Raw genomic sequence first — 121,232 nt, 5'->3', positions numbered from 1 at the left:
TACTCCTGCTTTCACAAAGAGTAACTGCTAACTTCAATCTTGCATGGTCGACTTTACGGGAGTGCGGCGCTGTGAAAGTCATTGTTCTTGGCCTCCGGGAGGTATCTCACAGTGCCCTGTGGTGATGTTTCTGGCCGTGGCTTTCAACCTTCCGGCGCGCCAGATGAACAGGAAATGCCCTGGGAAAATGTGAATTTCATTTCCTGTGAGACCAGCATGGCAAGCAGACCTCAGAGCAGGCAGCAAATCTGAGCAGCGCATCTGACCACGAGTTCTGTTCCCAGGGTCACGGACGAGAACCAGCATGAAGCGTGCAGGAGATCCAGGACCTCACTGCTGTGTGGGGAGAGGAATTGGTTCAGGCAGAACTATGAAGCAGCCAAAGGACTGCCAATATCTATGCCAAACTCGCAAAGGGCATGGAGGTGAAAAGGATACAGCAGGGACGCCCAGCAGCACCGAGTGAAAAGAAAGGAGCTGAGGCAGTTGAACCAAGAGACAAAGGAGGCGAACAGTCTGGAGCATCGCCACAAACATGCCGCTTCTAGGAGCAGCTGCATGCGACCCTTGGAGGAACCCAACCAGTTTCCCTACCCAATCCATGGATTCCTCCCGTGACTCTCAGGCAGCAGTGTGGAGGACACTGCAGTGAAGGAGGAGAATGGTCAGCAGGTGAGCAAGGCAACCGATGTCACTGAGAGCCAAGAACGTTTTATAACCTCGGAGACAATCCCCTCCTCCCAGGACGTCTCACAGCTGGGCCCTGATCCCGTGGAGGGCACTTCTGGCAAATTCACATTTTTTATCTTGCTGGAAGCAGGTTAAAGCAATCAGGTGTGATCGGTGGTAGCCACTGTGCCTACATAGCGAGGGCAGGGGAAAAGGTCCCCGGAACAGCTGGTTAACATGTGTGGAGATGGAGCGGGAATCCTCCCTGCACATCTCCATGACGCTCTCACACAGGAACTCTTGCATCCTTCGCAGAAGGTTTCTGGGGAGGCTGCCTTATTCCATCCTCCATGGCAGGATACCTTTCCACACCAAGCCAGCAATAAGTGGTCTGGTATCATTGCAGCACAAAGCATTGCAGCACAAGGCCCAGATTTCTGGGCATGTTCACTCAACATCCGCTCCTTATCTCAGAGTCGAGAAGAATGAGATCTCGCATGGCCACCTGGATGAAGCAGGGGAAGCTATTAGCAGATGCCTCTGCAGTAAACCCCCTTTTGCTCATCCCCAAGGAAGCATGGCTTGAGCCTCTACCCACTTGGTCCTGCGGGAGGGGAAAGTAACACTCTCCTGGCAAACAGGAGCCCCTGCCCTTCTCTGCCACCGTACATGGACCCCCTCCCAAGTCTTGTGGGAAGGGAACGTTGCACTCTCCTGGAGGGTGCCAAACACACGAGTACCAGGTGTGAGCCCCTATCCTGCTGCCACTCCCTGGCCCCTTCCTATTTCCCGAGCCCACGTGTCCCTTACATCATGCCTGCCACCAGACCAAGCCCAGCTGCTCCCATAAGAACTCTGAGCCTCTGCCCACCTGGCCTGCTGCATAGTGGCCACTTAAAAAAAGTAACTGTGGCCTTAAACATAACACTTCGCTATTGTCTTTAGACAGGCCTTCATTGTATTCTAACAGATTAGGTTTCACACTCCACAGTGTCTCCCCTGCAAAGACTGCCCTTCACTTTCTGGGTGTGTCTAGACTACAGGGTTTTGTCGACGAAAGTGGAGTTCTGTCAACATAACGTTGACAGAATGCGGCAGTTTTGCCGACGGCAGTAAACCTCATTTCACGAGGAAAAACGCCTTCTGTTGACAGAGTTCTGTTGACAAAAGATATTATTGCATCTACATTGTCCTTTGCATCTACACTCTGTCGACAAAGCGGCTTGCTTTGTCGACAGAGCTGGCTGTAGTCTAGACGCTCTTTGTCAACAGAGGCTTTGTTGACAGTGTGTCAACAAAGCCTCTGTCAACAAAAGCCTGTAGTCTAGACACGCCCTCTGTTACAGTGGGAAAAGCAGTCAGCCTGCCACGCTCTCGCCCAGCCCTACCAGCTGTCCGGCTGGCACAAAATCTGCAGATGAAAAAGGACTAGGGAAGAGATGTCCAAGGAGCAGAAGGGCATTGGTCGCTTTGGCTAGCTGGATCAAAGCAGCCCCCCACGATAGATTTCCCCCATTTCAAATTGATTCCCAGCTATCTGGCATCACAAGCTTCTGGTGGGCAACTGCCACTCCCCTCTCCACTGTCAGAGCGGGTCTTATTCTGGTATTCCTGCATTTCAGGGCAGGGGAAAGCAATTTGCAAACTTCCACGAAAGTGGCCTTACCCATGCCACCAGTCTGTGCTGGTCTGACGGCACCAGAACCAGTGTTCCACTGTATCCAAGGAATCAAACGCTGGTGGCATTTGCAATTTTCTCAACTAAGGTGTTTCAAAGAACCCTGGACACTCTCTGGACATTTTCCCGCATTAGACACACCAAGGTTAACATCCTCATCATAGCGCTTTGATCTTCCACAGGATCCACAATGGGTTCCAGGCTTACGTGGCTACAGTGTCTGCGCGGATAACCAAGGAGAAAAAGGGTGCCAGCACACTGTTTGCTGTTGGTCTTAAGCAGGGGGGAGAAGATGAGTGCATTATGGGCTGCTGACGTACCCAGAATGACCCGCTGCACAGATTTGCACCCAGCACACACTGGGAGCATAACCCAGAGTACATACGGATGCAAGCACTGTGGGTTACCTACCCATAGTGCATCACTCTCAAAGTCGACAGCAGCCACCCTGCTAGGGACATGCGACTTCCAACTTTGTTGTATTCTCGTGCACAGCGGGGACAAGCACCTTTGACTTTACAAAATCGGGTGCTAAAAAAATCAGCCTTACTAAATTCAAGCTTCTCTCTCAGTGTAGACATGCCCAAAGACTCACCATGGCACCGAATGTCCAGAGGACCTTGACACAGTGGCATCAGGGGCCATGCAGAGCTGGGATGGAGGAGGACAGGCCAACCCAATTACATGAACATGGTTATTGGGTCCTGCTCACGTTGCAACACACACGTTGAAATGGTTATTGGATGACAACTATGGGAGAGTCTAGGCCTCAAGCAAGGGCAAGGCACAGAGACAACCCACCATGGTTACTAACCATGACCACAAGGCAACAACTGATGCCCAACAGGAGCACCCACGTCTGTACCTAGCTCACCAGGGATCCATTCGCACAGTCAGCTGTGGGCTCAGGATTCTAGCTTTGTTTGTACTGCGTGGGGCCACGGTGTTTAGAGTCAGCCCATGTCAGTACTGACCACAAAAACTAGGTTAAAAGTTGTACTGTGCACAGACCTCTTGGGTATTTCATATAGTAAGTTGGGCCCCAGCCTTCTTGGAAGCAGGATGGGAATCTGCAGCACAAAAGGATGCCGTGCCTTGCCTAAAGTCTTGCAAGAGATGGGAGTGGACCCAAATCTCTGCCAGTCACCCCAGTACCATCTATTTCCTGCTTTCACTTACCCACAAAGACTTGACTTGCAGATTTTGCTGTTCCCTTGCCCCAAGCGGCCAATATGAGGGAATCATGATGAACTCCAAGCCTTGCTTACAAAAACCTTTGCAGGTGGTTTCGATTTGTGCGTCTTTTAAACAGCCAAGAGCTGTGTGTTGAGGGGATGCTGTCGCTTGCAAGGTATGAATCTGACCTGCCTACCCTGTGGCAGATCTGTCTACAGCGTCCACTTAAATGACACATCCCATACTACAAAACATCATTTCTCAATGAAGCATGCCTGCGCAAATCACAGTCCCATGAGTTCCCCACTCCACGAGGAGCATCCGGCTTTACGTAAGTTAGAAAAGACAAGATAACTGATTTTTTTTATTACATCTAAAGATTTCTACATAAACAGGTAACATTCAATAGGTAAACAATTTTTTTTCCAATGCATGTAATAAATATTTTCACTTGGTACTTTTATACAAACTGACATTGGTCTACTATACATTTTTAAAAGCCATTTTACTGGTTTGGCATGCCATATGGAAACTAAGAGAAATTTTAAGGCAATGAATCACAGATTTAAATTCATGGAATTAATGGTAACTTGTTAATATTCTGTTTATATACATTTTCCCTTTGTTAATTAAAACAATTAACAGCAGCACTTTCTGGGACCACCAGCTATTCTCCCTTGTTAGAAATCTAAGCTCTGTTAAAAAAAAACAAAAAACACTTACATTGATAAAACAAAATCCTTTCCAATACACATTAAAATGTGCTTTAAAACCCTGAAATGTCAATGCAGCGAAGGATTCACTTTCAATATGCTCTCCTCACCGTTCTTAGCTTTACATTAGAAGGCAGTTCCAAGCCAGTTCAATAAAAGTCTACAAGCCATCCCAGCCTTAAGAAACTTCTTGAATCCATGCCATGAAGGGTAACAAACAGGCCTAGAAGTGCTACGATGCTTATATTAATGAAAGCACTATGTCATATTTTAATGCTCAGTATATTAGAGTTTAGCATAGTCCAGATTTTATTTTGTTTTTAAAAGAACGCATCCAATAATGCCCACAAAAGTGATTCAAAGCCACTTTAGCCCTGCTATTCAAACAGCTATTTGCTCAGATCTGTGTGTACAGACAGACACACACACACACACACACACACACACACACACTCACTCTTCTAGTGGAAGAATTTGAAGACAAAGGAAAAATTTGGTATCCCACAGATTCAGTCATCTACAGCCAGGTTAGCACTAACTCCTGCATCTTTAATAAATATGCAATGAGTGATGGTTTTTAAAAAAAACCTAAGTTGTAAGGAATTCTTGGAGAATTCAGACTTCTGCTAAATAATGTTAACTGTGGCCAGATACCAAGTTCCAGCACGTTATCAATCTTACAAAACCTCAGGGAATGAAACAGAAATAGTCACAAAAACATCCAGAATGAGTAACACAGGAACACCAAAGAGCATTTGCTATCCTCTGTGGAACAAGGAGATTAACAACACACACAGCTGAACTGAAAAGCCTGCCTGCTCTTATTTAGCTGGTTTGATTTCCGATCCTTACAACTCATTCGCCACATTCAGTGCTCTAGGGTTGCCAAGGTTTTAATTACATCTGTAATTTTGCTTTTCAAGGCAGGTTTTCAGCTCACCTTTAACACAGCAGAATCAGTACAAACCCTGACAACTCAGATGTAAAATAGCCATGAATTCCTCAGAATGTCATTCTTTCACTTTCATTTTATTCCCGGTTTCACATCTGCTCTCAGTTACACGAGTGCAAGGCGAGAGGAATCCGTCACTTCAGATTGATAGGAGGTATTACAGAGAAGCATCTGCTCTCTAATTGCCAATTTAATAACCAATGTATTTGCTAGGCTAAAATTTTAAAAATGAGTTACGTTCCTAATGAAGATTCAAATACTTCAATCTCCGGCTGGATTTAAAAATGAAGTGTTTCCTCTTTTCTCCCTTTATTTACTGATTTTATCTGGCATTTAATAAATTATAAAACTGGTGAATGGTGAAATATATGTATCAGCCAGATATGTCTGGACTACACATGCATGGGAAAAACTATTTAACTCACTTTTAGCTCACACACACTGATCTATAAATACATATATACACACACATTTACATATAAACACAAACATTTTGTTTTCAAAATACAAGTCAACTATTCAGTGGCAGAGGGGATGCTGTAAAAACTCTAAAAACAATTTTGATGCGACATATTCATGTGAACCTGTCGGTTTACCATTCAACTGATCTTACAGCAATGCCTAATTCTACCTGGATTAAAGTCAATTTTTTTTATCAATGCAAGATTTTAAGAGACAACTTTATACACGAAAGGCGGCCCTTGTCGATGCTCGAACTAGCTGATATCAACTGTTTTGGACATAAAATTTCAGATCGGAATCTGCTAATTGTGGTATTCCTTCTTATCCTTCCTGATAAGCTTGTTACCTGCACTTTCAACTAGCTAAAAAAATATTTTTCACACCAGAGGACATATTCATTCTCTCTGGTGCAGACTTTGGGACACAATAGAATCAACTCCCTCCCCTCCCCCCAACTGTTATTTTAAAGAATCTCCTGAAAAACTGCTTTCCATCTATTTACATGTTTATTTCATAAGCACGGATCAGTCCAAGCGATCCATTGGCTCTAAAAACGTTTTCCTATGTCATGCATGTCTTTTAAAAAAAAAAGTAGTAACAGGAATTGGAGAGCAGGTATGGCTCGCACAGTTCAATATAAGCATACTTAAAAACAGGGAATCACTCAAAATAACTAGGAGGCCAAAAAGAGAAAAATCCAATTTGTGTCCACTAACAGATTTCTACAGACGGACACTCTGATACAGTTAAGCGAGCGGGCTGTTTTGGGTGGGGTTTTTGTTTTTCGGGGGTTTTTTAAGCTTAATGTCTAACATTCAATAGTAACTTAATTTTGATGCATGTCAAATCAGAAGATGATGTACCACTACCACTGACAGCAGCACAAACCATGCAAGGTGCATAATAAACCATATTTCCTTCTCTTTGCTTAACAGATTTGTTTTTAGCAGAAATTTAATCTCTTGTGGCCTAAAGCGGGCACTCACTGACAGAGTCATTTTGGCCCCAATTCAGCAAGCTACTTTAAACACACTGCTAAATTTAAAGGACATGAGTCATCCCATTAAAATTTAACACGTGCTTAAGTGCCTTGTTGATAAGAAGCACAATTATTTAAAGGATTAATACTGGAGGTTAGAAAGAAAACTCTAGAGTGAAGGCGTGTCAGTGTTTTTATATGGGGCCAGATTCTATAATTGTTTGTGTCCAAACAATACTTCAGTCCGAGATCATATCGACTCTGGCCCATACAAGTAACTGACACAGTAATGAGCCTGCATCATGCTTGATGAAGAAGTGAGAAGTCTTCAAGCCAACTGAATATGCAGTCGTGTAGAATCAGAAGTGACATTTAAAACACACTCCCATAAGCTATGTCCTGCACTACAGAGGGAATGCGGTGGAACAGCACAAGTAGGGTTTATACCACTTGAAGCATCCATCATAAATGTGCGCTGAATAGGGTTAAAAGGAATTCAGTTCTACCGCCAGCTGCAAATGGTATTTCCAAAAGAAAAAAGTCTGCAACGTAAAACTTCAAAAAATTCCTTTTCTTTTTCAGTAACATTATGGTAAAGAAAATAATGCCAGGTGTGTCCAAACTAAAATAAGCAACTCACAGGAGAAATGCGTAAGTGAAAAATCTTCAGCATCCAGAAAAATGAACTGAAGTTTCTTTTTTTTTTTTTGTTATACTTTTCTTTCTTTTTGTTTCACCAGTCAGGTCATCTTAGGTTTATATACAAAAGTAAAACTGAAAATATAGTTTTGTTCTCTGTACAGGTCTTAATTTTTTTTTCCTAAAAAAGGAAAAAAAAAATCTTGTCTACGTTTCTAAATAGAGTAAGATAAAACCAAGCACAAAGATCGCTTTTTCTGGCAAGTTCATTGAGTCCATGACTTAGTCCAATGAAATAATGTCCGGTATGCCAAAGATAGACGCTGTGTCTGTGCTGCTTCTATTTGCAACTGGATGGCCATGATTTTCTCGCAGGCTGTTGGAGGAAACAAGGCTGCTGTTACTGCCGCTGTTGCTACCATTGGTGGCCGGGAGAGTACTGCTTCCTCCTGCGTTTAACTGATCAAGGAACATCTGGGATGAAGTGTATGGGAAAAACCGAGGGTGCAAGAGTTCTGGATCATCGGAGGCAGAAACTGCCGCAGCTGCAGCAGCAAGCAGGGAGGTGTTGTAATGCTACGGAAAAAAGACAAAATTGTAAAAAGTTATGCTTCTGATTCCCCGGGTTTTCTTCACAGCAGCACAAACAAAGCAGAAAGTGTGTGTGTATTCTATGCTTTGTGAATTCTAGAAGTTGGCACCCACTTGTCTACTCTGTGTTCTCCACGTGTTTCTTTGCAAGACAATCTGTACAAGCACGTGGACTGAAGCCCTTGGTTTCGAAAGCCGAAAGAAAATTGGAAACAAAAGGAGTGCTGTTTGCGCTGACTGCATCGCAATCTCTCAATTCCAAACTATTCAAATGATGAAAAGCAGTGTATTTTCCCTTTCTTCTCCTCCCCCCCACCCCGCATCCTGCCCCCCCTCAAAAAAAAAATCTATTGGCAAGAAACTGCTCATATGTCAACAGAATCGTCTAGCCAAAAATGAGACACACAACCCACCCACGACTGTGACATGAAAGCGATATACTTCTCTTACTGCACTCAAACAGATCTAGGAGTGGTGTGCTTAAAATGAGGAGGTTGCTACGATGGTTCACAGCAGTACCTTTTCCCTTAAACAAGCAGGTGAGCCCCAAAAGTAGTGATCTTTCCGCTCTTAAATGACATTTATGAAAAATACCAGCTGCTTTTTCAATTTAAAATAATTTAGCAGTAATTTGCATTTTGCTCTATCTTCCAGTGGTTTCCATTTTTTATTTCTCCTCACTGACAGTCAATCTGAGCAGTCTCTCTCTTTCTGCTACACAAAAATGAGTGCAATAATGCAAGATTTGTAAAGCCTTCTTTACAAAAACCTCCACACTGGCTCAACAGCAGCCCTTTAGAAGGGGTGTAGTCAAAACTAACTTGCATTGCATTATGCATTTTTCTACAACTTACCTGATTGTCTCCTGATAGGAAAGGGAAGAAATCTAATCCTGTGGAAAGTTAAAATAAAAAGCATTTCAGTTTCCTCAAGAGAATGTTGCCCACTCCCCTCCCCAACTGAAATCAAATAATTTATCCAAAGTGTGGATGATTGTGACATTTAACTCTCAGTTATACCTCGACAGGGCAATTAGGGATGTAAAAATCCCACATAAAAAGATAACCGGTTAAACGTTAAGTTTAACTGGTTAACTAGGATCCTGTGGGCAGTGGGCCCAGTTGGGTTGAAGCAGCAAATGATGCTTACCGGGTAACCAGTTAACCTTTTACTTCCCTAAGTGAAATACAGTAGTAAAATACAGTAGTACAGTTTATAAAGAGATTCAGTGGTTTTATCCCTTCAAATAAAGGTTAACCTCAGTTATGCATACAATGATCTTCTATGATCCCCTAAATATTTTGTATGGCTGGACTACTAATCAATTGTATGTTTTACACTCCTTCATAATGGCATGAACTAGTTACATGCAATTCAAAGCAGCGAGAAGCCGAACCTTGTAAGTCATAAGGCATAGGTGTCATGTGGAATGGATGCCTGTAGTCTTGAATAAGTGATGTATTCATGTAATTTGCGTCAACAGCAGGAAGGCTCGGGGTTCTTGAAACAGGAGATGCCTGATGGGGTAAATTTAAAATGCTGCAAGGGAAAGAAAACGATTTTCATACTTTGTAAGCATGTTTGATTTAAATGTTAACAGTTTGAGGACTGCAAATTCCTGCTTGTGGAAAAACCAATCTACCAACACATGCACTGTACAGAGCTTTAAAAACCAATGTTAATACTTAAGACATGATTCTGCGTGTAGCATGAATCACTCAGGCAAAAGACACATCCCTGACACAAGAGGGGACCGCTTCTACCAGATTTCAAAGTCATGCTCTAAAGCATAATAGTCTAGAACTTCTCAACAAAATCAATTGTCAGATTTTTTTTTTTAAACAATAGGGGGGGGGGGGAAACCCCACATTTCTCTTTAATCTTGTTTTCAGAAATGGCTGAATCATTTGGGCAGAAACTTAGCATATCAGTCTGTCGCTGGCTGAAATTTTCCATGCAAATGTCTATCTGGTTAAAGTTTAGCTAAGGTATAAAGAGATTAAAAACAGGTCTCATATAGGCAACTTTAATATGCATGGGTAGCACTGCCTATATGAATAAGAGTATGAAAAGCCATCACAAAACGGACCTGAGATTTAAAAGATATATGCATAGTTAAAAGCCTGCATAACAGGTATATGCATAGTTAAAAGCCTGCATAACAACCCAAGATGTATTTCTATATGCGTTACAAGGCATTTCCTATGGACCAACAGCCAAGAAAAACTTGACAAAACTCACATGATTAGTGGGTAGCTTTTATTACTGGGATAACAATCGAACACCACACAATCCCTGTGTGTGGATCCAATGGTTTCATCTATGCATACATTTTGCCAGTGCTGCACTATTAGCAGCCTGGCTATTTATTTGTATCTAGTGATTCTGGTGTTCTGTATTGCTACCCCTATGTAAGTGTCTCATCCTGCTGCTGTTCTCAGTTGTGTACTGTCTTTCCGCAATTCTTTACTAGAGAAGATTAATGTTTCGAGAGGTTTGGAAGGAAGTTTCTTAAACTATAGTAGCTCTAGGCCATTTTCAGTGTTTTCCTTTTTTGTCACAGATCAGGGATAAAAATTGCTTCATAATATGACGCTTTGTAGTAAGCGCCTTCAAGTTCAGCCTGTGAAGCTGCAGCAATACAGACATTCACTTCTGCAGGCACACTGCATGGTTTTACATCCCAGGCTTTCTGTGAGCTATGAGCGACGGACATCAGATCACAGTCTGCGGTGATCAAGTTCTGTCGTGATAAACACGAGGCTACGCTTTGAATAGTGAACTTCCCTGATACAATTACATTCCACCTGAAATTAGTTTTCACCCACTGCTTGACAGGAACATATTTTCATCTTAACTAAAATGAGTGCCCACTGAATTCTTACCCCTTATTGTTTAGGGGGGATGCAGGAGATATGGAAGGACAGCTCCTCTTGGCAGACGGTTCCTCCTCCTCTTCATCGGAGGAGCTGTCTATGGTTAGATCAATCACTTCAACTTTCTTATTTTTATTTGATTGCTGGTGAGAAGACACCTGATGATCCAAAGAAGAACTTATGCATCCTATAAAGGTTTAAGAAACAAAGAAATTATTCAAGCCATAATTTATATTGTACATGCATTACAATGAAGACAAGCAGGGGCGGCGGGTATCATAGGCAGGGGAAGGCATTGCCTTCCTGAACTGCCAGCCTAGCCCCACCCACACACTGCCCCCGGAACGCCTGCTGTAGATGTACTGGGGGTGGAGCGTTGCTGCTCTGGGGTCAGGAAGGCTGGGCCCACGCACCACCCTCCCTCCCCGTGCTCCGAGGCTGGGGACGGTGGGGCTACATGCAGTCTCACTCCCTATGGGTCGGGGGGAGGGCTTGGCTCCCGTGAGAGGCGGGGCCTGGGTAAAAGGGGCGGGGCTGGGAGCTTGCCTCCCCCAGCCCTACCTCTACCCACCGCTCATGAAGACAAGCATCACTTGGTTAAATTAAAATGAAATGTGCTTGATTAACAAAGCTCGGACACCAAAACAGAAGTGAAAAGAAAACAATATCCGAAGTATAAATGATGCTTCAGAAATGCAGACATGCCCAAATGGATGTTAATGTTACTCAACATCTTACTTCAGTTTAAATCAATAAAAAGCTACTGCTGCAGAAAAAGAACTTTTACGTCCCATAGCTCCTCAAACTAAAGTATTCCTTTATAAACACACCCACAGTTTCATATTTTAAACAACGTGCTTACCAATACAGGATTTCGTTGGGACCTTCAAAAATGTACGACTTACCATCAACACCATTGTAAGATGCAGTTACTTCTTGAACATCCTTTTTGGATCTCATGGGAGCCCATGACCCGTCCTCCTTGAACTGAATTTCATCGCAGTCTGTGCAGTACTTCAAGATTTCCATAAACAACCTGCGAAACAAAACCTTTAAGATCCTTCTTGAAAGAATAAAAAGGAAAAGGAGAACTTTAAAGTGGATTAAATTAAGGGACACCAGAACCATTCTCTAGAAAACGTTAAGTCCTATGAGAATGTTGGGCCTTCCTCTCTCCTCAGTAGTTTTTCAACAGGAAACTGAAATTTTAAAACATGAGTTAAAATAAGGACAGTGAGGACTTGCCTGCTATTTCCACCTAGGGATTTATCTTGACTGAAAATACATTCCAGGGAAACACTAGACCAGGAGTCTCTCACTCCCCACCGTGGGCCATCATCCCGGAGCAGTTATGTAGTCTGGCTGGGGAGTACGGGTGGGCTTGGAGGAGGTGGGAGAAAACAGTCCGTTCCCATCCCCCAAGCTCTGCCCCTTCCTTCCAATGCCCCCCTCCCTGCCCCCATGGCAACCCCTCCCCTGAGGGAGCAGCCTCAGGGATCTCCAGGGGGGCAGGGGAGGGAAGACAGCAGCAGTGGTTGGGCCCCCCCCATGGCGGTGGGAGCCACAGGGAAGTGGAGCTCACTCGCTCTGCTCCTGCCACCACGGGGAACGCAGGGGACCCCAATGGGTGCTTCCACACCGCACCAGGCCTCCCCCCTAGAAATCCCTCAGGCGGCTCCCTCGGGGGACAGGGTGCCATGGGGGGGGGGGGAGGAGGCTGGGGTTAGGGATCAGGAACAGACACTCCCCTTCCCCCCAGTACGTCAGTAATCCAAGGCCAGACTGCGCAACTGCTCTGGCCAGGGATGGTCCAGGGGCTGGGAGTTTGAGACCCCTGTACTACACCAAATGTTTGCTTGAGATGAGGAAGACGGATGCAGTCTCTCGTGCACTTTTTTAGGACACAGTTTATATATAATTGAACTATTTCAAAACATGACATCTGGTGCACCACCTTCGTAGCTTTACAGGCATCAATCTGTGAACTAAGCCCGGGAAGCACAAAACGAGGGCAATATCCATATGAACGCGCTGCATCCCAGGCACTGTCCACCGCACTTACAGACTGTGCACTGCATTTTGCTCCAGATGTTACTTACCCATCAATTATGAGATGTTCGTAGGGAGCCTTCTTGTCACAAACAGGACAAACCCAGGTAGGTTTCTTCTCGTTCATTTGAATGTACAGAGTGGCATCAAAACACTGCAGATGCGAGCACGTCAGGGCCCTACATGGGATAGTTAGCCGCATCTTCCCAAGCTTTAGGAGGAGGGAAACAAAAGAAATCGTTATAGAAATGTAGCCGCGTTAGTCTGGTCTAGCTGAAACAAAATACAGGACTATGTAGCACTTTAAAAACTAACAAGATGGTTTATTAGGTGATGAGCTTTCGTGGGCCAGACCCACTTCCTCAGATCAAACAGTGGAAGAAAATTGGCACAACCATATATACCAAAGGATGCAATCAAAAAATGAACACATATGAAAAGGACTAATCAAATTTCAGAACAGAGGAGGGATGGGGGGGGGGGGGGGTGAGGTAAAAGAAATCGTCGTTTCTTTTGAAAAAAAGAATTGTTCACCTGCTTTAACCAGGAAGATACCAGTGTGCTAGAACTCAGTTTCTTGGCGTTAAGTATTTAGAGAAAAAGAAAAGGTCTGATTCCCATATTCAAGTCACACATCTTTGCTCTAGGTTTTCTGTGTGCCTGATTGCATCCTGGGCTAGCAATATAAAAATGAAGCGATCTTCTGTTTCATAAGAACATAAGAACGGCCGTACTGGGTCAGACCAAAGGTCCTTCTAGCCCAGTATCCTGTCTACCGACAGTGGCCAGCACCAGGTGCCCCAGAGAGGGTGGACCGAAGACAATGATCGAGCGATTTGTCTCCTGCCATCTCTCTCTAGCCTCTGAAAAAAAGAGGCCAAGGACACCATTTTATCCGCTGGCTAATAGCCTTTTATGGACCTAACCTCCATGAAATTATCTAGCTTCTCTTTAAACTCTTTCCCATGTATAAACTTTGTTGAAAAAAATCTATTTGCAGTAGCATTTTTATTGATACATTTTACTTTTTATTGCTTACCATAGTATTTTAGGCTAATAAGAAAAATAATTATTCACCCTCATTGGTGTATTGGAAACGACAGCGAATTTGCCATCCACTATCACACCTAAATCTCTTTCAGCACTGCCGATTAGAATACCTACAGAGATTTTGGGGAAGACGATGTAAAAGATGATGTTCAATTCCAGCCTTTGAGGCAGGGAATGTCTTCTTGCTCTGTGTTTGTGGTAACACCCAGCACAATGCGGCTCTGCTCTGTAACAGGGGATCTTAGCCAACACCACCATCCATATCTACCACTGCTGACATGGAATAGGTCCAGAATGAAAAACACAGTCCAAAAGAACAGCGCCTACGCAACGCAAACGATCACACTCACACAAACAGGGCCCAGATGAACATTTAGACGAGAAAAATTCTTGACAAAGAAAATACACTTCAAAACCAATCCAGAGCCGAAAACCATTACAAGCTCCAAGTAAAGCACCTCTGTGCAGGATGGTTTCAGAAAGTACGTGGCCACGTACCCTGCTCACAAGCAACATGGGTCTGGTGTCACAGGATGGCACTCCTCCTCAACGCTAAAACCACCAACCCAAGAGAACTTACAGTGAAGTTCTCGGCAGCAACCTTTGAACAGCCTAAAATACCTGCTCCCATCCTCCGCAACATTCATCCCAGGGTCGTTCCTAACCCGCATCTTGCTTATTTTTCTTCCGCCTTCCTTTCAGTCACTAAGACAGTAAGTCACCACCAGATGGGAGGGGAGTCAGAGATCTCCCAGAGGAACAAGCAGTGATGCTGGCATAGCGATCAGTCAGCAGGAGGTGCTACGCATGCCATGTGTTTGGCATCCCTTCTCCCAATACCCGCGACCAAGCCTATTATTTCTTTCACCCTCCTGAGGCAGGCCTCTTCTAAACTCTTATCTCCCAGATGGCAGGTCAATGGCTCCTTTGTCTTTTAGGCACAATAAAATTCACCAGCTACAACTGGTATCGTGATAAAGCATGTTGGAGACAGAAGAGCTTTTGTTTTCCAGAACCTGGATGTTTAAATAGGAGGCAAAATAAAAAGAGCAGCAAAAGTGCTACAGTGACCCAAAACTCCCCAGGAAAATGGGGTTAAATAATATTGTAATAAGCTTTGCGAAATAGGATGTTGAACTCATTCTCAAATACATGGCACCAAATAATGGAATGCCACACACATCGAGAAATAAAAATTACCCTCTGATAGTATCATCTCATTACCATGTTGCATTTTCTGACTCCTTGTTAAGACTTAATAGGATACCTAAATTCAGTATGTGCAAGGTGCCCAAGTAAGGATGGTCTCATTTCTCAACTTTGCCATGAAAACTTATCGTTAGATCGTACAGTTTGGCCAAGCTGCATTCATGTTCTGAAGGTAAAAGATGCAGAGGAGAGGAAAACTTTAAAAACCCCTAAAGGAACAATAAAGGGTTGAAGTTCAATGTTTTTGGCTGCAGCCTTGTATCATTTTGCCTAGTACACTGTGTACCTAACAGAGTTCTCGTCACAAGAAAGAGAGAAACTAAAATTTGCAGAACATTGCGGAACCACAGTTATGGCCAGATTTTGACTTTTTCCTCAAGTCAATTATTTATTGCCATCCTCAAGACTGAGATTATTTTGGGGGACACACATCGCCTTTCAAACGTCCTTGCAAAAGCCCCTTTACTTAGATCCTGGGTCAGCTCGTTCCAGGTCCCTACTTGACTGTCACAAATTGGGGTAAGGCTTATTTGCTAAAGCAGCTTATAAGGCAATTCAGAACATGTTCAAAGTGATTTTTCAGCTTCTTGGAACTTTTATATTTTTCTCCTCTCAAATTTAGGGCCCAGTCTTGCAACCGTTATTCATGCACGTAGTCTCATTTATTCCTTCAGAACTACTTTCAAAACTAAGAACTACTCCTGCAGCTCAGAGCTGCAGACCTGGGTTTTTTAACAGCCATTTTTCATCGTGAGTGGCTGAATACATGCCCTGCTTTAGATTCTTTGGTTCTGTTACTTGAAATGACTGGAGATAAAAAAAAAAAGTGCTCTTAAAAGATGAGACTTTACTCTTGTACTTTGGGTCTGAGACTAAGCATTGACAGTTTCTGGAAAATAATTCTTCAGGGAATTCAAAGTTCTCTATTAGCAAATGGAAACAAGGTTTTTGTCATAGATCCAGTAGTCATTATCCTCGTTCATTTATATTGCAAAAGCTACTTTTCAGGATACGGAGAAAGATATGGTCTCTGACCTGAAGAACGTCTGCAATGACACACTAGTGAAAGAGGAAAAGAGAATCGCTTCTAAAAACTAGACTGCACTACACAATGGGCACGCTGAAAGATGACTCCCAAAGGGAATGCAAGTTCCATACCCCTCACCTGGTTATGACAGAAAAAAACACGCAAAAAATATTCTGTTCTAAACCTTCAGGGTTTTGGAACAGACGAGGATTAAGGAGGAAGCACAGACTGAGCTACAAAACCGACTTCACAAGAGCTACTGCTCCATGTCACGGAGGGTTTTCATTTCTATTTCACATCTTCACTAAAAACTTCAATTTTCATTTCTGAATTAACCAGCTATCTTTAAGCTTGCAGACATGGGACCATGGGTGTCCGGTGGCTTAGGCGGGCAAGGGTCTGCCGTCCCAAACCGCCAGCCTGGCCTTGCCTGTAGTCTGACTATAGGCATTGTGAGGGCAGAGTGTTGCTGCCCCCAGCGCCTGTCCTCCTCTGTGCTCCTGGCCGTGGAGGCTGGAACCACGCGACCACCTCTCCTCCCCCCGTGCTCCAGGAGCTGCGCTGTGCACATACTCCCCTCGCCTCTCTGCTCCTCCCCGGTGCTCTGGGGAGGTTGAGGTGCGCTTGATGCGCTGCCCTACTTCTCTGCCCTGCTTCTCTGCACCACCCCAGTGCTTCGGGGAGGTTGGGAAGCACTGCTCCATCTCCTTCCCTGTGGAAGCATGCTCAGCACACTGCCCCGCCTCCTCCCCTCGCCATGGGAGGCGGGGCCTCAGCAAAGGGGGCGGGGTTGGGGGCCTCCCTCCTTGAGCCCCAGCTGTTCCACCCAGGCATGGTGGGGACTGTCTTGCAGAAGTTCTTCCTGCTCAAATATTAATGCATCTGAACCAAAACTCAGCCAAAGAACAAACTTTTAAAAAACTCTAGAAAAGGACAGTGTAGGAAACCCCAAATTACCTGTAGCATAAAAACTGTTCCCATTTCTATACATAAAATCAAATACCTGTAAATGTGTTTATTCCTAGATCAATTTCTAGATACATTTAAGAGTAAAACTGATGGGCTGTTCTTTTCCTCTACAAAGAGGTGCGAGTAAGACAACAAAGATGTATTGTTTTAGAAAATTGGTCAGCAGGAAACCAAAAGCAAAAGTTGCAAAAATATGAATTATCAAAAGCATCAGTGGAAGGCAATTAGATTAGTACTAAAGTAAATATCTGTAACCCCAAAAGACACACACAAATTGAAGTGACTGAGCTATTATATTAGCACCATTAACTCCTAAAAATTAGACAGTTCCTAGATTTAGGAACTGAATTGTTATTATTGCTTTCTGTTGAGACCCAATTAATTAGTCTTTAACTTTAGGAAACAAGAGCACTGTACTTAAAAAATTAAACCATGATAGTACAGTACTAGTACTTCCTGACCTAACATAATAAGGGCCCAGCAATATAGCAACAATTTAACTATGCAAAGACTGAACAACGTTTCTCAAAAGTTACTATGAATACAAGAGAATTCTTGACCTTACATAAAATACATTATTTGTATTCCCTCTCAAATCCTGAAGAACAGGATTTCACTTTTTATAAAAGCAATACTTCTGTACTTTCTCCTGCATGATAAAAACAGTACTTTTATCTAATGACATAAATGTTAAATACTATTACAGCTAATATGTGCTAAACCAAAAAGCCTGAAGAATGAAGGTTAAATATCAAAATATCCAGCACAGTGATATACATACAATAATCTACCAAATATTTGTATTTGAATTGTGCTCTTTGCAAGGTGGAACTTTTGTATCCAAAAATATCTTTGCATTGTCAGAATCCAAGAGGCCATTTAGTATCCTTAAAAATGAGCCCCAATTTTGCTAGGCAATGGAATGAGTAGCTAAGTCAGCTTTATCCTTGGGAGCTGTATTTCAAAACTGAAAACTTTCAGGGTCAGGCTTGCACAGCTCTGGAAAAGTCAGGAAACAGTTGCATCTTTATTCTTGACCATTTTAAGTATGAACTGTGCTTAAGACACTCTTTTGACCAATGAGAGAGCACACAGTGATGAAGAAGTGTGTTATATTTCATGGGAAAACTAAGAGTATACATAGACTAACAAAACATGTAGATGGTATCATGAGCTTTTGTGAGCACAGCCCACTTCTTCAGAAAGCTCATGATCCCATCTACATGTTTTGTTAGTCTATAAAGTGCTACCAGACCACTTGTTGGTTTTTAAGAGTATACATGATGCAAAATAAAAGCCCTAACAATATCATTCAAATTGCATAACTCAGCTGGTGATAAGAACTGCAATATAACTATTGTCTCCTTTCTCTTATTTTCTAGCGCCCTTCACCTTATTGCACAATTTAATAAATCTGTTTTGATTAATCTGATCTCATTTCCAAATTCCATGGAACTTAATTAAAGTAATGTGTGTGATGCATAGATTGAGAAGGGAAGCACGCAACCCTGTCTATTTCCAATTCCAAAGCATGTATTTGTTTAAATGTCCTTTGGACTACTGATCTCTTGAAAACAATAAAACCCTATCACAGTATATACCTATCAACTTCAGTTACAGGAATGTAACTCTTTGGCTCCAGGAACCAGTTGTGGGTAGGGATGTCAATGTGTAGTTGACTTAATTAGCCTAGGTTTATCGGTTAATCTTATCCACTGCCTGCATTCCCCCCACCCTTGCTGCCTGTGATTCAGAGGCGGGGGGGGGGGGAGGGCGGATGCCAGTGCTGGGGGGAGCTGGCTTAAAAGCTGGTTCCCTCCAGCACTGGCTCTGTGGTGCCATCTGGGCTCTATTAGCAGCAGTCCCAGTCCACTGTGGGTCTGAGCTCCCCACCGACGAGGGCTGCTGCAGGAGCAGTCTTTGTCCGTGGTGGGCTCAGGCTTGCCGTGCATAGATGCTGCTTCACAGCAACCTCTGCTCCGCTGCCCCCCCTGGCTGCAGCCTCTGTATCAGAGGCAGCAGCACAGGGCAGCAGGTCTGCGCGGGGAGCTAATTTTTCAACTGGCTCCCCTTGTGGACCAGCTCCCTCCTAGCAGCCCACGCTGCCACCTCTGACGAGGGATGTGAAGAACTAGTCGATTATCCGATAAGCAAATGTTTATTGGTTAGTTGACAGGCTAGTCGACTAGTCGCTTCCCTCCCCTTGCTGCCTCTATCAGAAAGAGGACAAAAGGAGGGGGTACTTCAGAGCAGCAGCACCGTGTGGAGCCTGGGGCCAGATGCGGGGCTCCACCCGGTGCTGCCGCTGTGAAAAACTGCTTGCAGCCCAGGGCCGGCTGGTTCAAAGCGGCAGCGCCGTGTGGAGCCCAGGATCAACTGGGGACTCCCATTTGGACGCTAGGCCCCCTGCAGCGTTTCAAAGTGGCAACGCCGCCTGGAGTTAGCAGGGGAGTCCCCAGCTGATGCCGGGCTCCATGCGGAGCTGCCGCTTTGAAACACCGGGGGGAGCATGGGGTCAGTGGGGAACTCCTAGGGTTGTTGCTACACTTGAAAGGCAGAGGCGCCCAATCGACTATTCAATTAGTCAATGACTCGCAATTTAACATCCCTACTTCTGATACAGAGGCAGCAGTGCAGGGGGCTCCCCAGGAGAGGGGATGGAGCACAGTGGCTGCCAGCCCCACCCCCAGGGGCTATCAAATAGTCATGTAACCGGTAAGAATTCAAGTGGTTACACTATTCAATTACCCGACAGCTAATACCCCTAGTTGTTGGTTTATAATATACACACAAATACAGCCACCAAGGAGCTAAGTTATGTTCGATATCGAGATCCACTATCCTCTTTCAGGGCCGACCCAACTCATCCACACTTAAAGGTGGCTAACTTAACTGCTCAAGTTAATCACATGCTTTATCTGCTTTGCTGGAACAGGGGCTTAGGCGATGGACCACAAAAAATATAAGCCAACACAAAAGCTTTTAACGTGAATTAAAATTGTCCTTTAACAGCCAGTTCAGTTTCATCAGAACCAACTTCGGAGGAGTTGCTTTTACACTTACTGGACAAAGAAGAGAAACTCTTAAACTGGTGGTAGCTATTTCACTGTCTGGATCTGCAGTCAGTTTCTCTTTTACTGCCATTGGAAGAAAGGAAAAAAAATAGAAAAAGGTTTGTTACACACACATCTCTAGGACGATATAGTAATATGCATGCCTAAAACAATTGGCTTTAAACGTGCTATTTGTAAATCTATTGGGAATAAGCAACATTGATTGTATTGTCTGCAACTCCTGCAGTCTGTAAACCTGAAGAAAAACACGCCTCATATGCAGAGTGCAGTTCCTGTGCAGTTTCTATTCTCCAAAAATTTCAGTGGAGCACCATGAAAGGGGAAACTTCTCCAACACCGTATTGTATTTCTAAATACAATTCTAGATTTTTGTTGGCAAGCAGTTTTAAAGTGATAAGCTCTCTAATAATGCAATATCAAGTTCTTTGGTCAATTGCTGGATTTAATGCACACTTTACAAATATTTTGTTAAATCCTGCATGTAGGCTAGCAAAGCCCTGACTCTTTGAATAGGTATTAGGGGCAGGGATGTTTATCGGATAGTTGACACGCTCGTTGACCAGTTACTTCCCCTCCCCTTGCTGTCAGAAAGAGGAAGTAGGGGGAGGGGGAGCGGTGCTTCAAAGTGGCAGCGCTGCATGGAGCCCGGAGTCAGACACTGGGCTCCACACGGTGCTACCGCTTTGAAACGCTCTATGCAGCCTGGGGTTTGCCGCTTTGAAACCGCAGCATTTGAACACTCTGAGTCCCCAGCTGACCCTGGGCTCCATGTGGCGCTGCCGCTTTGTAGCACCGCAGGGAGCATGGGGCCAGCGGGGGACTCAAATGGCATCGACTACTCAATTAGCCAATTCATCTAAATTTAACATCCCTAATTAGGGGGCTCTAATTATTCAAGGGAAACGTACCAAGAATTGTAGATCTTTTAGGCAAAAGGCAGAACCTGACCAAGCAGCTCTTATAGAATTAGCACTGTAAGGACTATAGTCCAATAGAGGCCCTAGTGCCTCTTCCTCCTCTATTTTTGTCTGTAAGAGTTTTAAGAAGTAAAATTGTTCAGATTTAAATTCACCAAAACCAGCCAATCCCAAGTCGCGGTTGCTCTGGGACCCGTAGCTGGGGATTTCATTCACGTGTATGCCTTGTATGGATAGCGTGATCAAGCATACCCAAAGTCCTTAACAGAAAGAGACGAGTGGCTCAGGACACTTGGTTGGGCTGCCTGATGTTTATGCTCTTAAATCTCAAATCATAATGTTACATTAACATAGTTTCATACTCCTGCCTCTTCAACATTATTTTTGTCCTTGGCATTTAGTGATGTTCTCTTCTATGTAGGTTCTCCATCACTATCGCACCTGGGTGCTTTCCAGAAGCAAATGAAGCAACATGACTAAGATGTGTCACGTTTGCTCCCTGTCTCTCCCTGGGAAGAAACGTGCACAGCAGCGAGTTCTGATTTTTAACAAGTGAATTGCACATGTGGCTGGATCTCGGCATCAGAGAAGGCACGACTACACCTTGCCCCTACACCAAAAGGTGAGGCGGTTTGGGATGGTCTGATGGAGGAGGTCATTCCCAGGTCTTGACAAACGGCAGCGAAACCTATTCGCCAGCCCCACATTGCGCATGTGTGCGCCGCTAGTGAACGGGGCGAGTGGCTGAAATCTACTCCACGGGCAAGTAGATTCAGTGATTTGTCAAGCCCTGGTCATTCCACGTGGTGGCCCAGCCCCCAGCAAAGCCTAGTCTCCTTCACAGATGAGCTTTACCTGGTAGAAACTTCCATTGGGCAGAGAGAGGAGCCAAGTCGTCAACCCTGGTCAACATCTCAGTAGGTTGGTACCAGAGAACAACATCAACGCATCAGTTCACATTAGAAACTCCGAGCAACACACTTGGTGAAATGAATTTACTGTTTTTCAGCAAATTAACACTGGCTATGTTGAGTGGCCAAATAGTCTCTTGAATTTTTACTCCACAGTGGCAATAGTCTTACTGGGTTAGTTCAATGCAGGCAAAGGCCTTTGATTATTCAGATTTAGACCGGATTGCAGTGACAGACATCCATGGAATGAATGGATTGTCGGGTGTCTGCCCTTTTTAAAAGAAAGGTCTGGGAGATTACTGGATTTTTCCCCGCAAAGAGTGAGTTAAGCAATGACAAGTATTTGTGGGGTGGGGGAATAAAAGGTCAGAGTTGTATAGTTAAACCGTAGGGTTGCGTGGAAACCTAAGAGAGCAGTAACTGTCTTAGCAGTGCAGGGATACAGAACAACCCATAAGTCTGGTGAAAATTCAATTTCTGAAGGGATCAGGAGGTGTGTTTGTTTTTAACCCTGTCCTTCCTTATTCGGATTCAAAACTTTCGAGTTACAAAAAGTAGCCTCAAGCACTGCAGCAGAAGCCAGCGCTAAAAGATCTTTTTACAAAAGATTTTTCTTTATAGAGGTTGAACATCTTAGTCTGGCATCCTCGGGGCCAACCGGTGCCAAAGCAGAGAATTTGCAGAACAATGGGTGGTTAATAGCGTGGAGAGCCGGTCTCTTTCTATTTTACCAAGGCACGAATTGGTAAAAAAATTGGATCTGCCTTTTCTGATTTCTGTAATTATTTCACCCTTTGCTGTATCAATAGCGTAGTGACACGTGCTTGTGCTTAGCAGCATTAGCAACATTCTCACTGCTTGCTGGGCCCTTAGAGGACATTTAGTGGTAAATCAGATTAAATCACAGCACAGAACACTGAGAGCCAGGACTGGAGGCTGTACACAAACGTTGCCAGTTCACGGGAAACTTGGCCCCACCCACAGTAAGCAGAATCCGGGTATCTAAAATCATGCCAGACTAGAGGTTTAACCTGTATGTAGATCAAATATTTGAATGTATCAGACATACTTAGCGCTTTAGAATGATCAGGATTCCTTATTCCTTTTGCTCGTAACCTCTGTAATAAAACTGTAGACGACAGCTGTTTTACAAGGTAAACTGCCATAGAATAAGTCTGGAAAACAAACATAATGAAACAACTAAGAGATGATATAATCCAAACAAAGAATCTGTATAAATTTTATATTAATGTTTATGATCTCCAGGATTACATGGACCTAGACGTCAACCATCGCTACAAAATGGCGGCACAACATTTTTTACATTTAAGACTGGTGCACAGCGGGGGGGACCTGGCACAAACCAGGAATCAGCTGTCCTAGCTCATGACAGGTCCCCGCGGCTGCACTGCAGCCTTTTAAATGTATTAAGAACCGGCCGCCTCTTAATACAGCCTCTCTCCGACTTACGAACCGGTTACAGACCAAGCAATTGGCTGTAACTCGGGTTTGTTCCTAAGTTGGACCCCATAGAGTTACACGCGACCGTGCTGTTCGTAAGCGCGGATCGTGTTCGTAATTCGGGGTCCACCATTTACGACAGCTTTGGTCTTAACTGCGAACTGTACATCAACGGTTCGCAACTCGGGGACCAGCTGTACATTTAAAAGTCAGAGCCGCAGCAGGATTAGCTCCCAGGCCGGAGCTAACCCCGCTGTTGCTCCCCCGCTTGTCAACTAATCGATGACTAGTCGATTAAACTAAATTTAACATCCCTACCCGGTCCCCCAAAATGTATTTTCTGAGCTATCCCACCAGGGCCAGAAACAGGCTGGGGAATGGCACAGGGTTAGCTCTGTCGGAGTGCTGCATTTCTGGCCCGCAGAGCTCGATTCCTCATCCTCAATGGAGTGTGCTGGTTCCCAAATGACACTTCCCAGGAAGGTTCACTGGGATGGGGTGAAGTATCAGAGGGGTAGCCGTGTTAGTCTGAATCTGCAAAAGCGACGAGGAGTCCTGTGGCACCTTATAGACTAACTGAAGTGTAGGAGCATAAGCTTTCGTGGGCATGCATCTGACGAAGTGGGTCTTTGCCCACGAAAGCTTATGCTCCTACACTTCAGTTAGTCTATAAGGTGCCACAGGACTCCTCGTCGCTTTTGGGATGGGGTGAGAGTCTCTGGGGATTATCCTGAGTTGATGGGGCCCAGTCCCAGAGCACAGAAGCAGCCACCTGCATGGTAATCATGGGTGGCCTCAGCATGCCCTTAAAACAGTAGGTTTCCTAGTCATCCATGACTTCAGTAATATTATGCCACAAAATATCACGATTTACGTGACGTCAGAAACACCACGATATTTTAAATGTTCTACTCTTACAAAAGATGTTGCCACCATTAAAAACCTCGACTGCTATAACGTGCTTGTTTAATGCCTCAATTAAGATAGAAGTTTGGAAATGCTAATTAACATTGTGAAATTATTTAGTGACAGCTTGAATCTACAAAGTTAGGTACTTGCCCAAGGCAACTTTCACAGAAGTCTTGGGAAACAGACTGCAGAAACCACAATTAGGACTTCACTGAAGGTATATGCTACCAGCTGAGACATGTAACCCAACATTTTAAAAGAACAAATGCCCAATGTTTATCTACCAAGCACATCCGTACAATAAAACTAATTTCTGCTGATTTATAGGCAGGGTCTCAAATAATACAATTAGGAAGCATTATTTCTTGTGGGAAACGATACGACTAATCCTTTTTGTTAGATAAACTAAGTTTATTTGCCATTATTCTTCTAGTTTTGAGGAGCACAAATTCAAAAGCCTTTCCAAAGAAACAGCTATGCAATTTCAGTTACACCAAATTGTCCGTTTATACCCAGGACGTTTTGTGAAAACAGCTATTCCACTATAAGAAGCGGCACTGTGTTGGTTTTTTTCAATGTTTCTCCAAGAAACAGAAACAATTTGCAGTATGCTTAAAGCGGGTGATTTTTTTCCCTCTCAACTCCTTAAAATAAAATAAAACCTAAATGAACCCCAAAATGTTATTTTGCCTACAAAGCCAGTAGTTTTAAAATCTGCATTCAGCAGGCATCTGTTCCATACTCTGACAGGAGATCCTGTAGTGCTTCAAAACTTAAACCCATTTTGATGGGGGAAATACAACAGCGATACTGTATAGTTGAGTGTCGTGCACAGATGGGCAGTAACTATTTTTCTACGCTGTTTCAATCAATCATGGGTTTCAGTCCACACTTAGAATGGATGATATTACATCTCATGCTAAGTCTCAAACCTAGAGAAATAGCATGGCTGCAGGTAGCAAAGTCCAGCTGATCAGCATTTCTCAAGTCCTCATTGATTTTGTGGGGCATATCTGGCTTTTATCATGAACCTACACACTCAAATTCTCAGTGCACTGATCACTCAAGCGATTGGGTCTCCTGGAGTAACTATCACCAACAAGTAAACAAACCAGCAGACTTTCCACGGGCTATTCAAGATGGAGAGAATTCCAGGGGAATATATTTAAAAACACTAATTACATCCTCCCTTTTCTCCTCCCCTCCCCAAAAACGCTATAAGGCAAAACAGTACAGTCAATAAAGCCTGTGGATAAAATACAGCTGAGAGAACTGAAGCACAGAAATGGCAAGATTAAATCCTGCATGCACTACTAAGTTTTCATGCTTTAAAAGATTTACCTCTAATTTTCTGAGTTAAGAAACACTCCCCTGTGCAACTTGTTATGCACTGGTAAGCAAGCATCACAAATCTTTTTGATCTTAAGATAACATGCTAGAACACACAGGCATAAAGTGGTTGAGAGAGAAAAAAAGATGAAACAAAAAATTCTTAGCTACCCATTACTATACACCATAAGTGTTTTTCTCACCAATTAAGCTTACTTGTTAGCTTTCTAATGAATGCTGAAATACAGATAATTAAAACTTTTCTGTAATACAGAGATCTGACCAAATAGGAACTCACTCTTCCGATTTCAGCAGTCCAAGAGACAACGATGGTGTTTGGTACCGTTGTAGACAATCTGACAAGTGAGGTAATATTAATTGGTCGGCTAGGTCGCTTTGGTTCAACACCATTTTTGGTTGGTGGAAGATAGCCCTAAAATGAAACAATGATTTTTTTTATTTTTCCCTTTACAAAAAGGTATTTTAATCTCAATTTTTTCCAATAAAAATTCCACGTGCTATTTGTACGGGGATATTAAGCCGCCTCCCCTCTCTCCCAAGTATTTAAAAAAAAAAAAAAAAAAAAAAAAAGATCAGCCAAGACCCAAATCTTGGAGTTGCTAATGCCATTTCCATTTTAAAACCACATAAAAATCAATCTCATCTTCCCAATGCAAATGTTGTGATTTAGAGAATTTTGTTCTGGCCAGTCTCCATCAGTTACCAATCAAGGTTTACATTGGTCAGTCTTGGAAAACTGTGCAACAGGTCGAGTAATAATATGACAACTCCTAGGAAGCATGATAAATGTTACGAAGTGACAGATGGGTAATTAGGAATCAACTCAAACGGCAGAACCAGGCTCATGAATGTAGTTTTCAATATTTATCTTTACGAGGACACTATGGCTATGTCTACACAGCAATTAAAAACCCAGGGCGGGCCATGTCGGCTGACTCAGGTTCCTAGGGATTGTGCTGCAAGGTTGTCACATTGTGGTGTAGACATTTCTGGGACATCAGTGAGGGGGGGAGTCCCAGAGCCTAGACTCCAGCCTAAGCATCTATACTGCAATCATACAACCCAGGGCCAGCCTGTTTAACTACTGTGTAGACCCACTCTTGGACGACTCGGGTACAGAACCTCCCCGATTTACAAACATCCGACTTCTAAACAGCCGCACATACAAACAAGAGGTTGCCTGCAACCTCAGGGGAGCAGGCAAGAGGCCCAGGTGGTGGTGAGCAGTGCAAGGCCTGGCTGGAGGACTCCAGAGGAGCAGGGGGCAGTTGCGCAGCCAGTGGCGGGAGAGAAGTGGTGCTTTGAAGAGGAAACCGCCGCTTCTTTGCAGTAGGGAGGTTAGCGAGTAGCCAACAGGAGTATTGACTACTCCCTCCCGCTTGCTGCCTCTGTTGAGGCTGCTCTGGCAGCAGCCCGGCAGCCCAGGCTGGCCGCTGCAAACAGGGGTTGCTGAACTCAGCACGAGCCGGGACTGAGCAGTCCCAGCTCATGCTGGTCCAGGATGCTGCGTCTCTACATTTGAAATGTAGTAAGAGCCCGGTGGCAGAGCCGCAGCACAGGTGGCTCCTGGAGCTGGCACGAGCCGGGACTGGTCAGTCCTGGCTCGAGCTGGCTTCTGGAGCTACCCCCGCTCCGGCTCTGCAGAGCAGTCCTTATCAACTAATCATCTACAATTGTATCACAATTAGCCAGACAACAGCAATTTAACATCCTTACTCTACAGCCACTGGCTGTATGGCTGCCGCCTGCTCCTCTGGGGTCCTCCAGCATACACTGAGGGCTTCCTGGTGAGCAAGGGATGGGTCGGGGGAAGGAAGGTGCAGAAGATGGGAGGGGAAGGGGGGCTGACCGCAGGAGCCAGCACAGAGCCTGCAATGGCAGGTGGGGGGAGGATGCCCACAGAAGCCCCCTTCAGAATCTCCAACTTCCTCCTCATCCTCCCACTGTTGACTCATTCAGCTTGTGGTCCACTGTGACCCCTAGATCCCTTTCTGCAAGACTCCTTCCTAGACAGATACTTCCCATTCTGTATGCATGAAACTGATTTGTCCTTCCTAAGTGGAGCACTTTGCATTTGTCCTTATTAAACTTCATCCTGTTTACCTCAGACCATTTCTCCAGTTTGTCCAGATCATTTTGAATTATGACCCTATCCTCCAAAGCAGTTGCAACCCCTCCCAGCTTGGTATCATCCGCAAACTTAATAAGCGTACTCTCTATGCCATTATCTAAGGTACGCACATCTACACAAGCCACTTGTTATTTTGAAAAATATTTCAAAATAACGGGCGCGAGCTATTTTGCCATTCTGGTAAACCTCGTTGCCCAAGGGTTAAGGAATGGCTCGACATAATGCATTATTTCTAAAGTTGGCACTGTGTAGATGCACCAAATTTCAAAATAGCCTATTTCTAAATAGATTCGAAACAGATTCAAAATAAGGTACGTCATTTGCGTAGTGCAAATTGTGTATCTTATTTCGAGTTTAGGGTGTTGTGTAGATGCACTTTAAATCATTGAACAAAACCAGTCCCAAAACTGATCCCTGCAGAACCCCACTTGTGATGCCCTTCCAGTATGACTGTGAACCATCAATAAATATCCTCTGCCTTATAGCAGTGTATAGCCCCATCTACAATGTATTTCCCTAGTTTACGGATAACAAGGTCATGTGAGACTGTATCAAATGCTTTACTAAAGTCTAGGTATACTATGTCTTACTCCTTATCCACAAGGCTTGTTATCCTATCAAAGAAAGCTATCAGGCTGATGTGACATTATTTGTTCTTTACAAATCCATGCCGACTTTTACTTATCACTTTATTATCTTCCTGGTGTTTGCAGATGGATTCCTTAATTATTTGTTCCATTATCTTTCCTGGCACAGAAGTTATGTCTCTAGTTAGCGTGAGCTCGTTTTGTGCCTTCACCTTTCTAATTTTGTCCCCACATACTTGTGTTATTTGTTTATATTCATCCTTTGCACTTTGACCAAGTTTCTGCTTTTTATAGGACTCCTTTTTGATTTTCAAATGATTTAACATCTCCTGGTTGCTCTCTTGACATCCGTCCTATCTTTTCTACGTCATGGAATAGCGTGCTCTTGTGCTCTTAATAATGTCCCTTTGAAAAACTGCCAACTATCTTCAATTGTTTTTCCTCTTAAAATCTTGTTTCCCAAGGGATCTTACCTACCAGCTCCCTGAGTCTACCAACATCTGCCTTCTAAAAATCCATTGTCTTTATTTTGCTTTTCTCCCTTAGAATCATGAACCCTGTAATTTCATCATCACTACATTATAGGATAAACAGGCTTTTGTGGGCAAGCCAGGGAGTGGAGCTGCCATTTATAACATTGTTTCTTGGGAAAATGCATTCCGAGTTCCAAGCAACCGATTTACAAACGAACTTTTGGAACAGAGTCCATTTGTAATTTGGGGACTTCCTGTACTTAGAGACGTGTAAGAGCTCAGACCTATCCACCCCACTGATGTATTAAGAGATATCTTTCTGCCAACTCTTTTCTCCTTTGTCTGTACATCCTGTCCAACCAAGACGGTCTAAAGTCAGCCAGTCTAGTCTGGTGGGTTGCCACTGTAATGTAAGTCAATGCCTTGTTCTTGTTAACCCTTTGGAATCGATTGTCCTTTTCCCTATCTGTACAGCGACCAGTGTTATGGGATCCAGGGGTGCTACCACAATGTAAATATTTACTACAAATAATCTCCTGCCTGGTTTTATTGGATGTTCTCTTCAGAATAACAATTTTCCTAACTCTTGATCCAGTTCATTCACCCAGCAATCAGGACAACCCCATCCCCAATATCAAAACAAATATTTCAAAAGCCTCCATTCTAACAATATTTCAAGCAAACATACATCCTTAGCTGTACTACTCACATGACAAATCAAAAGAATCTCTAGTACTTACTGGAAGGCTACATGGTTTCCCATTTACTTTCACGCAGAGATTGGGTGGGAAGTGATCTTCTTGTGGACAACTGGTTTCTGATAAACAAAACCTAAGTGCAAAGAGTTTGGGTCACCTTTCATATTTAAAATGAAGGACTTCAACAGCAAAAGTACATTTCTATTAACAGGAAGTATGTGTGTGGGCTTAAGAAGATTAAGATGAGACACTGAGCAGCATGTAGAATTAAATCTTCAACTTCGACAGAGAGGTCTGGAATTCCTGGGTTGTTCCTGGGTTCTTCATCCAAACAAGCCCCAACCACAACTACTTGTTTGGATAAAGAGGGCCCTGGATTCCTCCAGGCACATCTTCTTTAGGAGACAAAGAATCTTCCTATAAGAATTCTTCTACGTCTGCCAGGTTTTTCTTCCCTCCATCTTCTCTGCCTGACCTCACCTTACAGAAAGCCAGGGTTTTTGCAAAGGAGTGAATACATGATCCTTTATCTGAGATGAGCAGGCCAGCTGCTGCATGGTGTTCAAGCTTTCAGTGTTGTTCTGATGCCCAAGGTCAGACCTTCTACTTCACTTCTGACCGTTTCTGATAACAGTAATAGGATTCCCAAGGCATGTTTGCTGCTGGAAGCAGCATTAGACAGACCCTTGTTTGTCCTTTTTATGTCTCCTTCCCCTCTTCTCCCTGTCCCCCTTCCCAGTTGGAATACAGCAGGATTCGATGCATTTCTCCCTTCACAGCCCTGCAAGAGCCATCTTGATTTACTGGGGAGCATATACATTAAAAAGTGTCCTAATAAGGTTTCGCGAGAATGTTAAAAACGCACAGATCCCAAGGTTATACTGTATGAATACTGTACCTTAGCTGGACCTGTACCGTGAAGTCACATTTGGTCCCAGAAATGTCCCTAGCAAAGATATGACAAATACTAATTAAAAATATGGCATATATAAAAACAAAACCTGGAAAGCAAGGCTCTGATGAGTAGAGTACACTACTGCAATCTGTGATACTTCATCTCTTGGGTAGGCATGCGCCCCCAAACTGAGCTTTATCAGACTGCTTACCATTCAGACTCATCAAATGCTCACTAAAGGACTTTGGATTAAGCCTCTTGCTAGCAGTTGTGGCCCATTCTTTCACTACACTTCCTATATTCACTCCTATTTTTGGAGCCCCCTCCTGTCTCTGCTCAGTCAAACCAACATGCTCTGTTCTTTGAAACCTACTTCTGAAATATTCATCTGTATCATGCTGACCACAATAACTGAATCAATATTCACAATCTCTTTATCTTCCTTGGTTTTATATCTTGGAAAGAAAATTTCCACAAGCCACAAGGATGATCAGATGCCTAAGAGGAGGAACCTCCCCCCCTCCCGTTCATGCCCTCCCCTCTCCACCCTCTGTCACATCACTAAAATTCAGCCTGGATGTATTCTGTGAAGTGCCCACGATACCCCTAAGTACTAAGTCAGGGTTGGGTTTCTTTTATTTCGGCCTTTTTTCAAGACACTGTAAACACTACCTTGAGGGAGTTACAGAAATGAACTTACATGGAACTGCTGATTTGCTGCACTTGTTGCGGTGTCAATGCAAATGCAAAACAGGTTTCTCGAAATCGCTGGCTATTATCTGATGCTAGAAAAACAAACAAGATAAAGTGCCACTTTAAAATACAGTAATATAGAAAGTATGCGTAGCATGGAAACTTGCTTTAGAATAAAACCTCAACAGCCTAATATATATTTCTGCCACAAAGGATATAGTGTTAAAAGTGTCTGCTATTGCTTGTTTTAGTGACTTATTTCTAAGGTACCCAGATATACACTTTCTTCTCTTCATTCATGTGCATTATACATTCCTGTATTAGTCTATAAAAGTATAGTAAGTATATACACCAGAAAAATATGAGAATTTACAGCTGAGTCAGATGAGCAGCTTCCTTAAAAACCACAGCATATATTTACCAATACATGTTATACACTCACGCCTTTGAGAGATGTACAGCTTAGACATAACAGTTGTGCTTAATACAGTAATTCCGTATTTAACACGTGCCCGCTTAACATGTTTTCACGATAGCACGATTTTCTTTTAGGGAAAGTTTTTTGAATGATATAACCGTCCCCAGAATAATACCATTTCCCCAGCCCGCCCATCGCCGGCAGAGGGTTCACCACTTGCCGCACCATTCCCTGGAGACCCCCCCTCTCCGGTCGCAGTGCGGGTCCCGGCAGACCCGTCACAGGGGCATACTCCCAACCCAAACCCCCTCGCCTTCCCCAGAGCCAAACACCTCCCTTCCCTGCTGTAACCCAGTCTCCTTTCCCCCTCTACCTTATGTCCCACTCTCAACAGATGCCACCCGCTTGAAACGCAACCCCCACCTTTTCCATTATTTTCAATGGGAAAATTGACCCACATAACATGTTTTCACTTAACACAATCATTTTCTGAAACATATCTAGTGTTAAATGAGGAATTACTGTATGTTAAAATATAAATCTTTCAACACTGGATCCATCATAAAATAAACATTATAGAAATAGCAACGCACCCATCAGGGAAGGAGTAAGCAAAATTCTAAGCTAACCACACTTGTGCCTGCAACTTCTCTCTTGCATGGGAAACTCAAAGATCACTGTGTTGTCACATACAGTATAATCTGTGGAGAAAATCCCTTCCACCACAAGGCTGATAAATGGCACTTCTCCTGAGCACTAACAATTACTTCCTTTAAAAAAAAAAAAGTATCGAGGAAATTTTAACACGTGCATCACCATGGCACCGAGTACAATTTCTAACAAAAATAAATCAAGCTTAATTACTTCTAATCTAACCGTTTCTATCACATTATGATGACTAACTCCTGATTTGTATTTTAAACATCTACTAGTCTGATAATTTTCTACCAGGCACTTCGAAATCACTCCAGAAGAAATATGGATGCTTAACAGGATACCCATGTAAGGACAACATATCCAGAGTTGGCAACCAGCTATAAAATGGACACCATGCAGGTATTTGATTCTAAACCTCAACATGAGACCTTTGAATTACATTCAGATCTTTACTGTGTGTCAATATCAACAAGTGTTCGCTACTGTCATAAGTGAGAGCTCATGCATAAGATACTTTACTAAGCCATCACTTAGTCATACATATATATATATATATATATATATACACACACACACACACACACACACACACACACCATGAACAGTAATAAAAAGGGATTATATTCTGTTGAGCTATTAAAATGAGTGTGCAGGCAACCAATAAATCCCTATGGATATATAAGCAGACAACATGCCAGTAACAGCTTCTGTATAAAAAACCCTATTCAAATAGGAAAAACTGTTTATCTACCCTCCTGTCTTTTATACTAAATTAATTTCATTAACAGGATCTATCCTGGCTGGTCAACGAGAAGCAGGACAATATTTATTAACATACATTTATATTATGGTAGCACCACCTACAGACCAATCAGGATTAAGATTCTAGCACATAACATCAATCTGACAACTAACTACTCCCTGATAACCACTTCCCCCAATCCCAAACTTACAGTTTCTGTATTTTTAAAAAGAATACAGAATACCAAACTAGAGATAACACATACTTAGCAAAAACAACGATCCAAATGAATCTCACTTATGGCAATTTATGAATTTTGGAAAAGTATAAATACAATATTCATAATACACAATATGAACAAAACATTTTATACTCCAGGTATATGATACAAACACCCCACAATAGAAAAAAACAAAAACAGACAACATGCCAGTAATAGCTTTTGTAAATGTGAACTATTGTGTTCAACACAAGTTAAATAGCCAATCGTTCTAATCTCTAGCCAATCGTTCTAATCTCTGCCCTGCAAAGGATGCTTTATTTTTAAACACAAAAAAAAGGGGTGGGGGGGAGAAGAGGACTGTTCTCTTCTTTGGTTTTGTTAAAGACACTAATGGTGATCTGAACAATTCTTGTTTGATTTTTACATATCTTGCTTGTTTTTTACCTTAGAAATTTCAAGTCTGGTTTTGCTAGAGAAACTCTGGAAGGTCTCGGGGATGTTTGCTGTAACCTGCAACACCTTAATTGAAGGACAAAGGTGTTGAATGTTTAACAAAGGCTTCCTTTATCCAACATTTAATTATTCAGTGACATTAAACAAGTGTTAACAAAAACAAAGTTCTAGAACTGTCTGGCTAGAAATCGCTTCCTCTCTTAATTACTCAGCTTACAACTTGACTGGGTGTTGCAGCACCACTGGAAAACCCAGCCTTTATCTACACTTAAAAGTTTAAAGCACAGCCACAGCAGTGGTTTAAAATTGAAAGTGTGTCCAGGGTACAAGCACCGGGAGATAGCTCTCTCAGCACTCTATGTAAACTACCTCCAGGAGGGGAGTACTTAACAGCACTGAGAAAATGACTCCTACTACTGTAGTCTGGTTTATACAGGCGCTTTACAGCGCTGTCACTTGGGGGGGGAGAGATGCATATATGTTTTTTTTCATACCCCTGAGCCAGAAAGTTACAGAGCTGGAAAGTGCCAGAGACTTAGCCCAAAATGTAGAATATGGGTGAAACAAACTAAGAAAGCATTGTAAATCTCTCTCTCTCTCTCCCCCCTTCCTGCAACCCCTCTTTAGTTCTATATAATTGAACCAAAAAGGCCATAAACTCAATTTTCCACCTCCTCCTTTGCAAGTCTCTCTTAAGCCAACAGCTTGTTTTGATTTGTACTAAGCAAAAGCAAAAAAAAAAAAAAAAAAAAAAAAAAAAACACCACACACACAGGCCTGTGACCTTGAAAAGCAACTTCAAATCCTCTGTGTACAATTTTCTGGTGCTTCTCAGTTCAGCCAAAAGGTTACCATCTTAAAACGTACAAGAACATTCTTCTGTGCTGACATGGAAGATTCCATAATGCCAATTCCTCCATGTGCTATAGCTTTGGAGCATTTATAAAAGTACGGATGCCTTTTGCTTGAATGTTCCAAAATGTTATTTTATGGAAATGGTCATCCCTAAAATTAATATATCCTTTAAAGTAGCTGATAAAATTCATAAACATCTTGAACATTACCTACATTTAAAAATACACTGAAGAGGATTAAAAATGGGTGGGGTTTTGTTTCTTTTTTAAACCATCGTTGTTATAATCCAACATAATTGCAATGAAAACTTCTGAGATTTTTCGACTCTTGGTTATTAATTGAATATTGTCCATCTGAAAAAAGGGATTTCATTGCAAATATATCAAAATGTAGAATTCAGTGTGCATTCTATTGAATTTTACCTTGTAAAATTAATGCATGCCAATAAAATTGATCACAATTTTGAATATTGGGGGGAGGAATAGCTCAGTGGTTTGAGCATTGGCCTGCTAAACCCAGAGTTGGCCCCCTCAAGGATTGAACTCACATTTAGGGATCTGGAGCAAATCTGTCAGGGATGGTACTTGGTCCTGCTGTGAGGGCAGGGGACTGGACTCCATGACCTCTCAAGGTCCCTTCCAGTTCTAGGATATAGGTATATTTGCATTTATAGTGCTTTGTAATATTTAGCTGATGGTCACTTTTTGAATGATGCACAATGCTCCTGACCTCTTAACCTAAAAAGTTTTAAGCTCAAATATATGTATACTTAGAATGTCCAAGTGGATGTTTTGTGTATGCATGCAGGAGAGAGCGCTTTAAACAAGATATTTATTTCAAGCCTTTACATTACCACGTTCAAATTTTCCTGAGGAAAGGAAAGTTCAAGATATGAGCAGGTCAGTCCTATCTCAAAAGTTCACTGTGGTTGGCTGCTTGAGACTTTATGCCCCCCGCTGCACCTGACTGCCCAGGCATCTAAGCACAGAATGAGTATCTGTAGCTGGTTCTTTTCCAGCTCTCTTCTCCGTTCTTCACATTTCAGAATGCAAAACCTTTGTATTAACTCAACATGTATTATGTGCCATGTCCTGTCTAAAGCTTCATGAGTAACTGAATCTCCTCATTCCGCTTATTCACTTGGTAAGACTTCACAATATTTTTTCCCCAACTCATTTGTCTTAACTGGTTCTGCTTTTGACATAATTCATTTTAAAAAGCGAATCAAGAATTTTAAAAAAAGACCCTAAGGAACCAGCTTATAAAACAGGCAAAACACATTGTACGGAAAATACCATGAACAAACACAGTGATGATATATTAAGACATCACTTTAAAAAATGTAAAAGCCCACAGACAATCTAACAAAACTTTTCAGTTCTCAGCCAGTTTCTGAATTGGACAACTAGCAGCATGTGGTTATTAGGGAAATAACATCCTCCAAATTCTAAAGGAATCCAGAGACAAGTACACTTTAAATCCTCTGTAAATCATGTAAATTTACAGTCAACACACACAGTCAACACACTACAATTAATTTGTCACCCAACTGTACTGTAAGTGATCCATTCTCTAAAGTTCACAACTGTGTTTCAAACAAACACGCAGAAGGAAAAGTAGGGTGAACTGATTGAAAATGATGTTTTCTGTTCAGGATGCCGTAAATGACTTAACACGTTAGGAGATGGGGGGCTACTAAACATTGCATGACCGTATTTGTTTCAGTTTTGCAAAATATTACAAGGGGTTGGGTCAGGGGTGGGCAATAGGTTTTTGATGGGGGGCTACTGCAAATTTCGGTAAGTGGACAAGGGCCACGCTTTTCTATGGGGGGGTGTGTGGAGTCTGGGATGGACGTTGGGTGCAGAAGGAAGCTCGGGGAAAGGGATGGAGTACAGGAGAGGATGTGGAGTCTGAGGGGGAATTTGGGTAAAGGAGGGGGTTCACAGCACACAAAGCTTCCTCCTACCCCCATTGCAGAGAGATAGATGAAGCAGCCAGCCGCTCTGAGTCCCTGGGCTGCTCCCTACCTGTGAGTCCACTGGAGCGGGCCAGCCGGCCAGCCCCCAGGCCATATCTTGCCCATCACTGGGTTAGGTGGATATTGAAACTCACCAAAAAAATGCATTAAGAAATGTTATGGATCACCCACAACGCACAAGAATACTAAGACTTTGCCTTTCCTACTTAGCAAGCGTAGGATTGGGAACAATACAAAACAATAAATACTAAAGGGACCAAATAGGTGTGAACAGTGTGACTGGGAGATGCTCTGTAATAACGTACAAATATTACGTTCTATCCATTTGGGAGGGCGCACCAGATGACTACAAGGGGTTAATTCAAATAGGGGCTGGCAGGAAAGAGGTACAATAGGTTCAGATAACTACCTATTTACCCACACTTCAGGGACAATACAGGCCAGCCCATTCACTTGGCTGTACCTCCTACAAGCCCAGATTGATTACTTACAAAGAGAAAAGCTCAGGAAGCAAAAGAGCTTAGAAGAATGGGCGGAATGAGATTCTGAGGCGGGGGAAGACTTTGCTGGAAATTGCTGGTCAGAAGTGATTCACACAGACCCCCGGGGCTAAGGGTCTGGAGTAAAAGGGACCTGCCTAGACTCTCGACAAGGTAGCGAGCGTCGGGGTAAAAGCAACTTGCATATAGGCCTTTTCCTGTCCTAACATTCTTTTCCTTTCGTGCTTCGCTGTGTTCTTACTGTTAAGATTAAACAATAGTTTGATTTATGAGAGCTGTCCAGTCACTGTATTTACTACTGGCTGCAGTTCCTGAGAGCCTGGTCACAGGATTCTCATCGCTGTGCATCTTGATAACTGCAACAGCTTTTCCCCAGGCACTGACAAACACATTCTTGTCCCACTCCAAGATTCAGAATGGTGCAGCGAAGATCATTTTCCTAGCCGGTCATGTCAACCGGGTTATCCCTCCCTCCATCGGAATGCAGTGGTTCTCAACCTATTTACCAGTACGGGCCACACAAGCAGTCCTCAGAGTTATGTGCACCATATCCACACACCCTGTACGGCCCTGAGTGTTCTACACGGGCTGCAGTTGTGCGCCGTGTAGGTCACAGGCGGCCCACAGGCTCAGAGCTGCTGCTCTATGGCTCCCATTTCTCTACTGCAGCCATCCCCAACCAGTGGATCGGGATCTCCTGATAGGGCTTGGAGCCTCTGACAGGGGATCCTGACTGGCTTGGCCAAGAGGCTGCCAAGTGCCGGCACTTCAGCTGCCCCTCCCCGCACTGCTCTGTATCTCCTGCCCTTTGCCTTGGAGCTGCCCCTCCTTCCCCAGGAGCCTTCTGCTTGCTGTGCAGAGCAGAGAAGGGGGCACTGTCGTCAGGGTGCCCCCTCCCACCCTGTATCCTATCTCCACAGAATGGAAGGGGGGCACAACAGGGCTGGGATGGAGGGAGTGTGCTGGCTGCTTTTGAGCGGTGCAGGGCCAGGGCAGGGGTGACCCTACCTTAGCCCCACTGCACCCCCACCCAGGAGCCACCTGAGGTAAGCAGTGTCCAGCTGGAGCCAACTCTGTACCCCCACCCCAGTCATGTACCCTCTCCTGCACTCCAAGCCCCTGCCCTAGCCCGGAGCCCCCTGGACCAAAACTCCCTTACAGAGCCTGTATCCTGAACCCCCTCGCATACCCCAACCCCTGCCCCAGGCTCAGCTCAGAGCCCTTCTCACACTCCAAATCCCTGAACCCAAGACCAGAGCCTGCGCCCCAACTCTCTGTCCCTGCCTGGTGAAAAAGAGGGACGGCAGAGTGAACAGAGGCAGGGCCTCGGATAAGAGGCAAGAAAAAGATAGGGCAGGGGTGTTTGGGTTTGAGGTAGATCTGGGATTGCATTTAAATTCAAAAAGTGATCTTGTGCTTAAAGACCCCTGCCCTGCTGCATCAAACATAAGTGGCAGACCGCACTTCCAATGCCCTTCATGCTCTCTCCCCATCCGACCTACCGACTCTCGTCTTCCGAATTCCTGCCTCCAATTGGCCCATGAGGCCAGCCTGCAACACCCACTTGTTACGTTTCCAAACAAAAATCTTCCTGCTTTCTCCCGCTCTCCACCCCGCACCTGAGAGGTGCTCCTTGTCAACAGCCACAAAATTACCTCAACATCCCTCCTTCATAGTCTCCTTTGCCATGACGCCTACAAAAAGCAGTTAGACCACTGGTGTGCAGAGAGGATAGGCTATCGGGCTGACCAATGAGGTCTCATTACTTCCTTCTATTCGCCCATCTGTCTCTCTTATGTTTAGATTATAAGCTCTTTGAAGGGTTTCTCTAGTGTCAAACACCTGCTTGTTCCAGTCATCCACTCCTTTTGGTGTGGATTAAACAGGCAAGACATGGGCAGATAATATTCTCTCTGCAGGTTGCTTCAATTTTTCTACAACATTCTGAAAAATATAAAATGCTAAGTATTAGTAATAGTCTTTGGGGTTCAGGAATGAATCCCGTAAAAATCCTTAATGAACTCTATACAATCAGGATACATTAAGATTGTGAATTGCTTCCTAAGGGAACCAGTTGGACATCAGATTATCAATTTATTTAGTCAAAAATGCCTTCCGTATTACTAACAGCTAACATTTACAGACTACTGTATTTTGATTAAATGATTAGTATTACAAGTGTTATATTAGAACCACCACAGAAATAGGAAAGTCATTACTGAACTGGTTCATTACCGGTGACAGCTAATAACTGTTTATTTCTAAAGACAAAAACACACTATTACAATGTGTAGTTAGTTCTGTGAAGCAGCAGTATCAAAAAAGTACATTTTAACAAACTTTTGTCAAGGTCAATGAATGATTTTTGGTCACTCATTGAGTCATAGTGGTGAACAATTCTGATCAACTATGGAAGATTATTCAAAATATGATGAAATCCCAAAGCTGGAAGCTCGCCAGGCAAGCGGTGGGTAGTTTCTGGTTAGCTAGTTCCTCTCGAAACATCTAGTTTGTTACCGTATAATTTTGTAGGGTTGGGTGGGAAGGGTGGGGAGAATACCAACTCAACACATGCATCGCTGGATCCAGAAGCAAGCACAGAAAAAAGTCACTAATAAGAAATTACCATTATTTAGAAAGTATTTGATACAGGACTGAAGTTGCCACATAAATGAACAGATTTACACAGATCTACACTGCTTCTCTCCTCATTTGATTTCATCAGCTTCTCTTGTACCAGTCCAGTGTATCAGCAGTCATCTTAGGGAGGGGCAGGGAAATTAATCTTAGTCAGGACCAACATACAATAAAATATCCCTAGCCAGCTTCACCACCACCCTCAACATCCCGCATACAAGACACTCTTCCCTCCTGATAACCCACTGCCACGAAACCACTCTCTTCACATTAAGCGTCTCCCTTTCTCTCTACTCAGAGAAGCACGTATTACAGGCAGCACCTTTTGAACGTTCTGTTCTTTGACCTATTCATGCCCCACAACCATTCAAATGGGTATGTATGAAACAGAAGATAGGATCCAGACAACTGGAATCAGGCCACTGCTGTAGAAAAGTGCTCCCTTTTGGGGAAAGCCTGTTACTAGGGTCCACAGAATACACCGGACACCTGAACCGAGGAAGAGTCGGCCTCTAGGAAGGAAGTGATGGGGCATTCTCTGCAGCCCTACACATTGCAAAGACGAGAACACACAACAGGTTGGCTCTAAGGACTGCAATAGAACATTCTAGCATTTAATAAGCAATTGGCAATCAAGACTCCTACATTATCTCTGACACTGACTTCTTGCAATGCCATGGCCAACTCATTGAATCTGAGTGCCTCATTTTACCCAGCTGTAAAGAGTCTTATAACACTTCTCTCACAGATGTTATGAAGCTTATGTTTGTGAAGTCCTTTCAGATCTTTGGCTAAAACCTGGATAAAGGAACCTACATTTTCTTCTTCTCTCCCATGGAAACTGACTTCTGGTTCCTGCCTAGATTTTCTGGAGGAGAAAGATTCGATTCGATAACCTATCTGGGTTTACTATGGACTGAACTAGATAATCTGTTAGGGTACATCTACACTGCAAAATTATTTTGAAATAACTAGAGCTATTTCAAAATATCTTAGTCCACTTCTGCACAGCAGGCAGTTATTTCAAAACAGTGTCAAAATACTGTCACACTGGAGGACTTCTTACTCTGACTCCTATAACCCTCATTGTGCAAGGAGTAAGGGAAGTCAGAGGAAGAGTGCTCTATTTCAAAATAAGTGCTGTGTAGATACTCTCAATTTTGAAATAAGCTATTTTGAAATAAGCAACACAATTGACGTAGATCAATTTGGGTCACTTATTTTGAGTTAAGCCCTGCTGTGTAGACGCACCCAAGTTATGCAATGATAAAGTACTTACCTAACTAATTAGTGGCAATGTCTGTCTTGCAAAGTTCAATATTTCAAGCTTTGGTCAGTCTGTTGCAATCTCAAATTCATTTATACACAAAGCTTTTAGCAATCAATTTAAAAAAATTTAAAGTAGAAAAAACCCAATTTAACAAGGAAGAAGAAAACTTTGACTTGCCTGAACATTATATATTTTAACTTTCCACAACAGTTTTCTATACAGAAGGAAGCCATGGAAATTCCATGCAACTGGATAAACAGTGATTTTACACTTTTTAAAGCATATATTATAGTATTTTCAGAGGGGTAGCTGAGTTAGTCTGTAACAGGAAAAACTAAAAAAATAGTCTAGTAGCACTTTAAAACTAAGAAAACATGTAGATGGTCTCATGAGCTTTCGTGGGAAAAACCCTTTTCATCTGAAGAAGTGGGTTTTGCCCACGAAAGCTCATGAGACCATCTACATGTTTTCTTAGACTTTAAAATGTTACTAGACCATTTGTTGTTATTATGGTAGTTGTAAGTCATTAATACAATTTCCGCAGCCTTTCCCAAGGTCACAAATGAACTTCATTATTAATGCTTGTTACCCCAGCCTACTCTCCCAAACTCCCCAAAACTTAATTTGTTTGTTTCTTCCTCTGGCTGTAGCTTGTCTTTTGCGCTGTAAACTCTTTTACAGCAGGGGCTGTAAGGGCCTATACTTTTGTACAATGCTAGCATAATGTGGCCCCAATGTGAATGATGCCCCTTGGCACTACCACAAAATAACTGTTAAGACAACCAAGGCTCTTAACTAAATACCCTTTCTAAGAGGCCAACTAAGCCAGAGATCCCTTAAACTCTGCCCAAAATTTTCAAACCCAGGTGCCTAAAGTTAGATTCCCCAAACCTATCTTTAGGCACCTGAACATGAGCAGCTTGGTTTTTCCAGACATTATGAACATTAGGATGCAAAAGTGAAATCGTTACGGATATACATGCCAGCTCCCCAGGAGTTCCAGCCCCGCTCCTGGGGAACCAGCTGTCACCCCATGATGAAGGCTCTGCAGTACAGAACTTATATATACTGCAAAATGTTACGCTGCAAAGCCTGCAGTGCATGAAACCACCAGGATTTTTAGTGGTTACCTCAGGAATGGGTAAGATTTGATCCGGCCCACACCCCATCCTGTCGCTCCCCCTCCCCTAGGTCAATCAGGGTGAGGGAGTGCTTGAGCGGCCATTAAAGAGAGATTCCAATGCCGCCGAGCTGATCAGCAAGGTTTGTATTTCTACTGGTGGTGCCCATTCACACAAACATTTATTCCGCACATGGGTGGAAAAGATGCGAGGGAACACTGCTTATAGCACTGACAGCAGCTGAGTAATGCATGAGGGTATTAAATAACTTACTTAAGGCATCCTTTCCAGAAATACCACAATGCTGGTTCTACGGGCCTGATGAAGGGACATATATTTTCAGCCTACATTGACATGAAAGCGGCTGAAATTCTGTAACAAGCATAAGAATGCGGGGCTCCGTTTTGTTTGAGACTCTGCCTCTTCAGATGTGCAAGCAAAGCCTTCAGCCAGGGCTGGGTAATTCAGAATAAGACAAGCCCTAAAATGAGAGCCAACGAATTCTAATGCCACGCTGCTTCTCTTGAGAATTTTGGTGGTTTTTTTTTTTTTTTTTTGCGCTTTTAAGCTATTGTGAGGTGAGAGAAACTCTGACTGAGAAATTCCTGATTAAGACTCCTTCTGCTGATCAAGTGCAGTCTTAAAAGGTCTTTGAAGCAGGATGCAGGTAATCAAGTCGTTGAGACAGTGTCCTTTCTGGTTGAAATGGCAAGAAACTGTTTTTTCTTTGTGATCCTGTCTGATATCTGTTTTGTGGGCATTGATCCTTTGGCAAGTATCTGAGACGTTTGTCCAATGTACATAGCAGACGGACACTTTCGGCACATGATTGTATACATTATATTTCTGGATGCGCAGGAATATGTGTTCTTGATCTTATAACTCACTTGGTTAGGTCCAATAATGGTATCAGCAGAGTGAATATGTGGACAAAGCTGGCAACGGGGTTTGTTGCAAGGGAAGGTACCAGGGTTGGTATTAGTGTGGTATGTCCTGTGGTTGTTGGTAAGAATCATCTTGAGGTTAGGTGGTTGTCTATAGGAGACTATGGGTCTGTCTCCCAAAGCCTCTTGGAGTTTGGTATCCTGTTCCAGTATAGGTTGTAGTTTATTGATAATGTGTTGGACAGGTTTAAGTTGGGGGTTGTAGGTGATGACAAGTGGTGTTCTATTGTTGGTTTTCTTGGGTCTGTCTTGAAGTAGTTGGTTTCTAGGTATTTGTCTGGCTCTTTCAATTTGCTTTTTTATTTCTCCGGGTGGGTAGTTGAGCTAGACGAATACCTAGAAACCAACTACTAGTTCAAAGGCCTTTTAAGACTTCACTTGAAAGAGAATCCTCTGAACTGTCATTCATGCTTAAATTCGACACTTTACACTCAAGTTTGAATAAAGACACTAATTATCTTATCCATTACAAAGATAGCTTCCCCAATTATCACCTCTAATATCATTAGCTCACAGACACTTACCTCCCCCCCCATCCCCCTTCTGTTCTGAAATTTGATTTGTCCTTTTCATATGTGTTCATTTTTTTTTAATTGTATCCTTTGGTATATATGGTTGTGACTATTTTCTTCCACTCTTTGATCTGAGGAAGTGGGTCTGGCCCACGAAAGCTCATCACCTAATAAACCATCTTGTTAGTCTTTAAAGTGATACATAGTCCTGTTTTTTGTCCCATTTAGGAAAGCACTTTGGCACACATTCTCTGGCAATGGGTCTACAGCTTGTACCTCCCTAAACCGGGATTCTCTAGTCACCAACATCTGTGGTCCAGCAGGCCCAGAGAGCCCAGGGGCAGGGAGGCCAGTGGTGGGTAGGGGACTCGGGCAGTGCAGGGAGCACCGCGCCAGAGTGCTCAGGTGGTGTGGAAAATCCTGCAATGCAGCCAGGAGCCCTGCGGTTGGGGGCTCTGGCGGCGTAAGGAGCCTCACGGCAGAGGATCTGCTAGCACAAGGAGCTCTGGCAGCTCAGCCAGGAGTCCTGCAGGAGGGGTTCAGGCGGTGCAGGGGCTCCTGTGGCATGGCTAGGAGCCCTGCAGCAGAGAGTTCCAGTGGTTTATTCAGAGTTGCTCCCTGTAGCGATGTGTTACTTAGGGCAGGGAGCAGCTCTGTACGCTCCACAGCCAGGAGCACAACAGTGGCAGTGGCTCAGGCAGCACGGGGAGCCCCGCAGTGCAGAGGCGGGAGCCCTGTGGCAGCCCAGTGTTCGGCAGGGGCTCAGGCAGGACAGGAAGCCTCACAGCATGGCTAGGAGCCTTGAGACAGGGGGCTCAGGCAGCGCAGCTGGGAGTCCCAGGGTCAGGGGTCCAGCCAGGGCCAGCAGCACAGCTGGCTGAAGGCAGTGGGGGCTGGCTGGGGCCAGAAGCAGAGTTGGCAGGTGTCTGGGAGGCCGACGACAGAGGATCTCCCCTGGTCTGGCAAATTCCCTTGTTTGGGACAGACCAGGTCCCAAGGGTCTAACCTGTACTGATAGGCTTTGAGTTAACCATGTGCTTGTTAAACTGGGGCCACAGTTCCCTCTGGCACAAGCTTTCGCTCAAATATAAAAATAGCCCCTTGCCCCACAACCTTGGAGGGGCAGCATCTGAGAATCAGCCACCAGCCACCCAGAGAGAGAGCAGCAGATTCCGGATCGGAAGATTGCTCAGTCTCCGCCTTGCTATCTGCTACACTGTAAACTGAAAAACTAAATTCATCTCCTGCAGCTGAAAAAACTCACAGGTTGATTTGAGACTACACTAGAGACTTACAAAATGTGGAGCCCTCATACTACAGAATGCTTGATTTGTGTTTTTAAGGGATATCATGAACACACACACGTTTAAACTAAAAATGAGAATTAATTTTAATGTGGCTTAACTAAACTAGAAACGCAATACAAGAAAGAAAAATTAGCCCTTGACTCTCGCATTGCTAAGAATTGCAAAACCGGAAATCAACAAAACACCAACTTTTTTCAGCTCTTCTGTGAGCTTTCTGAACTTCCTCCCACAAAACACATCAACATCTGTGCCTTTTCTTTCTCTCACTTGGTAAAGGAGATAAGGAAGTTGAGCTTTCACTAACAAGCCTCACCCTAGTTATGCACAGCAGAGGGCCTGCCTACCACTATATAAAAGATAGCAATGGCTACTAAGTACAGAATTTGCAGCTTCAAATGATATTTCTAAGTACAGGCAGTCCCCGGGTTACGTACAAGATAGGGACTGTAGGTTTGTTCTTAAATTGAATTTGTATGTAAGTCGGAACTGGTACATATTGTAGGGGAAACTCTAGCCAAACATTTCTCCAGAGCTCAGTTTTATTCTCCCACACCTCACTTCCCTCAGTCCTTTATTCTCAAGCTGAGGTGTCTGCTGAGAAAAGCCGCTCCGCGTCTCCCTGGCTCTGCTTTTCTCGCCGCAGAGGACGTGGGCGGCAGGACCGTGGCGTGTCTCGGTGGTCTGCTGGGGGGGGGGGGGGGCGCAGCTAGTACGGGGTTGCCTCACCCTGTTTGTAAGTAGGGATCCGATGTAAGTCAGATCCATGTAACCCGGGGACTGCCTGTATATAAAAGTCTAGTGAATTGTCCTGACAGAAGCCAGTCTTAGCAATAACATTTCATTATGACCGCAATTCAGTGGTATGATCTATTCTCACGTGCATTGAATGCCCAATGGTCAGCTGAATTCTTAAACACGATTAATCACTCCCTTTCATAGCGACTTTTTAGTGAATGTAAAGAAAGGGTGCCACTCTCATTACTGCGTGAGCAAGCAGAAATAAAGGGGAGCAGGATTTCCCCCAAGGAAATTCAACTGATACAAAGAAATGCTTCTCTAGCAGCAGTTCCTTCCACCTGCTGGACACAGGAAAAACTAGAACCTGGCAGTCAAGAAATACAAAATCACAAGTACAGGTACATCATCAAAAGCTCTGTTTGTCATAGCCTTCCAGCAAGGGAAGACAGAAGCACAGAGCTTTTGATGATGTCGCTGTATCTAGGGTTTCAAAGTCAAAATTTGCATGGCTTACATCAAAAGTATTTTTCAGATCAGAATACAATAAATGCAAGTTTATTGTGGAACATACTTCCTAGCTGTGTGATATGTAACCCATTTTATTTAGCAAGGCTCTAGAAGAGTAAAACCTCTCATGGTACATGTTATCTTTTAATGCAAAAAGCACGTTCAAAAAGTCTCCGTTGCCAACAGAGCAACTGCAGGCCTTTGCTGTAGTTGTTGACAGCACTGTTCAGAACAATTACATAGCCAAACCAGTTACACGTACTAATTGTTCTAAGAAATGGATGTAGGTGCTTCTAATGCCGACTTCACCCAAGTACTCAACACCTGCAAAGTTATGGAAGATCTCACACTGCTAAACACCAGAAAGAGCCAGTTTGCAAGCCTTAGCCTAGGGCAGGGGTTTCCAACCCATTTAACAAAGAGCCCACCAGAAATGTCGAAGGGGGGTGGGGAGGAAGAGCTCCTCACCAGAGTTGTTGAGAAAAGAGGGGTAAAGAACAGAAAAACAAGGCAAAAAAAGGACGCTGCCCCTTTAAAAACCATGGGTTAGGCTTTTTGACCACATCAGGCTCCCGCCGTCTTGCTGACACCATTTTGCCAGGCCGGACGGCTCCCCTGCACACGGTGAGCACAGGGAGCCAGGGGCCATTTGTAGGGGTGCATGGGGCAGCTTCACAAGCTGCAGGGGAGGCTTTGCGAGCTGCACTTTCAGGGGTAAAGAGCCGCTGGCAAAGGGAATGAATGTTAAACATAACATGGAGAGGCAATTAGAATCCCAGACAGTGCCCTTTAATTAGGATAGACGCACACGGCGATGGGTTGGATTACAGAAATCCCAAGGGTTGCCTCTGGGTGTGCTGATCAAGCCACTGCTGCCTGCCTTCCTGCCCGCTAAGGCTCCCCACCCTGTCCTGCTGAGCCAGAAGCTCTGGCCTCCCCCAACGAACGCACAGAATTGGGGTTACCACCCCCCTGAAGAGCAACACATATGCTAGATCAGTTCCACTCTGGAAGGGTTCAGCTAGAAGGGCTCAGCACCCAGGAACACAGAGCCCAAAGAGGAGCACAACCCACTTTAAATCCATCTTACCGTGTTTTACACAGAGAAGGGGCATAAGGTCAGCCCCCTTTATCAATGAAAGAAATATGCACAAAGGTTGCTCCCCTCAAGTAATAATTACTTACATTGGGCTTAATAAAAACACTTCTGTTTATCATCAAGTATAAAGAATAGGATTTAAATAATTGCAAGTAAAAACATTTCAAAGTAATTTACGAAGTTAAAACGAACAAAAGACGCCAGCTAGTTCTAATCCACTAAGAAACTTGTTACATGCAAATTCTTATCCCAAACAGCTGTTCTTATCTCAGGTAAAAGCTTTAAGTCAAAACTGATCTTTACTCTAACCTGGAGCTAAGTCTACACAGGCACTTTACAGCACTAACTTTCTAGTTCAGTGGTGTGAAAAAACACTCCCCCCCCCCATTGCCCCCCAACACAGCAAGTCACAGCTCTCTCTCTCTCTCTCTCTCTCTCTCTCTCTCTCTCTCTCTCTCTCTCTCTCTCTCTCTATATATATATACACACACACACACACACACACACACACACACACACGGCTTGACGAACTGCGGCGAAAGCCGCTCGCCAGCCGCGCATGCGCAGGAGCCGCATTGCGCATGTGCGCGCCGCCAGTAAATGGGGCGCCAGGCTGAAATCGTGGGCACAACCCACTTCCTCAGAGGACTCCTGTCATGATCATGAGGGTTAGCCAGCAGCCTGGGGACTAAGGGGTTAACTATGTCCCTTACCTAGCCAGGTGGAATGGCCAATAGGAATGTAGGCAGGAATTTCTAAGTGGGAGAAAGGAATTTGTGGGTTTTCCCTCCCTTGTTCTGGGAGTTCTCTCCTACTATTGAGGGGGACAGACACTGTCTCCCTCCAAGAAAAGACTCTTTCTTCACTTTCTGTAAGTAGGGTAAAGTTCAGATAAAGCCGTTAGATTTTATTGGCTTATGTTTTGGGTATGGGATCTGATGTCTTTTCAAAAGTGCACAGACGTTTGGCTTTTCTTTGTAACTAAGTTCTAGGCCCATAGAGTTTCTCCATGAGTATATTATTTGTTACTTTTCCATCTAGTTATTATGCTTGCAATAGGAATATTGAGGTGACATTAAAAGTTTTCTTTCTTTTATTAACCTGGTATTGATTAATGGTTGTGTCCTGCTTTGTACTTTAGGACTGAGATTTCCCAAGTGATCTCTCCCCTGATTTTTCACATCAATACTTGGGTGGCGGCAGCAGAAGTTTTATTCCCAAAATCTAGGGTTTTAAGATTTTTTGGGGGTGTGGGAGGGAGTTTTATACCAAAGCCTGGTAGATAAGGTTTTGGGGTATTTGCTGGCCCCCACTTCTGCATTTATCATGCCAGAGTGGGGAAGGAGCCAGGACAACTCCTCTCACCTCATTTTTTTCAAGCTACAGCACTGTAACGCACCAGTCTGAGTCCAGGCTACAACACTGGGAGCCCTGTTACTCAGGGAGGTGGTTTCCATAGGGCGCTGGCCGGGCTGTCTTCCAGCACTCATGCCGTGGCCATGCTTTCAGTTTAGAGTGCCGCCACAGCTGGGCTTTCCACGTAAGTGTAGACAAAGGCTCAGTTTACAGCAGTGGTCTCCAGCCTTTACACACCCAAGATCTCTTATTAAATGTCAGGGCAAGCCAAGATCTACCCCATCCCTTCCTCAAGACCCCGCTCCTTCCTTGAGGCCCCGCACTCTGTTCCCCTCCTCTCCATCACTTGCTGTCCCCAGCCCTTACTCACTCCCACTGGGTTGAGACAGGAGGTGCAGGCTCTGGGGTGGGAAGGAGGGATCTGGGGGTGGGAAGGGGAGAGAGGTGCAAGCTCTGGGAGGGAGTTTAGGTGCAGGAGGAGGTGGAGAAGAGGATGCTGGCTCAGGGAGGGGGCTCCAAGCTAAGGAGTGTTGGGGTGCTGAGCAAGCACAGTCTTGTTGCTGTGCGGGTGCAGGAGTTTGGGCGGGGTGCGTAAGGGGCTCAGGGCAGGGAGGCTGGGAGTATGACCGTCTCAGGACACAGATTTGCAGTGTGTGGATGGTGCAGGTGTGGCAGAAAACTGGGGATGTGGGGGTGCAGGAGTTCAGAGATGTGAGTCTCAGGACAGGGGGTTCCCATGTATGATAGGCTCAGGTTTCGGTTTGGGGGGCGGTACAGGAGTCTTCTGATGCTGCAGCCTGATGGGGCGTGGCCCCAATTGGGGGCTTGTTGGCCAGGCTTCATTTTTAAATAAAATATTATATCACCAACAAAATGTTTCAGCATTGTCTTTATTAATGAGAGGGGCAGGGAACCTGTTTTGAGCCAGGGGTCACTGACCCACAGAGAAGTCTGTTGGGGCCACAAAAGAGAGATGCAAAAAAAAAACCAACCCCTCCAAAACACCCCAAGCCTCACTAATGTGGCCCCAACTGAGACCCATCACTCTCCTGACATTCCAGCCCCAGGACAGATTAATTCTTCTGGGGTCAGTGGAATTTGTGGGCCCCTAGAGGTGGGGCCAAAAATGAGGGATCCAGTGTGTGGGACAGGGCTGCTAGTGAGTGGTTTGCACTGCACACCCATCCCATCCTCACTGCGGCGCCGTGCCAGGCTAAAATCTACTCGCCACAGGCAAGTAGATTGCCCTAATTATCGAGCCCTGGGGATAGGGATAGAGGTGCAGAAACTGGGTGAAAAACAGAGTAGAGGAGCAAGCTGGGGGTAGGCCTCTGGCCAGGAGGGAGCGGGCAGGAGCAGGGTGCTGGTGAGGTGTGCGGCACGGGGGCAGGGTGCTGCTGCAGGTCTGGCCAGAGGGTAGGGTGCTGGGGCAGGGTGCTGGTAGGGGTCTGGCCAAGGGGAGGGGACAGGAAAAGCTGCGCGCCAGGTCCAGGGTCTCAGGAAGCATGTGGGATGCTCCTTCCCTCCCCGAACAGCGAGCAAGCTTCCTGAAAAGCTGGGTCTGTCGTGCTGCGAGGGGGCTTCCTTCCCCCTGCTGCCTTCCTGCATAGGGGGAGGGAGAGAACGGGAGGTAGGCGTCCTGGGCCTGCATGCCAGCTCCAACTTCTCAGAAAGCACACGCTCTTCCTCTACTCATCACAACAGCCGGCGTGCTTCCTGAGAAGGTGGAGCTGGCATGCAGTCCAGGGACTGCCCACCTTCCCTCGCCCCCAAAAGGCAGGAAGCACAGGAAAAGAAGTCCCCAGCAGCGTGACAGACCCAGCATTTCAGGAAGCGCGCCGGCTGTTTTGGGGAGGGGAAGAGCAGCCCACGCGCTTCCTGAGATGCCGGACCTTGCTCGCAGCTGCAGGACTTCCCCCCGCATGCCGCAGGAAGCCAGCGCTACCTCCATTTTCACAGGAGGTAACATCAGCATGGGCTCCGTCTCGGGGGTGGAAGGAATGGGGGGCTGGAACACCTTGTGATCGACTGGTTGTGTCCCCGCAATTGACCAGTCGATCGCCATTGACGGGTTGGTGACCATGGCTCTACAGGTTCTTTCAGAAGTCTTTGTTTGCAGGTTTCTTCATGGGTATCCTCTACGGGTGGGCAAGGCAGTTTCCAAGGCCAGCTGAAACCAAAGACTGATCGCTGTCCATTCCTTAAATGGATTTCCCCCCAGGATGGGAACCCCCTGTTTAGCACTACCCACTCCAGTGGAAAAGAACCACACGCATGATGGATTCCAACACCAGGGTCACATGTCTTTCTGGGACCAACCACAGTTTGGGCTTCCAGGACAAAGAAGACTATTCACAAGTTGCTGGCGTGAATACTGAGCCATTGCTTTCCTAAAGTATCACTAATGGCCCTCATTAGCACATTTAGAATTAAAATCAGATTCACACTTCATATGTCTATCTGCCATACAAGAAAGATACATGCATAAAAATAGGGTATACAGATTCAGCAGACAGTAACTTTACAATGGATATGTTACATGATCCATTTTGCATAAAGCATCTTTGAGTTATGCCTATTCATACTCATACGCCAATTTTCATAAAGCACAGGGGGCATGACACACACAATCACTCTTGAGAGAAATATCTAGGTCACTCAGAGTTTAAATCCTTGAAATACTCAAAACATGACTGCATTACAGAAAAAGGCCAACTGCGGTTTCCATTATAACTTGCTGCTGAGTGAGTTCATATTTGGTTATCCTGATATATGTCGGACTAAAGACTGATTTGAGGACACTTAATATTTGAATGATCAGAACCAAACTACGTACACTGAAATGTACACTTGCAGCGAAACAAAAACTACCTAGTTACCCATTTGATAGGTCTCTGTAGAGTTATACAGGTTGGGGCTCCCTGGTCCAGCACCTGTGGCACCTGATCAGTCCCAAATAAGGGAGTCCGCCGGACCAGGGAAGGTCAATTCTTGCCCTCTTCCAGGCTGCCAATTGCCTGCCCCCCTGTGTGACTGCTGGCTTCGGGGAAGACTCCAAGCCTCAGCAGGGCTCCTGGCCCTGCTAATGTCCAGGCCCTGCTAATGTCCGACTCCCGGCTGCCACGACTCTCTGGTCCAGAAGCATCATAGACGTTCAGATCATAGACGTGGTCGTACCAGAGAGTCCTGGTTTGGAGATGTGCACTGGGAAAAATTCTGGTTACGCTGAAGTCAATAAATGCTACTAATTTCAGTACGGTCAGGATTTACAGAGAGACAAAACAACATTCTAGTTGGATACAATTGGTTTTTAGTCTTCAGTTATTGATGCCTTTTATTCTCCACTTCTCAACCTGATCTTGAACAATGTGTTTTATTAAACAAGCACAGTTTGGGATTGTGAGGCCATAAGAAGTCTCAAAACTATTTAACATGTATTCAATTTTCAAGTTTAAGTGAGACCTATGACAATATATACACAAGAAATCAGCTTACATTTAAATAAGGACTAATTATAAAACATGACTTTTCAGGGGCTTAATAGTCTCCTGTAAATCCTGAAATTACCCGTTCAAATTTGAATAAATTTCTTTAACTCAGAACTAATCACAAAGTTTGGTCAACACATGATTTAGTACTAGGGAGATCTCCAGCAGGCACATCTGTTCCACTACGAATATGCTGCTTCAGCATTAGTCCATTCATGTTATAATTAGTGAGTTTAGTAAAGATAACGAGCTGTCAAAATATCACAAAAACCTAGTTTCTTTTGAATTAAGTAAATGGTTTAAAGTTTAGAGTTCACAACGCAAACTACATCTATTTGGCATGTTTTCTGATATTCAAATCTATCAAATCAATTGTGAAAAATGTGATGAGCAGCCATTAGCCGCCTAGATGTATAAAAAGCATTTCATTCGGAGGTCCTTCTATGGTATTCATTGTAGTAAGGTACGTGCACACGCATATTAGATTAGTCTGACAACCATTCACTTTTCTGTATTAAGCTACTAAGATCAGTTCCATTAGTTTAATTCTTCTGGGTGAATCATTGCCAACTGGTTTACGCAAAGTAATGTTCAAAGGCAGAGATGTTACACCCAGAAGTTAAGTCAAGTCACAATTGTTTGCATCATAAGTCAACTGTAGGTTCAGTCCAGAACATTTTTGTAAGACACCCTAAAGAAGAGTTTGTACTAGGGATGTTAAATAGCAGTTAATGGAATAGTCGAGTAACCTCATGAAATTTTATTGGTTACTCGACTATTCTATAGTCCCTGGGAGCGGGGCTGGCAGCCCCTGTATCCGAGTCAGCAGTGTGGGGTTTCAGGTGCGAGCTGGTCTGCGAAGGCAGCCAGTTTAAAAATCATCTCCCCTCAAGGACTGGCTGTCTGTCACCCTGTGATGGTGCTTCTGAGAAAGAGGCAGCAGCGTGGAGTGGCAGCAGTCCAGATCTGGATTTCCAACACTCTGGTCATCTGAAGAAGTGGGCTGTACCCACGAAAGCTCATGATACCATGGACATGTTTTGTTAGTCTTTAAAGTACTACTAGATAATATGCAAAAGTTAATATAAGCTGAAAGGATGACTCATGTATGCTTCCCAGATAAATATAGGGACTGGTTAAACCAGTTCCTCAGAGACAAAGGGACAAACAACCAAGGGAAGGACCATTACCTGCTAAGTAGCCATTCTTTGCATGGAAGGACCCAGGGACAAAAATCTACATTTTTGCAAAAAAAATAAAAAATAAATAAAAAATAAATTTTAAAAAGCCTTGCATTTCCTTTTTTCCACAAGACTGCCTGTGACCTCTCTCTCAGCAGTAAATGATTCTCAAAGGGGGACAGGACTATAAAAAGGGGCAGACACTTCAAAACACTGCACATCCATCCCGTTCTCTGCAACTGAGGTGGACAAAAAGAGGAAACAGCATTGGGTTTTGGGAGAGGAGTGCGGTCAGTAATCTGTTTGTAGGAATGTTACGAGAACTTTTGGTTGAATCAAATATAATGTAAGTGAGACACCAGTAAGCAGTTTACAGGCAGTCCCCGACTTACAAACCGGTTACGTTCTAAACACCTGGTCGTATCTCGATTTGGTCGTAAGTCGGAAATGCCCTTAAACGTGCTGCCCGCGCTGTTCGAAAAACTTGACATACATGGTTCTCAACTTGAAAATATTATAATGGGGTTAATGGGAGGTTGGTCGTAACTCGGTGTCTTCATAAGTCAGGGAGTGGCCGTATATTTTTCTTGTATATCTCATTACTTGTACGCACTTCAAATCGCTCTTTGATACAGTTAATCAACTTGTTTTTAAAATAACAAGCAGTCTTGTGGCACCTTATAGGCTATAACCAAAATATATAGGATCATGAGCTTTCATGGGCAAAACCCACTTCATCAGATGAACTGGAGTGGAAACAACAGAAACCAAGAGACAGATGTAACAGCAGAAGAAGTTTTATTTTTAACTAATCTAGTGCACAACCTGAAATGTTCAGGTAACTCCAACTGGGAAAATAAGTGGTGTGTGTATATTATTCCCTTACAGGAAAAATTGATTTAATATATTTGTAATGTTCAGGAGAGGGCTAGGCAGTCCAGGACATACATTTGGGAGCAGAGAGATCTGGGACTAGGAGTGTTTGGGTTGCCCTGTGATAGTTTTTATGGCTGGTAAGAGCGGAGGTTTGGCATAGGCGGGAGCAACTTACATGCCAGAGGCTGTTTGTCGGCAGTCCAGTTTGGTGGCTACAGCAGCAAGGCTATTGTAAAGGGCACCCCATGTCACAGGCAGGCATAGCAGCCCCCACCAGTCTAGACTCTGCCATGGTATATCACCAGGACAAATAAGAATTGGGATCCATTGCACTAGGCTCACAGGATTTCAGTAAGCAGCGTAGATTATTTAAGCTCTTTTTTTAGAAAAAATATTGATTTAAATGTTCAATTGTGGGAAATTATTAATGGAAGGTCAGACAATTATTCAATGCCAGGAGATGTTGAGATTCAAAGTCAAAGCTTTACGTACAAATTGCCCTCATCACGTGTCAAAATATACAAAATAACCTTAAATCATCAAATCATTCTCCTGTTCACTATTCACTCACTAGTCCGTCTGTCACTGGCCTAATTCAAGTGCGTGAATCATTGGATTTTGACTCAAGCTATCAAGCAGCGTTTTTCTTTCTTTGCCTAACTCACTCGGATTCTCAACGACAAACATTACTGCTGAAACTTAAAAACCAACACACAGTCTGGTAGCAGTTGTATGTGCACTGAAACGGATGTTAATTGACATTCACCAATACAAATCTAATCCTTCGAAGCCCACTCCTGGCCAATATGCATTGCGAGAACATGTTTCATTGTGGATTACACTAATCAGCTTGCATCAGGTACACTGTCCAATAGGGATGTTACATTTAGATTGATTAACCAATCAAACAGTCGATGGGCTTTCCTGCTGGGCTCTTGCTACAGTTCAAAAGCGGAAGCTTCTAAGGGAGTGCGGAGCCAGCAGGGGACTCCCCCGGTTGGCCCTGCGTTCCCTGCAACGACTCAGCCTTCAAAATGTACAAGAGCCATCGGGTCTCTTGTACATGTCAAAAGCAGGATTGTAATAGTGGTGCAAGTGGAGACTGCTTCAGTCTCCATTCACACTGTTTCCTGCTATGCCTCTACCTCTCCTGTCCCCAGCAGAGAGTGGTGAGGGGGAACCGGCTTTTAAACCGGCTCCTCCCAGCACCGGTTCCTGCGATCCCCTCCTTGCTGCCTCTCTCTGATTGAGGCAACAAAGGGGGGAGGGGGCAACTAGTTGCATCACTAGTCGACTAGCCAATAAGCTTATGCTTCTTGGCTGGTCAACTAGTCACTTACATCCCTACTGTCCAATCCAGATGCTTTTTAGACTTTGCAATCTCTCACACTGCTAAAAAAATCAGCTGTGTCCCTAATACTGCTGAGCTGGGACCCAACACCTTTTCTTCTCAGTAAAAAAAATCCAAGCCTAATGACAGCCCTCTTGGGTCCAGAAAGAATGTTGCAAGTGCCTTCAAGTCTCAATGCTACTTACAATATAACCATCACTTTTGTATTACGTGTGGAAAAGCTAAACAAGAGTTGCGCACTAGGAAGACAAATGAGAGAGACTGTGATTAAATAGAGCAATGGCAGGGAGCGATACTCTGCTGTGGAGTCTGCTATTTTGAGTTCTCAAAAAATAGCACAGCGAGTCAAAACCACTAGTTTTGTACACGTACTGGGCTTTGCAAACGTACTGTCCCTCCACTGGTACAGCTCTCTACTGCAAGCTATGGGGTACATGGCAAGCCCAGAAAAGGTAAACACTCATCTTGACTGGCTGTCACAGAGAAAAACTTCAACAACAAACAGTCCTGCAGCACCTTAGAGACTGACAAAACATATAACTGGTATCGTGAGCTTTCGTGGGCACAGCCCACTTCTTCAGATGAAGCGGGTTGTGCCCACAAAAGCTCATGACACTATCCAGTTTTTCCAGTTACAGACTAACTCGGCTACCCTTCTGAAGCTTGTGTCACAGAGAACACAGCACCAGGAGTTGCTGCAACTATTCTAAATGGAAGGTCTTTAGATGCAATCAGTATTCCAGTTTCCCATCAATACAGCCCATCTTACAGGCATAGTACATTAGAAGATATTTTTAACAGTCTGGAGCTACACTCTGAGGAGACAAGAGACTCACATCCATTGCCTTTTGTTCTAGACAACAGGAAAAAAGTCTGGTAAATTCCATTTGCCTACTGGGTAAGCAGATTCAATTAGCGAACCAGCTACCTACAATACTTGAGTACAAAGGGCGTGTTTTGGGTATGACAAATGAAAGATAAGTGCCTCTTCTAGAATGTCTGTAACCGAGTAACTACTCTGAAAATGATTAAGTGAAACCTGAATAAATTAGGGTACACGGAACTTTAAAAAAAAAAGTCTTTGACCCGTTCCAGAGACTGGCAACAGGTTCCATTTGTGAGGCGGGAGCTAGTCATTCTGAATGCCAACTGAAGTCACCCGGCTGGTGGTCTCTTGGGAAATGGGGGATGAAATCAAAACATTCCTATATACCGATACAAGGTCCAAGGAACAGACAATAGTGACGGCTGTATTTCAAAGAAGAAAAAAGTCACAAGTGCCTGGAACGTGGATCAACCAGTTGAAAAAATGCTCTGTAAGCTGAAGGACTTCCTTATAGCAATGAATGGGATACTTCAACCACTCGGAGCAAATATCCATCAGATAACCTAATACAGTAACTAAAGCCACCATCTATACCCAACAACATAAAATAGGAGTGTGGGGGGGGTGTGGGTGTGTCAAGGAAGGCAGGCCAACAATAGGGATGTTAAATAATGTTTAATCAGCTAATTGAGTAGTTGATGGAATTTCCACTGACTACTCGATTGGGCGATAAAGGGGGAACTGCGGAACTGCAGCGGGGTTAGCTCCCATCCCCAGGAGCTAATCCCGCTGTGGCTCTGCCTTTTAAATGTATTAAGAGCTGCCAGGCTTTTAATACATTTAAATGCAGACACACAGTGTATGGGACTGGGTGCAAGTCAGAAATCAGCTGATTCCCGACTCACAACCGGTCCCACACTACACCTCTGACTTCCCTGCCTCCACAGAGACAGTGCTTGGGGGAACCAGCCTTTAAGCCAGCTCCCCCCACCCCCTTGCTGCCTCTCTCTGATAGAAGCAGTGAGGGGGGGCCCCCCGCGGGGAGGAGGAAGCAACTAGTTCAGTCACTACTCGGCTACCCAATAAGCATATGCTTATCAGGTAGATGGCTATTCGACTAGTCACTTACATCCGTAGTCCACAATTGTATTTACGTTTAGAACTTTATTTGTAAACCAGTTACTTAAAGCGTTTTCAAGATTTTAAAGATTTTTTTTTTTAAGCTGAATCAAATGTTTACATCTTCCCATTGCTAAACTAGTGGGTTTCTCTCACTGACATAAGAATGCATAGTAATGCACTTTTCTTATATTTGTGGGGTTTTTCCCAAATGCCCTCTTACCACCTGCAGTCAGTGCTACTAAAACAACCAAATGGACTGGTTCTCACATGTATGCACCTAGAAGCTCCTCCCTCCCCTTTTCAGTCACAGCTTAATGGACGGAAAGAATTGAACATACACGCAACACAGCTAGGTGGCCAACTTTTCAATCTATCAACACTCAATATGTCTCTTCATTAATGTAGAAGATATTTAGCTGGAATTAAAGTTGCATCCATTGTATTCATCCTTGCATTCTGAAAGTTCACAGAGAACTGCCATATATATGACAGAGTGCAAATTATCATTGCTTTTGCTTTGTTAGGAATGAGGCCCATGGTGTACTGACCACAGGGAGGAAAGAATGCATACCATAATTCATGCTCTAGAGTCTCTAAGTGAAATTACACTATTACAGTGTGAAATGTGAAAGTATTTACAATACTAAGTGATGAGAGACAGCCTGAACAGCTAATTAGCCTGGACTGCAGTCATTGCTGGGAATTTCTGTTCGCCAATTAGAGATTCCAGATGGAAGCTAAATAGATAGGTCACCCAACTGTGCTGAAAGTTGTGTTCTACCAGAGTTAAGGAGGACAACACATTTATTCCACAACTGTTCACTAATTGATTTCTGTCACATTAGTCTTATTAGCGCCTCAATTTTAAAAAGAACAGGCAAGTGCAAACTAAACATACAAGCTGCCATATTCGTGATCCCACAAATGTAACAACTTATAGCAACAAATACTCCCAACTCAGACCTTGTTCCGGTATGCACACGTTGCACTTCAGGACATGCAAGTTACCTGCTCGTTCTCAGAACAGAATGAAAGGAGCGGGTTTTTTTTTCGGTTTTCTCCCACAGATGCTTATGGAAGAGCAGAGGCAGTTCAGTCTCCACGGGGAGACCGAAGTTTTCAAAATCATTTACAGATGTGTTGGGGTTTGTCGGTTTCCTCTCCCCCAAAAGAGATAACTGTTGTTTCTATTCCCCTACCATCCCACGCCCAGCTGATGTTTCCTAGTTACAACAGTGATATCCTTACAAGTACACAAGTTTCAGAGGGGGGGGTAGCCGTGTTACTCTGTAACTGAAAACAGCCAATAGTCCTGCAGCACCTTAGAGACTAACAAAACACGTCGATGGTACCAGGAGCATTCGTGGGCACAACCAGCGAGTAGCAGACGAGGACAGGTTGTGCCCACGAAAGCTCACGATAACATTGACATTTTCTGTTAGTCTCTAAGGTGCTGCAGGACTATTCACTTTCCTCACAAGTAGAGTTTTCCAGGGTTCCAATCCAGCAAAGCACTTAAGCATGCCAGGCGTCCTACTGAAATCAATGGGCACACAAAGACAAGACAATGCTTCAGTGCTCTGGTGAACCAGGGACCAGAACAGGAGCACAATTTGCTACACGCTGTTCTTTAAGACTCCAAATCATCCTAGTCTGCTACACAAATATTTTATAGATTACAACTGACATTCTCTCTAAGCCGCACGGCTGCGCTGGGGCTATTAAGCTCTGTGCAGAGGCTCACGATTGCAGCGGGAAGAGATACCGCTCCCCATGCCCCGAAGCTGCCGCAGGTGGCGTGAGAGGGACCCTTCCCTACCCACGTTAGCAGGGAGCAAGTGTGGCCGGCAGGGAAGCAGTCAAGCCAGCAAGCGCAGCTCCTAGGCAGGGGGGTGGTGGGAGCAGCGCACGGCGTGGGCCAGAAGCGGGACCTGTTACTTGCTTCCAGGATACAGTGCGGTGCCTAAGGACAGGCAGGCACCAGGCAGCTTGCCTTAGCGCGGCTGACCAGGAAGCACCCAGGTACGCCCAAGCCCCAAACCCCTCCCATCGAGATCCACGTCCTGCACCCCAAACCCTGCATCCTTGAGCCCACCCCACAGCCCTCACCCCTTCCTACACTCTAAGCCCCTATTTCAGCAGCCACCAACCAGTAGCTTGGGATCTACTGGTTGGTCTTGAAGCCTCTGACAGGTGATCCTGACTGGGTTGGGCAAGAGGCTATCAAGTGCCAGCACTTCAGCTGCCACGGCCGCTGCCGCCTTTCCCCCACAGCTCCAGCCCTTTGCCTTGGAGCTGTCCCCTCAGGAGCCTCCTGTGTTCTGGGCAGGGGAAGGAGAGGTGGGGAGCTGATGTCAGGGTGCCCCCTCTGCCTCCCTGTGTCCTATCTCCAGAGAGTAGAGAGGAGGCACAACAGGGCTTAGGATGGTGTTTGCTGGCTGCTTTTGAGAGTGGTGCAGGGCCAGAGCAGGGGTGAGCCTGCCTTAGCCCTTATGCACCTCCACCCAGGAGCCACCTGAGGTAAGCAGGGCCCAGCTTGGAGCCCGCATCCCGAAACTCTACCCCAGTCATGAACCCCCTCCTGCACCTCAACCTGGTGGAAGTGAGGGAGGCTGAGGGAGGGAGGGAGGATGGAGTGAGCAGGGGCGGGGCCTCTGAGAAGGGGCACAAAGTAGGTGGGGAAAAAGGGTATTGGGGTGTGAGGTAGATCTTAGATTGCATTTAAATTCAGAAAGTGATCTCATGCTTAAAAAGGCTGGAGACCACTGCCCTACTGCAACCTGCAACACCCTTCTGTATTCTGAAATCCTCACCCCCCCCACTGGAGCACCCTCCTGCACCCCTGGCCCCAGCCCAAAGCCCACACCCCTGCCACAGTCCTCATATCCCTTCACTCCAACCCTCTCTCACAGACCTGAGCCCCCTCCCACACACAGAACCCCTTGGCCCCAACCCCCGCCACATGAATTTCGTGACATGCATCAATACAAAGGTGATGTGCTGCTCAGCACATCACCTTGGTGCACACAATAAAATTCCTTCCGCACGGGGGTAGGAACAATGAAGGGGGAAACTCGGATTACTACCACAAGACATTTTAACTACAAAAGCTGCAGCCTCAAAAACCTTGTGGGTCTTTCTGAGATTAGTTCATTTAATTCCAGAAAGGATCACGATGACGATTTAATCGGAGTTGCTACATAACAAAGACCACAGAATTTTCTGTTGGGCCCAAGTTTTGTTGGTGGTTGGTTTTATTCTGGTTTAACTACCCACTTTTAGTTCTTTAGACTTCCTTATTTAAGTTCCCTTTTCTAAAGCTTAAACAAAAACTGCTTGTTTTTGCCCATTCCTTCCCATGGGGACGCTGAACTTACATATACTACAGGCAACAGTACTTAGTGTCTTAACTATAGTTGCTATTTGAACCAACTTGTGAGTGTTAGGATGACATGTCTCCTCCTGTGCACTGTAGAACAAGCTGTTCCAAGAGGCATTTACTTCTTGTATCCAGAAACACTGGTTCTCGGGATCCTGTCTCGATTTAATTATGTCAGTTTATACGCCAGAAGCTACAGTCCCCCTCCACCCCACATTCTTACTGATGAGAGATTCTAAATACAGAATTAACGTTACAGCCTTACCTAGACTGGTTGGTTTTATCAGCTCATCCAGCAAGTCGTAAAAAGGTAATTTCTGAAGCTTTATGTCTGGGTGGACAGGGTGGAGCGCGGATGTTAGGTGGGGCAGTTCCAGTTCATGTTTAGGTCCCAGAAGAGAAACAGGAAGCAATGGTGACGTTGCAGGGTGGCCATCATAAGTGAGCTGTGGAATGGTAGATGGAGACAAAGTTGCTGGCATGGAAGTTGAGTGTACGCTGGGGAGAGACAAGTCTGCAGGTGTCATGATTTTCTGAGGGAACCTCCGCCTATAGAGTTCTTTAATTTTCATTTGGACAGCAGGGCTGCAGCCGGCTTTTAACAAATGCAGTGCTTTTGTGAGAAGTTCGTGTTTGCGTCCGTGCTTGTTCCTCCCCGCGTAGCCCAGAAGTACTTGCAGCTCAGAAACTCTAAGGCTCATAACCATTTGCTTGAAGACAAACAAAATTCATAAATATTAGTATGATCGTTACCACTTCTGCAGTGTCAATACTTCTGTTCAACTTTCTGACCCAAGTTTATTTAGCACTTAACATTTCTAACCCATCCTTGACGATCGAAAACACAACCTACAGTAGGATCTTGGTTATTGATTACTAGCCTCAATCTAGATCAGGGTTTCCCAACCTATGAGTCCGGACCCAAATATGGGTCGGCATTACATTTCAAAAGGGTGGCCAAGTGTCTCCCCAGGTGTGTCTTAAGGAGCCAGTCACACTTTTTTTGAATTGCCCTGGTCACCAAGTCTTCCTGAATTGTCAAAATGGGTCCCCATCTGGAAAAGGCTGGGAACCGTAAAATCTCGAGTATAATGCGCACCCTGACTTTTGAATCTTAGCATAATAAAAAACTGAACTCCTATATATAATGCGCACCCCATTGTACGTGGAGCTTAACTCAGACTTTTTTCTTTAAAAAGGCCAGGAGCCGACCCCGCCAGCACCACGCCCAGCCTCGCCTGCTTCCCGGAGGCAGCCCCGGGCTGCAGGACAGCGGGAGGGAGGAACGCGCTGCTCCCACCTGCAGGCTCGCCCGGGAAAAGCGCGCAGCCCAGGGAGCCAGCGGCGGAGTTTGAAACTTGCTCCCCGCCTCCCTGGACAGCTGCCTGTGCACCGCACCAAGCTCACATCTGCCACGGGGACCCCCGGTCGCAGTCTGAAGGAGCACCAGGCAGGCAGTGAGCCAGGGCACTGCAGCCTGGCAGCACCACTGGCTCCTCACCTTGTCTGGGAGTCTGGCGGGGCGGCGGCCGCTGCGCCGCACTGCAGCGGGAAAGTTTCTGGGCGGAGGGGAGGGGGAGTTCCCCGGCCTGAGGCTACTTACAGATTCGTTGGCTTCTGCCAAAATAAAACTTTAAAATACAGCACCTATGTATAATGCGCACCTCAACTTTGATGCTAAATAACCTGGGAAAAAAGTGCGCATTATACCTGAGATTTTACGGTAGGTGTAGAAAATCCGTAACAGACTTTGTGCTTTAAAGGTACTAAACTAAGGGGGATCCAAGAGCTTCATGTCTGGAGTGAAAATTTTAGGAGAAAGCAAACCAGCTTTGAAAAAATGGGCAGAGGAAGGCGGGAGGAAGATTTGTAAAGTAAGATACCAGCGCATTATTCGTAGGTTTAATTTTTCTTTGAATTATACATTTCGGCAAATGCAGTTATGGTCTAATAATTTTTGTTCCTCTAATACAACCAGAATGTTTGTGAATACTTGGAGTGCAGGACATATGTTTTAAAATACCATTCTGAATTTGCTTGTGCTACATAGAAATTTACAGTAGTGTTTTACAACAAAAAGACAGCTGACAGAGCATAAATCTGTTCATAAAAAAAAAAAGAATGAGAAGAAAATTCAGAGCCTATTAACTGACAATTACCAACTATCACAATGGACTATGTTAATAAAATAACTTCTACAAAGTTTGTGTATTTAATATGGATATTTGGAAGACTATTTTGTATCCACAGTCTTACTTGATTCCTAGTCCCAGGGTTTTACACTGTTTCTACCACCAGAATACTTGAGCATAGTCAAAATGATAAAAAGTCAGTAGAAATTACTAAATCAGTCACAGTGATTTCATAGAATCATAGAATAATAGGACTGGAAGGGACCTCCAGCCCCCCGCCCTCAAGGCAGGATCAAGCGCCGTCTACACCATCCCTGACAGATGTCTATCTAACCTGTTTTAAATATCTCCAGAGAGGGAGATTCCACCACCTCCCTTGGCAATTTATTCCAATATTTGACCACCCTGACAGTTAGGAATTTTTTCCTAATGTCCAATCTAAACCTCCCCTGCTGCACTTTAAGCCCATTACTCCTTGTCCTGTCCTCAGAAACCAAGAGGAACAAATTTTCGCCTTCCTCCTTGTGACACCCTTTTAGATATTTGAAAACCGCTATCATGTCCCCCCTTAATCTTCTTTTTTCCAAACTAAACAAGCCCAGTTCAACCATCACTGTCTCTCACCTCTTTCCCCACTTCTGCTAGTCAATTTTCAACCCCATGTCAGTTCTACCTGTTCCCCACATCCCTACTAAAAAGACTGAGCACTTAAGTAAAGGTAAAAAAAACCCAAAGCTTCCTTAGCTGCCATAGTTAGTAAGTATACTCTCAATCTCAACTTGAAAAAAAATCTTACAACATTTTATCAAGGTAACTTCAAATACTAGGCTTTTTAAAAATACATTCTATTTAGGCTGTTTACTTTAAGTGGCTCCTCTAAACAGGAATGAATAACCGTTAACTTTAAAAAACAGCATAACAGTACACCATTAAGTGTTTAAAGGACATATCGCCTTGGCTTGCCTCAAGATCCATTTTTTTCCTTAGACATCTATATCCAAAGCATTGCCTGGGGGAGAGAGTTTTTTTGGGGAGGGTGTTTTTACATGCAAAAGAAAACCTCCAATGAGGCAGATAAAAAGGCAGCCACAAGAGCCAAAGTATTTGACAATGTTTACGTTTAGTGACACTGTCATTTTAAAAACAGCGTGACAGAAGTGAAATCAAGTGGCAAAAGAGGAACTCCAGAGTGTGCCTTGGGGGCAGACAGAGGGGGAGGGGAATAGCTGCAGACTTAGGTGGTTTTATTTCCGAGTTTCATGTAGCATGGATAGGCCCTACCAAATTCACGGCTGTGAAACACACATCATGGTCTGCGAAATCTCATTTTCCCTGTGAAATCTGGCTATTGTAGGGGAGGCTCAGAGTGCCCTCACACTAGCTCCTATCATAGGCTGGCCTCCAGCTGCTAATCCCCAGCCGGGGAGGAGGAGACACAGGACTTCCTTTTCCCCTGCAGAGGCCGCTCCCAATACCAGATCAGATCCACTTCCAAGAATCTCACCAATCTGTAGGAAACTCCACCATAGCCCCATGTCAGTCCCCAGTCCGGCAGCAGGGAAAACCCGGACATATAACAACCCATCCCCCAAACCCTGTGACCCTCACTTCTATACTGCTGCTGGCACTGGTACTGACTTTACACCTCGGCATCTAGCCAGCAGCCACTGCGCTCTGGCTGCCCGCTGCTTAATGGCTGCACTCCTGCCAGCAGCAGAGCAGAAGAATTAAGGGAGGTAATCCCACAACCCCCTCTATAATAGTGCTGCACTGTCCTCTCCCAACCTTCTTTTGGATCAGGACCCTCACAATTACAACACCATGAAATTTCAGATGTAAATATCTGAAACTATGAAACTGACCATTTAAAAATCCTCTGGCCTGCAACTGACCAAAATGAACAGTGAATTTCCTAGGGCTCTAGGAATTGACTATCACTGTTGGCTGAATCTCAGTACTATGAATTTTTCAGATGCCATTTCCAATCTAAAATTAGCAACTCGCTTCTATTTTCCTTTTCACACACACACACAAAAACATATACCAGCCTCTTCTTTTCATTTATGATTGTATCCTTTGGTCCCCTTACTCTTGCATAGTCTCTCCTCCTGTTTCCAAAGATGGCCTGTTTCACTGCTTTTAGGGAACCAAGAAGATTTTTGTGAGCTAAGTGAAACTGAGAATCCTCTGTGAATACAGTACTTCCCTACTAATAGCAACAAAGTCCTAAACAAGGCTCAGGTCAGTTTCTCTTTGGAATCTCCCCAATGTCTGGGGAAGAGTTCTATTCAGAATGGCATCAGACCAATGTGTCACCACTCTGAAGGATTTGCCTGCAGGGATCATGCAAGGGATCATGGGAAATTACATGCCCACAGACCCAAAATGACCAGAAGTGTCCCCTCGCTTTTCCTTGTACACAATTTTCTAAAATCTCACCTTTATTTCAGTATTTCTGATGTCAATTTACAAATGACACATTTCAAGGTAATATTCATTGAATCTGAAATAATTGCTATAATTTGTGGGCAGGTAGCAACAAACATCTGAGTTTCCACAGTCATGGAAATTGCTGCGGAGTCCACTCCTTGCCACCATTTGCTGCCTGAAAATACTACAGAATCTGAGATTCCTTTTAAAAAAAGGATGTTGCCACTAGTGGTTACAAAGACCCTTAAGAGGCAAAATTAGCATAAAATGATGCTTTGATGTGTTCCCTAACTCAGTGTTTCATAATTTTATTTGGCCACGGAACCCTTTCAAACTCGAAAGAATTTTGCGGAACCCCTAACAGTTTGATATATGGAGCTGCAAAAGTAGACCACAAATAAGTAAGGAGAATAATAAACAAATGCTAAACAAGGTCATGAGACTTCGTCCGACGCAGCACTAGTCTATATGTATTCAGTCACCCACGTGATCCACTCTCCCCGAGAGCGAGTCCGGGGATTTATGGTGGTATACAACAGGCGATCGCACCACTGACTGACTGTGCACGTAACGCTGAGTAGTGACATCATCGTCTCCACTCTCTCGCTAAGCTGGCATTACACAGGGACATGTATTCATGAATGCTTAAATATTAATTATTCTTTTTTTTAAATAATAAAATGTTATTGTAATGGAGCACCATTTGGGAAACACTGCCCTAATTCTTCACACCAGTAAAACAATCGTTCTGATATGTATATGGCCTCATGCACTTAATGAGTTAATTCTGAAACCTAAATGACGACATTACAGAGAACTCTCACTACTTGTAGTTTTCAGCAGAAACATATTTATCCCACAAGCCCAACCATTTTCCCCATCTCCCTAGATGTCAAGAGTCTGAAATGTTCCTACCCAGCCGCTAAAACCTCCAGCTTCCTGCATGAAATCGCCTACAATGTGGGTAGGTGTTGTCAATGTAAGAGTCTGTGGTGAACTAAAACATAATATTTAAAAAATAAAACAGCTACAGTACCAATTATATAATTTACTTTAATATTTAAATACCTTCATTTTAATGTAAATAGGAGTTGTCCCAGAATTTCTATTAACATAAGAAGGGCCATACTGAGTCAGACGAACGCTCCACTTAGCCCAGTATCTTGTCTTCTGAAAGTGGCTGGAGCCAGATGCTTCAAGATGAAATTAACAAAACCGGGCAATTATTGAGTGATCAATCGCCCATCATCCAGTCCCAGCTTCTGGCAGTCAGGTTTAGGGACACCCAGACCATAGGGCTCCCACAGACAAATAGGATCCAAGCGCCATACTGCAGAAATTAGGATGCGCTTGGTGCAGAGCACACATAGTTTGGGCACAGTTGAGAGATCTATTAGCATCTTTTACATATGCAGCTACCCCGTACACCTTTTCGAGCCAAAGGGTATTTCTATATATGGATTTACTTATGCAGAGCAGATGAGCTATTTCATAAGAAGAGAGGGTGTTTTGGAGCATTTCAGTCACTCACAATATAGTGTTGACAACTGAGAGGGAAAGTGACATTTAAGTACATCTGAGACACTGAAATAAAACATTTAAACCTTCCTTGTGTTTGAAGAGGCCCATTTGTTAAGCTCAAGGCATTAAACAACTTCTACAACCATTTCCTCAGGGGCTAGAACACCTCATACTTCTGCGATAGAAAAGTAGCCGTGTTAGTCTGGTGTAGCTGAAACAAAATACAGGACTATGTAGCACTTTAAAGACTAACAAGATGGTTTATTAGGTGATGAGCTTTCATGGGCCAGACCCACTTCCTCAGATCAAATAGTGGAAGAAAATAGTCACAACCATACATACCAAAGGATACAATTAAAAAAAATGAACACATATGAAATATATGGTTGTGACTATTTTCTTCCACTATTTGATCTGAGGAAGTGGGTCTGGCCCACGAAAGCTCCTCATCTAATAAACCATCTTGTTAGTCTTTAAAGTGCTACATAGTCCTGTATTTTGTTTCATACTTCTGCAGTTCTCTTGCTTTGGTAAGAATCTACAGATTCAGTTCTTGGAAACATCGGGGAAACCCAGCTTGGATAAGGAAGTTTTCCAGCTACAGAAACACCCCCACAAATAGGTGTTTTCCCCTTAAAGGTTAAACACACAAAATTTCCAACAAGTATTGCTATGTTGAAAGTATAATCCATAGCATAAACAACATTCACTAACCAAAATAAATATTCTTTACTGACGTCCTGTCCTGAAATGCCTGTTTCTGAGCCTTGTTTTTAAAAAGGTCCAGTTCCTATATTATGCTTGCAACATCAAGAAGTTAAAAGTCACATTGATTACACTTGTTTAAGGGGACACCAACTTGAAACTATTTTAAAGCTGATTTTTGAAAGATTAGATTTCAGGTATTTCCTTGATGATTTTAGGACTATGTAGCACTTCAAGGAGATGAGGGATGGAATAAGCTATACCAGAAAACCTCAACTTTGCCAATATAAATGGCATCCACACTAGCAGCCCTTTACTAGTGTAGTATACCAGTACTCCTTTCCTAGAAAAGCAGTCCTAGTGTAACTATGGCCTAACTATAAGGAAAAAACTGACACTACACCCATGCTGTCGTCCATACAAAGTAAACAATCGAAAATAAATAATTCTCTGATTTTTCCAGCCTCATCTACATTTACATTTGTTGCTGATACAGCTCCACAGGACAGATATGTTTTAATATAGTGGCTATCGTAAAGCACAGTATAAACAGCTAAGTGCCCAGGACAGGTGAAGAGCTGTTCAAAATGAGTATCAGGGTAAGATTAAAAAAAACACAATCATTGTAAGGAAAGCATGTTTATTTTGACTCAGTAGCCATGACCTTCTAATACTAAAGGCTAGCTCTGATGTGTAAATATAAATCTGATATTTCTTGTTTGGCTACATAACACAAATATATGCTCCAGTATAATACTGCAGCACATTAGTCATGAAGGAGAAGGATCTTCTATATAAAAATCTTACCTAGGTCTTCCGGAGTTGCCTCTCATGGTTCATTTTTCACTTTAGGACACAGATGCACTGATGGCTTTGGGCAAGTCATTTAATTTCTGTATCCCAGGGTGAGTGATAGGCAGACTAACACACTTTGAAAAGGGCACTCTACAAGTATTATTCAAAACAGCCTCCCTCCTAACTAGGGATGGAAGCAAGTAGTCGACTAACCAAGAAACCTAGACTTATCAGTTAGTCGAGTCGACTACTCGCATTTCTTCCCCTGTTGCCTCTGTATCAGCCTGTCCAGCTCTTACTACATTCAAACTGCAGGGCCACAGTGGGGGTAGCTCCCGGACCCAGCACGAGCCGGGACTGAGTGCCTTTCCTTATCGACTGATCATGTAATCAATAAAAGTTCTATTGACTACACCATTAGTGAAATACCTGCTTCTTACATCCCTACTCCTTACAGGAAAGGATGTTCTTCCATTTGTGCTGCCTCCAGCTGTCTTCCCAAATCTCTTCCAAAAAATACCTACTTTTAAATTAAGCCAACATTTTAGCAAAGACTGGAAGTAAAGTAAAGGTTGTACAAGTACCAAAAACAGAAAGATAAAATCTAGGTGCAACTAAAGTCTAGAGCCATGGTCACCAACCAGTAGATCGCGATCTACTGGTAGATCTCGGAGGCTCTAAGAGTAGCTCTTGAGCCCTCTCTGAACTGCGTGCCTGCACAGTACATTTACATTAGATTTCCTCATTTGAGGATCAGCTACTCACTGAGCAACAGCACAGGTGAGTAGCTGCGAGGAATGGTGGGAATTTTTTTTAAAGTAGCAGTATAAGGATTGGGGATAGCAAGTGATGGAAAAAAGGAGAATAGGGAGGACAGGGCTTCAAGGAAGGGGCGGGGCGGTAGATCTTGGCTTGGTCTGTCATTTAAAAAGTGATCTTGGGTGTAAAAAGGTTGGAGACCACTGGTCTAGAGCAAGGGAAAGGAGACTTTTGCCTGAAGCTCCCACACCGGCCAATACTTGCTCATTTCACCCTGGGCATTTACTTATATTTTTTTTCCACAAAACAAAACTGCTTCAGATATCCCCAATATGAGCTACCCAGATGGGAATCAGACCACAAGCCTATTACCACACCAAGTTAAATCTCAAGAACAACCAAATAAGAGAGTTTGAGGAATAGGTCTGTGTCAAAGTGTGAATTCCACTGTGTTTTGTGAAGGCCATTTTTGACCGTAACCTTTCTTGGGGATTAGAGCATCTGTTTTGTAGCAGAGGTTTACGCTGAGAAGATGGACTATGTCTGAGAAACTAGGATAGATCAATTGAGCGCTAGCAACATCAAACTCTTCCATATTGGAACAACAGGTTTCTTATCAGGAAGAGACCATTGGCTTTGACGGTCTCTACACAGAAAGCAAGGGAAAGAGAAGGCGAGGCGGCTGCAGCTTGGACCTCCTCCATACTTGCAGCATCTGGACAAGAAGAACAAACTTCTAATGTACAGCAGAACCAGAGCTAGCCTATAGCACTGTGCTGTAGCACAGATACTACTCAAGCTTACACACACTGCCGAGACAAGTGCCGTACCCCCCGGGTTGAAAACAGCACTTCGTCACAACCAAGGAGACATAGAAGCACACAAGATTCAGCAGTTGGGGCCTATAATGACAGATCAGAGTCTGTCAAGAGAGCATGACAGAGCCAGGCACTGACACCAGTTAGCAAAACACTACTAACATCACAAGTAGGGATGTAAGTGACTAATCAACTACCCAATAAGCCCAGGCTTATCATTACTCGACTAGTTGCTTCCCTCTCTTTCCTGCCTCTGGGAGGCAGGGGCACAGTGGGGACCCAAGCAGTCCCCGCTCACGCAGGGTCCCCGCTTCTCCACATGCGGCTCTTGTACATTTCAAAGACAGAGGCACAGTGGGATAGCGAGTGCACCTCTCCCCTTATTGACTAATCGAGTAGTTGATGGAAATTCCATGAACTACTCGATCAGCTGATTAATTGAACATCCCGTGTCACAAGACACTTTCTTCAAAGCAAAAGCATACCTCTTGCTGACACAGTTAATATACTATTAATACTTCCAACAACTCTGGGTGTTTACAGAAAGGGTTCTTTCCTAAAAGTGGTTATTATGTGAAAGACACACCCCAGCAACTGAGTACGTCTACATCCCCAGTAGTTGGTCAAGTAGCACACTTCGAAAAGTCAGGAAGGACAAATTAGTCCAGGATGTTGACTAGAAGGTTGTTACCCTGCTCTGGAATGTTACTACACTGGCAGAGACTTTTAACTATGCATTTAGATCAGACCACACTTTTTGCCTAAAGCCACACAAAGGCCTTTCTGACGCTCCACCCATTATTCTAAAAGGTCTTCCTCAGTACCAAGGAAGCTGAGAATTTTATTCATCTTTTAAAGGATATAATTTTTTTTTTTTTTAAAGAGAGGGAAAGAAGATAAAGAAAGGAGAGAGTGGAAGTTAGGAGGAAAACTATAATCTTTGAGATTAGCTAAACGTCACAGGGAAATAAATAGCAGGGAAAAAAAAGAATAAAAAATGGAAGTGGGAAAAGGAATGCTAACAGCATCCTAGGAAATGCAATTTTTTTCTTCTAAATATATAACTGACAGAAATCAGACAAAGTCCCAACAACATGTAAATGAATTTTAGAATCTCAGACTATGCCAGTAGTAAGAACTAGAAGCTGAGGAACAAAATACACTGTCCACTGTTGGAAGTCAGGACACTGGGCGAGAAGGACCTTTGGTCTGACCCAGCGTGGCCATTCTGATGTTCTTATATAGAGCCCAACTGTTTCTGCCCCCTGCTGTAACCCACTAGGCCTCACCCCCCCTCCCCTTCCAGAATCAAGAGCGAGCCCAGGAGTCTTCACGGGGTCTGTCTCTCTGCAGAGTTAGCAACAAAGTAAGAATAGACATTACAATGTTAAGGCTAACCAGTGTCCCTTAAGTGACTTGCCACAAGATGTCAGAATATGTTGGTGTTAGAGCTGAGTGGGTCTAATATTTATTTATTTTTCTTTCTTTTATATAGGAATTAGATACAGTGCGCCTGTCAGCTAACTGCTAAGTTGTCTGCCAAAAAAAAAAAAAAAAAAAAAAAAAAAGTAGAGTTTTCCAGTGCCTTAGAAGCCTCTTGATAAAGATTATTTGTGTAGGGTGGCAGACCAATGGGGTTGGTTCCCCACCTCCCCTTTTGGTGTTTGACTTGTACTGAGCATGCTCAGTAACACTGCTAAAGCCTGACTTCAGTCCACCCTTTCCACGCTTTCACTCCCTCCTCCCCCATCATGGCATGCACAGGTTGCTCCTCCCCACCAAAATCTGAAATGGCACCCCATCACTATGAAAAACATAGTAAGGGTTAAATCACAGTACAGAAAAGGGTCCCCACTGATCACACTATACCTGCATCTAGACACATTAACACACTGTTTCACTGCCGGATGGCTCTTTGACACTAGGAGCAAGAGTCTCTGTGCAAGTTCCAGTAAAGTCTTAGGATTGCTGGTGATGAGGCTTTAAACCATACGTGACTAAAATTTGTTCATCCCTTCAGGATTTTACAAACGAAACCTCTGGAATTCCAGGATCACAGTAAGCTTTATGATTATATTAGCAAGGACGTCAGAAAGAATAAAATAGTCCTTCTTTGTTATGGTGTCACATAGGGATGTTAAAGACTAGATGACAGGATAGTTGACTAGTCACTCCCCCACCCCTTGCTGCCTCTATCAGATACAGCGGACAAGGAGGGTGAGGGAGGGTAGGAGGAGGGTACTTCAAAGCAGCAGCACCCCACAGAGCCGAGTTGCGAGCTCTGTGTGGCGCTGCCACTTTGAAACACGTTTCAAAGGGGCAGTGCCGTGTGGAGCTTGGGGTCAGCTGGGGAATCCCCAGATGATCCTGGTCTTCATGCAGTGCTACCCCTTTGAAATGCTGTGGAGGTGTTTCAAAGAGACAGCACCACCCTACTGACTAAGCAAATAGTCGATGCCAAAATGCATCAACTATTCAATTAGTGAATTACACGCTACTTAACGTCCTTCGTGTCACATTCCCTAATCTTAAATCTCATTTGTAAGTCTAGCATGCTGTCAAGATAGGACTATATAAATTGTAATCAGCCAACTGAAAATTTGCATGGTTAGAGGAAGACCAAAAAAATTCATGGAAACCTCAAGCCCTTCCATGTCAGGTTGTCATTTCCTGAATCTGTCTAATGCATACAGAACATTAAAAGGCTAAAATTACAGTAATTCAATATGGAAGGAAGGCAAAAGCAGGAAGTACAATAATAAACATATAACGTTTATGGAAGATACTGCTATTTATAATGAAAAACTCAGCTCCTTCCTGGTGTTCCCCAAGCAATGTTTTCCCAGGGTGGTGTAAAAAGAAAAAAAAAATGTATGAAATAATAGGTAAGTGCCAATTAGTAGAGCCCTGTGAGGATGTAAAATGTTACATCTGCAAAAATGCTGAGGATCTCTGTATCCACATCTGCAGATATCCATGGACATAAAGCTGATATCCACAGATTTACCCATTAGGTGTCCCTGTAACACACAGGTAAGGATAGATCAGCCTTCTTTTATGTATTTATGCCCTGGCTAGAACAGTTTATAATTGTTCACTGTGAACAAATACATTCAATGACTGGTCCAATTTGCAATTTAAAAGTTTCATATAATTTTATTGTAAAAAAAATTCATTATCCAATTGATTTCAACATACTGCAACTGACAGGAAAAAATTAAACTAGAATTGACCCAGTGTGCTAGTTTCTTCTTCTAAGTCAGTAACATTAAGCAGCTGACATGTAACACTACATAGGTATTGGTTCTGATTTGCCAACACAATGCTTCTTGCTTTAATGGCAGAAGTATGATATACAGCTTCAAAACGCAAATGCCATTTACCTTAATACCACCACTGAAAACCTTTTAATACATTCGTTTAAAAAAATTGTTTTAGCACTTCAGAGTTATCAACAATTCTGTTTGGGCATCTAAGATTAGAAAAAAAAATCTTTCTTGCACAGCAGCTTACTGATTTATTATAGATAATCTCCCATCATTTTGTTTTCAAGTCTCAGAACTGAGTTGCATTTGATGTCTAGAACCTGTGGTCTTAATTATAATGGACCCAGCAGCTACAGAGAATTCCAAGATGTCACAGACAGGAGTACATCAGTGTCAATATATTACTGGAGTGTGGATAGTAACAAAATAGTCTCTAAACCACTTTTCTGCAGTTTGGTCAACAAACTTAACAAAACCCCCAGATTAAACACATGAAAATACCCATCTTATCTGTAGGTGGTTTAAAGCCAAGATTTTTCAAGCATTACTAGGAATGTTAGATATCGGATAATTAAATAGTCGAGTAACCGCACGAATTCTTATTGGTTACTCAACTATTCTATAGTCCCCAAGGGCGGGGCTGGCAACCAGTGCGCTCTGGCCTCACTCCTGGGGAGCCCCCCTGAGCTGCTGCCTCTGTGTCGGGTGGAAGCCGGTCCATGAGGGGAGCCAGTTTAAAAACCAGCTCCTCACACAGACTGGCTACCTGCTCTGATACAGAAGCAGCAGAGTGGGGTAGCAGCCCCGTCTGTGGGGGGGTCCGAGCTTCCATCAGACAGAGGCTGCTCCGCCTCCCCTGTCCGTGAGGAGCTCAGCCCTTCCATGGGTGGGGGGGACAACACTGTGGGATTGGTGGGTACCGGCTCCTGCTCCCCCTTTGATGGCTCTGATGCTTAGGCTTATCAGTTCATCATACAATCAAGGATGACATGTTGATATCCCTAAGCATTACTAGCAATTTCTGGTTATCCAAATGCCCAGCTTGAGAAACCTGAGACGGGACACTCCTCTTGTGAGTGCCTGCTAGTGGCTGGGTGCAGACTGCAATCTTTTTCCTGCTCCTGCCGCCCCCTCCCTCCCCTTGCAGGTTGACAAACTTACTAGGTAAGTCTTCCGTGGCTCAGCCTCTCAGCCAAATCACACAGCCAGCAATGGATCCCTTCCGGAGTAGCAACGAGTTCTGCTATCAGCCGCCACCCAGGTCTTTGGCCTCATCTCTGGGCCCTTTATAGCCAGCCCCTTGGCTCACGCTTCTGAAGCAGCTCTGTTCCCTTCTTAGGGCCTAGGCCACTTGGCAGAGGGGGAAACTCAGGCCAACCCACCAATCTAGATTCCAACCCAGGAACCCTATGCACAGCAGCTATATGCTGCTCCCTTTCATGGTTGCTGCTGCATTCCCTTGGCCTCTTCCCTCCTGGCCCCTTTTCCTTCAGGTTACAGCTCTCAGGTCCTCTCAACTCTCAGATTTAGCATATGTAGTCAGTCAAGCTCCCTGTGCCTGAGTGGAGCCCCCTTCCTTGCCCTGCTTATCCCAGCTAGGAACAACCTGCTACAGTCTGGCAGCTCCTCTTATCTAAACTTGCCGAGCTCCGGCCGATTACCTGCTTCCTTGGGGCCTCTCTCCTCTGCTGCTCTTTTCCAGGATAGGGTTGAAGCAGCAGGGGGCTGGCAAAGGCCTGTCATACCCCAACATCCAAGGGCTTGGTTTTCAGAACGCACCAAGCACTTTGAATTTGAAAAACAGACGCCTTTACAGTGCCTCGCAAGTCAGCAGTCATCTGAAAATCCTGGCCTCCAATCTGTTCGGCCTAAGGTAGGAAATACTCACCTGATCCTAAATGATCTTCAGGGAAGAGGCAAATAAAGGGGAATGACTGTTTCTATTGCCATCTGACTGGCGTGGTAAGGAAAAGGTGCTCTGACAGCCTGTCTGGAATCGCTTCTCGCTGACAGACACGGTCAATAGTGCTCAAAGAGCAGCTCTGTTATGGTCAGTTGTTGGAAGCCAGCCCATTTTTAAAAGCTCCCTTTACGGTAGAAAACGGTTTCTAAGATGTTGAGGAAATAGGTGGGTGAACGGCTTCTAACCAGCCTCAGCTTCTCTTACCAGCGAAGTCCTTAGACACTGCAACAGAACCTCTGTGCAGCAGCATTTTACTCCAACCGTGAGTATGCCAAGGAGGCCCTAAAACTTGCCACTACTACTGTCATGCTTCTGTATCCAATCCATTTGATGCGATCGCACAATATACAATAACCAGGAAGCAGCAAGTTCTGTCAGCTCACAGTTGACATCTGCGGAACAATCAGTGCCAACAGCATACAAGGAATAAACATGCTGTGCTTGAAAACAGACACAAGTCTATATACTCAGAGAATCATAGAGCTGGAAGAGACCTCTGGAGTCATTGAGTCCAGCCCCCTGCCCCAGGCAGGACCAATCCCAACTAAAGCAACCCAGCCAGGGCTTTGTCAAGCCAGGACTTAAAAACCTCTAGAGATGGAGATTCCACCCCCTCCCTAGGGAACCCATCCCAGCGCTTCCCCACCCGCCTAGGAAACAGTCCAACCTAGACCTCTCCCACTGTAACTTGTACACTGCATTGGATACAGAGTTTAGGGCAGCGGTGGGGAACCTCAGGCCCGGATGTGGCCCCACGATTGCCTAGATCTGGTCCCAGAGGCTCAGAGCCCCCCCACCAGCATTGGAGAGCACATGCTTGTGCTCTAGTGCTTCTGCTGCCCCCTCGGGGGCTGGAGCACACAAAATCTACTAGGCTGGGCCCCCTTACGCTCTGGTGTGCAAGGGGAATGTGGAGAGTGTCTTTCTCCTTCTCAGGGGCCACAGTGAGGGGGTCCCCCCCCCCCGATTCTCACTTGTGTGGCCCCGACTGATTTTTCTGTGGGTCAGTGGCCCCCGACCCAAAAAAGGTTCCCCACCCGGCTTAGAAATCAGTGCTCACACACAGTAGTACAAGCCTCAGCCTAAAGCAATTCCAGTTTTCCCAAGTTCACTCAAGATAGCAGTACTTGGATCATACAGAGCTATTTTCCTGGGCCTAGGAGATCATATCTAAGTAACCTGACATAAGAGCTATTTAGGGACATCTTCCATCTGTTGAAGACAAAACTAGTGGCAAGCCCTCTGAGAACAAATATCTACATCCATTTAAGAGCAAGGAAGACATATGATAATGTGATAAAATACATGTTCTTTCCCAACTATCTGCCATTACTATCTGCCAAAAGTTTAGGACTCCGAGTCCTGTCTCCCAATAACTTTAAAGGTGCTCCGTGATTTAAAGATGTTCTGCAATTTTCAGTGCTATCTGAGGGATCTGCTATGCCATTGAACCCTAAAATCACTACATAGCCATATTGAAGGTAGACTTCCTTTAATACAAGTCACATTTTATTTTAATCCTCTCTAGAAGCTTTATCTTCAGGATATTTTATTTGCTAGGTGTACTGAGTGGCTATTACTAATATTAAAAGTTGTACAATGTGGTAGCAACATTTTTTTTGTTAACTTCTAGGAAATTTTTCTCCCCAGAAAATTCAAGCTTCATTTTCCCCAGTGTATTGGGCCTTGCAGATGGAATTTATTTTATAGGGCTCCCCATTAATATAATGTTAAAGACAAGTAATTGCAAGAAAACTAATGCAACACAGTTTTCGTATATACAACGCTGTGCCTGTGTCTTACGGGTGAAGACACATGAGGAAGGTAATCAACACCACATACTGTGGGATAGGGTTATTGACAAATTTGCTTTTTACTAAAAATGCTCTTACCCTTGACAAAGCCCTCCAGCTGGTTGATAGGACAGTTTGAACTCCTCACTGGAGCTCACCTTGATCAGCAAATACAGGAAGTCCCCAAGTTACACATGGATCGTGTTCCAAAAGTTTGTTTGGAAGCCGGCTGTTTGTTTCTATGGGAAAATGTGTTCTGAGTTCCAATGCTATAAATGGTAGCTAGGTTCCCAGGCTAGCCCACCAAAGCCTATTTAACCCATCATGTAGCTGAAATCTACTATATATTTGAGAAAGTTTGTGCATCTGTCTGTCCATCCGTCTGTGTGTTCAAGAATGCCTCCTAAACCAGGAGTGGGGAATCTCAGGCCCGGCGGCTGGATATGGCCCATGGCTTGCCTGGATCTGGCCTTCAAGGCTTAGTCCCCGTCCCCCCACATTGGGGAGCCTGCGCTGGTGCACACAAAATCTACTAGGCTAGTTCCCCACTAGGCTCTGGTGAGGGAGGGGAATGCGAGGAGTCTCTCTCCTTCTCAGCCAGGCATCACAGTGAGGGGTTTTTCCCCTGTTTCTCACTTATGTACAGCACCCTGACTTACTTTTCTGTGGGTCAGTGGCCCCCACCCCTTTCCTAAACAGTAAGAACTAGGACCACCAAATTGGGTGTGTGCTTGCCTTCCTAAGCAAGGCAAGAGCCTAGTTGTGCTAGGACAGTGGGATTTGCCCAGAATACGATTGTTTCTCATAAAACGCAAAGGGAGTAGCCTGCTAGCAGACACGGTTACACTGCAGAGTGACCACGGGGGGGCGGGAGCATCAGCAAGAAAATGGCTCGTTGAGGGCAGGGCTCTGGATGTGGCTGGCCACTGTACACACGTAAGGGAGCAGGTGGCTGGAAAGCACCCCCCCCACCCCCGCTTTGGTGATCAGCCAGCCTCCTGCACCCCCACCCTCTGCCCCCCTTTCCCTTCTAGTATAATCAGCAACAAATTATGAACACGTTCACTTTTCCCAATCACCTTGCAGCAAAAAAGACAAGCACCCATTTTTCTACCTTATGAGTCCTTTTGGTGGCCAGATTTAAGCTTCTGCACACTTGACAAAAATCAGTGCCACATACAGAGTTATAAGTATTAAGCTGAAGACTGCAGAACAAGAACTCACATATATCAAACAGGAGGTGCCAGCCAGAACTCTTGACTAGAGCACTGGCTAGTATGACAGACCCAGGGAAGCTGGGTACAGTAGTTTGGTGGACGGCAGATGTACCAGGACCTGGGTGAATGGTTTTCTGTTCCTGAATAAGAGACTGCTGCCACATACACAGGCAGGCACCTGAGGCTAATTAAGAGCTTGCCTGAAGCAGCAGGCTAATCAGGAACCTGCAGCCAATTACACCTGGCTGGGCTACTTTAAAAGGATTCCCCTCAAGTAAGGGAGGGGGGAAAAGGACAAGAGTTAAGGACTGAGAGGAGGAAGTGTGTTGCTGGAGAGCTGTAGACTGAAAAAGGAAAGAGTGTTTGTGCTGAAGCAGGAAAGATTCGCCCAGGTACCAGAGAGACGGTACTAGGGGAGTGGTTGGGGAAGTGGCCCGGGAAAAAGGCTGCTGTATTGGAGCTAGAGGAAAACCCCCGTCAGCTGCCACAACCTAGGGTTCATGGGCCAGAACCTGGAGTAGAGAGCTGGCCTGGGTTCTCCCTGTAATCCTCCCCACACCACTAAAATGTCTGCTCCTGGAAAAGGAGGCCAGGGTTATGGAGGGTTTTCACCCCAATCCTTTAACTTTGCCATAGATGAGACTGGCTCAGTAAACTGGACCGTGGTCTCTAGAAAAGACAAAAGGCAGCGTGGAGGGTCACAGCGAGCCTCTGAGGAACACAATAATGGCCTAGTAGTGCAGGACGTGCGGGGCATGGCCGGAGCTTTGCCACACTAGAGATGAAAGCTGTGTTTTTATTTTGTAACTATCATCTAGCGCAGAAGAGGTATACCCAAGTAGCTTTCAAAAGTCAATTTGTAGAAGAAAAGATCAACTAAGATTTCTTATACTGAACCAGAATGCAAGGAGAATTGGGGGGGAGAAGCTGTTTGTGAAATATCGATCAGCATTTAAGCAATTCAAAGTAAAGATTTCTGCAGTTAATTTTGTTGCTACTTGGTTTTGGCATCCGTCATTTAAACCTCTTCAGACGTGTCCCACTCTTCAGTCCAGTCAGCCAAATTAAGGATTTGCTTTGTGTAAACAAGTTTGCTCCTACAGCACAGATGTTTGTTTATGCACCTTCAAGTTACAGAAAAATGCCACCTTTTTATATGTTCTTTGACTTTAGGGAGCTGCAAAGTCAGGGGTGGGCAATAATTTTTGGTGTGGGGGGGCTCACTCCAAGGTTTTGGAAAGTGGTCAAGGGCCACACTTTTCTGTGGAAGAGATGTGGGGTCTAGGATGGAGGCTGGGTACATGGGGTAAAGGGACTGGGGTGCAGGAGACAGTGTGAGGTCTGAGAGGGATTGTGGGTGAAGGAGGGGGTTGTGACCTGGGTCAGGGGACTGGGGTGCAGGGTCTGGGAGGACGTTTGGGTACAGAAGAGGATTCTAGCCTAGGGGAGGAGTGTAGAGGGGGTACTGGGTTGGGGGGAGTTATGACCTGGGGCAGGGGATAGTGACCTGGGGGAGGGGGTTGGGGTGCAGGAGAGGCAGGGGTGCCAGAGGTAGGCTCTGGCTGAGAGGTGCTTACCTAAGAGTCTCCTGGCCAGCACCCCCAAGGCAGGCTGGGCTCCCTGTCTGCTGCAGCCCCAGATCACTTAGAGCTGCAGGCTATTCCCTCTATGTGGCTCTCAGCCGCAGGAGAGGGAAGAGGCTTGTGCTGCCCCCAATCACCAGGCCAATCTCTCAGTTCCTATTGGCTGGTCGTTTCCAGCCAACAGGAGCTGAGAGATTGGCTGGGGGTCAATTCCTATTGGCCGGTTGTTTCTGGCCAACAGGAGCTGAGGATTGGGCTGGGGGCAGGAGGATCACACAAAGTCTCCCCACTCCTTCCAGAGCAGAGAGCTGCTAGACTGCACTTTAAACCCATGGCAGCTGTGTGCTTGAGAGTCCCGTCAGGGTGTCCATGGGCCGGAGCCGGTCGCTTTGCAGGCCAGATCTAGCCCCCGGGTTGCATTTTGCCCAGTCCTATGCAAAGTGATCAGTTCTTGATGCCCAGAAGAACTTTTCTATCCTTTACAAATCAGAGCACAAGACGAAATTTTTTACTGCTTACTTAACATGAAACCAAACACTTGGAGTATATTAAGTTTAATAAAAGCATAAACTGTGCCATCAAACAGCTAGATACAGGATAAGACCCACCAAGAGGCACCCTAAAGCTTTCAACAGTAGACTTCATACTCCATGGCCACAAATTCCCAGTCACCAACACAGGAGATAGCAGCAGACTGCACTGTCATTCATTATTTTAGATATCTATACACGTTTCAGTTTACAGCTCTGTATCTAAAGTTAATGTCAATGGTAGATACTGATCTGCATTCTGAAGCCAGTGTATACTTCCCCCACCCGCAAAGTAACCAAGCCAATAACCTGGTGGGTGACAGACAAGAGTAAACAGGTGTTCCATTTCCTTTCCTGCTATCAGTCCAAGAAGAAATAAGTGAGACAACTCTTCTAGCTTTTTTGGCATCCCTGTTTAAAAGATCTACCTAGTGAAACATGAATTCCCTCTTTCTGTGAATCACAATAGGCACACAAAAAGAAGTGATTCTAATTTGTCAAAGGCTTCTCTATACCTGGGCTACGTCTAGACTGGCATGATTTTCCGCAAATGCTTTTAACGGAAAAGTTTTTCCGTTAAAAGCATTTGCGGAAAAGAGCATCTAGATTGGCACGGACGCTTTTCCGCAAAAGCACTTTTTGTGGAAAAGCGTCCATGCCAATCTAGACGCGCTTTTGCGCAAAAAAGCCCCGATTGCCATTTTCGTGATCGGGGCGTTTTTGCGGAAAACAAATCTGAGCTGTCTACACTGGCCCTTTTGTGCAGAAGCTTTGCGCAAAGGGACTTTTGCCCGAACGGGAGCAGCATTGTATTTCCGCAGGAAGCACTGATTTCAGACAGCAGGAAGTCAGTGTTCTTGCGGAAATTCAAGCGGTCAGTGTAGACGGCTGGCAAGTTTTTCCGCAAAAGCAGCTGCTTTTGCAGAAAAACTTGCCAGTCTAGACATAGCCCTGGAGTTATTCAGGGTGGATTGATTTAAAGTGATCTAGATCACAGATTTAAATGACCAAGGGAAAAAAAAAAAAAGACACGGATTTAAAGTTTCCCACTGATACTACTTCACACATTTCTTAAACAATGGTGCAAATCTGATCCCTAAAACACGTTAATTTAAATTCACTGCAGCATTTTACAACATCTAAGAGGGAAAACTTAGTATAACTTTGATAACCTGATTTTTATTAATGTAGGAAAAAGTGCATAATATTCATTACCTGTGTCAAGCTGTAGATACAGCAGCAGGAGCACACTAGGAATGGAAAGAACTAAATCACACAAACAGCTTTATATTTTATTAAACTAAATCTTTAGTGTTACATGAATATTTCACATTTGCAAATTCTGCAGTGTCCTGAGTTGCTGGGTGATAGAAGTTCTTAAACTTTTTTAAATTTTCAAATGTTGTTTTGAAATTTTCAACTTCTTGCATGGCTTACACTTAGCACATTTTTCTTTTTTCCCAGGGAACAAATTTCTTCAAAATATTCCCAGACAGGGTCTCTTATGCCCAGAAGCCATGATAACTTTTCTGGTGTAAAAGAATAGGAAATACAGGAAGCTGCATATGCACTAAATAATGTCTTTCCTTTTTCTTTCCAGTCCACTCCACTGTTCTTTCTATGCTGCCTCCATTCTTTCCTATAACTACTTTCTCTGACATGGTTGGCCCAGGTCCACCACCATGTAAGTACGGAACCAAAAGAATCCTACCCAGCTTCTGTCTTTCTTTTCACATTACTTTATTCTGCTGAAAAACAGCAGCTGAAAACCCAGAATTTTCAAGCAGGAAGAACTGGTAGTGAGGCTGGTCAGACTAGAGCCATTAATTCATTTTTATGAGGCTGTAAGTGCAAATGTACCATGTTTGTGATGAGAATTAACTAACTTATTTTAAATGAGATTAACTAATTTTAATTTAGTATTTTATTGATTTTTTTGTAAAAAAAGATCCAAAATAGCCTATTAAACAACAACTGATTTAAATAAAATTTTATTTAAAAAAATCATTGATTTTTATCCACCGTGGTTATCCCTGACTAACTATTCCAAAATAAGAATGCCCATACATTAAATTATTTGTGATAGTGCCAAGTATAGAAAAGCCCAGGTGTTTTGTTAAGGCAGAACTAAGTACTATGGGATATAAATGAACTGATCTTGCAAGATCTTGCACCCACACTCGCAGATGTAAGAGATCATTTGACAGTGTACTCACAGCAGTGACTAAGTCAATGTAGAAAGGACCATTATTACAGTATCCACACAGTAATAGTAATCCATCCCCTATTCCCAACTTCTAGTAAACTAAATGTACCTAGTTCTTTTTTTTTAAGCCTGTTATAGTCTTGACCTTCACAACCCCTCCTCCCCCCCCACCCCACCCCCAGCAAAAAGTTTCCTAGACTGACTGTGTGTTGTGTGAAGAAATATTTCCTTTTGTCTGTTTTACACCTAAGCCTATTAATTCCATTTGGTGACTTCTTGTTCTAGTGTTATGAGGAGTCAACAACACTTCCTTATCTACTTTCTCCACACCACAAATGATTTTAGGGACCTCAATCACATCCCCCCTTAGCCCTCTCTTTTCCAAGATGAAACGTCCCAGTCTTATTAATCTCTCCTCATACAGAAACCATTCCATTCCCCTAATCAATCCTGTTACCCTTTTTGGAATCTTTTCCAATGCCAATATATCTCTTTTGAGATGAGGCGACTTCAGCTGCATGCAGTGGTCAAGATGTGGACATATCATGGATTTTCTATAGAAGGAAAATATAGTATCTTGTTTCCTGTCCCTTTCTTAATGATTCCCAACATTCTGTTTGTTGCTGCATGTTTTTCAGAGAAATATCCACAACAACTCCAAGATAGCTTTTACCACTCAAAAAAGAGAACTTAAGCCCTATCGTTTTAAATGTATAGTTGAAGTTATGTTGTCCAATATGCATTACTTTGCATTTGTCAACACTGAATTTCATTTGCCATTTTGTTACCCTGTCTCCCAGTTTTGGTTGATTCCTTTGTAGTTCTTCACTGTGTTGAGTAGTTTGGTATCATCTGCAAATTTTGTCCTCTCACTGTTTCCCCCTTTTTCCAGATCATTTGTGAAAATGTTGACTAGTACTCATCCCAGAACAGATCCGTGGCACACCACTACTTACCTCTCTCCATTCTGAAAATTGACCATTTATTCCTATTTTAACTAGTTATCAATCCATGAGAGGGCCCTCTCTCTTATCCCATGACAGATTACTTGGGACTCTGCCAATGATTTTCTGAAAACCCAAATGCACTACAGGCTGCACCTCCCTTATCCAGCACCCTCAGGACCAGACCAGTCCCAAATGAGAAGATTTGCCGGAATAGGGGAGGTCCCTTCTCCTCATGGCCCACGCAGCTCTGCTGCCACCCTGGCCATGACCAGAGCTCCACAGCCACCGCTGGGGTCACAGCTCCCTGGCCATGACTGGAGCTCCATCGTGGCTCGGACTAGAACTCCCTAACCTGCCATGTCCCCCCAACCCCTGACACTGAGCTCCTGGCTAAGTCGCTGTTCCCCCCTACCGCGCTTTTGCCCTGCCACCAGACTTCCCTGTTCCTGGACTCTGTGGTCCAGGAATATCCAGACCACGGATGCTGCCAGACCAGAGTGTCCTGGTTAAGGGAGGTACAAGCTGCATATCCACTGGATCCCCCTTGTCCATAAGCCTGTTGACCCCCCTCAAAAAATTCTAGTAGACTGGTAAAGCATGATTTCCCTTTACAAAAACATGTTGATTCTTCACCAACAAATTATAGACTAATATATGTCTAACAATTCTGTTCTTTACTATAGTTTCAACCAGTTGCTGGGATCATCTCTGGAGCCCTTTTTTAAAATTGGCACCGTATTAGTTATCCTCCAGTCATTTGGTACAGAAGCTGATCTAAACGATAGGTTACAAACCAGTGACAACAGTTCTGCAGTTTCACATCTGAGTTCCTTCACAACCATCTGCTCCTGGTGACTTATTACTGTTTAGTCTATTGATTTGTGCCAAAGCCCTTTACTCTAGCATTTGACTTTAACATTACAGCCCTTTAGTGCGATTGCATATTTCCACCGCTTGACTGTGGAGTTCTCCAGTGGGTAAAATCCTTCCTTCAAATGCCAATACTCACTGAGGGAAAACCTCACCCTAAGCTTAAAAATCACCTCTATTAAATAAGTTTGGCTACTTTTGTCATAAGGAACCCCTAAGATGACTATAATTAGCAGCATCAGTGTTAGTTTGTTTCTTTTGTAGTCAATTTCCCTTGTGTTTTCCACAGGACAGGGGAGAGCAGAAAACCCCACATAATTCTTTTTAAATGTATAAAAATTGCAAAGAGATTCCAGGCAGAACAGGTGACAAACCAATAACCACTTAACTTCTTCATTAAAAATGACTATATTCTAAGTTGTCAGTACCCCTTTAAACCAAAGGCTCTCCAGACAGAGTGATTTCAAAAGATACATTCAAGACCTATTGGAAATATCTATTTGTTTGATTCCTCAATAAAACCTAGTCTTGCAAAGCAGAAAACTACACAAACAAAAGTGGCAATTTCTAAATGTTTAAAATGAAAGGAAACCAGTCCCACTATACAAAGATAATATACACAAAAAACAGCCACACTAGTAAAGTCATAGCTATGTAAATTACATAATCGGAGGGTGGGGGAATGACCACTCATTCTGATCTCCAGGAAGTATGATAAGTTACCTCTAATTAAGCCATTTAATCAGATAACCCTTTTCGAACCTGTAACTTTTTTAAATACCCATCTTTTATAAGGAGCAGATTTTTCTAATGTATCTTATCCAAAAGATATGTGAAGTGTTTTGTGGACAATATACAGCACAATGAAAATATTTTTGACATTCACTTCCTTAGGTGACCCAAAATGACATTTGTGGTTCCACTACTGAGGCCAAGGCAGGGAAGGAGAGAGACACTTCAGATGAAGAAGCACAGGGAGGGCCCAGATTTGGGACTGTCTGGCAAGGAGACTGGAACGGTGAACGGGAACGGGAGTCTGGCCTGTGATGAGAAGCCTGAGCAGTGAAACTGGGACTGGCTGAGCAGGGATTGGGATAGGTTGAAGGAGACAGGGCAGAGGAGTCATGTTGGGGCACGGAGGGGAAACAGAAGAACTCACGCCAATGCAGGGCTGGCCTTACCATGAGGTGAACAGAGGGGCTGCATCAGGTGCCAGACTGGGGGTGGGGGGTTGACACTAGGACCCCAGAGAATTGAGACCTTTCAAAGTTTTGGCCCAAGCGAGGGGACATGGGGGCATCATTTGAGCTCCCCACCTCAGGTGCCAAAATGTTGTGGGCCAGCCCTATGTCAACAAGAGCAAAGTCCCCTGCAGAGCCTGGAATAGAATTCAAGAATCTAGAGTCTCACTGCTCCTCTACTATTAGCACAGTGGATTTGACAGACATGTCAAAGTTTTCCATAATCCTCTACTGCTGGTCCACATAGCAGTAACATGTTCTTCGCCTCCACCATTAGTTCAAGTGGCAGAAGTTTGCATGGGGGGAAAACTATTGGTTCCAATAATATGGGTGTCAATATGATGCCACACAATAGAACTTGTTTTAAAAAGCAATTTGGAAAAAAAACCCAGGAAGTTACAAATCACAATTTAAAAGTCCTCCATTAAAACGACATTAAAATTGCAAACTTAAGCGCTCAAAAGTTAACATGGGCCCAAATTAAGATTGTCGGCACCCCCAGCCTTGCATTACGATACAGTCTTTAACGCAGGATGGGGGTCTATGCAAAGAATGGTATGTGATCCTATAATTAGGGACGTTAAAATGCATGCATTTGTGTAAACGTGTAACCCCTGAATTTTTCAGCAGTTACAACATTTACACATGTGAGGGTGGGAGCCAATTCTCACAGGGAGCCAGTTTAAAAGTTGGCTCCCTGCGAGCACAATCTCTGTCCCCCCACCACTGGGGACCAAATACTGTCTAGACCACCCTGATAGACATTTATCTAACCTACTCTTAAATATCTCCAGAGATGGGGATTCCACAACCTCCCTGGGCAATGAATTCCAGTGTGTGACTACCCTGACAGTTAGGAACTTTTTCCTAATGTCCAACCTAAACCTCCCTTGCTGCAGTTTAAGCCCATTGCTTCTTGTTCTATCCTCAGAGGCCAAAATGAACACGTTTTCTCCCTCCTCCTTAGGACATCCTTTTAGATACCTGAAAAAGCAGTAGCACAGGGGCAGGTGGCTCTGCATGATGCAGGTGGCTTGTGGGGAACCCCCCACTGCTGCCTTTGTGGAAGGGAGCAGCATGGGAGGTCGGGGGGGAAGACAGGCGGCTTGTCTGGAGTCGGTATGCGCAGGAAGCTGGCTTAAAATTCCCCCCTCCCCCACGATGCTGCCTCTGTATTGGAGGCAGCAGTGGGAGAGGGAGGAGGAGATGCATGTAACGGAGAGGTTCATCTGTTAACCGTGTACTTGGATACACGTTCACATCCCTATCTTGAATAGTGTTTATGTAGTGAGTAGGTAATCAATATTTTGTTTCCTCATTTTTCAACATATGGACCCATGCCTTATTTACTGCACACTATTCAAACTCTGCAGGAACTACTAGATTGGAAGATACGAGAATCTGCCACTGCAGGGTTTCTTGCTGAGACACAAGCAGAAGGATTATGGATCTGATGCAATCTATCTATTCCCTAGCTCCTAAATACAAATTTAGGCTTCCACTTTGCAAATTTAAATAAGACTTACTATTAAAAAGAGAACGGGGGGGAGGGTGCAAGAAACCCTAATGAACTATATATCATTACCATGGGTTTTTTTTAAGTGGGATATTAGAATTAGTCCTTTGAAAACAACTTTCAGGAAACAAATATAAAAACAAATAAACTTTTTTTACTGACGTTGCAATGACTGTTACCACAGAGGCGCATGAATCCAGATACTCAGATAGGCGTCTCATTCAGCTATGTTCTTATTTGGAAAGATCACCGTTCTAAAAAGAGCAAAAGTGCCAGAATATAAGAATATAATAAGACTAACCTCACCAATGTTGAGAAATATCAGTTTCCACTGTTTGTCTCAAAGGTGATCTCAAATTTCAGCCCAGAGATGACTGGGGACAGTATGAGAACAGGACACCAGCATGGTCCTGATTTGCTAACATACTGCTGTAGTCTCTATGCTCTCTTTCTCTCAACATGCTAGGTTTTAACTTTCTCCTTCACTGGCTGCTAAAAACAGTGGCCAGGCACTGACGCTAAGTTGTTTCCCAGTCATCTATTACACTTCCCTATCATTCCATGTCCTCCAGCACCATTTGCACCATCATCCAGCCCTTTCAATGTTGAATATCATTCATGTCTACACAATTCTATGTGATTAGCGTAATACACTGTATTTTACCCAGTATCCATAATGTTAAGGTCCAAAATCATAGCTATACCATCCAGTTTTCCAACCAGTCCTGTTTATACTATGTCACCGTGTAGCAATTCTCAAAAAAAAAAAAATCAACTTCTCATGTCTGATTTTGAGTCAAACAACTAAATGTATTTAAATCCTCCAGCACTGAACATGAGCATAAAATAGAATTGGTAACTTGGACAAAAGCCTCTTTTGCTCTTAGGTCACTTGTTCAAAATGATAGACTTTTGGGCACTATCAGTCATTTCAGTGTTAATAGGATGAGTTAGTAATCAGTACAATTCCCAAGGAGTTTGGGGTAGTAGGACCATCTATCCACAAAACATTGGGAGAAAAAAAAAAATGTTCTTGGTGAAAGAGCGAAAGGACTGAGAAATCAATTTTATGCAGAATTTAGGCTCTTCCTTCAATGATAATTTTAAGCCAAGATTTAAGTGACAGATGACTTTGAATGACTAACTTGATACACCTTAAAGTCCTTGACTTTCAAAAAGTGCTACACACCAATCCTCAAATTTAGGCACCCGAAAATCATGAATCATAAGTCTCGACTTCCTCCTTAACTGCAAAAAAATCTTTAAAACGAAAGTAAATCAAGACAGCGAAGTGAACATCTGCAGACAACTATGGTGCTTTTGGCACTGCTCACAAGTTCCCACTTACTAAAATTAACAAGCCACTGGTAGCTTCTGTGGTTGGTATTCAACTATTTAAAGCTGCAGTGAAACTGTCAAGAATCATGCCAATTTCATTCTGTTTATACTTGAAAAAAGTATGTGCAGCAATAGAACAATTAGGTCCATATACCAGGTAAGAGAGGTTAAGAGAAGCTGGAAAGAAGGAAGAATAGTAGCGAGCCAACCCTTTCACAGTTGCTAGCAGATTTTTCCCTTCTCTTCTCCAAATGAAGGAAATTCTGGGTTGAAGGGAGTATAATGGGAGAAAAGAGCTTGAAGATCCTTTTCCTTTCCAGTATCCAATGGGGATGTTACATTTACATTAAGCAACTAATCAAACAATCGATGGAATTTCCATTGACTACTCGATTAGTTGATAAGGGAGCCTCTGCCTTTGTAACGTAGCAAGAGACCCACCAGCTCTTGCTACATTTCAAAGGTGGAAGCACCACAGGGAGCACGGGGCGAGCGGGGGACAAGTAATCCCTCACTGTCCTTGTGCTCTCTGCTTTTGAAATGTACATAAGCCCTGTGGGGCTCTTGTCTATTTCAAAAGCAAAGCATGTGACGAGCACAGGGTGAGCAGGGGAGTTAAGAAGTCCCCCGCTTGCCCTGTGCTCCTCATGGCACTTCTGCTTTTGAAATGCCCTGCTCTTGCTATCTTTCAAAGGTGAAAGCGCCGCCAGTTCGCTCCTGCATCTCCCCCACCTCCCCATGGAGACAGTGCTGGGGGGGGAACTGGCTTTTAAGTTAGAGGCATGGGGGGGAAGTGGCAACTAGCTGAATCACTAGTTGATTAGTCACTTACATCCCTAGTATCAAAAGGTAGAGGGAGGAAGGAAAGAATTAAAATGATCATACACCAGTGGTTCCCAACCTGTGTTCCGTGGAAAGCTTTAAAATAAGGATCGGGCCCACTGTGTTGGGCCCTATCCTTACTTTTCTTTTCCTTTCCTTTCCTTTTCCTCCCACAGGGAGGAGGGCCTGTGAAATGTTGTTAGATTGAAAAGGGGTCCATATACTCAAAAAGGTTGGAACCACTGTCATGCACTAATCAGCCACTGAATGGAGCAGATGTATTCCCTGAGCAAGGTCCTTAGATAGCAGCCAGGTACGAATCTCAGCTGTGGATGATGAGATATTAACCAAAGAGCAGTTTTTCCCACTTGGGCTGTGGGGATGGAAGCCTCAGACATCTTACGTATCAGCTTCTCTGAACAGCAGGTGTCTGGTATTTTTCAAATAGTTGGTGTCTGCAAAGGCTTGAAAAATATATCAGACCAACTTCATGTCTTTTCAGAGTCTCCTCTCATTTCGCTGGCTGCCGCAATAGGGGGTAAGGCCTGAATCATCCTCTCGTCCTAACTCCTTCCATATGCCAGGAAAGTGCAGTGCATTAACCCACAATTAGAAAAAATGCTAACTAATGTAATGGCTTTAAATATTATTTTGTCCTTAGAGTGGACAAAGATAGCTGTGTTATTAAAAGCCAGTGTGAGTTGATCATGGTTAATCCCAAGGCAACAACCACATGTAAGGTAGTGTTATGTGGTCACACATTCCCTACCCCACTCCCACTCTAGACAATACCCTGAGAGGATTGGGATGAAGTCCATGAATGAGGCAAATTGGAAGCTGTTCTGCAGCAAGAGGGAGTATTTCACTTCTCAGCACCACTAATCCAGCACTCCCTTGTTTCTGCCTTCAAACACTACATTTATTTCATAACAAAAAGAAAAGATTGCCTTAAACTCATTTTCCACCCATTGGAAATAAACTCTGCATTTTAGCTAAAAAAAGTCTATGCCAAATTTCAGGCACCTATCATTTAACATACACAAGTTCAACAAATCCACTAAATACAGACTACAGAATAGATATTGAATTTAGCTCAGCTTTAGCTACACTAATGACTGCTACTAAAATAGCAGACTAAGCAGCTCATAGCTCAGCATCAAAGCTATTTGGTCAAGCTGTCCGTTGAGGGGAGAGAGTACAAAAGCTACATTACAAAATGCAAAGGACAGCAGGTGGGAAATCAGAAAGTTATGATTGCATGTGCAACTTTAACTCAGCCCCTTGCAAGCAAGCAAGCAAGCATTACAATAGCCTTTTTCTGCTGCTATCACATGCTATTTTTAATGTCCCAGATCCCTGCCTCGTTCAGGGCACAAGATGGATGGTGCTCAGTGAATCAAACAGCTGTTTGGTATTTCTCTTCATATTTATTGTTTAGCATATGGCTCCTACTTCATTCACCACACACATCCAAACCCTGCACCGAATAACGATTTCTCATTTAATAAATCTTTACAGAGTGATCATCAACATATTAGCCGAGTGACTCACACACATTAATAAATTTGTCCTTACAACATCTCTATTACGCACACAGGGAACTGAAGCACAGAGAAATTGACTGGTGCAAGATCACACAAGGAGACTGTGCCAGTGAGAGGAACAGAACTCAGACCTCCTAGGTTTCTCTCACCACAAGTCCATTCATCCTCTTACAGTAAGCTCCTGCCACATTCACTGCACAACATACAGCTTCCACTGTGATTAAGACAATAATGCTCTGGACCTCAACCAATTCACCACACAACGCTCCTCAGGTGCAAACAGAAAGTGACAGCGTGGAAGGAGGTGAAATGGGTATTGTCAAGGGCACAAGGGGGCAAAGAAAGGTAGCAAAAGCAATCTTCACTTTGGGACTCTAGTAGTTTTAGAATTAAACAAATGCTAAACAATACCCTGAGCTTTTTTGTATTCTAGTAGTTCAGGCCCAGGCAAAATACGGCCCACGGGATGCATCTGGCCTGCCAAGCCACCGGATCCGGCCCGCGGACACTGAGGAGATCCCCAGGCAGGCTCCCTGTTTGCCTCGCCCCACCCGCACGCCACTCAAACGCGGCTGCAGGGCAGTTTCACTTTAAAAATTGAGCCCAGCAGGGAGAGGGGGGAAGCTTTAGGAGCTGCTCCCACCCCACGCACAATCCCATTGGCCGCCTTCTGACCAGAAGCTGGCCAATGGGAGCTACCTGTTTCAACACAGGCATCCAGGAAGCACAAGGGGCTTGTAGTTATTCACAGAGCACATGGCTGCAGCCTGCACAGAGGCAGGGCAGGCAGGGAGGTAGATTCAGGAACGAACTGCTGGCTGGTAAGTCTCCTGGCCAATCCCTCCCTTCCCCAAACCTCTGCCCCCAACTCCTGTCCCTCTACTCCACATACCCAAATCCTCTGCCCCCCTCCTTCACCCATACCTCCTCCCAGATCCAGCTCACTAAGCCCCCACCCCAGATCACAACCCAAACCCCCACATCCCCTCCTATATCCCAATTCCCTGCCCTAGGTCATAATCCAACCCCCTGCACACCAGTCCAGTCCCAGACTCCCACACCTCCTCCATTAATATCCTGGAAGAGTGCGGCCCTCGAATACTTTCCAAATTCTTGGAGTGGCCTCCTGTCAAAAATTACTGCCCGCCCCCTAGTAGTTCCTTTTATCTGCCTCCTTCCCATACACCCTCACCAGCAAGACACAGCACCGCCTATTCAATTTTCCTAAGCTACACGTGCATATGCTAAACAATAGAAAGTTAACCTGCTACTAAGATTACAAAAGCCAGTGTGCATGTACAAAGTACATCCTCATAAAGTTTTAATAAATGACTAGTTTTAACCAGAGCACCAGCAGTCCTCAGATCAGATATGCCTAACTCCGCCAAATTTCAGCTTTTCCCCATCTATTACCAATGTGTTTGAACTGTTCAAAATAAAATATTTTTGCTTTCACTCATTTTCCATAAACCTCTGAACTGACTTAAATGTTCAGAAAATTGTACTGTAAACTGAGAAATGTCTGTCAAATTTCATCCAGAAAATAATAATAATAATAAAAAAAATTTAACTTACAAGCAACAGAAAATAAACCCTTAGATGCAATCTTAACTACAGCTATCCCTATCCAAAATACCTTCCATGTGAACGGAAATCGTAGAATCTTCTGATATTTCACAAAAAGCTAATCAGCAAGATGCTTCGGGAGATTCACTAAATAGATGCTACCAGGTTCCAAGGAATTTACACAATCTAAGGTAAAGAGTATTTTGTGTTTAGCCCAATAAAAAGTTCTAGAATTCAACTATCCTCTGCAGTTTTATAAAATGCTGCAGTCCACAGTTAGAGGGTAAGCAGAGGTTCAGGCTCACCCAATTTTTCAAATGCTCAAGAATCTACATGCATACTCAAAGGGTATGTCTAGACTACATCTCTCTGTCGGCAGAGGGATGCAGATTAGGCAAGTTGACATTGCAAATGAGGCAGGAATTTAAATACTGTGTTGTGAGCAAGACACGAGAAGTCATTCTTCTGCTCTACTCTGCGCTGGTTAGGCCTCAGTTGGAGTACTATATCCAGTTCTGGGCACCGCATTTCAAGAAAGATGTGGAGAAATTGGAGAGGGTCCAGAGAAGAGCGACAAGGTCTAGAGAACATGACCTATGAAGGAAGGCTGAAGGAATTGGGCTTGTTTAGTTTGGAAGAGAGAAGACTGAGGGGGGACATGATAGCCGTTTTCAGGTATCTAAAAGGGTGTCATAAGGAGGAGGGAGAAAACTTGTTTATCTTGGCCTCTGAGGATAGAACAAGAAGCAATGGGCTTAAACTGCAGCAAGGGAGCTTTAGGTTGGACATTAGGAAAATGTCAGGGTAATCAAACACTGGAATAAATTGCCCAGGAAGGTTGTGGAATCCCCATCTCTGGAGATATTTAAGAGTAGGTTAGATAAATGTCTAACAGGGAGGTCTAGACAGTATTTGGTCCTGCCATGGGGGCAGGGGACTGGACTCGATGACCTCTCGAGGTCCCTTTCAGTCCTAGTATTCTATGATTCTATGAACATGACTGCCGCATTTTGCCGACTCAGCACGTTGTCGGCAAAAAGCAGCAGTTTAGAGGGCGATCTGTCGGGAAAGAACGCCTTTTTCGATGGATCCTGTAAACCTCCTTGCAGGAGGCATAAGGAATCTGTCGAAAAAGGCTTTCGACAGATCCCCCTCTAGACTGCTGCTTTTTGCGGACAAAGTACTGAGTCAGCAAAATGTGATGGTCATTTTTATGCAAATTAGGTGCGGGATATTTAAATCCCTGCCTCGTTTGCAATGTCGACCTGCCTAATCTGCATCCCTCTGCCAACAGAGGGATGCAGTCTAGACATAACCAAATTGCCCTGAGAACTGCTATTTCCCATCAGAGGCTGGGATAGTGCCACTACTACAAATTTGGGATAATTTCATCAAGGAATTCCTGAAATAACAGTGCATTGGGAGGACCTATCAGTAAATGTTTCCCTTCCATACAACATCTTTGCACATTTCTGTAGTACAGACAAAGGCACTGATCTGGACCAATTGTGATTACCCAGCTGAATTTGACCTCAGCACCTTGTGTGACAGAGTGCAATGGGAAAGAATGGGAACGTCATTTTGTTTTGTCATTGCCACTTTTGTACCATCTCCCATTTAGTATTCAGGTAACCCATTCACCACTGTCCCACCTGGGGTACAATGGATTTCTTGGCACAGGACTCTTAGCTGGGATTGGAATAACCCACTCTAGGTACATGGCTAAACAGAGACTGTTTTTAAAAAGGGGTATGCTTTTTGAGAAGCGGGTCCATTCACCACTGCAGAAGAAGGGGCTGGAATGAGCCCTGCAACGCTGACCAGACTTTGGACCCTGAAAGGTGGTGAGATCAGATTAAGAGGCAGAGAGGAAGGACGATGAAGAGGGAAGAAGATAGATGTCTCAGGACTATAGCACTTGGTCCCATTCTAAAGGTGCCTGGGTCTGCTATGGCCAAACAAACATGGGTCTTTAACTCAGGAAGCAGAATTGCAGGGTGTGAGATTCCAGAGGTTCTAGCTGTACTCCAACTGCTGAGGTTGTGGAATCTCCAGCACTGGAGATATTTAAGAGCAGGTTAGACAGACATCTATCAGGGATGGTCTAGATGGTGCTTGGTCCTGCTGTGAGGGCAGGGGACTGGATTTGATGATCTCTCGAGGTCCCTTCCAGTTCTAGTGTTCTAAGATTCTAATTTACCCATGGCTTCCCATCACAAATGCACTGTGAGATTGGGGCATCTTGAACCAGAGCAGTGTACTGTGTCAATCACGTAAAGGAGCTAAACTCATAACAAGCGGGACAAGTCTACAATATTCTTCAATGGAATAACTAACACATTAAAAGCCTAGCAGAGACAGGACAGACTATAGGTTCACCTCAGTAATATTGACTGAGTTGAACCATCACCTTGATTAGCCACAGCAAGGTAAAAATCAGAACCTGCCCTACTTATACTAGGATTTTAATGTGTTGGCTAACTCATTATTTTAAAAAAAAATCCATCCTCCTTCCCCACCCCCAAGGAAACAAACAGCAGCCCTTGAACCTAAATTCCACCCAAAGACGGAGTACAATTCAGCTGATTTCTGGGAATGTCTGGTATGCACAGTGCTACTCAGGCTGGGTTTACACTAGACCCAGAAGGTTGAGTTAAGGTACACAACTCCAGCAACATAAAATACATAGCTGGAGTTAGCTTACCTTAAGCCCAGCTTGGTGCTGTCTTCACAGTGGGAGCCGACAGGAGCAAATGCTCCTCCCATCAGCTTCCCTTGGTCTTCACAACTGTGAGGAATACCGGAGCCGCCCTTAGCGTTTGATTTAGGGGATCTTAACTAGACCCACTAAATTGAACGCCAGATGATCAATCTCCAGCACAGCAAGTGGAGACGCGGCCTCGGCCGCCTTTCAGCTGAAACCGTAACCAAGCTTCTTCAGGAAATACTGTGCCAAGTGCAGGCTATGCTCTGGAGCAGCAGTTATTACTCTCCAAATTAAGATTGAAAAATTGTCTTTTAAACAGAAAGGTTTGCTCAGGTGCTCTATAATCTACATATGTAAGAAGACTGTTTTGAAAACTGATATGCTACAACAAGGATAGTATCTGTGGTACACGCGGTAAAGAGATTCTTGAGATACAGGGTCCCCTCCCCACCCTAACAAAGGCATTTTATAAAAACTTTTTTTTTGCATGGCTGACCTTCTTACAGCAGCAGACTGACCATGAGTTCAGCAACTCAATGGTACCAGTTATGGATATGGATTGTCGACTAGTCCTCCACATCCCTATCCAATAGCTAGTAAAGGTGTTGGCCAGGGGGCCGGGAGAACCAATTGAGATAGAGGGTTGAAATTTGAACTGGATCTAGATTCCTTGCCTGCTTTCTTTGTGTGGAAGAGAGAAATCAGGAGTTCAGAGACATAGAATGATTTAAACCCAAGCAGGACTACAATGTCTCCAAGGAATTTGGGGCATGGGAGTGGACTGAACAAAGAGAAAATTGGAAGTAAGTAAAGGGAAAAGTATATCCAGTTGCATTCAGGGTCATTTTTATTTATTTTGTGGTTTGGTTTGAATTGCTCTGTGTGAATCTATGCCTCTCCTCCCCCTTTACCATCTAAGCGCTGGTTCCAGAGATTTCTCTCTGTGTTTTACTTTGTTTTCCTTAGTTGCTCTGTAACATCTCGCAATCAAGGATGCTTTATCAAGTTTATCATTTGTTTTGTAATAATCACTTTTTTTTTTTTTTTTTTTTTAAAGGTGCTGATTTGATTCTTGTATCCTGGAAGGTCTGTCTGTGTGTGTCTGCAGGCCTCTGACTGAGGGGTCAGCTACCAGAGACTGCAGCTTGTTTCTCTCTCTTCTTTTTTCAAGCTCTTTTGGGACAAAAGAGCTTGGAGTAACCCTGGGAATGGTTTCAAGTGTTCACCCCTGATTTTTAGGGATAAAAAAAGCACTTGATGGTGGCAGCGATTCCCCAAAATCTGTGTATTATGATTTGGGGTGGGGAAGAGGGTTTGTAACCAGTGCCTATAGAGGCAAGGTTTTGAAGCTCTCTTGCGGGACCTCACCTTCTGCACTCTCAGTGCCAGAGTGGGGAACAGCCCTGACACCATCGATAACTGAATTTTACAGCTAAGGAAAATAAGATATTGCTTGATCACTAATGAATTTGATTTAAGGATATTTACTTTGTATATTTTAACATAATATTGAAACTGTTTTAAATTTTGAAACTTTTTGATTCTGAACATGTCATTAAATTGTCTGTCCCCCCAGTTCCTGCAACTGTGAACATTAAAATAGATACAAATACAAAAAGGCTTAAAAACAAACATTGATATTATTCAGCAAAATTATGTCAAAATATATAAAAATCAAGTTCTGCCAAGCCTAGCTAGGAGTCATCTCTCCTCTCCCTCACTGTCTCCTTCTCTTTCCAGGCCATCAAGTACCATCTTCCCTTTCATTAGTGGCCCTTCAGTCTTAGCAGAAACATGGTGTGTCCAGAAATCCCCCTTGTGTTCCACAGTCATGCTCTCTTGACTATGGCAGATAACAAGGGAAATTCATTGCAGATTTAAGGCTGTCTAGCCTTGCCTTGTGTAAGTCAAGAACATGGAAGGTGGCTGAACTTAAACCTCTGAAAACCATTTACACTGAGTTAGTTTTACTATGTGAAATTTGTGCATAAACACACATTTTCTCTTAAAAATGTTCTGAGTATCAGATGATACAGCGTTGCAATAGTGACCGAGCAATAAGCAGTACAATCTATGAGAGAATCAATAGAGGTAAATTCTGACATTCAGCTGTGCAAGCAGGTGTCAAAGTAGCCAGCCAAACAATGCATTTTCCCAAAACGAAAAAGTTTCTGTGGTTAAAATACAGGTGTGTCTATTTTTTTTTGGGGGGGGGGGGGGGAGCGTCATCAGACTCAAGGTTGCTATTCACAATGAACAACAGTCGTTCAGGTATTTAAGGTATGAAAGCTGTACCAGGTACACTGTGACACCCTTATAAGACAAAACCACACTGACACTGTCTGTATCAGCCTTTTGCTTTTAAATGCCTTGATTCCATTCTATGGAGACTTCCAACAGAAAAGCACCTCAATGTCTTGCACTGGACTCTCAGCATCTGAAGCACAGCAGTAGCAGCCAAAGGTGGGAGACAGGCATTTCTGATACAAATTTTGGAGCAGAAAAAAAATTCTGTCTACCAACAGAACCAAGGGGCTAAATACCAGTATACTGAGATGAAAGGAAAGAAGAGCACTGAACTCGCTCTCAACTTCCAGAGGGCTTTCTCCTCCCCCGCCCTTTTTAAGCCCTTGATACACAGCATGAAAAGTGGTTTCTGCTATGGACTCATAACCGTTATTATAATCTAGTCGGGGGCTGTGTTCTCTGCTCACTACACTCACCAACCCCCTCTCTGGGGGTAGGCAGCCCCAGCACTCCCCCCAGCCACCAGTGAGGGCCAGGCCAAGGCATGGCAGTCCTGGCCTGCCCCAGATGTCTCCCCCCAGCTTCGCCCCCTACTCCCAGGGGTTTGGGCCAGGCCACGGCCGCAGCTGGCCCAGCTCTCCCCCCATCCGCCGAAGGAGGAGGGGAGCCACTGAGAGGTCTTGCTGGGCCCCAGGCCACGGTGTAGCAGCCGAGCACCTACGGGGAAAGTGGGGGGAGGAGGAAGGGAAGATGCAGGTGGGACGCAGAGTGACACGATGACATCACTCTGTCATCCCGCAGGAAATGAGAGAGAGAGAGAAAGGAATCACAAGGAAATGAAGAATAGAACCCGCAGAGAGAATGGAAGAGGGTATTTCAAAACAATTACACCAACTACACAATCCTCAGTTGGTTAAAAGTATGGGGGCTTGGTGCTAAGGAAAAAGTCAGTCAAAATGTTGTGCTCTATAAGAACAAGTGATAGCCATGGTGTCCAACACGCTAGCCACATGTGGCTGTTTGGCCAGTTGAGTGCAGCTAGCTGTCTCACAAAATTATTTACATTTTCAGAATAATGTGGCAAGTTAGTGGCTACTGCTACAGCAATAGAGGCTACTACTTCAGAATTGATTGGACACCTCAGAGTTACAGGGACTAAAACAACCATGCTAAACAGTTGTGACAAGTTTGCACTTATCTTCACGCTTCACTTAAAAGGTCAGAGCTCATGTCACACAAATCAAATTAAAAGACTAACAAGTACCTTTTTTGCACAGGAATGAAGAGGCATAGTATCTATTTTGCAATAGCATCCTGCTTTTTGCGATACCCTTTAAAAAAATTCCCATACATGTCTGTCCCACCACCTTTTTCACAAATAGCCAAATAAGCTGGAATGCTCTCTGTCTGCTAAAAATCTCAGGGAAAGGGGAAAAATCAACATAGAACAGGGATAGTATATAGGCAGATTATGAGCCAAATCCAGATTACCAGATTTTGAATGGACTCTGAGATCTTTTTATTTATTTAGCATCATTACTGGAGCGGGTTTTGTTATTGTATTCGCTAGAATCTGGACCTTGACAATACCTTCACCAAGAAAAAATGATTGCCCCGACCTATAGAGTAAAACTAACAGATATTTTACCTACACCTTCCAATCTTTTAATAATTATATTGTTTGTTTGTATAACCAGAGCATGTGATATCTTGACTGTATAAGCAAAAGGGAAATAAACTAGAAGTTTCAGGCAAAAATAACTCCACCTGTATTAAACTACTGTAAATAATGACTGAGTCCTACACCTTTCCTCCTCTTTCCTTCAAAAGTCCATGAATAAAATTCCACTCCCTAACCACAGGAACAATTTACCCAAGGCTTCTGAGTCTTCATTAGGGATACGAAAGTGAAACCATGGACACAGTTAAGAGAGGAGCACAGGCTCCTCCATTAACCTTCACGGTCACATGCAGGGTCCCACCACCCACCTCCCCCTACCACACTGCTGCCTCCAATACAGAGGCAGCAGCAGGGGAAGCCAGTTTTTATGCTGCGAGCACGTACTGGCTCCCAGGGAGCCACCTTTCCCCCCCCCACACACTGTTGCCTCTGTCAGAGGCAGCAGCATGGTGGGAGGGGAGGGGGACAGGCTGCCTCCCCTCCTCCCTCAATTTAACCATGTAACTGCTGAAGTTTGAATTTAATTTAATGGATTTTGACATCCCTAACCTCCATCACAGGTAATTAAAATAGATATATATATATATATACTTTTAAGATATGCTTTAGGAATTTGGGGGGGGGCAACTTCTTTGACCTCTGTTATACAGCTGGTGAGGCTATATGATCACAGTAGTCCCTTCTGCCCTTAGAATCTAATAATATACCTCCCTGCAAATACTTTGGGATGGCCTTTACTGAAGACTGAATCCTTCACAAGGGTGTGCATGCTATATTTATGGAATATAATGAAATGCTGTAGGTTGACTTTTACAGTGGAGCAACAATGCACAGCCACCCTTTTTATTTCATTTGATCTTTGCAGTTGCAGTGTGAGTTAAAGCTTAAAGATAGATAACTAGTTCAAAATACACTGGAAAATATTACTGATGCTGGTAAAATTAAATATGAAAAAAATGTGATATATTGACTCATGTGAGAAAGAAACTTAAAAGCACAGAAGTATGCAAGCCAAAATATACAAGGATTAAGTAAAGATGTAATTTAAAAAAAATTATATACATAAAATTCTAACCCAACACTGAAATAGGCGGCTTATGTTTTTTAGCACTGGCAGTGTAATTTACCTTAACTTCCATACAGCACTTCCCCTACTAAGAGAGCCGTATATTATTATTATTACTGTACAGTACTCGAAAGCTATGCTGATAATGTGCTCACATTATAACAGCTTCCCTACACACAGTAGAAAGAGTTCTTCCTATTTGAATGTTTTAAAAGTCAGTTTTACCCACTCACTTTGTGTGAATGCTATTACGTATTTTATTCTAACTCTTGATTCTCTTGTTTTAAAAATAGAATTTCTAACAAGAAACACACCAGGGATCTGTTCAGAACCCACAGGCACTTTCTTAAAATGAGAGAGAACAAAGGAGGAAACCTCCCAGCATGCGCTTTCCAAACCAGCTACTTAGGACAGAATCAAGACAGACAATACTAAACCACAAGCTTTTCTTTTTTATTCTTTGATCCCTCTATGACAATTGATTATCCAAAACTATGCAATAGTTACCAAAAGACTGGGGTACAAGGCAAAGATTAGAACAATCCAATAGCCAATTTAAGGAGATGGAAGAAATACTGAAAGAAAGGTTTAATCACCCACATATATGTCTTCCAATTAGAACGAGCTTTAAATAGCTTACCTTCAGATAAATTAAGAGTCTGCATACAGTTGTGGTGGTGGGATGAGGATTAAGGAAAGGAAAAGTCACACACATCTCTTCTTAGAGAGGGAAGTAGAACAGACTTTCAAAAGTCACATTTCGTAGACAAGGGATGAAAACCAAATATTGGTTCAACTTATTCAGAACCTTTAAAACACCAAGAAACATGGTAATTCTATGCCCAAGAACTGCAAAAGACATTTGATGTTATATGATAGTTTTTCAAACAGCACAAAAATGCTCAAGTCATGTAGAATATTTCAGCTTAGTTAGGAAATGGGACATCGATGTATGCTTTACACTTGTGTCTAAAAACTGGTCCTATTAAAAGTAAAGTGACTGAGTAAAAAAGTTCTAATGTATTTTCAATTTTAAATATTTGACAGAACTAGGTGTCAAAGATGTAGATACTGGGTAATTGACTAGTCGAGTAACCACATGAATTCTTATCAGTTACTTGACTATTTTATAGTCCCCAGGGGCAGGGCCAGCAGCCAGGGCAATCCAGCCGCACTCCCAGGGAGCCCCCTGCTACCCCTTGCTGCTGCCTCTGATTCAGAGGCGGCGGCAGCAGCAGCACGGTGTGCCAGGTGGGGGCCAGTCTCTGAAGGGAGCCAATTTAAAAATCAGCTCTCCATGCAAACCAGCTACCTGTTACACCCAGCTCCTGCACCCTCCTTCCCCACTCAGACCCTACAAGCTCAGATTGTTCCAGCACCTTCCCTCTCACCCAGACACCACTCTAGACCCCTTCTTGCACCCTCCTCCCATCCAGATCCCACTTCTGTGCTTGCACCCACCTCCCGCCCAGATACCACACCACAGCCCCTCCCACCCAGCTCCTGCGCCCTACCTCCCACCCAGACCCTGCATCCCACAGAACTCACACTCCCACACCCTCAAATCACTTCTGCACCTTACCTCACACCCACATGCAGCACCTTCACAGTACTCTCACCCCCAGTAGCTCCCTCCCATATAATGAACTTATTTTTGGTCCCAGAGCCACGGGGCACCCACAAAATCCATTAGCCCCAGACCCACAGAAAAATTAATCCAGCCCTAGGGTAAGCCCAGAGCCTTTGTGTGCACTCCCTACCCCTTGGGCTAGAGCTTATGGGGAGTCCCCCCCCCTGCTTTTCAATAGGAGGAAAACTTCAGGGGGGGGGGCCTACCTCCTTCTCACTTGGGGCCAGTCCAGTAAGGATTGTATTGGGTTGCAGCCGGGGGGGGGGGGAGGAGGGTTTTTTTTCCCCTCATTCACTTCTATGGGGCTTTTGATTTTTCCATGGGTCAGTGGCCCCTGGGCCAAAAAAGATTCCCCATCCCTGCTACAGTCCATCAATTTGTAAAAACTATAAGACAAGGTTGTAATGTATAAACAACACAAACTCCTTATGGCTACAAATATATTCTTCCAAATGTACGCCAATGCAGTGCTGCCTTCAGGGATCTGCAGCTTTCAAGTTGTACCTGCACTAATGCCCTTCCTGAGCAGCAGTAGAGTGAAATTAACAAGCCACAAGTCAGTTTCACAGTTACCATTCAGAACCCTGAAAGGAGCGGTGAAACTGAAAAGAATGATCTCAAATTTCTTTCTGTTGTGGGCTGGGAAAGCAATGAAGCAGCAGAGGCTGGCATAAGAAAGGCCAAACAGGAGAGAGAGAGAGAGAGAGAGAGAGAGAGAGAGAGAGATAAAAATAGACCATGAGAGAGAAGATTGGGAAGAACAGTGGATACAAATACAGCCCTATGCTGACAGTAACTGGGAAGCTAGGAAGGAGCAAAAAAAAGACCTCCTACCATTTCCTTCAGACAACAACATCCCTCCCCTCTCTCCAATATGTTAGATAGCACGTAACTGAATAGTTGTGCATCAGATTTTAACGGCTACACGACTATTCGATAGTCCCCAGAGGCAGAGCCGGCAGCGAGTGCACTCTGGCCCCATTCCTAGAAAGAACCCTGCCACCCAGTACTGCTGCCTCTCTGAGAGGCAGCAGCAGTCTATGCCCATGGGGAGGCCGAGCTCCCCACTGACAGAGGCTGCACCTGCCACAGAGGTTCTGTAGCACAGGTGATAGAGGCAGCTGTGTGGGAAGCTGGAGGCAAAGCCAGTGGTTGGGAAAAGCCAGCACTGCTATGGGAAGCAGGCGGCTCCAAGGAGCTGGCAGGCACATACACAGCAGTGCAGGGCAGCCAGCTCACTGCATGTACCAGCTCCTGCCTGCCCCTGCCCCTCCACACAGAGGCAGCAGCATGGGTGAGGCTTCCACAGGATCCAGGGCTCGTGGGAGCCAGCCTAAAAGCCAGCTCCTCATGGCCACCAGCTCCCCCTCCCTACTTTGCTGCCTCTTACACAAAGGCAGCGGGGTGAGGGGGAAGAGTGTGTAGTGGACAGGCTTAACTGATGAGCCCTGGCTTATTGGTTAATCAGGTCCTCGTCTACACGCTGACATCCCTACTCTTCACAAACACAGTGTCAGAAGGCTCCGAGATGGCAAAAGATGGGAATGTTAATTTAATCAGACCTTTGAGGTACTGATACAAGTTACTGTTCCAATAGGAATCCCAGGTCTTCCCTCCTTTCTCAACACTGTCCCTTCACCTCACTAATGTCACCTCTCACCCAGCCAAAAAAATCTTGGGTATCAGTTTCTGGTTGATAGGCTTTTTTTCCAACTATTCAAATCAGCCAGCCTAAAAATTATTCATTACTAAATGTATCAACCAAGCCCATTGCTGTCAGCAACATGCACTCCTGTATTTCTACACTAAGATTAAGTAAGTAGCTTAACAGGGAAAACAATTCTCAACCTTTCATCTTCAATATTTATGTAGACTACATAATTTTTAGAACATTAGGAAGGAGGGGAAAAAAGGGCTTCCTCAGGTCTCAGGGAATATCCCCGGCAAGATCCACCTAAAAACAAAATGCAGTGGAGAATACTAATAGGATCCAGTCATCTTCAACCAGCACAGAGAATCACCCTCATTGCACCTATAGACCCCAGAGGAGCTAATCACCTTCCCAAACAGGCATAGCATTTTTGTTAAGCTTTTTCACAACTTAAAAACCTGTGCAATTCCTATTTAATCACACCCAAGACAAAGTAGCATAAGCCTTAGATGGACAGTAAGAGGGGAACACTGAGAAATTTTGAAATATTAAGTAAAGAAGATTCCCTCAGCCATACAATAAACATTACACACTATATACTCTAAAACCTCTTACTCTAGAGCAGGGTTTCCCAACCTATGGGTCAGGACCCAAATATGGGTCGCCATTATATTTCAAAACAGTTGCCAAGTGTCACCCACAGTGGCTCTGTCCCCTCTCCTCCCCCTGTTTTTTAATTGCCTTGGGTCACCAAGTCTTCCTGAATTTTCAAAATGGGTCCCCATCTGGAAAAGGCTGGGAGCCACTGCTCTATAGTCTAGACCTCATGATAATATATGGAGATATACCTATTTCACAGAACTGGAAGGAACCTTGAGAGGTCATCGAGTCCAATCCCCTGCCCTCACAGCAGGACCAAGTACCATCCCTGACAGATTTGCCCCAGATGGCCCCCTCAAGGATTAAACTCACAACCCTGGGTTTAGCAGACCAATGCTCAAACCACTGAGCTCTCCCTCCCCCAATGAGGCTTGATGTTGACCAGAAATAAATAGGGGTCAGAGGAAAGAAAAGGAGAAAACATATACACACACATTCCATAACATATAAACTTTCCACTTTGATAATCCAACGTATTTACCCTTTCCTTTATTTTAAAGAGCCAGAGTGAACTGCAGTTTGAGATAACTTCACATAAGAGAAAAAATGGACTAAGTTTGTGAGCCAAGTGTTTGGTTTCTGTCTTTTGTTACCACTGTGAAAATCAAGTTGGATGTGTCGTACATATAAAATTATACTATCTCTGCCTAACCACAGCATAGGAGTTTTAAGAGGATCCACCCTACCAAGTTTGTTCATTCAAACATCAACTGCATCATTTTAGGATTCGTTTCGAAGCAGACTTTTCAGAAATCTCTCCCAACGGTCTGGTTACAAATATGCATCCCAATGAGACTTTAAAACTCTCATTTGAATCATCTCCTTTATCCTATTTATCAAATCCAGAGACAGACATATGTAAGTGAGAAGACAGAGGAAAGTTTCTCTCATTAAGAACAGCCATATGGGGTCAGACCAATGGCCCATCTACCCAAGTCTTTCAAGAGTGGCCAATGCCACATGCTTCAGAAGGAACGAACAGTCCATCCCCTGTAGCCCATTCACAGCTTCTGGCAAACAGACTTGAGACGCTTCCGGGGAAGGTTCTGCATTGCTACCCATCCTGGCTAATAGCAATTGATGGCATTACTGCTCCAAGAATCTATCTAGTTATTTTTGAACCTTGTTATGGTCCTGGCCTTCACATCCTCTGGCAAAGGGTTCCACAGGTTGACCGTGTATTGTGTAAGGAAAGATATTCTTGTGTTTAAGCCTGCAGCCTATTAATTTCATTTAATGACTCCCTAGTTCTTGTGTTATGAGTCAGAAACACCTTATTTACTTTCGCCAAATTCTTTTCTCTCAAAGAGAGGGAACACCCACCACCTTGGTTTCCTAGTATCCCCCTTTTTCTGAAAGCAATTAGGGGGCTTTAACTATAAAGCAGGGAAGGTTGTCAGTTCAGGGATATTAAAAGGCAGTTCCTCCTCCAGCTTCATCATAACATACATAGCAACCCAATCCCCCAGATTCCCTCCCCCTCTTGTACTAACTAAAGCATCTCCATGGGGGTCCATTTAAAAACTTTGCTGAGTGCTCAGGGATGGGGGAAGGGTGAGCATGGAGACAAGCATCTGTGGCAACCATCCTCCCCCCTCTAGCGAAACAATGAGAAAGAGAGAGGCAACCTCCTCCTGTAATCGCTACCGAACCACTCACTTCATTCCCTGTCCCTTTTTTAAATGTGCATTCTGGCTGCGCTAACCCTCCAGGAAAATACCCACGGTGTGTACAACGCAAGTCTCAGAGGGGTAGCCGCGATCGTCTGGATCTGCAAACACAACGAGGAGTCCTGTGGCCTCTCAGAGAGGAAGCTTTATTCGGGGACAAGCTTTCCTGGGTCAAACCCACTCGGTCCAGCGGTAGCAACACCCCCCCCCCCCCCCACTTGCATGGACTTCCTGAGACTCAGCCCCTCTGCCCAGGACCGTAGCCCTTCGCACACCACTGAGGGCCCCCCCCGGCTCCCCACTGGGTGTGGGGGGTGCAGGGACGAGCTCCCCCCTTCAGAGGCGGGATGTGATGGGAGCGGGGGGACCCTGCCCGAGCCCGACGGGAGCGGGGCGGGACGCGGTTAATCCTCAGGGTCTCCTCAGTCCGGTCCCCGCCCGCCCCGGGGGCAGCGCCCCCCCCCCGCCGGGGAGCGGCAGAGCGGGGGGGGGGCCCGAGGGCTTCCCGCCCCCCGGCCGCCAAGAGGAGGCGGCTATGGGGCGCATCTCTGACCCCCCCGCCAAGTCTAGCTCAGCCCTGCTGGGGGGGCAGCTGCACCCCCGTGGCCGGAGAGGAGCGGGGGGAGCCCCCCCACGGCTGGGGGAGGGGAGCGCTGGCCAGGCGGGGGGGCCGGTCTCCCCACTGGCTTGGCCCCTCGAGCCCCGGCTGCCGAGGGGCGCAGCGGCAGCAGCCGCCGGCGGGGCCCGCGAGCCGCCCGGCCCTGCGGAGGGGCCGGGGCCCGGCGCCGCGGGCGGGCGCGGAGGGGGATCGCGGAGGGAATTGAAGCTGCGCTTTACCTTTAGTTCCGCACTGTCCGCCATCTTGGAAGGCCGGGCGCAGGCGCAGTGAACCCCGCCGGGACCCCGCCCCGCGCGCAGCGCGCTGCGTTTGAATCGCACCCGCCGCCATTTTGTCCCCGCCCCCGCGGCCGGGCCGGGGCTCTGGCCCCGCCCCCCACCGACCCCCCGGCCCCGCCCAGCGCAGGACGCCGGCTGTGGGGCTGCAGCGCGCCGTACGCGGGGGGGAGGGGCACTGGGGGAGACACGGGTGGGGGGGCTGGAAGAGGGGGAGGGGTATAAGGGTGGGGGGGTCAGGGTGAAGGGTACTGGGGAGACACAAGGGGAGGGGTACTTGGGGGACACGGGTGGAGGTCCAGAGGGAGGGGTACTGGGGAGACATGGGTGGAACGCCAGGGGGAGGGGTACTGGGGGACACAGGGTGAAGGGTACTGGGGGGACACGGGGGGGTGGGGGGGATGGGTACCAGAGGGAGGGGTACTGGGGGACACAAGGGGAGAGGTACTGGGGAGACATGGGGGGGAGGGGGAGGAGGGGTACTGGGGGACACAGGGTGAAGGGTACTGGGGGGATACGGGCGGAGGACCAGAGGGAGGAGTACTGGGGGGACACAGGGACCACCTAGGCCAGGGGATGGAGGAGGAAAAAGGGTTAAAGCCTGACCCATTGAAGAAAGACCTGCAGAGGCATGCGGGTGCTGAGTACCTGTGCCAGCCCTTCTGCCCCGAAGGAGCCCAAGCCCCACACACAGGTGGGGGGTCTTGCCGTTGCTGTGTCAGGATGCCCACTTCTTGTGAACCCTGGAACACACTTTGCAAGCCCCGCAGACCTCGGGGGATCTGTTCAGCAGGTACGACTGCCACACTGGCAGGACGGGTTCAGGGCCAACTGTGAGAAAATAGGGCAGACCTTCCAACTGGGTGGCTGGCCTGTTCTGTGGTTGGATATCACCAAGCCATTAACAAATGTGAACTGGCTAACTCTACTGGTCTCGCCCACTCACAGACAGGCCCTTTAGACTCTCTAGCCTTGCTTATGATCCAGACTAATTGGACTTCATGATAAAAGGCACATGCCAAAAATCACAGCACAGCAGGTTGGTCTTATTCCCAAGAGACCAGTCATTTACCCAAGATCAATGGGTACTCCAGATCTTACATCAAAGACAACAGTGGCAGGAATTCTATAGTAAACTAATAAAGGTTATTAGTTAAGAAGTAGAACTTATTGAGAGATTAAAGCAGGTGAAATACATGCAGAAGTAAGTACACAGTTTGCCATTCTAAATTAAGGTAGTAAAATAATAAGCTGCCAGTTTCCCAGTTTTGTCAGGGTTCCCAGATTGTCAGCTCTGAATTGCATCTGATACACTTCCCTTCCTGTAAAAGTTAAGTCCAAAGATAAGGGATATTCCCTTGAATTCATGGCTCCATGCAATGTGTGCAGGGGATGCACAAGAAAATATTAATGACAGTGTATGGAGCAACATTTTTTGAAAAAATTAAGACTTTATAATCTATTATATTGTGAATTATTGTGGCAATATTAATAAGCTCAACATTGCAACATGAAATAGCAAGGTATGTAAAACTGCACAGTTCAGCCAACCACTGAGGCTACGTCTACTTTGCGCTTTCTTGCACAAGAACATAGCCTCATTTGCATACTTAATGAGCCACCATTTTGCGCAAGAAGGAGCAGTCTACACTGCTCCTTCTTGCGCAAAACCCCCAACTTGCGCAAGAGCTGTTCTGCCTGAAAATAAGTGGCAGAACGGCCCTAGCACAAGAGGTGGATTTTGTGCAAGAAGGAGCAGTGTAGACTGCTTCTTGTGCAAAAGCCCCTTGCGCAAAAATGGTAGCTCATTAAGTATGCAAATAAAGCATGGCAATATTCATCGCCACACCTCATTTGCATATGTTCTTGCACAAGAAAGCGCAATTTAGACGTAGCCTTAGACCACAGCTGATTTGGATAAAGATGCATGTGCTGCAGTAGCATACAGCAAGTTGCAGGGGAGCTGCAGATCTGATGGGCTGTGTCTAGACTGGCCAGTTTTTCCGGAAAATCAGCCGCTTTTCCGGAAAAACTTGCCAGCTGTCTACACTTGGCCGCTTGAATTTCCACGAAAGCACTGACTTCCTACTGTAAGAAATCAGTGCTTCTTGCGGAAATACTATGCTGCTCCCGTTCAGGCAAAAGTCCCTTTTGCGCAAAGCTTTTGCGGAAAAGGGCCAGTGTAGACAGCTCAGATTTATTTTCCGCAAAAAAGCCCCAATCGCGAAAATGGCAATCGGGGCTTTTTTGCGGAAAAGCGCGTCTAGATTGGCACGGACGCTTTTCCGCAAAAAGTGCTTTTGCGGAAACGCGTCCGTGCCAATCTAGACGCTCTGTTCCGCAAATGCTTTTAACGGAAAACTTTTCCGTTAAAAGCATTTCCGGAAAATCATGCCAATCTAGACGCAGCCATGATGTACATTAGATGCTTCAGATGCCTGATTCAACCATCTGGCCTAGCTTTTCACCAGTCAAAAATTTAAGAAAATATTTCCTGCCCTCTTCGGACCGAAGCCCACTGCAATACAGTGCTCTTCATGCTGTGCTTTCATTCAAAGTGTCGCAATACATCACTGCCTGCTCTTATTACAAAACATATTCTTCATGGATAAGACCACAGCTTCAATCAGTCTAGGCCAGTGGCTCTCAGCCTTTCCAGACTCCTCTATCCCTTTCAGGAGTCTGATTTGTCTTGCGTACGCCAAGTTTAATCTAATTTTAAAACGATTTGCTTATAAAATCAGACCAAAAAGCCCAAGTATTACAGTGCACTCTTTTTTATCATGTAATTATAAAATAAATCAATTGAAATATAAATATTGTACTTAGGTTTCAGTGTATAATACACAGAGCGGTATAAACAAGCCATTGTCTGTATGACATTTTAGGCCTCAACTACACTCCTGCAGGCCATTAACCTAAGTTAATGTCACTTCAGCAACGTGAATAACATAACTGAAGTTGATGTGCTTTGGTCCGATTGCAGTAAATAGCTGACGCTCTCCTGTTGACTCCGCTCACTCTTCTCATTTTGGTGGAGTACTGGAGTCAACGGAGGAGCACTCGGCAGTTGATTTATCATCTCTATACTACATGCAACAAATCAACCTTGCTGGATCAATCTCTGCCCGTCGATCCAGCCTGTAGTGAAGACATGCCTTTAGTTTGTTCTAACTTCACTAATGCTTTTTCTGTGGCCCGTTCTAAATCTAGGCAAATATCTAGATGAGTTGAGGTACCCCTTAGAAGACCTCTGCACACCCCAAGGAATAGTGTACCCCTGGATGAGATCAATTGGACACAACTGCTGCTGAGAGCCAGTGGCTGCGTCTAGACTGGCAAGTTTTTCCGCAAAAGTGGCTGCTTTTGCGCAAAAACTTGCCAGCTGTCTACGCTGGCCGCTTGATTTTGCGCAAAAGCACTGACGTTCTACTGTCTGAAATCAGTGCTTCTTGCGCAAATGCTTTGACGTTCCTGTTCGGGCAAAAGCCCTTTTCCGGAAATGCTTTTGCGCAAGAGGGCCAGTGTAGACAGCTAAAAACTGTTTTGTGCAAAAAAGCCCTGATGGCAAAAATGGCGATCGGGGCTTTCTTGCGCAAAACCGCGTCTAGATTGGCATGGATGCTTTTCCGCAAAAAGTGCTTTTTCCATTAAAAGCATTTGCGGAAAATCGTGCCAGTCTAGACGTAGCCACTATCTAGGGCAAGAACTGGAATTCTCAGCCAGTGGCAGGCTCACTATAATAAATGCAGCATCACCTGATAGGCTGCTACCACAATGCTCTCTCCCATAAGAATTGCTGTACATGCAATGGGATATCTACAATGTGCACTCCCACAAGGAAAATGTGTAAGTTCTTTTTGCACCTAGTGCCGTGGTTCTCAAAGTGTGTTCTACAGACCACTAGTGGTCCATGACAGTCTTGCAGGTGGGCCACAGCCTTGAGGCTCACCCCCCCGCCATAAAGGGGAGCCTGTGCTCTAAGGTTAGAGCTTGCCAGTATGGGGGGAGGAGGAACACCCTTGCAGGCCAGATCCAACTTGCGGGGGGAAGGGGCTACTGCTCCCTCTCTCCCTGGCTGAAGGAACGGCAGCACAAGAAACCACTTACCTGGTGGTGTTCCCCGCTGCTGCTATTGGCCAATAGGAGCACTGGGAGGCAGGGAGCCAGGTTAGTGCCCCCATCCCTCTAATGCTCAGACCTTGCACCCTCACCCTGCACCCTTCTTCTCACCCAAAACCCCCACTCTCAGCCTGCTCCTACACCCTACCTCCCAGCTGTAGTTAGGCAGGGTCCTCCCGATGAATTCTTGACAGGTCTCTGGCTCCGTTGACGATGATAACCAAAAGGCTGCTTGCCTGTGTGCTCAATGGTGTGTGCTGTATCCACTGATTCAGCAGACCCCCAGAGAGCCTCCTAAAGACCACAAATCAGATAAGGATCAAAGGTGCCCAGCCAGCTTTATTGTTAAGCAAAGTCAGAGTTGCCAGTATATTCTACTGAACCACCACACGTGTAATTCGTAACAATGGAATAACTCAACCAGTGGGTGGTCCCACTTGCCCCTATGCTGTTTTAATGAGGTAAAATATTGTTTTGTACAGTCACTCCATGTAGTTAAAGTATTTGCAAAGGCTAATCTGCATACTCCCCAAACGTTTACTGTAAACCTCATTCTACGTGGAGTAACACCTAATTTGAAATAGTTATTTCGAATTAAGTGCTGTGTAGACACTTAATTAGAAATAGGGGGCCTCCAGCACTTCTCAGGGAGCCCTGGTGGCCACTCTGGGCACAACCAGGAAAACTTACTCTCCTGTCCCCCGGCCCCAAAGCCATTAAAGGAGTAGACCCTGGCGACAGTGCCTGTGCTAGCTCCAAGCCTGCCAGCCCAGAGCCAGCAGTGGCCACCGGGGCCCCTGACCCAGTGGCCCCAAATCATGGTTAGCATGAAAGCCAAGTTGGTCCAGCGAGACCCCCAACCCTGAGTCCTGAGCTTCCCCTCCTCCTTATTCCCCTTGCTTCCCCCTTCCAGCTCCCTCCTCCCAGGTTTCCCCCTCCCCTCTCTCTCTTCCCCTCTCCCACCTCCTTTTCCCAGTCTCCCCAGAGGTTCATCCCCCCCCTCCCAGTTTTGTTCAATAAACCCAGTTTCTATTTTTGAACCGACATGTCTTTTGTTTGACATAAGGAAGGGGGGCTAGGGAGGGGTAAGTGCAAGGACGTGAGGGAGGAATGGGGCACGAGCCCCCGGTGAGGAGGACCAGGGAGGCTCTGAGGGCTCCTCGGGGTGGACGCTCTCCCTCAGGACCTCCTGGATCCTGACAGCCCCCGATAGACCCCCCCCCCCAGATGGCAGCCTGCAGCAAGTGCAGCTGGGCTGATGGCAACGACCCCATGACATGCACCGGCGTGCCCAGGGGCAACTCTGGCTCCACGTGGCTGAGTGCTGTGGTGTCCCGAGTTCGGGCACTCAGGGCACTCCAAGACAGGACTGCTTTGCTGTCCCTCATTGAGGTAGACAAGCAAGCGGGGAACCCTGAGAACTGTCTGTCCGGGGTGGGAGTAGGGTCCCTTTAAGCACAGAGCTCAGTTAGCTTCAGGCAGCAGCCCCACACAGAACCACTGATGCCCTGCCGGCACTGGTTCTGGCCAGCCTTAACTTCGGTTCTGGGTCCACCCACTGTGGATGTGCTATTTCGAAATAGGTTCTGTGTGTAGATGCATTATTTTGAATTAGCTTAATTCGAATTAACTATTTGGAATTAAGTTAATTTGAAAAGCGCCGTAGTGAAGACATACCCTGGGATCTGGGGAAAGGGGTGTTGGAGAATGTCTAGCAGCCTCCAGTTTCTACTCTGACCTATTCATGATGACTACAGCCAGGGGCAACATGTGTGGAGAGAGCACGAGGGGTCACGTGTGCCCTGCAATGCCACGGCCAGAAGGGGCCGACCAGCAGCAGGCCTGTGGAATAGTGGGGCGAGGGGCTGGTGCTCGCTGCAGGAGCCAGCCCCCCACACTTACTGTCAGCAGCAGGGGGAAGAAGTGGAGCTCGGTGGCCCCACTGCTCTATTCTCTTGGCCACGCCTCTCCAGAGGAGGGGGCGGGACCACCCCTGCCCTGCCCTGCCCTGCCCAGCGGGAGCGGAGCAATGCGGTGGCTGGGGGAACAAAGCAAAAGGGCCACCTTGCTCTGCTTCTTTCCCCTGCCACTGCTGGTGAGTGTGGAGGGAGGACAGCTTCCTCGCCCTGCTAGTCCCCGGACTGCCTCGGTGAGGGGAAGAGGTGGGCTGGGGGTGGGGAAAAGGTGGGAAAGAGGCAGGGTGAAGCCAGGGTGGGGCGATACAGGGCCTGGAATGCAGGGCAGTGATCCCTGCAAGCTGGGAGCTTGGGCGGCCACCTGGGAGAGATTCAGGAGCCGCCCAGCTCATTAGCAGAGTGCTCACAGCTGCCTACAACCGGCAGCATGTGTTTCTACTGGTGGTGCACATCTGCACAGGCCTTGGTGCACAGAACAATCTTTACTCCACACATGGATGGGAAAGAGGGAGCACTGGCAAAGGGGGGTTGTCCCAGCTCTTCCCCAGGCTTGTGGGAAAAGGGGGTTTTGTGCAAAAAGAAAACGTCTACACTGCTTGTTTTGACACAAAAACCCCTACCACGAAAACGGACCGGCAGAACATACGCAAATGAGATCACGACTTATGCAAATGGATCCCTCATTAGCATATTTGTGGCCGAGAAAACTTGTAGTGTAGATGTAGCCACAATGAGGCAAGCATGAGGGTCAGGAGCCATCCCTGGTCACACTAGTTGTCGAGCAAAAAAAAAAAAAAAGACTGGCCCTTTAAGAAAACTCCATCTGCAACAGTGGGCAGAGGAAGCTGAAACCGGGAGGAGAAGGCCGCACGCGGTGGGGAGGGGTTACGAGCCACAGGGGGACTTTGTGAGCCATACCCGGGGGGGATGGGGAAAGCTGCATGCGGCTTGTGAGCCACGGGTTGGCCACGGCTGCTCTAGCTCATCAGTTCCACCTCCGCTCCCTGCCACGCTTAACATACACCACTTAGATATGATTGTGGTGAATTCACGTAGAAGGCTATTTAACAAAGTGCAGAGATTCAAACAGGTTGAATCTCTGTGGTCTGGGACTCTCTGATCCAGCAGGACCACAGATGTTGCTGAAGCAGAGAGCCCCAGAAGCAGAGGCTGCCAGCGGCTGGGAGCAGAGCCAGCGGCTGGGGCCGGTGGGGCAGCGGAGTTCAGAGCTGGCTGGGCAGCAGAGCTGGTGGGGCCACAGGAGCCCACGAGGACACCAAGCGCACAGCCACCGGGCCTGGTGGGGCAGCAAAGCCAGTGGGACCACTGGAGCCTGTGGGGAGTCCAGAGCCCAGCAGGACCATGGAGCTAGCAGGGCTGCCAGATCCGGCAGGGCCAGGGACAGCAGAGCCCAGTGGCCATGGAGAGAAGCCCCCATGCCTCCCCTGCTCAGGCAAACTCCCTTATTTGGGACCTGAGGGTGCTGGACCAGGGGGGTCCAACCTGTACGAGCAAGTAGAAGAGTCGAAAATAAATGGTTACACAGAAAACACGATCACACTGCGTTCCATAGTGTTACCTACCAGATCTGTGTTCTTGGAGAGCCAAGAGAGAGGATTCATAGCAGGCTTCCTCCCCCACCCATGGGCCTCTGCTTGAACCAAAGCCAAAGCAATGAAAACGCAGAGGAAGACGCATCTAAACCTCCCCGGACAAGGGTGACAGGATTAAGGAAACACCCATCTGCCTTGAAGACAGAACAGACATCCATCCCCATTAGCATACAGAATGGAAAACAGCACTTCAAGGCAAGAACCGCACTGAACCATGGGATCCAGAAAGCCAGGAAGCACTGCCTGATAGGAAATCTCTGCTCCAGATGCTAACGAATCCATGCTTGCCCAGTAATTACCAATAATCAGTAATTACCAGAGCAATTTTAGTAATAGATCTTCTATTGGTATCCAAACTACTGAAATGGCCAAACTGCATTATGAGCTCCCTCCAAGAAACACCGCCCATAGCCAGGAATGATTCATTTCTATTGTCTAGCCTGAACAAAACAACTTTAGGATACTCCCTTAAACCGTGTGTTTGCCCATAAACAAATCCAGGGTCTCCCTGGAACCAGTGTTGTTTCCCAACAAAAACTCCTACCCATGCTCAAGGAAATGCTCTGATGCCTGGATCTAAAGTCTGCGTCAGTTCCACTGGGACTCTGTCTGCTCCCGACTGATCGCGATGGGGAATTTGCTCTGCCCACCTCCAACTCTCTGGGCCCCCAGCTTCCATTTGGGAGCCCGGATCAGTTCAAGCTTCACGGAGTGGTGAGATCTCTCTCTTCTCCCCCCCACTCCGCTCCTCCCCCAAGTACAGCCTCCTGACCCTGCCTTACGTGACCAGTTATGGCTTGCCAGCCTTCATGTTTGTAATCCGATTGAAGTTAGATTTAAGATTGCAACTGGTTTGGTTTTTTTGGCTTTGTATGGTGACTACCTAGAAATAAATAACTTTCATGGTTAAGCTATTTGCTTTTCTCTCTTGTTCTAAGAATCTGTATTAGCCTTTCTCCTTGCAATTCCCCGCTGCAGATCCATGCAGATCCACTGAAAGCAACATCGGGAGCACAACCTTCTTGCTGAGGGTAGATACAGGACTCTCAGCCACCAGTCCTTGTCCATCATGTTGTCTAGACCTGCTCATGTTCACTTGTTCGGTAATTTCTTTTCTACAAGAATTGCTTTCTCCTAAAGGGCACTGCAAATGAGACTCAGGCCTTGTCTGCATTGGCTCATTTTGTCACCAAAAACTGCCTTTTGGCAACAAAATAGTGGGAGCGTACACACTACAATTTGACTTTTGTTGGAAAAACACCCAGTTTGGGCAACAAAAAACTTCCACCTCTGCAAGAAACTTTTGTCTTCACCCTTCCTTTTATTGTCGACAAAGATCCAGTGTGGACTCTGCTGTTTGTTTTGTCAAAAGAACTGGCTTCCGCCAGTATCCCACAGTGCCTACCCTGATGGCTCTGCTCAGTGTTTTGTGATCTCTGCTGCCCTGCAGGCTTGCACTCCTCCCCTTTCCAAGATCCAGGAAGTGTCTGACAGCTGAGTGAGCTGCTCCATTTGGGGAACAAAGAAACTATTGGAGTGCTCCTGTTCTGCCCTGCTAGGAATACAGCGATGGGCAGACTGCTGCTGCAGGGGGAGAGCTGGAGAGACGGCTGTGTTGCTTTGACACTCCTCAGCACAGAGAGCTCATAGATCTAGAAAGGAATCCCAAGAAGCATAGGGATCAGCTCTGCCTTCTCACAACACTGCACTGTGGGATGCTTACCCACATTGCTTTTCTCTAGCTGTCAACAAGGTGCTAGCAACGTGGCCATGAAATGTTGACAATGGGAGACAGAAAAACTGGTTTGACCAGTTTTCACTTTTGGCAACTTTTGCATGTTGACAGCACTTTTTTCACCAAACCTTCCCCACGTAGACAAAGCTTGAGTTACAGCAGCAAGTAGAGTTGATTTCAAACAGCTTATATAAAAATAGCTGCACTAATTACACCATAGTAATTACCTGAAAATTATACGTATGTTGTTTTTCCACCAGTAAATACTACTGTTTTTGAACTTTGCTTTGTTCTTATGGATTGTTGGAGTCATGCTGTCTCCAAATGTTCCTCCAGTCTCATCATTAACATGCATCATCCCCAATACAACCCTTTCCTGAAACAGTTAAATTGCAGATTGTGATGCTGTTTGTTCAGAATGTTTTGTGCTTGATTTCACATAGCCTCAGCACCTCGTTTTTGGAAAATATTTATATGAATTAAATATTTGTCACAAACATTGGAGTATGAACTATACAAGAGGATAACTTTGCTAATAGATTCTATTATTGTTATTACTAATGGTACTCCTGTCTGCCAGAGGATGCATTTGTATAGCCTTCAGTGATGTTCGTCTGTTAATTACCCCTTCTCTGACAGCATTTTTGGGATAATAGAGAAGTTTTACCACCCTACTGTCATTGCAATGAGAAAAGAATTCTCAACAAAATTGTTAGACCACATGGAATGTCTATCTTGAACAAACTTCTGGGTATGACCACGATCCTACTTCAATAAAATTAATGCCTCCATCAAGAGCAGGAATAATTGTGATTTAGAAGAGGTGTGGGGTTGTTTTTCTCTCAGTAAGTGCATGTTATTGATGTTGTGGTAGTTTTTCAGGAGCAACCAGTAAAAGCAAGCACTGTAAACACAGTCATCAACTTGTTCCCAAGAAGGGAATGTTGACCAGTGGCAAGAACGGGAAAGTGGGGGTCAAATCTCTGAATCTTTCCTAATTCTCCCACAGACATGCTGTCCAACTCCGAACAAGGCATGGGTGACACTCTCCATACCTCATATTACTCTTTTGTGAAAGGAGGCTAATAATGTGTATCTTACTGGGAAGTGGAGAGCAAGAATTCATCCACGTCTGGAAAATGCTTTGAGGGTCTGGGATGAACGGTGATGCGTTGGAATGCCAGCAACCTGAAAAATAAATATTAACATGTATTGCATCTCGCGCCTTCATCTTCAAAGCTCTTTACACATATGTTAATGAAGTAACAGAGGAAAAATATCTATAAAAATATTTATCCATTATTACAATTTTTCCCCAACCTATAAATAACTAGATGTGCCTCCAAGGCAAAACTAATTATTTAAAGAAAACCTAAGTGCCAACTCCAGTATCAAAGCATAACTCCCCAGTGGCACCACCCATGGAAGATCTGCTTTGAACAAAGGATTATTAGTTTATCCTTTTAATTAGGATAATTGGACACCGGGCCCAATCCTGCACGACTGAGATCCGGGGGAGTTTTTATAATTGACTTCAGGGAGAACAAGATCGGGCTGCCAGTGAGGAAAACAAAGAACATTGAGCTGGCCCAGTGGTCTGGGATGTTAGACTGAGCACCCTGCACTACAGAGTTTCATTGTATGGAAGCGTCTGGAACAAGGCAGCATGGCTGTTGAGCCTCCCCATCAGGGACTCTAACAACTAGGAGACAGCTAGTCTCAGGAGCCTGAGGAGACCGTGTACAACTGTAAATAAATGCATACGCTTCCTGTGTCTACCAAATAATGACCCTGAGAAACCACTGCCTGGGAGGCATTCTAGTGCCAACGTTCAAAAAGGCTACTCCTAAAAATTCCCCAGTCCAAGTGTAGAATGAGGGAGGTAAGAAATCATAATGCACCAGACTCACATTAAAACCGTCCTTGTAAGGAGCTGCATGCTGGTTTGTTCCTCCCTTGAAATTCCATATTTCCATTGCCACTAAATGAAAATCAGAGCGTCATTGTCCCCTTTTCACACATAGGGAAACTGAGGCAGAGTCTACCTGGGGTAACCCTTTACCTCAGGCCATGCCCAGCCCAGAGACCAGAGTTTATATGAGGCGGCCCTTTAATCCAGGGCAAGCACAGAGTCTATATGTTGAGCGTGGGGAGTAAGTGCCCTGGTAGGAGGACCCGAGCCCTCCCTACTCCATCGGGTCCCGACCCAGGACCCTGTGAGTGGCAGAGCGTTGAACCACTTGCTTGGCAGAGAGTCCGGCTGAAACACGCCGAGCTCACCTGGGGGGAAGACACCACTCCAGCACCTGCCCTGGGCTCTCCCTGGGCTTCCACTGGTGCTGGTAGGTCGCTGTGGTCTCCTCGGTTTCTGGATCTCGTCGTTAGGTTCTCTGCTGGGCTTGGTTCTGGAGCTCCTGCTAGAGGTCCTTCTCCTTCAGTGGCCAGCCCAGACTAAGCTGCCCTGCTGCATTTTATGCTGCCCCAGCATTTGGAGCATGCCCAGTCTGGGCAAAGGGGCGGGACTTCCTCTGCCCACAGACTTTAACCCCACCTGCTTCAGTGCAGGATACACACACCCCCTCCACACCCTGTGTGAACCATCCTTGCCATTGAAGTGTTTGAACCCAGCGTCCTGCGAGCCTGATGGTCAAGAGCTCAAATTCTCTTGTGCGCCACTAACGGCAAGCTTGCCCCTCACTCTTGCCGGTGTGCCCTTTGCTGCCCAGCAAAAACCATAACCATGGACAGGCTCCTGGGCCAAATTCTTCCCTGTCTCTCTGATTATTTCTTCCCCATTTTACCACCTCACACTGCACACCACGGCTTGGCTCAGGGTAAAGCATGGGATTGTTTATTCAAGACAGTAGCTTTCAGCCTACTGAAATAGAAGGGAGGGGGAAAATGCAGCTAGTTGGCCTTGGCTCGATTTTCACTTTGCCACTGGATGTTTTCTTTCCCTCCGCACGTGCATATAACCAACGCTTGTTTTAAACACCGGAGAGGTTTGGGAATGGAGGCTTTTCACCGCCACTCCCTATCACTTGAAGATGGCGTTGCTGTGAGAGTTTGCAAGATGAGTCTGGTGCTCCAGATGGGGGATGCAAGGGGAAAACGTTTCTTATCTGCCATGCAGCCTGTTATCTGTGTCCGCCAGCTGTGCTGGCAGCAGAAGAGGGCTGGGGGTGGACACTGTAACGGTAAGGGAAGAGACGCCCCTTCCAAACAGTATGTCACTGTTATCTGGGTCCACAAGCAGGCATGGGGGGCAACAGGGTCCCCAGCTCTAAACTGTCACTCTATCCAAAGTCACTGGCACTTCAACAAGCCATCGCCTGATTTTTAAATGGCAGAGTCACAGCAAGCACTGGGATGGGTTCCCTAGGGAGGGGGTGGAATCTCCACCCCTAGAGGTTGTTAAGTCCCAGCTTGGCAAAGCCCTGGCTGGGATGATTGAGTTGGGGTTGGTCCTGCTTTGGGCAGGGGGCTGGATTCAAAGACTCCTGAGGTCTCTGCCAGCCCTGGGATTCTGGGATTCTATAAGCCCCAACCTGCCGTCTCACATAAGCCTTCCAGTTAAAGCCAGGGGGATTGCGTATAGACTCTAGGACTGGAAGGGAGCTCGAGAGATCATCTAGTCCAGTCCCCTGTTCTCACGGCAGGGCTAAGCATTATCTAGACAATCCCCGATAGATTGTTTATCTAACCTGCTCTTTAAAATCCCCAATGATGGAGACTCTGCAACCTCCCTAGGCAATTTATTCCAGCGCCTAACAAGCCTGACAATTAGGAAGCTTTTCCTCGTGTCCAGCCTAAACCTGCCTTGCTGCAATGTTAAGCCCTTCTTGTCTTCAGAGACGAAGGCAATGTGGGACCCACGTACACAGCTCTGTAACTATCTCACGCGTTGGCATGCTGGAAAGCCACAAGGGGAAGAACCACCTTCAGGATGTTTTGAAAGAGCAGTAATAGAAGAGCCCTGTAGTATATATACTATGCTATAGTACACATATATAGTAGAGCATAGCTTAGTATACAAATATACTATATATATTTAGTATCATGTGCTTTTGCGGGCAAAGCCCACTTCCTCAGATGAGAGTGGAGAAAAAAGGGGGAACCTCCCAATTTATAACAGCAAAAGAAGGTAGCGGAGGAAAAACTACCTATCAATTGTAGTGCTGGCGCCAATGAGTATCTAAAAGGGTGTTACAAGGAGGAAGGAGAAAAATAGCTCTCCTTGGCCTTTGATGACAGGACAAGAAGCAATGGGCTTAAACTGCAGGAAGGGAGGTTTGGGTTGGACATTAGGAAAAACTTCCTGCCTGTCAGGGTGGTGAAACACTGGAATAAATTGCCGAGGGAGGTTATGGAATCCCCATCACTGGAGATATTTAAGAGCAGGTTGGACAGACACCTGTCAGGGATGATGGTGCTTGGTCCTGCCGTGAGGGCAGGGGACTGGATTCGATGACCTCTCGAGGTCCCTTCCAGTTCTAGTGTTCTATGATTCTATGAGGCTAATTGAGTGGGCTAGAAGTGTCCCATACTTAGCTTTTGATGTCATTTGGGTGTTGAATATAATGGCCCATGCAGTTCATGTCTTTGTTCAGGCCACGAGAGATCGTATCAAATTTGCATATAAAGGCCAGTCCCGCAGTCTCTCTCTCTAGTTGGCTTGTGAAATCCCTTTGAAGCACAATGGCTACTTTTAAATCCATTAACGAGTGCCCAGGTAGATTAAAAATGTGCTCCTACAGGTCTTTGTGTATTACCATCTCTAATATCTGACTTGTGTCCATTTAACCTTTGTCGTAGAGACTGTCCAGTTTGGCCAATACACACGGCAGAAGGGCGTGGCTGGCCCTTGACGGCATAGATCACATTAGCTCTGTAAGTTTCCGTTCCTGAGACCCAGAGAAGGAGAAAGGGTGGTAAATTGATTAAACTCCCCCTCGTCCAAGTTCTAGCACATCGCTTTGGAAGCAGGGTCTTTTAGCCACCATGCACACCCCTGAATCAGCAAGCCTGTTTGCACTGGGGAAATTCTAGCCCAGACGCTGGTGGGAGCTAGGTGTAGATCGGGCGAATGGCAGCTTGAATCCAATTTTTACAGAACCAGTTATGAAACCAGTATTCTATACACACCTCCTTCCGCCAGCTGTTTTGGAAACCCTGGGTGTTGCTCCTACCTGTGGAAGGTTCACAGTTTTCAAAAAGAAATGTGATGACAGTAGAGCTTTTAAATCCTGATCCTTGTACTGACTTCTCTGTGGCAATGCAAGGGAGCCAGTGGAAGACTTAGGATCAGACCTCAAAAGCAGATTTAGGTGAATTCGTCCGTCCGTCCCGTCCGTCCCGTCCCCCCCCAGGAAATGTCTCTTCAACTGAAAGAAAAAT

The 121,232-nt window shown here is 45.0% G+C and overlaps 1 protein-coding gene across 2 annotated transcripts; it reads right to left on the bottom strand.

The window, feature by feature from the left end:
- Positions 1-3,874: 3,874 nt before the first annotated feature.
- PIAS1 (protein inhibitor of activated STAT 1) lies at positions 3,875-106,503 on the bottom strand. Of its 2 annotated transcripts, none has more exons than XM_075896847.2 (14): positions 106,393-106,503; positions 60,947-61,391; positions 31,146-31,230; positions 30,449-30,496; positions 29,593-29,683; positions 25,939-26,073; positions 23,011-23,116; positions 20,103-20,176; positions 12,835-12,995; positions 11,641-11,771; positions 10,745-10,922; positions 9,256-9,398; positions 8,714-8,751; positions 3,875-7,844 (listed from the first exon to the last, which is right to left on the bottom strand). In XM_075896847.2, the coding sequence occupies exons 1-14, from the start codon at positions 106,414-106,416 to the stop codon at positions 7,551-7,553; spliced, it is 1,953 nt and encodes a 650-aa protein (XP_075752962.1). In that variant the 5' UTR covers positions 106,417-106,503; the 3' UTR covers positions 3,875-7,550. The 2 variants fall into 2 exon arrangements, with proteins under 2 accessions (XP_075752962.1, XP_014433548.2); XM_014578062.4 differs by lacking the exon at positions 106,393-106,503 and adding an exon at positions 87,136-87,227.
- Positions 106,504-121,232: the final 14,729 nt, after the last annotated feature.

Source organism: Pelodiscus sinensis, chromosome 14, assembly GCF_052426305.1.
Source record: "Pelodiscus sinensis isolate ZL-2025 chromosome 14, ASM5242630v1, whole genome shotgun sequence".
In the NCBI taxonomy this organism is placed as follows: domain Eukaryota; kingdom Metazoa; phylum Chordata; order Testudines; family Trionychidae; genus Pelodiscus; species Pelodiscus sinensis.
Note: the sequence above shows the minus strand (reverse complement) of the source record. Positions and strands in the feature narration are given on the sequence as shown.

What these genes read in the sequence shown, in the direction of transcription:
- PIAS1 (XM_014578062.4), bottom strand. Translation starts at nt 87,165, where the DNA reads ATGCGCCTCTGTGGTAACAGTCATTGCAAC. An exon ending in GAACATCTCATAATTGATGG is followed by an intron (nt 11,772 to 12,834) that starts GTAAGTAACATC and finishes TTTGTTTCGCAG; the next exon opens with GTTGTTTATGGAAATCTTGA. An exon ending in TCCCCCCTAAACAATAAGGG is followed by an intron (nt 9,399 to 10,744) that starts GTAAGAATTCAG and finishes TTTCCCTTGCAG; the next exon opens with CATTTTAAATTTACCCCATC.